General features: G+C 26.9%; 12 protein-coding genes and 1 long non-coding RNA gene across 36 annotated transcripts; 8 read left to right on the top strand and 5 right to left on the bottom strand.

Moving 5' to 3' along the window:
* The first annotated feature begins 5,516 nt into the window (after window positions 1-5,516).
* On the top strand, window positions 5,517-8,392 carry LOC114128944 (uncharacterized). Its single transcript, XM_050197625.1, has 4 exons — window positions 5,517-5,752; window positions 5,845-6,033; window positions 7,194-7,375; window positions 7,627-8,392. Exons 1-4 carry the CDS (start codon window positions 5,614-5,616, stop codon window positions 7,804-7,806), a joined length of 690 nt encoding a protein of 229 aa, XP_050053582.1. The 5' UTR covers window positions 5,517-5,613; the 3' UTR covers window positions 7,807-8,392.
* LOC114128946 (nucleolar protein 16-like) lies at window positions 8,321-45,942 on the bottom strand. Of its 2 annotated transcripts, XM_050197628.1 has the most exons (5): window positions 45,938-45,942; window positions 10,160-10,252; window positions 9,227-9,383; window positions 8,971-9,117; window positions 8,321-8,586 (listed from the first exon to the last, which is right to left on the bottom strand). In XM_050197628.1, exons 2-5 carry the CDS (start codon window positions 10,222-10,224, stop codon window positions 8,461-8,463), a joined length of 495 nt encoding a protein of 164 aa, XP_050053585.1. In that variant the 5' UTR covers window positions 10,225-10,252; window positions 45,938-45,942; the 3' UTR covers window positions 8,321-8,460. The 2 variants fall into 2 exon arrangements, with proteins under 2 accessions (XP_050053585.1, XP_027849360.2); XM_027993559.2 differs by lacking the exon at window positions 45,938-45,942 and having other exon boundaries at window positions 10,160-10,361.
* LOC114128945 (DNA-directed RNA polymerase III subunit RPC8) lies at window positions 10,497-12,944 on the top strand. Its single transcript, XM_027993558.2, has 2 exons — window positions 10,497-10,929; window positions 12,503-12,944. Exons 1-2 carry the CDS (start codon window positions 10,697-10,699, stop codon window positions 12,879-12,881), a joined length of 612 nt encoding a protein of 203 aa, XP_027849359.1. The 5' UTR covers window positions 10,497-10,696; the 3' UTR covers window positions 12,882-12,944.
* On the bottom strand, window positions 13,577-19,631 carry LOC114128954 (5'-3' exoribonuclease 2 homolog). The gene is made up of 21 exons (XM_027993568.2): window positions 19,340-19,631; window positions 19,068-19,277; window positions 18,879-19,006; window positions 18,705-18,816; window positions 18,459-18,632; window positions 17,761-17,923; window positions 17,522-17,680; window positions 16,919-17,226; window positions 16,630-16,848; window positions 16,475-16,543; window positions 16,071-16,400; window positions 15,918-16,007; window positions 15,685-15,841; window positions 14,971-15,145; window positions 14,849-14,905; window positions 14,715-14,783; window positions 14,531-14,659; window positions 14,400-14,473; window positions 14,063-14,324; window positions 13,908-13,995; window positions 13,577-13,835 (listed from the first exon to the last, which is right to left on the bottom strand). The coding sequence occupies exons 2-21, from the start codon at window positions 19,140-19,142 to the stop codon at window positions 13,791-13,793; spliced, it is 2,883 nt and encodes a 960-aa protein (XP_027849369.2). The 5' UTR covers window positions 19,143-19,277; window positions 19,340-19,631; the 3' UTR covers window positions 13,577-13,790.
* Window positions 19,788-24,901, top strand: LOC126549119 (uncharacterized). 3 transcript variants are annotated; one of them, XM_050197626.1, is made up of 3 exons: window positions 19,813-21,492; window positions 24,150-24,281; window positions 24,340-24,901. In XM_050197626.1, the coding sequence occupies exons 1-3, from the start codon at window positions 21,384-21,386 to the stop codon at window positions 24,657-24,659; spliced, it is 561 nt and encodes a 186-aa protein (XP_050053583.1). In that variant the 5' UTR covers window positions 19,813-21,383; the 3' UTR covers window positions 24,660-24,901. The 3 variants fall into 3 exon arrangements, 2 of the variants coding, with proteins under 2 accessions (XP_050053583.1, XP_050053584.1); XM_050197627.1 differs by having other exon boundaries at window positions 19,815-21,492; window positions 24,150-24,269; XR_007603280.1 differs by having other exon boundaries at window positions 19,788-23,978; window positions 24,150-24,901.
* Window positions 26,421-30,849, top strand: LOC114132635 (uncharacterized). Of its 11 annotated transcripts, none has more exons than XR_007603282.1 (13): window positions 26,421-27,059; window positions 27,159-27,259; window positions 27,837-27,923; window positions 27,986-28,238; window positions 28,337-28,462; window positions 28,533-28,652; window positions 28,790-29,152; window positions 29,227-29,516; window positions 29,592-29,653; window positions 29,734-29,924; window positions 29,991-30,304; window positions 30,376-30,453; window positions 30,617-30,849. It is a non-coding gene; the product is annotated as an uncharacterized LOC114132635 (long non-coding RNA). The 11 variants fall into 11 exon arrangements; XR_007603286.1 differs by lacking the exon at window positions 30,617-30,849 and having other exon boundaries at window positions 28,790-28,933; window positions 29,027-29,152; window positions 30,376-30,568; XR_007603281.1 differs by lacking the exon at window positions 30,617-30,849 and having other exon boundaries at window positions 30,376-30,568.
* LOC114132633 (leucine-rich repeat and guanylate kinase domain-containing protein-like) lies at window positions 33,766-39,421 on the bottom strand. Of its 3 annotated transcripts, none has more exons than XM_050197621.1 (9): window positions 38,950-39,421; window positions 38,117-38,415; window positions 37,376-37,562; window positions 36,331-36,546; window positions 35,307-35,673; window positions 34,993-35,135; window positions 34,833-34,903; window positions 34,472-34,709; window positions 33,766-34,079 (listed from the first exon to the last, which is right to left on the bottom strand). In XM_050197621.1, the coding sequence occupies exons 1-9, from the start codon at window positions 39,139-39,141 to the stop codon at window positions 33,906-33,908; spliced, it is 1,887 nt and encodes a 628-aa protein (XP_050053578.1). In that variant the 5' UTR covers window positions 39,142-39,421; the 3' UTR covers window positions 33,766-33,905. The 3 variants fall into 3 exon arrangements, with proteins under 3 accessions (XP_050053578.1, XP_050053577.1, XP_050053579.1); XM_050197620.1 differs by having other exon boundaries at window positions 34,993-35,198; window positions 38,950-39,418; XM_050197622.1 differs by lacking the exon at window positions 33,766-34,079 and having other exon boundaries at window positions 34,603-34,709; window positions 34,823-34,903; window positions 34,993-35,198; window positions 38,950-39,418.
* Window positions 41,587-46,218, bottom strand: LOC114132634 (fructose-bisphosphate aldolase). 2 transcript variants are annotated; one of them, XM_050197623.1, is made up of 6 exons: window positions 46,015-46,218; window positions 43,279-43,669; window positions 43,034-43,224; window positions 42,736-42,964; window positions 42,460-42,659; window positions 41,587-42,385 (listed from the first exon to the last, which is right to left on the bottom strand). In XM_050197623.1, the coding sequence occupies exons 2-6, from the start codon at window positions 43,655-43,657 to the stop codon at window positions 42,290-42,292; spliced, it is 1,095 nt and encodes a 364-aa protein (XP_050053580.1). In that variant the 5' UTR covers window positions 43,658-43,669; window positions 46,015-46,218; the 3' UTR covers window positions 41,587-42,289. The 2 variants fall into 2 exon arrangements, with proteins under 2 accessions (XP_050053580.1, XP_050053581.1); XM_050197624.1 differs by lacking the exon at window positions 46,015-46,218 and adding an exon at window positions 44,670-44,825.
* A 5,276-nt stretch (window positions 46,219-51,494) lies between these two features.
* LOC114123064 (DNA topoisomerase 3-beta-1) lies at window positions 51,495-57,689 on the top strand. The gene is made up of 14 exons (XM_050203717.1): window positions 51,495-51,645; window positions 51,722-51,922; window positions 52,790-52,932; window positions 53,002-53,196; window positions 53,338-53,505; window positions 53,573-53,701; window positions 53,764-53,882; window positions 53,942-54,142; window positions 54,215-54,602; window positions 54,699-54,908; window positions 55,146-55,363; window positions 55,499-55,616; window positions 55,678-56,046; window positions 56,128-57,689. The coding sequence occupies exons 2-14, from the start codon at window positions 51,832-51,834 to the stop codon at window positions 56,338-56,340; spliced, it is 2,562 nt and encodes an 853-aa protein (XP_050059674.1). The 5' UTR covers window positions 51,495-51,645; window positions 51,722-51,831; the 3' UTR covers window positions 56,341-57,689.
* A 1,263-nt stretch (window positions 57,690-58,952) lies between these two features.
* Window positions 58,953-79,900, top strand: LOC114123053 (uncharacterized). Of its 3 annotated transcripts, none has more exons than XM_050203729.1 (4): window positions 58,953-59,096; window positions 74,608-74,954; window positions 75,956-76,173; window positions 77,574-79,900. In XM_050203729.1, exons 2-4 carry the CDS (start codon window positions 74,611-74,613, stop codon window positions 78,590-78,592), a joined length of 1,581 nt encoding a protein of 526 aa, XP_050059686.1. In that variant the 5' UTR covers window positions 58,953-59,096; window positions 74,608-74,610; the 3' UTR covers window positions 78,593-79,900. The 3 variants fall into 3 exon arrangements, with proteins under 3 accessions (XP_050059686.1, XP_050059681.1, XP_050059691.1); XM_050203724.1 differs by lacking the exon at window positions 58,953-59,096 and adding an exon at window positions 64,546-64,734; XM_050203734.1 differs by lacking the exon at window positions 58,953-59,096 and adding an exon at window positions 72,322-72,540.
* Window positions 79,901-91,577: 11,677 nt separating this feature from the next.
* On the top strand, window positions 91,578-101,118 carry LOC114124653 (recQ-like DNA helicase Blm). Of its 2 annotated transcripts, none has more exons than XM_050205229.1 (20): window positions 91,578-91,847; window positions 92,624-92,706; window positions 93,078-93,202; window positions 93,565-93,754; window positions 93,847-93,923; window positions 94,117-94,768; window positions 94,841-94,977; window positions 95,054-95,275; window positions 95,329-95,410; window positions 95,477-95,624; window positions 95,683-95,814; window positions 95,921-96,185; window positions 96,291-96,486; window positions 98,166-98,350; window positions 98,427-98,589; window positions 98,688-98,875; window positions 98,932-99,114; window positions 99,405-99,543; window positions 99,761-99,947; window positions 100,485-101,118. In XM_050205229.1, the coding sequence occupies exons 1-20, from the start codon at window positions 91,762-91,764 to the stop codon at window positions 100,621-100,623; spliced, it is 3,579 nt and encodes a 1,192-aa protein (XP_050061186.1). In that variant the 5' UTR covers window positions 91,578-91,761; the 3' UTR covers window positions 100,624-101,118. The 2 variants fall into 2 exon arrangements, with proteins under 2 accessions (XP_050061186.1, XP_027843768.2); XM_027987967.2 differs by having other exon boundaries at window positions 93,090-93,202.
* Window positions 101,119-102,073: 955 nt separating this feature from the next.
* LOC114124642 (NADH-cytochrome b5 reductase 2) lies at window positions 102,074-107,488 on the bottom strand. Of its 5 annotated transcripts, none has more exons than XM_050205260.1 (7): window positions 107,470-107,488; window positions 104,716-104,771; window positions 103,721-103,934; window positions 103,431-103,549; window positions 103,162-103,369; window positions 102,878-103,072; window positions 102,074-102,618 (listed from the first exon to the last, which is right to left on the bottom strand). In XM_050205260.1, exons 2-7 carry the CDS (start codon window positions 104,734-104,736, stop codon window positions 102,446-102,448), a joined length of 930 nt encoding a protein of 309 aa, XP_050061217.1. In that variant the 5' UTR covers window positions 104,737-104,771; window positions 107,470-107,488; the 3' UTR covers window positions 102,074-102,445. The 5 variants fall into 5 exon arrangements, with proteins under 5 accessions (XP_050061217.1, XP_027843759.1, XP_027843760.1 ...); XM_027987958.2 differs by lacking the exon at window positions 107,470-107,488 and adding an exon at window positions 106,561-106,861; XM_027987959.2 differs by lacking the exon at window positions 107,470-107,488 and adding an exon at window positions 106,557-106,861.
* LOC114124644 (single-stranded DNA-binding protein, mitochondrial) lies at window positions 106,990-109,304 on the top strand. Its single transcript, XM_027987960.2, has 5 exons — window positions 106,990-107,368; window positions 107,512-107,595; window positions 108,590-108,683; window positions 108,801-108,923; window positions 108,992-109,304. The coding sequence occupies exons 2-5, from the start codon at window positions 107,581-107,583 to the stop codon at window positions 109,195-109,197; spliced, it is 438 nt and encodes a 145-aa protein (XP_027843761.1). The 5' UTR covers window positions 106,990-107,368; window positions 107,512-107,580; the 3' UTR covers window positions 109,198-109,304.
* Window positions 109,305-126,103: the final 16,799 nt, after the last annotated feature.

Raw genomic sequence — 126,103 nt, forward strand, 5'->3', positions numbered from 1 at the left:
ATACGGCACTGCGCTGAACGGTAGTACCTATATCAACTGGACATTTTATAAGACGAAAATCACGTCTTTCGTATATATTATAATAATATTCTAATTGTCTCATCTTATAGGTAGTTAATGTAAAAAATAAAAATAAGTAGGGATCCGGTTATGAACATCGCATACATCGAGCCATCGTGATTTTATACGCGTTAGAAGTCATATTACGAATGCGAAACATAATAATTGCTAATTTGCTGTAGAGGTATTATAAGTGAAATAGGTAATTATTTTAATAATATTAATATTATTTCAATATTATCTACCGTAGTTATATTTAAATTTCATTGTAACCATTATATCAAGAAGACACTATACCGAAGGTAGTATCACACGCTGAAGGACCTTACTAGAAAAAAAATGTTTGAGCAAAAAACTCAAAAATCACTATTGACTAGTGTGTTACATTATGACATGAATACAGAACACGGACACTATTGCGTAATGATTCTGAAATAACTTTCTTTATCCTTTAAATTTAATTAAGTTAGGATATAATAAATGAACGAAAATAATTTTTCTTAGGCATTTTGTATATACATAAATATTTTGAAGACCGATTTTTCACTGTTAAACATAACATGCTTACTCTAAATTTTAAAAAATCATCTCCCCAAAACAAGTCATACAATCCTAACACATATTATTATGTCGACGATGACGCCATATTATTAGCTTCAAATAAAGACCCAAATATTGCTACCTACGAATTCAATGCCATTTAAATCAAATCTCAAATTGAACAAATAAATAAGAAATTAAGATAAACCAAAAAAAAATCAGTTTAAGTAAATTTTACTCTTGGAAAAAATGATTGCCCTAATTATCTCTCAATAATATACCTATAGCAGTTTAAAAAATGTAATTAAATTCTTAAGAGATCGTTTGGACAAAAAAATTTACTTGGACCAACATACATAAAACGCTTACATATTTTTCGTTCACTATTATCCCCCTCAATGAGTCTAACAACAAAATTATAATGTACAAGACGATTATAACCCTCATTTAGTCATAGGTATTCAGATCTAGAGCCAAGCTAAACCCTTTAACATAAGAACAATATAGAAGCTTTTCGATAATTCAATCCATATGTCTAGACAAATCAATGGAGCCCCGTGGTGCATGACCAACAATGTTTTACATAATGATCCCAATAGTTAATGATCTAACAAAGTAGCAATCCGACAAAAAATATCATCCCCAATTTTACTCATATCAGAACTCATAATCACTCGTATGTCATCAATCACTATTTCCCAACAACCCATCGAGAACACTATAAAAAAATGGCCAACGGCGCCCTTTTTCAAATAATAATAAAAAAAAACACCATCAAAATAGACGCTGAATGGTTTCCATCCCTCAAATTATTTAAACCAACTAATATATTCTATTCTACCATATAATTTAATTATTATACCTAATATTATCTTATTTGTATAGATTGTAAATTTAGCATTTCTCAATAAATGTATATACGAGTATATTAAATAAATTAAATTGATGCCACTAAAGCTGAACACTAAAAAATATTTTACAGTAAATTGATAAACGTGCGGGTATTATCTATCTATAAAATATAATAAACACTGAGAAATATCCATAAAAAATTAATTATTTTTTAACTTAACCAGATAAATAGGTACATCGTTATTAAAAATGATCTCTAATTAATATGTATAATAATAATATAAACGAGTATAATATCACAATTACAACTACATAACAAGTAATGTTGAATCTTCTAAATAAGTATAGCAGAATGCAGGTTATTATTCGGTATTAATATTTTTGTGTACACCACCAAAACTATGTTTGTGTGTTCGATCAAAGGACAGACTACGTATGTATGGGTAATGCAAATTAAGCGAGTTAGCTGGTTTTAAAATATGTTGTACTACGCCTTACAGCTATAAGTCTAAATAATATTTTAGCATAGGTATACATTAACATGTTGATGGACATGAATACTTAGCAAATTCGCCAACTAAATTGTAAAACTGGTTATTCTGATTATGTAGGTATGCGTCTACATAAATACATAAATAATTTATATGTAAATTTATAGTAATTACCTATTTATAAGTAGTAAAAATATATATATTTTACGGTAATAAATGATATTTGCCGGTTATTAACGTTATTTACCACAGGGCCTAAAATTAGGGTAATTTGCTATTGCACACCTATTTCCATACTCCAAAATATTTTTAAATAGTAAACATAGACTTAGTAGTACACATGCCACATATAACTTCGTAGCATAATTATTATTTTTGGTATTTATTAATAATTAGTTATAATAAATACAATCTAAGACAATCTCCTATAAATAAGTCCTTGATACCTATACAACTAAAAATTTTAAAATTAAAAACAAAATAACTTCGGTGAAAATACAAATTTAAGTAATGCACACTTTTAAATTTGCTACTGCACATTAAATATTAGCTACTGCACATAGTGTGTGCTACTGCATACAATTTTAGGCCCTGATTTACCAACGAATGTGGAAATTATCGTTATTTTTTTAATAAATAATGTTCATAACCGTATGAAATGGGAAATGTTGGTAGTAATCATATTTTATAAAATAGATTTTCCTCGAACAATGTTAAGGTGACTGCTGAACCATACTATTTTAAATTGTGGTAAGCTCTAAAAACAGTGTGCGGTTTTAACGGGTGGTTCCATTTTTTTACAAAATAAGATACAGTTTTCCTTCACAATGAAAAAGATTGGTTACCATTTTCCTCCACATAATTTTTGACTAAAATTGTGTCTATTTTCTCCAATATTTTGGCCAGTGTTGTAGTGTTGTAATCCGTATTATATAAATATAGACTATAGAGTATGAAGCTAGAATCATATTTTGCACTTATGACTTATTGGTTGATGATTATTGATTACATTCTAGTCGCGTTCTCTTCGGTTACCGAAAAACGCTTGTCCAAGTGTACGACAGAGGTAATCGGTCGTATAAATGAAATAATGAATAATAATAAAAACAAAATAATAGTAATAATAATAATAATAATAATAAAATTTGAATGTTAATTATTATAATATTATTTTGATCAATCAGTTTTCTTGCGTACCTATATTATTACTCAGAGCTGTCAAAAATTCTACAATAGTTTTATTATCTTCATTTTGTCTAATTCTTTTTAACGGATGTTTATAGTTTTATTGTGGTCTCTGTTTGTTCTACTCTCTTAAAGAATCTATTGCTAATTTGGCTCGATCGGCATTAATTTCGTTTTTTATTTTTGTTACCAGTTTCCATATTGTGGGACAAAAAGAGCTCATCAAAGTTTATAGCAGTTGATAACCTAATATTGCAACTTTTATCAAGCCTAATCAAGATGTATATAAGTCATATAACATACGGGCATATACATATATACTTAGGTGTATAGTTTTATATTATACATTGTTATTTTATTTATTAGAGGAAAACGGTGTATCTTGTTTTTTTAAGAAAATGGCTACGGCCGTTTTACCACTAAAGGTTGGGGTATTTTGTATTTTGTATTTTATTTTATTTTTGTATTTTGTATTTTGTACAATGATTGACAAAGTGTACGATGTTGTCTATCGGCCTTTTTCGGGTTGAAATCAAAAGTTTGTGGTTTTCGGATGCAACCGTTAGGTACCATAATTGTGGGTGAATATAGAAACCACGATTAAAGATATCTTTAATCGTGATAGGAACCGATGGGGAAATAGAAACAAAATTTCGAAATAAGTTTCATTGGCCAATATCTACTATATTATCTAAGTATGACTATATTTTTAAGTTGTTGATGTATTAAATTGGTTATGTTATGAAGAATCGAATTCAATTGATAACTTTTTACTTCCATTATAATTGCCAATCAGAAAATTGATGGGCAAAAATTATTTTACTTCCAAAAAATGTGTATCAACTTTGTCATTAAGGTTCTCAATTGACAATTTCTCATGAACGAAATCTGATAACACCAAAATTTTTTTTTCACTTTTCGACGCAGATGTGGAAAATTGATCAACTTAATTATCAAACCTGTTTAATTCATTGCGTATTTATAATAATTTTTTTAATCTAAACATCTGATTTTCGGGTGAATAGAAACATGCTAAAAGTATACAAGCCAGATCCGCGCGGCAATGCAAAATGTTGTTTTTTTTATATAATAAAGACTGTAATTAAGTAATTTGAATGGGGTTTTTTTTTTTAATCAATATTATTTTTCTATTCAACAGCATTAGAGTTGAATAACAAATTCTATGAAAATTAAGCAACTGTTTTTTTTCACCCACGCACGTACGAGGGTATAGAAACATCGTACTTAAAAAAAATTGTAACAAGACTACTTTACGGGGCTACCTTATTTTTTCAAATTGTTTTTTTTTTTTTTTTGAAAAGGGGTGTTATAACGAATTAAGAACGATGGTGCTAAAATAAATTGGCGCAAATAATTAGTTTTTAAGTAATGACGTATGACATTTTTAAGTTATGCTCGTGTATCGGCATTCGTCGCTATACACTCCACAAATCGAAAATATTCTTCGACTTCTATGTAACGGGACCTCAAGTAGGTCAATGGTTATAATACATTTTAGGGTACTATTTTTACAATTCAAAACATTAAAAAAACGCAAAAAATGAAATTATTAATCGCGGCGTTTAAGCCGCCGGTATATTGAGGTATTTAAGATATAATGTGTATACAATATATCTACAGAAATAATTGTAAATCGTCATAACTTAAAAACTAATTATTTCCGCCAATTTATATTAGCAACATCATCGTTCTTAACTCGTTATTAAAACACCCCTTTTCAAAACAAACAATTTGAAAAAATAAGGTCATCTAGTAAAGTAGTCTTAGGTATAGTGACTTAAACCAAAAATTTATAAAATCAAATTTTATAGTTTGGTAAGTAATCAATTGCAGTATTCATTGTAATTTCTATCTTGTAGTACACGGTGAGACCCAAATTTTTCTGTAATTCACAGCATTGTACATATCTATCTATTTTAGATCCAGAGATATAGCACTTGTTTCTATTCACCCACCAATACGGTACCCACCTTTTGTTTTTCATTTACCTATTTTAGGTAGTAGCAGTTGTAATAGTAGTAGATTCTAAATGTATCGGTATTTTGGAACCCCATATTTTTTTCTTCTGAGACCATAATCTGTACAAACAAGAATTTTCTTCGATCAAAAGGCCTTCGTTTTAGGATCTCGAGAAAATCACAGCTACCATATACTCTGATGTCAAAATGTTGAATAATAATTTATAATAACTAAATAACCTAAATCTAAATTAAAAATTGACTAAATAGTTATGATCAGCGGAAAATTAAAATAATCTTAAACGAATATTATTATTTATTATTATTTTTTTTTAGTCCACACAGTTGAACATGTCCTCTTCCATGTAAAATTCCTTATCGTTTTTATCAGCCTGATGTGATAACGAATACAAAATATGTGTAAATTTGTAATGTGTTGTGTCAGAGCAATGACGTTTTGTTCTGAATCTGCAATAATCGTTAGCTAGTACGTTTTAAAGTGTACAATGGGCTTTAAATTAAAGGCTCTAGTTGTAGTTTCGTCTGGAGTCGTTTTAGGTGTGTGTACGTATGCCGCATACCGTACATGGAAGAAGCGACAGTACAGTGCCGATGATGAAGGTTTCGAAGATGTTTCGAAGGCAAGTACCTACTTAAATAAAAATCACATTCGTGACAATAGAACTGACGATATTTTGACTTTACATTAAACTTATGTTTTGTATATGTTTAGTTAGAAGAATCGTTGGAGAAGAAAGTATTGGTATTGGGGTTGGAAGGATCTGGAAAATCAACATTGGTCTCACAAATTGTTAAGGAAGTCGGACAAAAAAGTATCACATCAAATACTGTGTACAAACCAACTGAAGGTTTTAATGTTACGTCTTTGTCTGATGGAGGTTCTCCTACAGTCAATATATGGGAAAGTAAGTATATGTTTTATTTATTAGTATTTAATTCTTTATCTTTAGAAATTAACATAAAAGTATGATAACAAATACAGTACTGATTTTAAAATTTTTAGAAATGAGATTACACAATGTTATTAGTTATTTTGCTTTATATTATTAATTTGTTCATTTTAAAATAATCAATATCTATAAAAATTGTATTCGAGTTTATCTAGATATTAGTTGTATGCATTTTATGAAAAAAAAGAATTGAACTACTAACTAGTTTCAAAAATGTTTTTAGAAAAATACAGTTACTATTTAAAATTATTTTTTTAAATTTATTAGATTTTTTTATCAATTTTGATCTACCCAACTACCTATTTGAAAAATATAATTTGAATTAAATTGAATAATTATATTGTGAAGAAGGGTAATTAATTAATAGGACATGGATGTTATTGCATTAACTACATTTTTTCTACTTTTTTCAATTTATTGCTAAGTTAGTTTAAAATGTGTGTCTAATAAATACAAAGTAAAATATAAAAGTTATAATTGACCCTCTGCCATCGTATCATGGATTATCTATATTTTAATACCACTGGTCCTAATATCTAATAATGCTATCTCATAAAATAAAATTAATTAATCTAACCTAACAGAAGACTTGACAGTAAACGATTTAGCTTATTATAAATATGTTCCGTTTACATCAACTGACGTTGAACAAAGTTTTGTGAGATGTAAGAACTTATTAAAGAAAAATCAAAGAGGGTTCAATTAAAAAATGTAAAACAAACACTTATTGTAATGCAGTGATGTATCATGTATAATATAGTTGTAAAATATTTTGGTAGAATTTTAGATTCTAACAGTAAATTTAAAACAAAAGTTTGTTATTTTTTAGTGCAGTTTTTAATAATTTAAGTGCAATTTTAGGTATCTTGTAGTGCAATACTGCAATAAATTTTACTAGTTTCTTAGTACTACAACTGTGTCCTAATAATTAATAATTATGGCAAATTTTATAATTTTTTCCATAAGAATATTAATAATTGTATTTATTTTATTATTTTAATTATGTATACTTTACAGTCTTTGGAAAATTAATTAAAACAAAAAGGTTTTTGTTTATTTATCATTCTCTAAATTATTATTTGATTTTTGTGTAAGTGTCGATTTATTATTTATAGTTGGTGGTAAAGAAAGTGTTCGAAGATATTGGCCAAAGTTTTTCCAAGATACAGATATCTTAGTGTTTGTTGTGGATGCTAGTAATAATTCAAATCAATCAGTTGTTGTGAGCGAGATCAAATCATTACTTGGTGATGCCCGTTTGGCTTCTGTTCCCATTTTAGTCCTTGCCAATAAACAGGTAATGTTAATATTAATAAATTTCCATATTTATTATAACAATCAATGACTAAAATCATGAATTTACTTATTTATAGTTTTGTTTGGAAATTATAATAAAACAACATTCATGAAAGTGAACAATTTTTAATTTATAATCATATCTTTATAAGAAATAAAAGATAAATCTTTTGAGTAAATTGTTTTGTAATATCTGATAGTTTTTTGATTGCAATATTGAATATACAATATACCTAGTATCTTTAATTTTAGGATATGATTGGAGCACTTAACGCAGAACAGATCTCAAATGTACTCGACTTGAAAAGCATTCCATCTAGATCACATCAAGTAAAAGTGTTAGAAACTCAAACAAGACCAGAAACTAATGAGATCCATCAAACAGTATTAGAAGTTCGGAAAGTGCTCTTAAAATTAAGTTCCCATATGTAACATGAAAGTATTTTTTTTTTTTTTTAATTTAAACGGTAGTATGTATGTATATTATATTTTATACATATGCATACAAAATAATATTATTTAAGATAAATCAATTTTATTTATTAATTTATAGTGTTTTCATATTTAAATACTTAAAAGTTCTATATTTATTTGTTAAGATATAATTTCATATAATGGATAACCTGATTTTCTAATTTCTAACAATTATATTTTTTGTTTTAAATTTAAGCACAAGATTATTTTCAAAACAAATATTGTTGACATTGATATATAATTACTAATCGTGATATCAATATCTAATGATATTAGACAAAATGAAGTGTGTCTGCAAACATTTTAAAAATATATCAATAAGAACACATTTTTTTTTTAGACGATTGAAATATACAACTGTTAATTAGATCTGGGCTTATATTTATAACTATAATGTATCATTTAATTAATGTCAATTAGAAACTGTAATTTTGAAATATAAAAAATATAGAACTTAAAGGATTTAAACATGTATAAGAAAAAATGTTTATTTACTGAAATAAGTGGTGTCATGTTAAAAATCAACTTGTGTATACTTTTTTTTTAACAAATATTACAAAAATTTCAAACGACTTGTTTTTTAATTAAGATTATAAATAACTAAAAATTAAATTATAAATCGGCTATTGGCTTTGGCATTAAATGCTCGTACGCCTTTATGCTTTTGAATGTTACAATTTTTGCACGTATTTGTTTCCATGTCATTTGGTAAACATTTTTCGGATCCTTTGTCATCTCCTGTAATATATAATATTCAATATTTATAAATGCAACTTAATAGAAACAGGATTTAAAATTAATATTTTAATATTTATTATTTAGTGTAAAGCCTTTGTTTAACTCTTATCATAATTTTATCATATTAGATGCTATGACAAAATATTTTTTTTATTTGCATAGTTTTGATTTAATTTAAATGATATCATTACCATGTTAAAAATGTTTTTAATTTTATGATTTAGGATAAGAATAATATAATATTTTCTATACATTATTAATATTTGATAATATTAACCATATAAAATAACACAACAAAAGTCAGGAAATGCATTTTTTTTTTATGACAATATCAAATATCAATATTGAATCCTATTGGTAAGTTAATTTTAATAATAAGTTAACCTTATAATTGTCTCCATATTTATCCATAAGATAAGTGATGAACTTTATCGTGCCAGGAGGTAATGTTATCTGCTTGATTCCTGTAGGTTTATTTGCTTGCTCTTCCAAAAGTTTGACAACTTGTGGTTGATTTGCCACTCTCTTACGCTAAAATAAAAATATAAATATCTTTTTTTATAATTGAATAAGTTTCACCGATACTAACTTATTTTTACTAGATACTTAAAATTAGTGTTAACATAATTGTTTCACTGACTTTTTTATTCTGTTCTTTAATTTCTTCACCTTGTACTTGTGGTTGAGTATTGACAAAACCAGTTAAAATGGATTTGCTAGGATTATTTGTAAGTCCAAAGTTACTCAAATTCTTGGCAACTGATACCTTGTCATTCCAGTGATCTTTTATGAGAGGACTAAATTCAAAAAATTCAATATTATTAATATATTTAAAATCATATTATTTGAATAATATCTATACAGCTTGTAAAACAAAAAAATGATAATATGATTTAAAAAAAAAAACGTCAACAGTCAGGTCTGGTTTTACTTTTAAAACAAGTAATCGTTTTAATAATAAAATATCTATTAACTATTATTTATTATTGTATATAACTTAGGACACATAAAAAAATTGATTTGAATCTTTTGTATAGTGTGATTTTTGACAATTAGGACATTAGTCAATAAAATATTTCTTCAAAACAACTTAGTTAAAATATTATTTTCTATGATCAAAACCTAATAGCTAATATTGTTTATAATTGAATTGTTGAACAATGGTATTGTTTAATGTATAGAGTAGATCTTTAGTTATCATTCATAATTATGAGGGGATATATCCTCTGCCAGACGCTTTTTTTTTTTTGAGAAAAAACCAAAAATCAATTGACTTGATATTATAATTTATGAAAAATACATTTAATTGTTTAATTTAAAATGATAAATGACTATAATATTATGATATATGAGATTTAATGGGTATGGGGGCAGAGCATCATTATAGAACATTAGTATAAACTTATATCCCAAATCTCAATCCCACATCAGAACCAATTCCAGATTACGCCACTGTGACGTTCATCGTTTCTAATAACGATACAAAATTCAACAATAATCATTTTTGGGGGATACAAGATTGCATGTGTATAATATTCATACTAAAGACAACTAATAATAATACAAAACTTACCACGTAACACTTGGAGTCTTCTTCATCTTTTTACCTAACTTTTTTTTATTGTAATTTACAGGCATTTTGTATAACTGAACAGAGGACAAATGGATGATGTTCTTTAATCTTTATGTTCTATCAATTATTTCACCGTAGTCACTACTCAGTATACAACTATTATAGTCAGTATTCACGTGGTTGTGTGATTGTGTTATAGGAGTAGTATCACCTCAGAATAGGACTTGTCAACAAAATAACAACACTGATAACAACACAAAACAATCGTATTATGATCAGAGATAAATATTATTCTATGATAATAGCACGCAAATCTTTATAGTGCCAATACGTCATGTACTCATGTTAGCCGGTGTCCGTTATATAGTCATTAGGTTATGTTCTTTAAAAGCAATTCTTAAGTTATTTAACATTTATGCTTAAAAATGGATTACTCTACGTTTGTTAGTTTAAAAGATAAGATGGATCCCTGATCATATACAATTGTCAATTTCTTATTATGGTCTTAGGTATAAGATTACTGAGATAGGTATTGAGATGTTTATCGTTAGTGAATTCGAAGAGGTCGTGAAGGTGCAACCGAATCATTTAGAAGATGACCAAATGTCCCGGATTGTCATACACCTCAACTCGATGCTTGCCAACAAAGTAGTAATGAACGTCGGCTTGTGTCTGTCTTTGTTCGACATTTTGGAAATCGGTGATTCAATAATATACCCGAGCGAAGGAGCATATTTTTCCAAGGTGCGATTTAGATTCATCGTTTTCAGGTGTGTATCAACAATCTAATGATCGAAAATCGCAACTCAGCCGCCTCCAGGGGCTAAATTTCGATGATAAAATTGATCTTGTGACCATGGATTTCACTGAGGGTTCTCGGACTCTTAGGGATCATTAAATGGTTGCTCGGTTGTACGTGGAGAACATTTTATAATGATACTATTTTGATTAATGTAAGGGCATAGTTTTAGTTTCATAAAAAAAGTACCTATATTTGATTGTAAATAATTGTTATGACCCATCCTTATTATAATAATACCTTTTTAAACCAACATTTAATATTCTAAACCAGCGGTTCTCAACTTCTTTTCATTCCCGTACCCCAAATATCAACTTGGAATATATATAAACGAAAAATAATTTTTTCACGTACGCAGGTTGAAAACTGCAGGTCTATATGTATTATGTTTATCAAAGATGTTCTTTTGTGTGTGTTCAATGAAAGTCTATGGCTATACTTTATTCTCTAAAAGGATTCAAAATGCAAAATAAGGATAAAAACCCCTAGATTACACTGGGAGCAACTAAACCTCCTACAATCGATAATCATATATTTTATTAACTATAATGACTACAATTAATATATTTCAATAAATCCAAAACGTACTATTAGCAAAATATTGATTTTTTAGCAGAAGTGATTTTCTGTATCTCTTCTTCTAGATATAACCAATGTAAGTTAATTGGAGCCCAATAAATGTAATGAAATAAAGAGATATTTGTTATTCTTCAAAAAGTACAAGCCGTAGATACTTTATATACCTACGTTATAATTTAATTTTCAAAATATTTCTCTTATTTTAAAGCTATTGATAAACATTTTAAATATTAGTGTTTTTTTTTTTTATAAATATTAATAAAATTATTTTGACTAAGTCATAATAATACTTGAAAGTTTAATTCTGTTTCTAATGAGTTTATTTTATAATGATTCAAAAATTATAAGAATACATAAGCACAATTTTTTTTGATATGTGTATGTCTTATGGCTGGGGGTCATTCTGTTAATTTGTGTGACACCGAGAATGCTATCAGTTAGACGGTGATTGTTTATGGCAATTGGTTGCTATAACAAGACATATACATGAATCAATGTACCTGCATGTAGTGTAGATACTCTGGTTTTTTTTTTTATTAGCTTTTAAAGTTCAAATATTGACAAACATTCTTCATTTTTTTTTTTTTTAATGAATAAAAAAAATTTTATAAGTAGCTAAGAATGGGAAATTTAATACAAGGTTTTCCATACGTTGAGCTTAAAATATTTATAAAAGATGTGAAGAATGTTACCCATTTGACCACCCTTTTTTATTAATGAATTTGAACTTTGAACAGAAAAAATACATTTTGATCTATTCTGACAATACCTATCGATACCTCAATTTTTTTCCCCGTATGATTCTTATTAATTCAGTGTTTAACTTGATTTTGGCATAAGTATGTTATGTTTTTCTACCACTCAATTACGAGGGAATTACTCTCAAATTTTGGGTATACCTAAGCTCTTTCTTAAATTATGTTGTGGCAATTCAACTGTTACACTTCATATTTCTCGTGTTGTAGACCGTTTGTTGAAGAAATACTTATTGGAAAAGTGAAGAGCTCCAGTTCGGACGGTGCTGTACTTACAACCGGTTTCTTTGAGGACATATTTGTGCCGGCAGCAAACATGCAAAATCCAAGTCGCTTCGATGTCAAAGACAAAGTGTGGGTGTGGGAATATGACAACTGTGGCGATACAGTTGAATTGCACATGGACATTGGGGAAACAGTTAGGTTTCGTGTTGTTTCTGAACAGTTTACTGATACACATCCAGGAGTGGACAGCGGACTTTTAGACACTGGTGAGATAGCAACATCAAAGTCAAAATCACCATATTCAATTGTTGGCACAGTAAGAGAACCTGGTTTAGGAGTAATTGGATGGTGGACAGATTTATGAATTGTTAAATAGATAATAGTATTCAATTGTATTAAATTTTAAATAAAATTATGTCTAATAAAATTTCTAATAATAATTCTTCTTCTTATTACAATGTACATACTACTTAATCATAAGCCAACATTACAATTCAAAAATTATTATGCTTTTATCAGATAATTCTTCTATAAATATTTTTTATGTAAGACATTTCAAGTTATCTGTATGCAAAAAAAATAAATAGTTTACTAGAATCTTTAAAAGCTTTCTATTAGACAGCTGGGTTTCTCAGTACAATCATCACATTTGATTTAATTAAAATATCATCAACTTTCAATCAATATTTGTGCCATATAATAAATGTTTCTATCAAAAACCGAGAAAACTATTAACAATAACATTTTATTTTAATTTTTCTAGCTTTAGTAATATTATATTTAATTGAACCATAGTAGCAGCCTAGTAGAATAATTCTCAAACTTGTACGTATAAGACCATAACATTGACCATAACACTCTATTCAAGTTAAAAAATATAGTTGATGATTGACTATTGCGCAGGGGCGTGTGTACAATACTTAGAAATTAGGCATGGCCAAATGCAGAGCCAAATGTAATCACAAACCATAACATTTCTTTTAAATCAGTTTATTTGAATTTAAATTTTTAAAAAAAATTGAAGTAAACAATAATTTGTAATAATAAAATTATCAATAATAGTGGTATTAAAACAAAATTAAATTTATTATAAAAATTTGGCAAATATCAAAAATTTTACTTTGTCACTACATTATATAAATCAATTATGAGTTTGGTATATAATATATATATTATATTATTTGAATTTCAACAATATTAGAGGTTCCATTCTCAGCATGTTTTAAAATTTAAGTAAAAGGTTTTAATAAAATCTAATAGCACATCTGTGTTGTCAATAATTTCCACGATAGTTGTAACCATGAGGCCTTGGACCACCCTGTCAAGTACAAAAGTAAAACAAATTATCAATAAATAATACATCTATTATATTTCAAATCAAAACACTTACTCGTTGGGTAGTATGGTTATACGGTTGATAACGATTATTTTGTGATCCTCTAATCGGACCCACATTACCACCAAAAGATTGTCTAGGTCTAGATTACAATACAAGAATTTGATTGAACTGTTGGCAATAATTTTAATGGAAAAAAAATAACTTACTGAGGATTATTAGCTTGATAATCAGACGTATAATATCCTGGTCTATCATTTCTACGCATAGATTGTTGATCAGATGTATGTTGAGTTCCATAATTTGGATATGCATTATTGTCTGATCTATATGAACTATTTTGTTGACGGCCATAATTGGCTCTGTTTGTATTCTGATCATTTTGTGGAAATTGGTTTTGATTTGCATGCCAGTTACCACTCGGACGTCTAGAATTTGAGTAGTCATTTTGACGGCCATTGTTTCGATAATCTAAAAAAAAATAATAAGATCAATTTGTCTAACAAAATAAAGTATTCAAATTAAGCAATAAACAGTGACAATTACTTTGTGGTGGAGGAACAGAACCATAATTACTTGAATTTCTAGGTATGTTACTAGCATTTCTGGGTACATAATGTCTAAAAAAAAATTATTCTTAATATTTAAACAAAAACTTATTAAAAATTAGTACATACGATAGTGCTCTATGACCTGAAGTCGCAAGCCTTCCACGTTGATTTGAATGAGTCATACCAATCATAGGCCTCCAAGAACGAGATTGTTCATCAGACAAATGTTTTGGCTTCAATACTCTAGGTGGTTCTCTATTCAAAATAAAAAAATTATACTTCATTTCTAATATAAAAAAACTACACTTACACAACACCTTGAAGACGAATAGCTTCAAATATAAAATCATCTCCATAGTTGGGATCCTCAAATTTCACACTAAAGAAAAAACCTTCTGTAAGAAAATATGTTATACACCACAGTAAAATAACATTTGAACATACCATATAACTTGATTTGATCTTACAACATTTAATCCCATAACTGGCGACGGAAGTGATCTAAAATAATTTATATTGACAATTAAATGAATTCAACAGTAATTAAATATCAGCTTTTTTATTACCCTCCAATTTTAACACAGTCATCAGCCAACATAACTTTCCCTTCCATACCATCAATAAGTACAGATGTTGAGTTTTCATAGTTAGTTTTATCTAGATACAAATCTTTAAGCAATCCGTACTTAGAATTATCTTGTTGAATGTACAAACGATCCATGCCTTTTACATTTCGTCGTCCTAATTGTTAATATTTAAAATCATAATTTAACATAGAGAACATTCAACAAAATTACTAATTTTTAATTAAAAAATAATTACATATATTTCAACCACAATAAACGTTGATAGAACAGTGTATACAAAACCCCCAAAAATATACTTTCAATATACCTTACTTATATAGCATAAACATTCAAAAGAGGTCACCATTAATTATTTAAATAGATAGGTAATAGGCAATTTATTCAAATTTTGAAATTTTTGTTAAAATAAGACATATAAAAAATAAAAAAGGTCCTATTGTCAGACAAAAAAATGGATTGAACATAATCAATAGAAAATTAGCCACAATATTGTAATGATAACATTTGAGTCTCCATTAATTAACTATTAAATTAAAATAATTAGAAATCATTATGCAACTATATAAAAAACAACTGGACTTGTTTTAAAAGTTAAATTGGATTCTTTTAATTTACAACACAACAAAATGTTACGACTTAAAAAAGCATTATTAAAATATATAATATTAAATATGAACATTTTTGTTTACATACTTTCTTCAGAAGTCAAAAGATCATAGTATGGTTCCAAGGCTTTATGCAGTCTTGTTTCCTCAACAAATGGCAAAAGTGCAACACCTTGCCAAGCAAACTTTTTACCATTTAAATCAATTTTGAAGTCCACTGGATAAAAATCAATTATTGTTGATTCCTATGAATTTAATATTTCTATTATAAAAAAGATATATTTTTGATTATACATAGAATTAGTACGAAAAATAATTTACTGGATCACTCATCAAAACAGCCCAAGGTTGAGGTACATGTTTGCTACTGGCTGCAGGAAAAACACTCATAAGTTGTTCTAATGGACGAAACTGTAAACAAAATTATGAATATTATAATTAATTATTAAAAAAATATATAAAAAAAATACATACTGGTACAGTTCCTTTTTCAAATTTTGTTGATACTGCAGAAATATTAAGAAAGTCAGATGCAAAGGGTGCATAATGATAAGGAAAATACCATTTCCAAGAAGGACAACCTTGATAATAATATTGGAGAACCCAACAAAGACCACGCACATACTCTAAAGCCACCTGATGTCGGAAACCACTATTTGTCCTGTCTACATCAAATTTAGATTCATAGTAACGTTCCTTAAAACCATCTTCCCATAAACGAACTTCATCAGGTGTTTCTTTTTCTTCGTCTGATGATTCATTATCATCTCTTTTCCGTTTCACTCCTTGATTATTTTCATTACCCTATTGAATAAAAAATAATTAATTTAACAAAATATGTTAAATTATTTTACTATGAATAGACTTTAAATACTAACTACACTTTGTCTTCTCATATCATCAACAGTTTGTCTTGGATTGGATATTGAAAATGCAGTATTTGGTGCCTAGAATAAATATTTATTTATGTAAGTAATTAATTCATTAATAGAAATAAAAAAAGTTAGTCTTATTGATAAAATGTTGTAATTACTGTTGGTGCATATTGACCCCCCAGAACAAAACTAGGAGCACTCCTTGAGCGCATTAATTTATCATGTTTTTCACGTCGCTTTTTCAATTTGTTTCTATCAGCAAACATTTTCTCAGTTTGTTGTCTTTTTTTAAATATTTCATCCTCAGCCATACCTAAATCTGACATTATTAATTGTACTCTTTCCAAATTAACATCACCATTTATAGTTAAAAATCCCTGAAAATAAAAATAGTGTAAACATTAATTACATAAGAATATATATTTTATTTAACAATGAAATAATTACCCCGGTTTTGTATACTGTTTTTTTATATAAAGAAACAAGACGATCAATTGCATTTTCTCGTATTTCTAATGATGGCAAGTGAGGCAAAAAGTCATTACCAACAAAAAAACACATAAACACCCAATCATCAAGAGCTCGTTCAAATTCATATTTAAAGGGTAAGTTAGGCATTTCTAATTCCCGTTCTAAATATTCACGTAACACATTCAAACGTACAAATATGAACTGAACATCAGCTGAAAATTCAATAGTTGATCCATCATTGAATTCTTCTCTTTCTAAACCTTGGCAGTCTTTAATTTCATGTCCTAAACATATTATTAAACATTAATAAAATGATAATACCCTATAATGTTATTAATATTAATAAGGTTCAATACTAAAATAGTTATTTGTCAGTATTCTTTCATAATAACATAAACTGAAGTATTAAAAAATTGATCTCCAAACTTAACAGTTTGTGACTTATATAAATCTATGTTTTAATAATTTGCATAGTAAGTTATAATATTATGATTTCAGCCATGCAATTACAATCGATGAAGTAGACAAAGAACAATAAAATAGATTTATAATGATATTATAATATATCAAAATTATTACCCATTTGACCACACATATCACAAGGCCTGGGTTGATTCGGTTTAAATTCTTCTCGAATTATTGTAAAATTTGGCTCATGGGTTGCAAGTCCTAACATAATAAGATCAGCATCAGCACCACAAAGGACATGTTGTGTATTTGGATCATGATTAGGTTGTGCTGAAATTTAAAATATATAAATCAAGTTCAATTTAAATTTGTGTAAGTAAATATAAGTATTATAATTATTTTATTTATACCTCTTTGTTTTCTAATAAAATCCATTATTTTGTGTTCACCTTCTCCTGGAACATTAGCATCAGACAATATCACTTTGATACCTTTCCATCCAGGGTCATTGTTTAATCGATCATGAACATAATAATGTAAACAAGCTGATAGTTTGTCCATAAATGGTGTTCCCTAAAATACCATTTAATTAAATTAAAATAATAATATAATAATATATAGTTTAATTATTAAAACACTAATATTGTAAATTTGTAGTACATAATGAAACAACAGTAACTATAATTTTTCTCCCATTGCCCTTACCTAAACAAACTATGTATTGAATAAATTATAAAAATGTAAGAAAAATATATTTGTATTTAATTTAAATAAGGTATTCAATTTTATTGTAACGGTTTGGGAGTTTGTCAAAAAAAAATATTACTATATTAATTAAAATTATAAAATAGGGAGATATATGTTACTAAAAAATATTAAATTACTGTATATTCTTTAAATAAGAAGTTTGTTAATAAATTACATTTAAATACTATTGAAATTTAATACTAATAGATCACAATTTAATCAATAACAATTATAAATAGTTGAACAAATCCAAATGGCAAATATCATATTTGTTTAGTTTTAAATCTCATAAGTTCTACAAATTTTAAAATGTATTAGTACCTATAACCTATTTAGTATTTATTAACAATATTTAACTTACAGGTGTAATGCAATTGCTGTCAAAATGTTCTCCTTTTTGTTTTTCAGGTGGTAATATGGCACCAGCTTCAATAAGATTCTTTCTTACACGTGCCAATTCTTCATTTTTTTCTGTTGTCTCTTTCGATGCCCTAAAACGTCTCGATCTCTGTTGGTTCATTTTAGCTCTAGGAGCCTAAAAATGAAATACATACATTACAAATTGTATCAAAAATAAATTATTAATAACAAACATAAAATAACCTACCACACCATCAATAGCCATATACAACACTTTACGAGGCCTCACAATTCTAAACAGACGATCAATACATTCAAATATTGCTATCATCATTTCATCCTCGTCTTTTGGAGCCGGTCTTTAAACAATAAATATAATATGATTAATTTATTAATTTAGGTGATATTGTTAAATGTTTACTTATTTTCAGGATGAGTACAAGGATGTATAATCCCATTCATATCCAAATATAAATTGTCAAATTCAATTCCATTTGGATTTGGCAAGGTTGAATCTATTGGAATTTGTTCCCCATTTACATCTGTTGACTAAAATAAAACATATTACTAACATGCATTGCTAGCCCACCAAAAATAAATGTAATCATACTTTTTGTTCAATACAATTGACAATAACTGATGGATATTTTCTCGTCAACCATCTAAAAAAAGCAGGAACACCCATGTTTGAACTCTCTTAGTTGTTGATTAATATTAATAACTGTGAGTATAAGCAAATACTTTATATAGTATTTGGTATAAGTTAAATACACAGTATTTAAATTCACAATTCAATGTTGATGTAGATGATTATTCAGACCTAAAATTCAAAATTCTCATTAAACACATTATATAATGAAAATTATGACAGTCGATAGGTACTTGTGATCAAAGGTAAAAATGGTTATGAATTTTCTTGAACAATTTTGAAATTCAATTGAATCATGAAATATATTTTGTGGTGGGATCTTGTAGATATAAATTTGTATTTTTAAATTCACATTTTTAGTAACAGCATTCACTCAAATATATAGAAAATACACTTTTCCAATCGCCAATGAATCAGTGTATTTTATAATTTAAAGTTAAAAGTTTAATTTTACTAAATAGAATTTGGCATTTTTAATTATTAATGCAATAATTGCAATGTAGCATGGTATATTGCTGAAATGCTGACTGCTGTTAATTGTTATGGATATCGTGCATTCGTTTATTATAAGCAAACGTTGACAGTGCCGCCAACAGCAAACCATTACATTTTTGATAAGAACACATTATTATCAATACAATGTGATAATATCTATGGCCACGAGTCGTCGAGTCACGACCGTAGATAATAGGTCTATGGTCACCACTCACAACCCTGGCAATCCACGTTTTTACCTGTTATTTAGGGGCCGAAGTGCCGAACTGTATTAGGCCCAGTACGGGCACAGTGGCAGTGGCAGTGGCAGTGTAGTACAGCTTAGCAAGCTGTAGCCATAACGATTGTTATAGCTATGGCCTACGAGATATCTATGAGATGTACCAAAGCTATCAACACCTGAGCACTTTCACGATACTCAGCCACTTATTTTATTTATTTTATTTGTTACATGTATTTCATTTATACGCAATAAATACATTGTTCGTTATTAAGTTTAACTTTCATTCAAAATAACCATTTGGATTCAAATCTGATACTGACACGCAACAATTTGGCGCAGTCGGTAGGATTCACTTTTCAAGGAGGCAAACCGTCAAAGGCCACCATCAACAAGGAAGATTGCGCAGTCTTCCTCGCTGATAACTCCAGAAGAGAAGACCATTCAATTCAACGTTGCAGAAAGTATTCAGATAGGATGACAACATCAACGAACATTGCATTATTGTGAGTGAATAGTTAATTAAATTATTACACAAATATATGTTACAAAAATATAAAACCTAAGAAGTATCATTTATGTAACTGAATATATTCAAGTAGGTCGCAAAAAAACTATTAAGGAATTTTTTTTGATTATTAAAGGGCATATATTATTATAGTTGATTGTAAAACGTATCAAATGAGTGTGAAAGCAATTTATGGAAAACACAGGTACATCTCCTTTGGAAGTAGCTAATCCATCGAATAAGACGTCTTTAGAAACTCCAGATTTGAGTTTAAAGTATTAAATAAAACCCAACAGTTGATTGATTTGGGAAGCCCTAGTAAAAGCCCTAGCCCTACTGAAAGCCCGAAAGAACGCCCTAGTCTATTAGAAGCCCAAGTGAATGTCAGAGCGCGAAAATAAAACACAGCTTAGCGAGAAGTTTAAGCTTAGACAATAAAAAGGTTACACGTAGCAAGGTTACGGACGATTTTGAACACACTGAGTTAACGTTCGGGAGAAAACCGCGTGTAAATAAAATGGTTACCATAAAATTAGAGGAAGCATTTAAGCTTATACCTATGTGTATGGGAGAAGACGATAATATCTAACCGTTCATAAATGCATGTGATATGGCAGTAAATTTGGCTGAAGAAAAATGCGCACCAACTTTAGTTAAATATTTAACAAATAGATTATGTTGTAGAGCATTAGAAATGATAAAATATAAAAATGTTACTAAATGGGTATACATTAAGAGTTATTACTTATTTATCGGATGCTTTTTAAGATACGACAACCGCTTCAAGTTTACAAATACAATTAAATTCTATTAAAATGTGTTATGATGAAAACGTCAATGATTATTGCCATAGAGTAGAAACATTGTATTATAAATTATGTACTGCGTGTACACTAATTAATAAAGAGGAATCAGAAGCAAAAGTAATTCACGAAACTTTAATAAGAATTTTTTCGTTCAATTTGAGAAATTAAGTAATAGGGAAATAATTTTTGAAGTAGATATAGGAAAATATGATAAATCAAGAAGACTATACTTAACTTAGTAGAAACACATGACAGAGTATGATGCAACAGAAAACATAAGACTACGTATGCACATGACCCAAGAATGGATGTGGAGTATACGAAATGTATATTCAATCATTTGCTACAGAAACAGCGGTATGAAAATTTATTGAATTTTTGAAATATTATTATATCCTATGTGTAGGTTCAGTTATTTAATTTGGTATGTGGGTAGAACGTAACATTCGTGTGTAATATTAATTAATTGTTCACTAATTTATTTTATTATTTTAATTGTAATAATCAAGGTGAAGGAGATTTAAATATTAAAAAAATATATATAAATAATATATATTATACTAACATACTTTATATTGTATTCTCAATTGATTTAAATTTGATATAACTAACATTATTATTATTACCAATGTAAAATTGAAATTGTAAGTAGTGTAACTGAGTGAATTAAGAAAAAATTGTAAAGATTTCTGTCTTGCAGACATAAACCTTTTAAAGTAAAAAAAATTTAAACTGTGTAAAATACAAAACTTGTAATACGACATAACTAATTTTCTAATACATCAATTAACTTTTAGTAAACTCCCAAACATCAGAAATATAACGTGCTTTTGTAAAAAAAACCATCAAAATCGTATGTAATAAATGAAAAATGAGAACTTTTTAATGGAAATTTATATTAAATTCAGAATCACGGCAGTCGTTTTTAGGGTACTATAGAAGTTTATAGTGCCGTTCATGATATAATTATATATAGGTTATATTATAGTTATATCATGGCTCTGCCAATAGTTTGGTTATTTTAGCCCCAAAAGGCAGTAGAAACAATAATGTTTATAAAGAATTATTGAGATGAATAAAATATGTCAATGTAAATATTTTTTTTTAGTTTTTATAACACCATAATGTATATTTTTTGGCGACTTATAATTGTTACAGTACATGGCAACCTAGAATCAACATAATTTCTAAAAGCAGATTGTAATAAATATAAAAACTGATTGAATAAAAGTTTTAGTAGGTAACAAAAAACTGTACACGGGCAAAGCCGGGTTATTCAGCTAATTTTATTACACCTATATAGTATATATATTTTTTATTTTATGCGTACGCCGTAACGCTTATAAACTATATTGTTACATTTCTGTATTAAAAAAAAAAACATTTTAGGTTCTGAGAGAATCGACAAATCACAGATGTATTTATTTTGATATCTGTCGTCAAACATTGGAGCAGTAAAAATGCTTAGATTTTTAACATCGATAATTTGTCTAGTACCTACTATAAAATACTTTTCTCAGTGAGTTAGAAACGAAGTATAGGTACAAAGAGCTATAATAATAATTTGAAAACGATGATGGTATAGAGAATGACAATATAAATGATCAAGAAAATTTCTAGTTTCTTATTCTTTATTTTTTTTAATATTGTCACATAATATAGTCGGCGACTTCGGACGTGTTTCCTGTGATAGGTGTTTGGTACGGCGAATGATATTTTTTCAGCGAGACAGCTATAAATCCGCACCGAGTCCTGTCCATCGTATCTTGATTCAAGTACCATAAATTTTATATTGGACGTCGAACTTCTATAATGCATTTTCGGTAGACCGGAGAAGTCATTATTATAATATAGACTTGTCATCGATGAAGTTTGGTTTTCAATATTCCGTCTAACTTTTGATTAGTGCAATAGTGTTTGCCAATACCGTTGCTCGAAATGTCAATTGCATTTTACAAACGACTGTATTGAACTTATAATCTTACCGAGCATCGTGTTACTCATGGCCCGAAGCAATTGCCAGTGGTGGCGATATTAAATAGTTTTTATTTTATTTTATAAAATCGTTTTCAAAAAACTATAAAATTCATCAAATAACGTACAATCAGTTATACAGTAATACTTAATGCAGATTCATGTGTGGACCACAATAAAAACTTATTTATTTCTACTATGTGCTTTACAATAGGAACTTGAAAAAAAAACGCTATATGAGTTAACCATAAGAAAACTTTCCGTGATTGAATAAACAGCATATCCTATAGAGACTGGACAACACTTATAGCCAGCCAGCTAGGTTACACGAATAAAAAAAAAGTCTTCTCGTGTTCACGAAATGAGCCGATTTATTTTAATTATTAACAATACTGATTAAATGTCTAATGCAAAAAAAAAAAAAAAAAAAAATAGAATTGTTTGACATAATGCACGATTACAATATAGGAGTAATGCCATGGATATATTGTATTATAAAACCAATATAATAAGCTATTTACATATAAATATATTCTGGCCACAAAAACAATAGAAATGTTGTCGTCAATGAAATGATTTTTCGGTGTTAAAATATATTTATTCATTCCTGTTAGACAAAAAATTTCGTCAGTACTATTTTGAACGTTCAACCGTAGACATCTGCAGTATAAAATAAATTTAACTCGTCTATAATATAAAGAATAAAGAATTCATAATTTATACTTGCATTTCACATTTGACGTGTTACTCATAATATATAATTTTGATATTTAAATTTCAATCGAATATTTAATTCGAGTATCTACTCTTCTTTTGGCATTTATCACTTCTCATCTAACAGTAAGCAATATTGAACAATTATTTAAATTGTAAGTATACATTTAATTATTTCAAGACTGTGTTTTTCAATAATCAAACTCGCCTACGTAACTTTACACAGAGATAATTACTAAAATGTGTTATTAACCTACTTTTATCAGTTAAATCAAAAATTGTATTTGTTTGAAGGTGCTATTTCAATTGTGCTTGATTTATTCCAGATGAATTTTTGGAATTCCTTTCAAAAAGTAAAGACATGGTCGGCATCTTCATATTCGTTTGTTCAACGGTTATTAGGAATCGTGTCTTTATTCATTCTGGACATACATACATTTTTAAAGGCAAAATTAATAGTATAAATATAAAGTTTGGATATCTAACTTAAGGTATATTAACTAATTTACGTCACAGGTCATATTTTTTTCACGTCGTCTCTACTGGCACAAAGGGCTGGTCGGCGAGAACGTGAGCCTCGCGAAGTCGCGGTCGGCGCCACGCCTAGGACAATTGAAGCTCGTCTCGACACTCTCGAGGAAGCCATACGCAAACTTTCAAGTCAGTTAGCATATTTCAAGCAAAAACAAGAGCCGAGAAATCACACAGAAACAGTTCAATCACCACAAACACCTAAAATCAACTCGTCCTCTTCATCATGGTGTTACTACCACCTTCGGTTCGGTAAAGAAGCTAGAAAGTGTGGTAGTAACCTGTGTAAGTTTACTCCCAGCTGATGAGTCAAAATCAAAGGCTTAAAAAGTTACACACTTCTGAGAAACCAGGAAAATTCACCTACCCGTGCTCTGATTGGAGAGATTTTTAGTATATTCAGACCTTATTATTTATAATAAAAATGAGTAATAGTTTAAAATTGAAATTAAAAATACTTTTCTATGTTTCCTTTCATTAATATTAAATTTATATGTATATTGTAAAATGTTATAAAAATAAAACAAAACTTATCAAAAAAATATAATTTTTAACTTTTTTTGTTATCGGTGAAAGGTCAAATTTTAAATTCAAAATTCAAAATAATATACTGTTTCTAAGATGAAGGAAAAAGAATATTAAGCTTTAAAAAATTTTTTTTTTCAATATTTATCTATTCAAGATTTTCAAGGAAATCGAGAGCATATTGATACATAACCGTTCAAAATCAAACATTTATGAAGTTAAATGTCTGATGTACTGCAACAAACACAACATTTTTCTTCTTGAATATCTTTATTGAATTCAACTTTATCTATTGTCAAGGCAAATACTATTGATGACAAACCTGAAGAAAAAAGAGTTATGTTTTAAACTCTAAAATTCATTACAATATAATTTGATATAAAATATACATGGTATGATACTAATCAGCAGCATTGAAGGGCATTATTAAATTTTTTTCTGTGTTACACATTATAAGCCCATTTTCATAAAATCGATTGATTAGATTATCATTATTAATATATAATTGCATATATTTTTCCAAGCACCGTTTATTAATGTATGATCTTAACTGAGCTTTATCTCGACCGTAATAATTTTTTATGTTTAATAACAATTTAAATCGTTGCATTTCTGGTTCGTTTATATTTCTTAAACTAAGCACCAAAATGGAATAAGGCGATTTAAACTTTTGTCCAAATCTGAAAGACCAGTAACGGTTTTTGATACTAGCCGATTCAATAATGAACTTCTAAAACCACGATACAATAAAGGTATTTATAACCTTAAGGAAAGCAATATTTTCATAATTCTTACCTGCCCGCTTTATTGATTGATTTTAATCCATGACTTAATATGTCTTCAAAATAATGACACAAGTTATAGACTTCCTGATCTGATTCCGTCACTATTTCGGAAGAACTGTCAAAACTTTTTTTACATTGTTTCATTTGAACCATTAAGACACTGTAATCAAATTAAATATCATTTGGTTCTGCTAATTAAACAAAATTAGTAAAAAAACAACTAATACATCTTAGCGATAAACAGGTAAATTGGGAATGTAAAGTCTTACTTTAATATAACAAATTGTAGTTGAGCATTCAAAAACTGGTTGCTAGAACAGTTTATCTGGAGTTAAGTGATCCGTCTCATCAAGATATTTTCACTTACTCTTACTATATTATAATTTTAAATTTATAACATTAATACATTATATCATAAAAATAGTGAAAAATGACAATGACACAGTAATATGATTATATGAACTATAAAATAACATGGATTCGGAAACACGTAAACGCCATGTATGTATTGATACAAAATACAAATGATACAGTACAACTTACAATAATACGCCAAGTTCGAAATTTATGGCATTGGCGTAGGTTGGAAAAATTTTGGTAGGGGGTTTTAGTCCAAAAATGCATTAAGTTCACAATATTTATTTAAATTTGTTTTATCTTTAATTACGGGGGGCGCAAAATATTTCTACCCATATGCGTTACATTTAAAATATTATCTACTTAACTATGTATACATTTACTCTGTCAAGTCTTACCTCTTTAGGAAATCCATGTTACATAGGTTTCAATTTATCGCGATAATTAACACCTTTGAGGCGTTTATTTATTTTTTTTTAATATTTAACGCATTTACTTGTACTTGATATAACCACAGAATAGATTCTGTGATATAACTATATAATATTATAAAATATAAAATTATCCGTATCATGTTAAAAATTATGATCACAGATATAATCCACCACAAACTTATCTTGGCTGTCAAATTATATCCATACCCGCCGGCCAGGCATGCCTTGTCTATGAGATAAGTCTATGGCTAAACGTCAGTTTTGTCCACAGATTTCTATTTAAAGACATCTGTGGTTCTTTCAATACATAGATCGAGATAAAATGACAAGATAAACTACTATTAACCACTGAAACGTTGTTTTATGTGACGATGTCCTTTATTACACATGTACTATTAGTACCTATCACGTATTAATAACGACAATTTACATAGTTTTATGTTTATTGACATCTCTGTGACTTGTGACTGTAAATATTTCAATTTATTTTTGTAAATATTAATTTTATAAATTTGCTATGGATAATATTATTAATGAGCGAAAAACAAACAAAAGATAGAACACTGTACTTTCTTATTTTGTAAAAAAATTTAAAGAAGATGAGGTAAGAAAAGTTTTAATGAAAAATGAACTGTTAGTAAAATTATTTATAGAAGTTATAATTATACCAAATTGTTTTGTTTCATTTAATATTTAAAACAAGAAAAACCAAATGAGCATTTTGTTAATAATGAATTTACTGAGTTAACTTCAATTGAGGATAGTGGCAATTGTGATCTCCAGTCTCAAGTTCCTGCAATACATGTAAGTACCTACTTTCCCTGACTTTGATAAAACTTTTGTCATTTCTGAACATAACCTTATTAAAAGTAGGGCCCGGATTTATATGCTCTAAAAGTTTCAGAAATACCTATGTACTAAAAAATATGCATTTATTCTCATTTTTTGTAGGAGTATGCCCTATAAAATAAAAAAATATGCAGAATAAATCGATTAAAAAAAAAAAATTTTATTTTGCTTTATGAAAACCTCGGTTATTTTAATTAAAATAAGCAAAATATTACATCTTATGTACCTATTAAAAAATGTATATATGCTTTTAATAACCATATCTATTAAATAAAAAATCGTAAATTTAATATGCAATAAAAAAAAAAAAATGGTAAAATACAAAAATATACTAAGAAAAGTTTATATTTCGGATCTACTGACTTAAATTCAAACTCCTAGTTTACCTAACAATATTTTATATTGTTCAAAAACATGTAAATGCATAAAAATCCAGGCCTTAGTTTAAGCATATTCTTAAGAGTTAAGTTGTTATACATTTATACATTTTATATGCTTATTGCTTATTGCCTAATGTTTTTTAATATAAAAGATTGAAGAAACTTTGAATAAACAGCAATATAACAAAAATGATGTAGTTTTATTCGTACAAAGAAATTTGATTTCTGATAAACATATTGTAAGAATAATAATTTGATATCAAAAATTGTATAACTATACTTAATCAAAAATTTATTTTAGATTTTGCTTAATGTTTGGGTACCTACCACCATCGAACTATAAATTTCCTCTATAAGTGAAAAAACAAAAACGTTGCTTGAAGTTTCAGTATAAGTGGCTTACAGAGTAAAACTGGCTGTCATATTCTAAACTTAAAAATTGTGCTTTTTGCAAATTTGCGTTATTTTTACAAAGACTGGCTGAACCAATAGTCAGCCAGTCATTAGGACAGCTTGTAGTTAAAGCCTTAAATGTGTGGAAAAATGCTAAGGAGGTAGTTGAAATATACACTTATTACAAGCTTTTTTATTTATATTCCTATGTTGGTAGATTGTTTAATATTATATTTATTATTGTTAATTATTATTTCAGATTTTTCGTACACATTCACAAAGGAGCTAACACGAATCTTCCATTTTGGATTCAGACAATTTTTTAAAGATAAATTTTAATAAAGATTTGTCAATTAATAGTCGACTGGATTCCGAAAGGTATAAGGTAACATGAAATATGTTAAATATTTATTATTTTTCAGTATATATTTATGATATTTTTAAAATTTTAATAGATTAAAGCAAATTAAGTCGAATAGGAAACGCCTTGTACCAATTATTGATTGTATAATATTGTGTGGTAGTCAAGAAATAGCATTGCGTGGACATAATGATTCTGGAAAGCTTCCAGAACGGTTAGAAATTTTTTTATTATTTTTTTTTTTTATAAATTCTAAATTTATTTATTTCACCATATAAATTTTTGTATATATTATATTAGATACATCTTTTGAGTCAATTAACTGTAAGTCATTTATATTACAACTTACAGATTGTGATAATATAAATCAAAGCAATTTTCGAGCTATTTTAAAATACTGAACACCATCACGTGCTGAATGTTTTAAAAAGTATTTTCGAAAAAGAAGGAAAAAATAAATTCATTTGTCCCCAAGTTCAAAATGAAATAATTTCAGTATGTGGTGATATCATTTTAAAAAGACAGTGAATCAAATCATTGATTTAAAATATTTTACTATGTCGGCTGACGAAACCTTTAATATATCAGTGGTTGAACAGTTGGCGCTTTGTGTAAGATATGTTGACAAAAATAAAAATGAGAATGAAGATTTTTTTTAATTTTTCCCAGTTCAAATTTTTGCAGGAAAACATTTAGCAGATTCTATTTTGAATGGTAATTGAAAAAAATATTGCTTTAATATTTTAAGACAATTTATTTTTAATTTTAATTTTAATTTGGTATATTAGGATTGATGAGTTGTGGGGTTGACTGCAACTATTTATATGGACAAGGTTGCGATGGTACAAGTAATATGGCAGGCCACGTAAGGCCTTGTTTAAGCCAACGTTAGAGCAAAGTATCATAAAGCATTATACATACACTATTCAGCTCATTCGTTAAACTTGGCCGTCTCAACGGCTAGTAACATTAAACCTATGAGAAATTGTTTGGGAATTATGGAAAAGTTGTACGTTTTTTCAATACACCCAAACGTAATAATGTTCTGTTGTCTTGTATTGAAAATAGTGAGACTAATGTAAAATTGAAAACTCTTAAATGTCTTTGTGTCACAAGATGGAAGCAGTTGACCTAACAAAAGTTATTGTTTCAGAATTGAAATTTTTGAGAAGTGAATGTGATAATGAGTTCAAAAAAATAATCGTACAAGCAAAGGTTAAAAATGTTATATTATAAATTGCATGTTAGATAAATACTTATTATTTTTATAAAAATTGTTTTAAAAAAAAAAATAGGAACTGGCTGTTAAAATGGATATTGAGTGGTCAGTCAAACGGTTGAATAAAAGACAAACAAATAGAGCAAATCCATTGTCTGATCAATAATTGGATGCAGAAACGTATTATAAATAACTATTTTTATACCATACGTCGATTATTTTATAACTGAATTGGAAAATAGATTTTTGTCACACTCACATCTTAAGGTACCTAGTATAATTATAAAATATTATTATTTATTGGTGTATTTTAAAATTGTATTCCATTTTTAGGATTTAATAGTTTATTTTCTCCCAATACAGTTTTAGCTGCAGATGAAGAAACTTCATTCAAAACATTAGTTGAATTTAACTCTTCAAATGTAAAAAACATTGTTATTTTACTGGTCGATTTAAAGTTGTGGAGGCGCAAGTTAAGTTGATCAAATAATGTTTCAAAATCAGCTATTCAATCTCTTACTGAATATGATGTTAATATAATTAAAATAATCAAAATTGTCACATTGTCTGTTTCTACCACCACACCTGAGCGGATGTTTTCTTCTCTAAAGAGAATAAAGACTTATTTAACAAATAACATGTCTGAAGTAAGAATAAAAACATATTTTTATTCATTTTCATAATAATTAATTAATAACAATTATTTGTCATAAAACAGGATCGATTGAATGGATCAACTAAGTTAGCTATCCACAATAATTTACACAATGACACAGAGGAAATAATTTAATAACAAGTTAGCTAAAAAACCAAGAAAATTGGATCTTATTTTATAAATTATTGAGTTGAATGGTTTTAATTTTATTTAAAATTAATAATTAAAGCACATTTTCTAATTCGAGTTTTATTCATAAACATTTTTTAAAATTTTTATGTACATTTTTTTTTTTTCATTTCAGTTTTCATATCATGGTGCCGTTTCTAGCATTGTCATTGCCATAGATCATGAACATAATAATATAATAAGATAATAATAATAATAATAATAATATATAATAATTTACTTGACCAGGGATTTTAAAAGAAACAGAGTGCGATGAACTAAATAATTATTAATTATTATTATTTATTAAAGACTATTAAAATATAAATTATTATTATTGTTAATATTTGTATACTGATCTAAATAATTCTTCGCCAATAAATAAATTATTGAAACAAAATAAGTTAACTTAAATTCAATATATTTATATTTATTCATGATCTCTATAGTACCTACTTAAAGATCTAATATTATTTTTACTTAGCCATTTTTACACGTAGTTTTTGTTGTGGTATATATAATTGAGTATTTAATACACAGGTAATATTATAAATATTGATCAAAAATATCACAGAGGACATAATATATCCTCCGTCACTACCACTGTTCCTCCGCATGTAACACACCTTGGTTTTGAATTGTTACCTTACTAATAACTTTTTATTTCTATTTTTCTGCACTACTAGAGTTTTTAGATCTTAGTCTACATTTATATAGCCACCACTTTCTTGATCAGCCTCGAGGGCTGACATTCTTTTAAATATACCTATTAATTATATTAAGCGATGTCAACGCACTACCTACCTATTTACCAATATTTTTAACTATACCGACATTAATACAATTATATTGTCAATCATAAGTCTGAAAATGGAAAGGAAAATATTGATTTCGTAACCCTTAGACAACGACGTAATTTACTTAACAATAACAAATATTTAGGTAGGCAAATATATAAAAATATACCCGGGCCGCTATTTACATAAAAAATTTGAAATGGGACGCAATTTATAGCAACCCGAGTGTAATATAGCTCTTGGCGATATGCCGATACCAGTGATACCACTAAAAAAAAAAATGCGCTAGTTCCCCTAGGGTGAGTGAAAATTTAGTAGTCCTGAATAACCTATCATCAACAATAATATTATGTTTGTTGGATAATACATTACGAATAATTATTAATTATCCTTCTCTAGATAATTATAAAAAGATGATTTGAATTCAAGTTGAACAAATCCATCTCAGTGATATTTTTCGACATCGAGCACTCGTGATACTTCCCACCTAACCTCAGAATGTGTATATAGAATCGACGATGAATTAATTATTATTGTCGACGTATATGAGATGTGACAACGGCTCGGCGCTTTGAACGGTCCTGCGGGGTTTGAAGTAATGATCACTGCGTCCTAACTACGACTAATGTACTTAATCTTGAGACTTCAATAGTTAAAATAAACTAAAACGCATCCAATAATAATAATAATAACTAATAGAAAAATAATATAGTTAGTCAACTGAATGGCTGTATGAAGCGAAAACCTACATAATGCCATGCCCAATGTTGTTGTTTAATAATCATTATTATTGTTATTCATTTAACGACGTTATAATATTATTATATATTCTATTATAAATAGAAAAAATTGTTTTTATTATCTATAACTTATAAGTATATTAAATTTATGAGAATTTATAAACACCTTAAATCATAATTATTTTTAGTAGGTATAAGATATGTGTACAATTTATAGCATTTTATGATCGAAATAACTATAAGACGACTAGACAGGATTTGAAATAGCCCCACAATTTGTTAACAACTATCCACAGACCACGGGAGCGGAACAAGCAGGTGAAAGTTAGTAATTAATAATTAAATGAAAAAAAAAGTTGTTTTTTTTTATGTAATACATGAGAAAAATGTTAAAATAATATAAAAAAAAAAGTAATTTTCATAGCAATGAACAAATACGTATATTTTTACCAAAATACTTAAAAACTATTGTGACAAGAAAAAAAATAACATAAGAACCGAACCCTCCTTATAAGTAAATAAGGACCTAGGCTATTATTTATTTTTTGTATAATATTTTATACAATGATTACTTTGACATATTCAATTTTTAATAATACAATAAGTAATATGATTATACGGCGTCCTGGATAGGCTATTTAGCTACATTCCTGAGATGAATCTATTTTTCCAGTATCTTCATTAAAAAAAAAAAATGTTAAAATATAATAATATCAAAGAACCATCATATTAGTACATTACTTCTAAATCAAATAGTAAAATAAGTACCAACGGCAACTATGAGGATGAAAAAGAGAATCATCGGACTGCGCCATAACACGTCCGGTGTTCCGATCCCTAAATACGTAATAGGTATACTCACCGTAGATTTCGTCCCGTTGTCCACGTCTGTATCCAGAGGAGTCACACAGTAAGTCTCATTTAAAACTATATACACCGATGTCGCAAGAACTAAGAACAAACGTTTTAGCATATCACCGATGATTACATTCCCTATAGCTATTAATTAATTTAAAAAAAAAATTTAATTTAGTAATTATCATCCAATTGTAACTTTTAGAGATTTAAAATTTTAAACTTAAGAAAAAAACCTGGTTAAAGTTTTACTAAGTTTAAGTGATTAAAGAAGAAATTTAATTAAAATACCATCATTAATATTTAAAGAGCCATCTATAATATTACAATCAATACTTCAACAGGTACCTAACCTAACCTATTTAAAGTTAAAATTAAAACATTCATGAACATTGAACAGTATAATATTTTTTAAGAAATATATTCTCATACTCATTTAAAAATTACTAAAAAAAATCGATAACCAATGACCAAAAGTGACCAATGATAAATGTCAACAAGTCTTCAATGGGACAAAAAAAAATATTTCATATAAAACAAAATATTGCTATAGTAATAGTAGTAGGTACTATTGTTCATTAATGTGTTAAGAATCCAAATTCATTTAATTCAGTGTAAATTGCAATGAACCCAAAACCATATATTACAATTTAGATCGGAGATTGATCAGCACAGGTAAGGTGTAATTTATAATAAAACAACACAGTCTATACTATTATTAATTATGTATAAACACAACGGTAAAAATAGTATACAATAAATAAAATTAAAAATTGGCTGAGTTATAGCAACTTGATTTTATGTTATTTGCACGATAATACCGGGTATAGTACTATAGTAGGTACCTCAGTACCTGTATAATATATTTTATGTTCTAAATAATTCATAAAATATTATAGATTTATAGGAATATAATCAATACAGTTGGTAACTTATACATACGATGTAAAAAATGTATTATGTTATTGAATGAATGAATACGATTATTAGATTGTGATAACGCTCTACAATAGTCCAACACATTTGATGATATTCATTGGTAAAGCTCATTACATAACAGTTTATAACGAACTTGTAAGTGCTCAAGCGTTTTTTTATTTGGTTGTTTTTGGATTTTTGTCCTTTTATTATTATGATATTTATTATAAACGTCAATCATAATCATCATTATTTCTCTCGATGCATTTTGAAAATTATCAATATAAACCTGAAAACAACATTTTGTTTCATAATTAAGTTTTTAAAAATATCTACTGAGTGACTCTTTTATCGATCAACACTCATTATTTTAAAATTATCAAATTCTTTAAACATATCATTTATTTCGTTTTAAGAGAAATTAAATAAAACTAACTGTACATTTGAAAATGTATGCTTTAAGCTTTTTTTGACGGGCACTTATTTTCCTCCAAAATATTTAATTAAAAATATATTTTGTCATACGTAACAGGCACCAATGAAGAAAGTGATAAAAAAGATACTGTATTTTTTTTTCAAAAACGATTCTTGCAAAAAATATTTTCAAAATTTTTAAAATAATAAAACTAAATGATGATAAACAACATAGACTAATACCAATAAATATTTCTGTAAATTTACCAAAGAATGAAATACGTCTAAGCTTTTTTCATAAAGGTTGTGATATATGTTTAGATTGTTCATACATTCATTAGTAAATATTGTACAAGGATCATTCAAAGCTGGATCATTGAAATCATCTTTAAAACCATTATTGGTGTATACAATTGTTTTACTTTCTTCAATAGTATTCTTATTAGTTTCAAACGAACAGATTGCAGCAACATTCGATTGTATTGAGAAACCATCAGTGTTTGGGCTAAAATAGAATTATAAGATAAAATTTGCATTCATGCATAATTTAGTAATCCTATTTTAACTAATAGTGTCTTATACTATAATTATAAATAAAATAAAGTTATTAAGACTTACACGGACATACCTACTACTGTTATTATATATTTCATTAAAATATTGTCCAGCTGTCCCTTCATTTAATGTTGGCTTCTGCAGCTATATATATATACATAAACATCAAAGCTACAATTATAATATAATAAAACATAAGGTATCTAAATGTTTTTAGTTTTTTTTTTATTTACATTGTCAGTTATTAAACCGTTTTGAATCATATAATATTTTTTTATACTATTGTTTATGTCTGTTTGGTATAATGACTTGTCTTCTGGTAATACTAACACAAACGTTGGATTAAAGCCTTTATTTTTTAAAACTAATGCACCTTCTAAAATTGTGAATGTGATTAATACCTTATTTTCATTATTACATTTGGATAATTCATCTCTGTCTATATTATGATAATGTAGTTAAAATTATATGAATTATTATTTATTAAATTAGTAAGTAAGAATTACGTAAGTACAATAATCTATATAATTATCATATTATTACTAACTTAAACCATAAGAATGCCCTAAGAATTGGTAACTAAACTCAAACTCTCCAGAAGAATTCATTCTATTGAACTCTGGAACTGAAATTGTTTTAAATGCTCCATTTTTACACATCATATTGTCCGTCGTACAAATAACTGCTCGATAAAATTTATCAGCGTGCTTCGCTAATATTATATTCAAAAGTTCATTCTTGTAAGTTCTTGGTGGACCGACCAATATTACCATCGGAAGTAAATTGTAATTATATCCACAATTACTTCCTGGAGCGCTTATAGAAGATCTTCCCGATAAATGTTCTAACACAGTAGATTTTAATGCATTCTTTTCTGCCATAAGCAATGAATGAATTTCCACTTCATTTAGCTTCTATTTGAATGTATTTCAACATTTTAAATAGCACTTATTATAAATTATAATTACCTAATCTGTGTATATAATATATATGATATTTATTGTATTGATGGATTTATTTTGTATTGAAATTTCATCAAATAAAATATAGGTACATATACACACATTGATTTAAATTTAAGTTTTTACAATATTCCAATTGTAATATGACTACCTATGACTTATGAGGATAATTAAGTTACTATAACAAATAGCGTAAAACAACTATAGATAGGTAAAATAAATTAATAATTAAAAAATTGTAGAGCTAAAAGTTGTATGTAGTAAATAAACAATAATATGACGTATTTCTACAACAATGGTAGTATGATTAAAAGAGATACGCTGTGCCTGTATTATACTCTAATAATATAACAAGACAATTACAATTTATGAGAAATCAATACTCAATTACAAAGAAAATATATCGCATTCCAATTTTATTGCAATTCTTTTATTTTGCTCCATAATAAATCCACCAAAAAAACTATGAACCTATAGCATATTATTTATTAAAATCGAAAATACAGTCAATAGAGATATGCTTGTAAAGATATCATCTCAGGCTACAACTTTAAGACATGTAAAAATATATTTAAAACTTTTAAAATTTACATTCTGTAGTCTGTTTACCTGCAGGTCATCAATTTTTATAAATGTCTGATCAACGGTTGATTTTAAAGGCAGATTATTTGAAAATATTAATTGTTTATGAATATTTATTCTCGTAAAATCGTTGTTTTCAACATTTAAAACGCGAAGATTTGTTAATGTTTTTATATATTCTATTTGCAACACATCATCAATCATATTCGCTTGTATATTCAATACTGACAACTGTTTGGCGTTCTATAATTGTTTTGAAAACACCAGTTTATATAGTTGTAAGTAATTAATAATTATATTAGTACCCATATAGCTCATATATAATATTAAATGTTACAAATTGCAAGACACGATAAATGGCAGTTATTTATTTTCACTGGTGGTTTCCTATCGGTTGTTGGTAAAAGCGATACGAATCAAAGGTACAAGGTTTTACAAGAAACTCAGGCTGAAACGCTTGAAACGATGATGACAGTTCGGTCAATTAAATCTTACATAGTCATAAAATAACTAGTTAGTTTTATTTAAAGGCAAAAAATTAGTGCAACTATAATTAATGGCTCACAACAAATATTTAAGAAATAACAATTCTGAAGATTCACTAAAATATTTATTAAAATAAGAATTTAAGGATACCACTTCTAAATGCGTGATTTATTTATGATGTATAAAAAAAAATGTATGACATTTATAAGCAATATTTTATATTTTTTAAAAAACAAAATTGGCAATATTATATTGTAATTAGATAGTAAATAAAAACAACATGATTATACGTAGTTTTATTCTCAATCGTGTTTTATAATTCCTATTGTTTGATTGCATCTGTGCTCAATCGGGTCGCAACCATACATTTTATCACTGTATGCCCGCCCAAACGAACTCCAATTATTTATCAGATAAAATTAAAAATTGTGCATAAACAAATTGCAATTTGCAGCTATTATGTAGCTGCCAATTAGTAGGTCAGTATAAGAGTATGTTAAGGGTATATTACCCAATAGCCAATTTAATAAAAATATAATAATAATAATAATGTAGATATACATCTAAAATTTAGTTAATTACTTACTTTTAGGAAATCAAGCAATTTTAATTTATTATGCGACAAGTTGAGTATTTCACACATACTTGAAGACATATCCAATTGTATACATTCTAGATTGTTGTAAGACAAGTTTATATCTATTAACGAGTGTGGTAGTGAATAATTTATATGCTTTAAACCATTGTGAGACAAATTTAGAAATGTCAAATGACTGAAAATAAATTAGTAGGTTGTAATTACATAGCTCAAACAGCATATTTTTAATTATTATAGTTACAATAATTTTATTAATACTAGCAAACGAGGTTACTCAAGAAAATGTCAAATCTAATTAAAAATCAAGGAACAACAAATGACAAATATATTATATTTATATTATTTTACCAAATAAAAAAAAACCTGAGTATTAATTACTATTCTAAAAGAATATAAAGTAAAATTCAAATTTATATTATATTATTACAGCTCGTGAAAAAATTACAAAAATTATTTTTTTTTATACATAATTCATTACATTATAAACCGGAATAAAAATATAACTACTTTTACTTTATACTTGAGATATAATATTCAAAACTAATTTTATAATGGGGAGTGATTACTTAATTATAGATGATAATAACATGCAACGACAAACAAAATCTTATAATATTATTAATGTTAATATATTATATATTTTTAGTTTTTATTAAGCTCCAAATTTACTGGTTTGGCGGTGCCTATACTTAAAATTGATTTGTATTTATTGCACTAGGCGTTTCTCACTTTAATTCCAACAGACCGTTTACATGTTTAATGTTATTGAATGATAGATCTAGGTATGCTAAGCTCCAAAAATTAGACAAATCGTCCATATTTTCGATAGTGTTGTTCGAGCAGTCAACATGGTATAACATTTTTGGTGGATTAAAATTCAATATTCGTTTCAAACAATTGTGAGACACATCTAAGTACTCTAAGTCGCTTAGACTATTTAAAGCGTTTAAATCTTGTATGAGATTTTGACGTATCTCCAACTTTTTTAAAGATATATAATCACCGACGATGTCGATGTTTTTTAAATCCTAAAAAATATTCACGCCATTATTGGTAGTGTTACTAGTAAGTATTAACTATAGTGCATACGGCTCACACAATTTTAAATCATGTTGGTGTACACTGTATGAGTACAAATTCTTAATATTGCAAAAAGTGGGGGGCGATTCCGGGGTTCAGTGTTCAGACTCTCTCCTCTACCACCTTAGAGGCTTAGACAATAATATACAATACAAAATATTGTGTAAGGTATAATTATTTAATCAAGAAATTTAAAATAATAGAATGTATTAATTTAATATTGATAAATTATCAATAATTAACAAATAATGATTTTTCCATGGTTTCGCTTTAAGAATTTTCATGAATTATAACAACACAAGTATTTCTTAAGTACACAACTATAAAGAATATTTTATAATTTTCAACACAACAAACTAATTATAGACGGTTTATAATGAACCCCTCCTACGACTCCTGTTGCTAGAAAATGTTAGTTGCGCAAGTTGACAAACTATAATCTCTATGCATAATATTATGTTAAAAATAAATATTTATTTTACCATATTGTTTAGAGCAAGTTCAGTAAAACAGAAATAATTCTCAATATCCTCGTGTCTTATCAAGTTGGTCAGTCCTTTGATCAATGTACTACGGTTCAAAACTCCGTCTTGAATAGGTTTTGTAAAATTTACAATTATAGGATGTGATCGATTTAAATCTGGCTTGTTCAAAGAAATGTCCGGTAATGACATGATGTTGTTGTTTATTTGATTCACGATAATTAATAATATTAGGTATTAAGGTATTTGTATCATAAAAAATAATAGATAATTATACTCATTTTAATCAACAAAACAAAAAATCAAATCAAAATTGAATATCTATTATACTAAAATAATAATATATCTCATCGAAAAGCTAACGAAATTATTCATCACTTAAGTAACCACGAATTAGGTATACAGCATAATAATTTGGCCAATTATCTAATTATTTATATTATACATATTATATCAATAAATATATTAAACAAAAATATAGACAACATATTTATGTTAAGTGTAAATAGGCGTCTATATAGTTACATGCCTGGCTAACCAACTATAATAATGAAAATCTCAAATCTTTCTTTGTTGTCGTTTAAGAAATGTTGCCAATAGGCACCATTTTCTCAGATACAGACAAGCGGTCACATTTGGTTTATATTTTTAAATTTTTAAGTAAACTAAAAATATGCTTATTTTTTTTTTTTTATCAATAATTAATGTTGTTACATTTTTTTTTTCAAAGCGAAGTAGTGGACCAATATTATGAAGGGTATTTCTGTACCAAGTGTACCGGTTGCATCCGAGTTTTGTCCCGAAAACCCTTTTTTATACCAATTCCACTGTGCAACACAAATCACAATTGCGCACTTTGTACCTTTTTTCATTGAGCAAGCACAAATATTTAAATAAATATCAATTCAATAAATTTACCAACATTAATAATAACGTAATACGTACATATATTGAAAAAATCTTATAATACATCACAGTAATAACGCGTCAAAAAAGGAATAATATGCCGATATTTGTTTTAAAGAATTAAAATGTACTCATGATAACGAAAATAATAATAATTAAAAACGCAATACATTATTACATAACCAAAAAAAAAAAAATAAGCAAGGTCAAGTGGGTTGTACATTATAGGTGCCGAGTGGATCACTATTATAATATATTATAGGAGTGTTAAATTTGAATCCAATTATAGGTAGGTATCATTGGATACGAAAAACGATTCTGAACGGTGATGATTTGTCAGCCTAGGATATAATGTATAAAATGTATTATATTTTAAATAGGGTGATGAAAAAGGTTTAATGACCTAAATACCCCAAAATTAAACCATGTACAGAAAATGTAAATTTAAACAGCTATAATACATGTTTCAAGTTTCTACGAATAATAATTTTTAACTATAACAAAAATCTAAAACTACTTATTTGATATTGCAAATCGTTATTTTACGAATAAATAAAAATTTAAACTAAGGATAAAATTTTTTTAATTGGCCAACTCTCGAGTTTTTTTATAATTATTGTAAGCCAAACTTATAGAAAGTATTGTATAAAATTTCAACTCTTAGTTACTTTTACAAACATTTTTATGAATTATACCTACAAAGTAATAATTGCAAATATTCGTGATTTTGACGAATTTTTGTCAATATTTGAACTTCAACTGTTAATAAAAAAAAAAAATTGTGCTTATGTATTCTTAGAATTTTCGAATCACTAAGACTAACTTATGAGGAACTTTTTATTAAATTTTCAAGTATTTTGACTCAGCCAAAGTTTTTACTACTTAAATATCAGCAATATCAAAAACCATAATATGAAGTTCTGAAATATTCTTAGTGATTCACTCAAAATCAATTTTCATGTACCTACAATATGATATAGGTATTATTGACTTTATTTTTTTAATTAAACACATCTATCATAATTAACAACTGGGTACTTGCGTACTGCAGAGCACTACATACCCACTTGATCACCTTTTTAAAAATATTTAATACTTAATAATTAAAAATTACGAATAATGCATATCAATTATTTTATTACCAAGCTAAGTTCATTATTACTAATTAACAAACAATTTACAATATGATGAACTAATTATTACATATTATATTATATAACAGGTTCATTTTTTAAGATATAATTTATTAATTTTACTGAAATGAATACTAGAATCTTTTACCTTTTTTTAATGCTGCTATATAAAATTGAAAATTCCAAATTTATGTAGTACCGTCAAATTAACTAAATCACTGATCACTAAGATTTTCCAAAACCATACAACAAAGAGGAGCTATCATTGAATATATTTATACTGTGAAGCTGTATCTTGTAAGTAAATTAACAAAAAATCAAATTTTAACATAAACATTTATCTATATAAATATATAAGTATATATATTTATTTATTTATTGTAGGTTGCCATTATAAAATCAAGTTAAGTGGTCTATCTAATGAATATAAGTGTGAAAAAATAAGTTTCATAAAATTCTAGAAAGAGCAAGTATTTAAAATGTTGAAAAAATTAGGTTATACTTTGTAAAATAATGTGTTCTTTGATAAAAGAATTATACTTAGAGTTTTTAAAATACTAATCTATGGTAGTAAATCGTAAGACATATGAATAAAATGTTATTTATTTATTATTATACTTTATTTTATTGATATTCCATAACATAATTTCAGTGTTCTTACAATAACAAGTGCTAAAACTGTTGCCTATATAGTTGATAAAGATAACAATTAAATGTAATACGTTATACAGAATAGATTACAACAAAACAAACTACACAATTAATATCTATAATGTATATAATTTTTTTTTTTTTTTGTTACCCGTAGCACAATTTGTTTTATTTCTAAACACCTTTACTTTGAAGATTACTGTAAAATACAAATTCAAGATACCTAATAACTCAATAATTACCTTAGAAATAGATAATTTGTTTATAATATAATGACTATGTAAATAATTTAGTGAGGTATAAGACCAAGATTTTAGTTTCAAAATATTGTACAAATATTTAGATTTAACATAAAATCTGACTGCACTTGTTTAGTTAGTATACTACAATGCATAATTACCAAAAACTTTCTTATATTTTTTTTAATGAATGGTTATTAGTAATTAACAGTACATTATACACTAAAAAGATCAAATAAAAATATATGATGGTTTTTTTTTTTATATATAATATATATTTAAATATTGACATATTCTAACAGTGTAATAAAAACATGAAGAAAAGCTGTTACTATAATAGGTGTTCATAATTTGGTAACTGACTTAAAAATGTATAAATTTTATAGTATTTATGAAAATGTAGTTTGTTCTTTAATAGGCATGATCTTTAACAAAAAGTCCAACAGAACCAGCAGCAGTCTGAACAGAACCAGCTTCGTATTTGCCTAGAGCTGATAATTTGTTTGCCTAAATACAAATTCAAAAAAATAAAAATAAACATTTATTCTAAGTGAATTTAATTAATATGACATTGTACTCACCAATGCTCTCTTAAGAAGTTCATCTTGTGCAGCTTTAATATTTTCTTTCTTTCCTTGCCATGCTTTCAAGACAGAAGCTTGCAGAGCACGTCCATAACTGAAACTCAATGCCCATGGTTTCTTGGCATTGTACTTGTTAATAGCATTCAAATTCACAGATGCTTCTTCCTCAGTTTGACCACCAGATAAAAACATAATTCCTAAACAATAATTCAATTGTCAAGAGTGGAATAAATTTAAAAATGTACTAAAATGATTTAGTTTTTATAAAATTACCAGGAACTGCTGGGGGTACAGTGCGTTGAAGAGCTGTCACTGTGGCTTTAGCGATTTCATCAGCAGTAGCCTTCTTACAGGAAGATTGTCCAGGTGTAACCATGTTAGGCTTCAAAATAGTACCTTCAAGGTATACATGATGATCATTCAAAGCTTTGTATACTGCAGCTAACACAGTTTCAGTGACTTTTTGACAACGTTCCAAATCGTGTTCTCCATCACACAATACCTATAAAAGTTAAATATAAAACATATAATAATTATTTTCAACAAAATATAGTTTAAAATTAGTGCATACTTCAGGTTCCACAATTGGGACAATACGGTTGGCTTGACAGATGGAAGCGTATCTAGCCAACACATTAGCATTTTCCAAAATAGCTTGATATGAAGGAATATTCTTACCAATCTTTAATACTGAACGCCACTTAGCAAAATGACATCCATCTTTTTTATACTGAGCACAACGTTGAGCCAAATCATCCAACCCTGTTTTAAAATAAGTTAAAAACATTTTTATTATTATTTACTTTTGAAATTTACCTTGAGTGGTAGTTTCTCCTTCAGAACCAAATAAGTTCACAACACCCATATCAACTTTAATTCCAGGAATAATGCAACGATTTTTGAGGATTTCAACAAATGGAACACCATCATCAGTTTTTTGGTAAAGAGTCTCGTGGAATAAAATGACACCAGAAATACGATCATTTAAAGGTTCATCAGCAGTAAATAACAATTGTCTGTAGGCACGACGATTATCTTCAGTATTTTCAACTCCAATATCTTGAAGACGTTTACCCATGGTTGATACAGATTCATCAGCAGCCAACAAACCTTTACCATCAGCCACCATGGCATTGGCAATCTTGCTTAGTTCATTCTGGAGTTCTACAGATGGGTACTCAAAGTAGGTCGTCATTTTGATAATATTCTGAAAATAAATGTTATATTTAATAATAGTTTTCAAGAATAATACAGTAAAATCACATAAAAGTAAATAAGATTATTTAAAACATTTGTCATTTTTTAATAATGCATATAAATAATAATTTATTGAATTGTATAAAATACCTATACTTGAATCAAAGATTGCAAAACGTCATTAGTCAATTAGGTATTTAGAACTATTGGATAATTGATAAAAACTGTATAATAATATAAATAATTTTTTAAAAAGTACTCTTATTAAAATATATCATATACTAATCATACAACTTAAGACATTTTTACACTCAAAGCATAGAAACATATGACTGGTATACGTTTTTACTAATATCTCAATTTCATAAAATATGTGACTCGTGACATTTCTGTAACCATCGATTCATTTGATTATTAAATAAAAATGTGCAGTGTCAAAAGAGTAGTTAATATGTTGCATAGAAATTATTTGATATAAAAATTAACACAAAAACTTTTTTTTAAATACTTGTACTTATGCATTTAAATTTTACAATAATATTGTTGAGTGAAAAAAATGCAATAATAAGATATAACATTATGTTTAAATGATAAAAGTGGCATGTTAATGTTAAATTATATAGACAAACTTTATTGAAATATAATTAATAAATATTAGTGTGAAAATGTTGAAATATTATTGTTTATTTATTATTTTGTTTAATATTATACTATACAGCAAGTGTATTTTTAATGAAATTGATTTTAATTTATAATAGAATTATTGAAATATAAACTCCATAAAATTATTGATCTGTAAATAATATAATATATAACGCATGAAAATCAAAGCAAACAATAAAATACAAATAATATTAAGAGCTTTATCAGAAATTAATAGTCCTATTATAAAATGAAATCAACAACTTCATTAAAAATGCACATAATACTATTATATAATATAAAACATAAATATTATATAATAATATAGAAAACCCAAAAAATAGGAATACAACTTTTTATCAGCTTACTTTGAATTATAAATAACAGAATAAATAAAAATTATACTTAGGAAACTATAAGTTTTAGAAAAATATAAAAGTTAAGTAAAGTCACAATTTCTTAAATAACACACTCACTATTGAGAGAGTTCTGAGTTACTGACACATTTAAACAACTATTGGTTATCAACAAGGTGACCTTTAGTTATATTGTTGGACTTATTTTGGTGATCTCAAAGCAACTCTAATTAAATATTGTTATAAACATATTTTTATAGACTATAGATCAATCAAGTTTTATTTTGTTTATAATAAATGGCTTTATTAAAAGGTCATAATCTAAATTAAATCAGATAAAATTCTAGACGTTTCACAAATTATTATTTATACTTAAATTGCATTAATTATATGAAATTGTAATAAAAAATAAACCTAATAATAAAAAAAAAAAAAATACTTTTTTATATATTAGAAACATTAGTACCTACTTTTAACTAAAAAATACATTTTATATATTTAACTAAAACTTTTAAGATACATTTAGCATTTAATAGTTAACTAGTAATAAATATAGTCATCAATTATAAATAGTATATACTAAAAGTAATAAAATAAAGAAGTGGGTCTATTATCTATTTAGACAATTAAACTAGTTTTTAATGCAATTTGAATTACACAAAAAACAAATAAGTAAAAAACAAAAAAAAAATAATAATAAATTTGATATTTTTTGGGACTCAACCACCTAAGTTTTGTTTTAACTATTTAATTATTCCACAAAATAAATTAAATTGGACCTTTTTTTTATACATTGATATTCCAAAAAACTATTTGTTATTATGTTTGAATAAATAAATATAATTGATCATACAATACTTATTTTTATATATTTTATTTTTATTATGAGTGGTACACTAAATATTGAATAGACGCCAACAAATACTTGCAACCTACAAGTAGACAGGTATTTGAACTTGAAAAAAAGGCCAAGACAACAGTGACAACAGTGACATTGAATAAAATAGAGAAACAATATTAGATGGTCATATAGACCAATCAAAATTCAAAGGTCACGAACACTTATAAGTAAATACATTGATCAACTGCATGTAATATTATATAAGTGCATATCTACAATTTATTGTAATACAGATGTGACTCCAAATCTATTAACAATTTAAAACCGACACACCTTAATCCACGAATCGTTTCTCATTTTCGATTCATAGAATTTACAGAATTCAACAAAAAAGTCAAACAAACGAAATACGCGACACTATAATGAGCGTACTATGTGAAATAAATGGATTTTAATTGAAATTACGATGAATATAATATCGAAACCCTTATTATATATTAACCGGATAACACTTACTTGTTTTTTTCACCGTCGTAGAAATAAAATTTTAAAACGAGTAAGCGATACAGCTACAGAAGATAAAATGTCAGATTTTGCAGCCGCCCAGGTTTTATGGAAAACTAAAGAGTGAAAACGAAGTAGATTGTGAATTGTGGGTTGGGCATATTAGTGCATACGACGTATGGGAAAAATCAATGATATTAAGGAGTTCGGGTGTAGGTCATAGGAAGGACGTAGCGTAGACAGTGTGACCTTACCTAATAACGAGAAAATTAATGAACAATAATATTGCTTTTGAAGAAAAAAATAAAAAGTAGTTGTAGGTATTTGTTTATTGTTTTAAAATAATATACATTAAAATGGTGTTTAATGAGCTATATATTCGAATGAAAATTGACAATAAAAATTAAATAAATAATGGGGTAAATAATAAATAATAATGCTAAAATGTCATAATCATACATAAAATTAATATAAGTTCTTTTATTGTAATAAATGGTCATAACTCATAATCATATTGATATTATTATTTATTTAATATTTTGTTCTCTTGATAGTTTTTAAGGTATTTTTATTTTTAAGCGAGTCAGGTATGAACAACATTTCTACAAATGCATTTATAAGGACTTTATACATAAACCTAATTTAATAATAATAATAATAATAAATTATAAAAGAGATTTAATTTAAAAAAAAGTCTTCGCGCACTTATACTCGTACGTCATTTTTATTTCTATTTTGAATCATGTTGTAGGTATTTGATTGTTGAATAATTAAGTATTTCATATAAGACATAATAATATTAATAATAAGTTGATAATATTTTTAATTATCAGTCAACGAAAATGAAAAAAAATTGTAGCTATAAAAGTTTTTTAGTTTTATTAATAAATTTTAAAAATTAAGGGTATATTTCAGTTCATATATAATATGATAATAGGTATCAACGTTTTTAAATGCAGCTAAGTGCATGCATATTTTGTTTGGTAGTTTTTTGTCTGTTAATAAACAATAATACAGTATTGCATAAACTTCTAGACTCTAGGCCTTACTGCCTTAGTAGTTACATCCAAAATAGAAACTATTGAATTTGTGTAAAGAATATTTTAGTTAGTATATTAGATGGTCAAAAGTAAAATATGCCCAGTAAGTTCTTAATAATTGAAAAAAATATATAAAAAAATAATTAAGGAAATAACAAGAATTTTTATACTCAAATTAAATTTTTGATAAAAACAGTTGTGTTTTTTGGATGTAAGTATGTAACTCGAAAATAAATAACCGTAGACCTGAAATTTTCACAGTGTTCATAATCATTAGTATCATAATAGTATCATTAAATAATATACATACATAGTAAATTTTTGCCATTTTTGAGCAATTAATAGGCATGAGAAATTTTTATTTTTCATTCTATAAAAAATATCGATATACCTATATGTTTTTGGTCGGTAAAAAAGCTTAAGACTTTAATACAAGGTTGAAGATTCCGCATCAAGTTTTTTATAATAGTATAATACTAATTAGACACAGATAAACATAGAATACATGTATCTTTTTTTTAATTATTTAAAGTTAAATAATAATTTGTTAAATAATATGTCGTATAATTAGAAATTTATGTCAATTTTTATATTTAAGCCTTAACAATTTAATAGAAGGTTTTCACAAGTAATTCTTAGTTTTATATTAAAACCAAGATAAGACTACCTATTATCAGTGGTGTAATGTAAAATTGTGGGTAAAATAAAGAAGGCATGAATTAAAAAATGAAACCTTAATAAATTAAATAAATAAATTATAATATTTACCTACCTAAAATAATAAAATAATATTTTTAGCTGTTTAGTGTTTATTTTAGCCTATAGGTTCTTTAAAAAGTATTATTAAATAAATACTTAATGACATTTAATGAAATTGTACACAATTTTCTTATGAAATACAAAAAATAAATAGAAAATGAACCATTTTCTTGTTAAGTTTAAAAATAATTTTTTTTTTTTTTGTTATTTGTTATTTTTACTGACTTTATAGGGTGATAATTTATTTAATTTAATTTTTTTTTTTAATTGACTCTTTGTGATAAAAATATAGTCAGAAGTCAGAACAGAGTATACAAAAAACATTAAAAATGTATAAAAATATGTTTGAAATATTCGACTTAATTTGCATTTCTTTCGAGTTGTATATATAATTGTATAGATATATGCTAGGACAATTTAAAATGATAGCATCCTTCATAATTTAAATAATTTTAAATCTTAAAAATTTTAAATTATTTTAAACTAATCGAATTAACATATTATAATATAGTTAATTAATTAATAGACCTATTGTTGGAACTTGGTAAAAACAACTTTATTTATACAAGCAAATTACTTTTTAATAGTATTTGATAATGTGTGCAAGAGACAAATGTAGACTTTGTTTCTTCCTGTTAAATACCTATGTATTTTTTTTATTTGAGATTAAGGTTATTAAGGTACACAACAATAAGTACAAAGAATTAGGTAATTAGTCAAAGTTCATAAAATATAGATTAATTTATTTGTTTATATATATTTGATAAAGTCGATTTTGTTTTGTTTTAAAAATTGGAATAACAACAGACTTAAAATACTCACCAAATATTCTCTAAATATGATATACCTAATTTCAAAAAGTTATAAATGACGTACGTTATTTTAAAACTGCATACCTACCTAATATGTTTCTTTTCAACCCAATAACCTTACTTAATACTTGTTGCTAAATTTAATGGAAACATTCGCAATTCGCAAATAGATCTTATTTAATCAACTGAATTGTCCTACATTATTTTTAAAAAATCTACTGCACTCTATATCGTTATAAACTTAAAACTTATAATTAACACCATAGGAAATCTTCTATCTCCCGAGTCCCGAGCTCCGAGAACGTAATAAATTAAAAGAACTACGCAATACCCAAGTACCCAACGTGAAACGTATACCTACAACGTGATCTATTAGATACAAAATAAATGTCTGTTATCTTTAAAAAGAGAGACATTTTTCTCTATCTATTTATATAATGAACTTTGGAATTTTTTTTTTGATTATTAGTTTTAATATTTAATTAAGTTTTTTAAAATTATATAATATTATTATCTATAGGCTACAGCATTATAAATTATGTTTATGCATCAATACGTATTAATTGATATTTCTTACGTCCCTAAATTTTTATCTTACGGTTATAACGCCTATGAGCTATAATTATGTTATACTCATAAGTCATAAGTGGATGAACGACAACGACATGTATTCATTTTTAATTATCATAATATATTGTAGATAAAATTAAATATTATGTACTGTACTGTAGTTCTTAAGCCAATATAGGTGTTTACATTTATATTTAATAAATAAACCTTAACCTTTGGTTATTAATGGACTTTTGAACTTTTGATGTACACGATAGGAAGATATACTAGTGTGAAAAATATTAAAAAACTTTTGAAATGTTTTGAGGAAGTGTAGTAGGTACTAGGTATGTATGATTAAGTAATTTAACCTTATCCAACATTCCAACACACTGAATTACAGGATAGTAATAATGTTTAGTCTATTTAGATTAATTATAATTCGAAATTTTAAGTTATAAGTATTAATTCTAACATATTTTTAATAAGTGGTGAATCTTAATAACATTTCCCAAAAATAATGTGTAAGTAATTCTAATAAGTAACACTTATATAAATAGACTGTTTTTCAAAATAATAGGTATTACCATCGATAATAGAATAGACAATTCCATAATCAATGGTATTACTTTATAATTGCATATTTGCATAAGTACCTATACAGGGTGTTTCTGAAATGAAGAGGACATTAGTATACGCGTACTCACTATATGATGACCCAATGAAGTTGTTTTTGAAAAATTTTTTCTATCTTAAAAATCTGGGTTTCTTCTAGTTATTTTTAGAACATTATCTTGTATGTAAAAATAAACGTTCTAATTGTATTTTTTGTGAAATTCTCATACGAATCGAGACGTCACGTCGTTTTTGAGCTTGTCGCGCGTTTTTTGACGCTCGATTCATCGACTAAAAAAAAAGTGGTGTGACACATCGATTTGTATGGAACACTGCAAGATTAACGGTGATGTTAGTCTTTTTTATTATTTAACATACATGATTAACTAACTCGTTATTTTATATTGTAAACTAATTAAAACGATGAAATAATAACATAATTATGATTAACAGAGCTGGAATAAAAACTGGAATTTCAGTATTAAATACACAAATAGTTAGTTTCTTTTATCTCGAACTTAACACATTACGGATTTTATTTATACACCTAAAACACGTAACATGGCAATAAATTAGATCATTTAAAGCTCTGTTAATCATAATTCAAAATCACCTTTCATCGTTTTAATTAGTTTACAATATAAAATAATGAGTTAGTTAATCATGTATGTTAAATAATAAAAAAGACTAACACCACCGTTAATCTTGCAGTGCTCTCATACAAATCGATGTGTCACACCACTTTTTTTTTAGTCGGTGATTCGAGCGTCAAAAACGCGCGACAAGCTCAAAAACGATGTGACGTCTCGTATATTCTTATCTATCTCGGTGGTCACAGATTTCTATAAAGAACTAGATAGCGAACTCCTGCTATCAATTGAAGCCAGGTTTTACGGTTGGCATTATATGGTATTTTAAATGGTAAATATTAATTACGTTGTATTGTATTTTATGGTGTCTAAACCTGTTGTTTAGAAAAAATGAAGAATATTTTATAGAAATCATTTTTCATTTAGTTCTATATTTTACCATTAAAAACTATGTTATTCCTAATACGTTATTTTTATAGGAAATGTAATGTTTTGCCAACCGAAAAAATGGCGGAAACTGATATGCGAGCTTCAATGTTAATAATATAAATAATATACGAGTTCCTTATCTAGTTAGTATAGAACTCTGTGATCTTAGACCGTGATTCTTATCGACTTATCGTAAAAGAAGGCATTTAGGCATTTCGGACATCCGAATTGTAAGCTCAGAATCTCAGATAATGATATTCATGAAGACTAGATATCTCTAGTCTTTATGGCACAGATATTGAATATTAAAGATATAAAACACAAACCCCGGTTTAAGATAGAATTCTATCTTAAACTGTGGATACAAACATGATGTCGACAGGATCTACATCGTGGACACAGAATGATATAAATCCAATATAGCACCAAGATAAAAAAAACCAATTGACTACAAAAATTTATTTTTTGTATCAATGGATCGTGGATAATGGATATAAAATATATTATTTATCATTTATGTATAAAAATAGGATTTTTGTATATTTGTGATTTATCATGTTTATTATATTATTTATATTTATATCTGTGAAGGTGAAAGTAGACATCTCTCTCACTCACTCTCTCTCTCGTCTAAATCCGTAACTGTTGGCTAGACTGTGATGCTTCAAACATGTGCATTGATTACATTTTTTTTTATCAATTTGTTTGGTTTGGTTGTTTCGGTGTTAAACAATAATAAATAATAATTGAAGAATTCAAAATAAATATAAAACAATGTTTTACATTTTAAATCTGTGACATTGGTCTAGCGGTGAAGCCCCTTCGGCCGATTCTTAGCTATAATAAATTGTTGGTTTGAATTTGACTCGTTTTTAACTCTGTAAATGCCGGTAATTACACCACTTCACTTTGTCAAATGCTACAGTTTGCGGCATTTTTGACATTACCCTAGCAGATGGATAGACATTCCGTCCAACAATTGTCGGTGACATTACGATATTAGTTCATCTCGTACGCTCCGAATAATTCGTGATTATGAAGACTGCTCTGATGGTGGCGGAAAAACCTTCTCTGGCTGCTTCACTAGCCAACATATTGAGTAATGGACGCAGTAATTCGAGAAAAAGTAACTTGATTATTACAAATTAAATATTCATAAAGTCGAGTTGACAGTCAATATTATGCAGTTGTGTCTGCCTAATTGTATTATTGTATTGTACCTAATTATTCATGAAATAATTTTAAATGTTTAGAGTGTTATTTTTGTTATGAAATATCTCCCTAATGTGTTGAGTATATTTTTTCAGTTTGTAAAAAAGTATTTATAGAAATTTTATATTTTTTTTAATGTACAATGTATCAACTAAATAATTTGTTCTTTAATAGAAGTTGAATTCATAAAATTCATTTTTTATTTGCTTTGCTGTAAGTAGAAATTTTCAATTTGTTAGGTATCCTTTATTAAAAATTATTATAGTCGGATAATAATTATTATTTTAAAGTTAACTGAAAAATTTGTTGGAAGACCAATAAATTTATGAGAAATAATATATATCTAGATAATTACCTATAATTATTTTAAACATTATTCTTAAAAAAAATCAAACCAAAATTGAGTACTGTTGTATTGTAATTTGTTGATATTACAATAAAAATCATTAATCTTAGTTATGATGGTGGGTTAATGTTATATATTTTCACTCTTCCTTTACATGTAACTAACAATAACAATTAAAATTCTTATTGTTTATAAAATACTTTACATTGCATTATACATTTTGTTTTATTAAAAGTAACCGTCTATAGTAGCTTTCTAAATCAATAGATAATGAATAAACAATAATTGTTCAAATTATTATCTTCTATAAATCTATTTAAAATATGTTGTCTATATTATATTAATATAGCTATAAATATGTATTGATTGATTTTTTCCAAGATATAGAATTAATCAATTTTATTTTTAATTAATAAAATGTTGTCTTCACAACAGGTATGAATTCTGCATGTCCTGTGCATGAATGGTCCGGAACACTTTTTGGGGAACCAGTGATCTTTAAAATGACATCTGTTTGTGGACATGTTATGACTTTAGATTTCAATAGTAAATTCAATAATTGGGATAAAGTTGATCCAGTAATGAACAATTAGATAATAACATTATAAGATTATAATTTTATGATATATTATTAAATTATTTTGTAGGAAGAACTTTTCTCTTGCCCAACGGAAAAAAAAGAAGCATCTCCTAAGTTGCGTATTCCAGCAATGTTAGCATGTGAAGCACGTGGAGTAGACTTTTTAATATTGTGGTTAGATTGTGATAAAGAAGGTGAAAATATTTGCTTTGAAGTTATTGATGCTGTTAAAAGTTCTATGAAGCGTTCTGGTGAAGTTAATGTAAGTACAATTTTAGTTGTGTTATTTATTTAAATATTTTTTTAAACTACTGTTTTTATTTTGTTTTTTTATGTTAGTTTTATGAGAAAAAAAAATTTTATTTTATCAGATTTTGTTCATAAAACATTTAATTATTTTCAGAGGATTTGGAGAGCAAAATTTTCAGCGATTACCGCCAAAGATATTAAAGGGGCTATGGAACGATTAGATTTTCCAAATCGTAATGAAGCAATGAGTGTTGATGCCAGACAAGAACTCGATCTTCGTATTGGCTGTTCATTCACTCGTTTTCAAACTAAATATTTTCAAGTATTTTTAAAATGCATTCTTTATTTTGTTTTTTTTACTTTTTATATTTATTAATTAATCAATTTAGGGAAAATATGGTGATTTGGATTCCTCATTAATATCGTATGGCCCATGTCAAACACCAACATTAGGTTTTTGTGTTCAACGACATGATGAAATTCGAAGATTCAAACCTGAACCTTATTGGGTCATACAAGTACGATAATACAAATGTTTTTTTCAATAATACAGTTTGTATATGTATAACCTTGTATTTAGGTTACAATTCAATCAAAGGATGGGCAAGATGTAGTTCTTAATTGGGAAAAGGGTCGATGTTTTGAACGTGATGCTTCAAACAGCTTGCTTCAAGCATTGAAAAAACAGCAAATTGCAACGTATACAATAATTAATTGTGCTTAATGATAAATATATATTAAATACATTTATTTTTTAGTGTTGTCTCTATAACTCAACAAGAAAAATCAAAACAACGTCCTTTAGCTTTGAATTCAGTGGAGCTTATGCGAGCCGCAAGTACTGGACTGGGAATGGGTCCCCATCATGCAATGCAATTAGCTGAACGTCTTTATACCCAAGGTTACATTAGCTATCCCAGAACAGAAACCTCTCATTATTCAGATAATTTTGAATTGCTGTAAGAATGTGTACATTGTTTAAGTTTTCATAAATAATTTTACTAAATTTTATTTTATGATTCTTATTTTAGAGGTGCTTTGAGAACACTCCAAAAAAGCAACGAATGGGGTCAAGAAATACGTCAAGTACTTAATAATGGTTTAACTAGGCCTAGAAATGGTAAAGACTGTGGTGATCATCCTCCTATTACACCTACCATGTTAGCATCTCGTAATGAATTAGATGGAGACTCTTGGAAACTATATGATTTCATTGTTCGACATTTTGTTGCTACAATATCAAAAGATTGTAAATATTACTCTAAAACTGTCACTTTTAAAATTGGATCAGAAATGTTCACTTATAACTGGCGAACCTTGATTGATGCCGGATTTACTGCCATTACACCATGGAAAGCATTACCTAAAAATGAATTGGCAGTTAATTTTGAACGTGATGAAAAGCTTAATATAAAAGATGTAAGATGAATATTATTAAAATAAAAATTATTTTAAGATTATAAAGTAGATAATACAAAGATAAACCTGTTTAATATTATATTATTTCTATATTAGGCTAGACTTACAGATCATATGACCAGTCCTCCGGGATATCTTACAGAGTCTGAACTCATATCAATGATGGAAAAACATGGGATTGGAACTGATGCATCTATTCCTGTTCATATTAACAACATATCACAACGTAATTATGTAACTGTTGCGGCTGGACGAAGACTTGTACCTACAAATTTGGGTATAGTTTTGGTGCATGGATATCAAAAGGTTTGTATACAAATTATAAACGTGTTTAAGTGTGGACATGCTTTTTTTATAATTTATAAGTATTTTAAGTATAAATATAATAATGATTGAAACAGAAATTTGAAGCAATTAGTTTATAAATAAATTATTCAATGCTTTAAATTATATACATTATTAGTATCATTTATTTATAATTTATAATTTATACTTTCATTAGTATTTTTAATATATATTTTTTTTATTGTTCTCTTTATGCAGATTGATAAACAATTAGTTGAACCAACTATGCGTTCTACCATTGAAGACCAGTTGAATCTTATAGCTAAAGGAGAAGCAAATTATGATCGTGTTCTTAGGCAGACTATTGAGGCTTTTCGACAAAAGTATTTATACTTTGTTAAGTCTATTGAAGCTATGGATTCTTTGTTTGAAGTTTCATTCACTACTTTAGCTGCTACAGGAAAGGCACTTTCAAGGTAAACTTAAAGTTTATTAAAAAATATTTTTAAGCATTGTAGCATGTTTTAATAATACTTTTTGTACCACATACAATTTAAATAGAATTAACTATTTAGTAATTATAATAATTAATTTTTACTTTATTTTTATAGATGTGGAAAATGTCGACGTTACATGAAACTAATCATAGCAAAACCATCTCGATTGCATTGTTCACATTGTGATGAAACATATAATTTGCCCCAAAATGGAAATATAAGAATTTATAAAGTAAATATATACATAGGAAATATTAAAAGAAAATATTAAAAATATAATGTATTATTTCTAGGAACTTAAATGTCCATTAGATGACTTTGAGTTAGTTACTTGGTCAACTGGAAATAAAGGCCGTAGCTACCCATTATGTCCATATTGTTATAATCAGCCAGCATTCAGAGATATGAAAAAACATAGTGGCTGTAATCTGTGTCTTCACCCAACTTGTCCACAAGGATTTTATGTCAATGGTATTGCTAGTTGTTTACAATGTGATAACGGAGTTTTAGTATTAGACCCATCATCTGGGCCTAAGTGGAAGGTTGGCTGTAATAAGTGTGATGTTATATTCCACTTGTTTGAGGATGCACATAAAATCACTGTAGAAGAGAGTAAGGAATGCGATTGTGGAGCTCAGCTTCTGAAAATTGAGTATAAAGAGGTATATAAAATCATTTAACTTTTATTTTATTGTTATTTTGATGCATTGTTATAGTATATTTATATAAAATACAATTTTTAGGAACGCACTCGATTGCCTCGTGATCTTATTGAAATGACTGGTTGCTTATTTTGCTGTGAAGAGTTTGGATATTTAGTTGAGAAATTTAGAGCTCAAGCATCTAAGCCAGTGTTTAATAGTCGCCAGGGTCGAGGGAAAGCTAAACATAAGGGTAAAGGTAAACCAAAACCGCCTAAAGATAAAATGGCACAGTTGGCATCTTATTTTGTATAAGACGTAAAACAGGTAACTTGGCCCAATTAATCAATTATAAAATAATTAAATTTACTTAAGTTGTGTATTTGGTGTTACTGTACCTACTTTTTAATGTTTCTTGAAATTTGTAACTTAAGTCTTTATGCTGAATCTCAAATAACCCATATATTTCTAAATATCGCCATTAAATGTGCAATATTGATTATATTTTAGTAATAAAATAATTTATTTGTGCAAAATAATAAGTTATACATGAATGATAATTTATAACTCTCATACAATCATATAAAAATTATTTAAATTTAGTAAATTCTTAATTTTATTTAAGCAAAACAATAGCATTTTATTTAATTTTCATAGTATTAAAATTTACTTAATATATATATATATTTTAAATTAAATATTTAAAAAAATAACTACCTAGTATTTCCACAGTATTTATATTTTAAATAAACAGTCATTAATTTTATTGAACATATTATATATAATATTACACAATTAAACAATAACAACCAATTTTAATTGAACATTTTTTTTTCAAGTTCTTATGTTTAAATTTAATCCAATGTTTTTATTTTAACTTTCTTGCCAATGTACAATTTTATTTAGTTACCTTTATAATTTAAGATTTTTTTTTTAAATTTTACTTTAAGAAAGTTTTGTGGTGTTAGAAACGATACAAAATAATAACAATCAAATAGTAATATTATTAACTTAATAAATGCATAATGTTTTTAAATTAATTTGAATACTTTATTTTTGAACTGAAGTATAGTTTAATACAATTTTAATCTTACAACAAATGAAGTAATTTTTATTATAACTATATTATTTAAAACAACACAAAATTAACTGTTGAACTGAAATATATTTAATGTATAAGCACATGGTATACGACCACCTTTTTTTTTTCATTAAACATCTTTTAAAGTGTAGGTAAATTTTCTCATATAAACTAGTTTTAGGTATGATAATTTATTTAATTTACTGAACTTTTATGTGTGAACAAATATTACATTTTCTAAACTGGTACGATTATTTTATTTGTTTCACATTTTTGATTGTATGATCTGACAGAAATTATCTTGATATTAATCCAATTAAACTTTATTATTTTATAATAATATTTATTGTTAATAAAACAAGTTAGAAATTATAATATTATGCTATGCCAAATAAGTATTAATCTTTGATTAATTCTAGATTAAAAACATTTGTGCTACTTATTTTGAAATAATTTTATTCAACTAAATTGTAAATTGAACTGTGTATAAGTTTAATTATTATTTATAACATCTTGAAACTGTGTTAGCATTATGGCAAATTATTATAAATTATAATTAATATAAATAAAAAGTGCTTTTTTTTTCCTTATACATAAATATTTTAATTTTCCTTTGAATTATTTTTATCTAAAACAATTAGTGTATGAAAAAGTTCATTGTACCTATACAATACAAACAAAAAATATCAATATCTTGATAGGCCAGAAGAGAAGCAAGAGGATTATTATAAAACAATTGTCTCAAAGCTAAAGTATTATAGTAGTGACTAGTGAGTAGGCACCGAGAAGGTATTTGGTATTTAAGTATGCTCCAATGGAACCAGAGACTGCAATTTATACAAGTTTTTATTACTAATAACAATTAAGTTTGAAAGAATGATTATTCAGGGGTGATTTGAAGATCACTGGAAAAACTATTGGAAGCTTGAGATTGTAATTTATTTTAATATCTAAATAATATCTTAATAACCCACTTAGATAACAATTATGTTATTAATGAAAATTATTTGAAAAAAATGATGAGAGTCCAGGCATCCAGTACTCACAGGTGTCACTTTATTTTGTATCTATTTATAAATTTAATTTTCTAATAGAAATGGAGATTTCAATTTATGTCATTTATTAATTACTAAGTCCCATAAATCTAGTAAACCTAATATAAGCTTGAAAAAATAAAAATTAATAAATACCGATTAATACAGAGCAATAAAATAAAATAAAATAATTGTTATGTCAATTGTCGTATAGTGTAAATATAAGAAATAATTTTTATAATTTAATTTTTAAATTTGAAATCTCTAGAACTACATGTTCTTTATCAATGTTTGCAATGTTTGCTTTTTGTATGACAACAATAATACAATTACACTATCTGACTATCGACATGATGATCGTGTTTTTATGTGTGACAAGATGGTCAATGTTACTCAACGTTATGCAAAAAGCGTCTAAATGAAAAAAATTAATAATAAAAAATATGGAATTATACAAATCAAAATTTTTAAAAATATTGACCATTTTGCATGACGACGAAGATATAATTTTGATTGGATCACGTCGTCATAACTCATATTATCCGTAAATCACATAAATTATACATATACTGTCATAAATAATAATACTGACTAATGCATTTATTTTCGTAATTAAAACGTATTATAAATGTATTATAACGATACAATATATAAATTATAATGCGGCATTTATTATGAAAATACGATATCGCGTGCGTACTGTAATATAATATTATGCATTTTGATGATAATCAAGCATTATATGCAGACTCCTCCTGCTGCACGGACCGCGTGTTACATCATAGGAAGAGGATCACGACCATTAGAAAGTGAAATCAACGTAGGTACGCGCAGTGACTGAATACACCGTGACGAGTCTACAGTCAATATAGCATATTATACGCTAGTACCACCTGGTATAACTACCTACATATACGCGCGTTTAAATACTACACCAAACACACGCAGCCACGCAGGTAACTAAATTGACTATATAATATTATACATTATAATAATATACATTTTAATAATATACGTGTAAGTGCCTGAGCTTATTAAATTATGGACGCTAATGAGCGGTCAATCGCAATTTTTATTTTTAGATTTTGTTAAACATTTAATTAATTCGTTATGAATTTATGACTACTTTATTATTTACGAGTACCTACCCAAAACAGGGTTAGGCTAATAAGCCAAGTAATATCGAACATTATACCTGTATCACTATAATACTATATATGAGTATTTCACTTATTGATACTTGGGGATTACATTTTGATCGATTTATCATACTCTTCGTTGTTACTGTGTATATTCAATATTGTATACGGTTTATGGATTGAAACAAATTCAGACGAAAATTCAAAAATTTAACACCCTACAAATATTTTATTCCCAATAATTAATAATGGAAAGAAGAATTCTGGCATGCATATTACATACATTTATGCATTGTAATATACTGCGTTATTCTTTTATCGAACAACATTTATTTTTTATTTTTTATTCTGAAGCATTATATTTATTGGAGTATTTCGATACATAAAAATAGAAATGATGACTAGTAGTTTATCAGTTTATGAGTTAGAACTGTTAGAAATATCAAGTATTTAAAGTTTAGGTGAGCGGAGTAGTTAACCAACATTTTACAGGCCTGATGCTAGGGATACCCATATAACACCACTCCGCTCACCTATCCTTTAAATACTTATAACTCAAAAAGTACTCGTCTAAATATCGACTTTATACATCGATAATTGATATACTTCGAAAAATATTTTGCTTCAAAAAATGAAATTGTATTTTTGTATGTTGTCATTCAAAAAAGTAAATAACTTCAAAAATTATAACGATAATAAATAATATTTTTTAAGAACCTTAATAGATTTTTAAATAGTAAGTGTTTTTTAATAAATGAATCACCCTGTATAGTTATTTTTACTAGATATTTAGTTTTTACTATTTATTATTCACTTTAACAATAAACCTGGGTTTTTTTATATTAATGTTAAAGCAATGTTAAATGAATTGTAAAAGTAATATTTATTCAGTACAACTATTATAATAATAGTATATGCATATAAGTCAAAAGTTATAACTTAAATTTATTTTACTTAAATATATAATATTTATGAGCTATCCGTAAAACATATATTGTGAACTGTAGTTACTATACTACTACTAGGTGCTCTAAACATACAAGTATAAAATACCTATATAGCATAATATAGTATATTATACTAATATGTACTATATAACTATGATGGTTATTAACATCATCTAGTATCTATATTATAATGATACTTTAGTACAGGCGTACCGCGTACAGCCTTAAATTATTTTATCCATGATGAAACGATGGAACCCTTTTTTATGTTCACTTTTATGGTGAAACCTCTACGTTTTTTTTAAAAAATGTTTAGCTATTTTTATTTAGTTTTCAACAATATGTTTTAACATCTCGATAATATTAGAACCCCTTGTTTTAATAGTTTTAATGTGTAAAACATTTTTTTCCCGCTAGCCGCTATACTACTAATCTTTATTTAGATTTTTTAAAAAAATTTTCTTGAAAATTTTGAAAAAAGAACTTAAGTTTTGAAGGACCTGGCGGTTCCGTGGAATACAGTTTAAGAAACGCTGCAGTATAGTAAGCACCTACTAGCTACAAATATGGTCATTTTGAGGTATTTATGCCCTCCTCTCTGGAATCCCTTGATCGTTTTTTAAAAAAAAGTAGGTAATTGTTAACATTTTAAGAAAATCTGTTCATAGATGGAGATTTTTATGATACACATAATATGCGTATCTTTATTAGTCATTATCTACCCATTACTCATTAGCGTTCGAAATAAGACATATGACAACGAAAGTCAAATCATCAAATACAATTTAATAATAATAATTAAAAAATCAATGTTTATGTACGAGATGTGAATTCTGAGAAAATAAATGTATAAGATATAAATATAGGGTATTTTAAATATGCATATTATATATTATATTATGCACAATTATTTTAAGTATAATAATATTTATTATAGGTAATAGTTATTGCTTAACTATAGCTGATCAATCTCGATCGGATAAGAATAGATTACGTAAATGATGACGAGCCTAACCTGGCCTTATTGAAGGCATATCTGGAATATCGAAATTAATGATGATGAAGTCATTGATGAGTTAAGTTTAAAAAATAGAAAGTTTGATTCTGTGTTATATAGATAATAGATATGTTAATAACTGACTATGTGTCTGTGTAGGTATAAATAATTATTTATAATATTTGAATGAAATTATACACGTTTATAGGAATATAGCATTGAATCTAAACTGAAACTATATTTACTTAAATACTAAATACATTTATACTTAACAATCATACTCATGAGTTTTTAGCAAGATTATAGGCAAGATTTACCTATATTTAATTACCGAAACTACGTTTAATTGATGCTGCGTGGGTGTATTAATATATTTTAGTCCATATATATTATATATAGATAGGTAGATAATAGGTATTACATTATTATGTATTAAATAGTATCTACTAGTTACCACCCACGAAATTCGCTATAACGCCCATGTATATAATCTGAATAATGACTAATGATTATAATATAAATGCCACCGTCACATAAAAGAGCCGTATTTAAATGGGCGTTCCTATTCAATCTAATAGAGATCCAGTAGTTATGTGCATTTCGCTGCAACGGTATAACTAAATGTTTCCTATTTTTTTAACTCTATTAGATTTTCAATGATCCCCACTTTATAAATTAAAAAATTGATTTTGAAACTTTATTTGTATTTTTTTTTGGCCATACTGGGTAAAATGTAAATCGGTTAAATTTTAAATATACAAATAATATGTTATATGCACTTTGAAGGTATAATTGTTTTGGTAGCTCATAGACCTAAACAAATAGGTTAATTAATAGTAGGTCTATGGGTAGCACCCACGAATTCGTGTACGAATACACGATGGTCGTATCAAATTCAAAACTCCAACGCCGCCAGGATTTTTATTATTATTACGTATTTAATGTTTCAAGTTTTCAACTGGTGACTTTGACTTTTCGTTGGCGAGTTGATCATCAATGTTACGAACCACTATGATTATGATTTAGTGTTTTACGTACACAAAATATAGGTACACGAACGACAATATTATTATTATGCGATCGTGTAATATACGTAACAATATAAACCAACACGATATTATGCACAAAACTATTATACGTCACGACTGGACGTCGTCGTATGTATACGCCTCCCGCGTGTTTGTGTACGTATATCGTGTCGGGACGTTAACCCTCGGGCGTCGCTTAAGTACGTCGTCGCAAACGCGTTCGCGGTGATGTATATATACGATATGGGTGAACGATCGTATATGCGTAATGCGTGTATGGTGTATGTATATTATTATGTATATGTGTATACACTGTATAATGATAATAGCTATATTATGTGTACATTATAAATAATAATAACACTGTAATATAATATATATACTCATTGCAGTTGTATAGAGTTCAAACACTTTCCCCGCGTAAGTAGGTAGTCTCACCTTTAGTTGAAGACCAGTTGAAGTCCAGTTAGAATTTTAAAGGACGGTTTAAATTAAAATTTTTTTTTTTTAAGTTGTTATTTAAATAGACAAATAAGGATACATGTTATATTAATAATTAATAAAATAATATCCCCCCTACACTTTTGATACTTTAAATATTTTATGTCTCTATTTATTGCAATTACACAGATACAATATGTACGTATAAAAATTACTGTTAATAATAATCAAACAAAATATTTTAATAACAGCAAAAAAACACGTTGATGTTTTTAGATACTATCTGATATTTATTTTATGTTATGAACGTATATTATATATTATAGCAATGTATTATATTATTTAATTATTATACTATATAGGAATTAGGCAATTATCAAAATGTACACGCAGCTACTATTATCATGATTAAATTATAATTGCATGTATGGAATTTTTATGTATATATTATGTATACTTGTAATTTTTATAAAGCACTTTTTACAAAAATTGTCCTGAATAACATAACTTTTTTTTGCCATTGATAATTTATTTATTATTTGTAATGTGTAATGTGTAATGTGTTTATTTTTTTTTGATAATATGATTTAAAATTTAATCTAGTAGTTTCTGAGTTATCCTACTTTATGTATTAAGCTATAAATATTACTGGTTATTGATTGTTATATTATACATCATCGGATTTTCTTAACAATTCGTAGACTATAAGTAAGTTGTTTTCTTTTGAAAAAATAAGTTAGCGTCACAACTGTAGATTATTTGTTGTCAATGTTTTAAAAAATCTTAGTATTTGAAAACGATTGGGCTCAGTACCTATATGTCTGTTATCTGTAATTCTGTAAACTATTTAGTATTTACTCTATATTATAATAGGTACCTATAATATGTCAAGTAGTCACCCGCCTATATACCTATAGTCACCACCTAAAAAACTTCTGGGGTATTTACCCTACTAGCCATATGTGTTTAGCGCCACCGATAGGACTCGTAAGTACCTACAACTAAATAATTCAAAAGTCAGAATTTTAATACAATCGTGCATCATATAATTTTATTTTAAAACGGGATGACTGTGATTCAACTGTGCCGATTGTACAGTGTACCTACACATAACTGAGTATACATAGTGCTTTACTTTAATCTGACACATTCAAGTGTAAATTGAGTGTACAATTTTAAAATCTTCCTGATACACCAAAATTGTATATAAGTGTATTGTATATAGTATACTATATATGTATACCTATTATACTATACATAATATACCTATTTTTAGAGTATTATTTATGTATTCTCGACTACCGGCCGTGAACCGCTACGCTATAATAAATAGTAATATAATATTCGATTGTCCCACTAGCCGTGTTTGAAATTTGAATAGGAAGTAGGAAAAACCAGAAACTCATAATTCATCAATAATAACACGGTGCATATTATGTCGACACAGCACGATAAAATATTATACCATGTAGGTAACTTTACAGGCGGTAGTTCTTATGGAGAATACAATAATCGCGACATTGGCGGCGCAAGGTACATTACAGCCAGTATATATACCTATATATATACCTGTATAGACTGTAGGGTAAGAGTATCGGCTTGTACACAATAACGTGATGGCGTGTGCGTGTATATATATATATATACGAAAAATAATATACGTTATAATATCGTTGTAAAAAAGCTTTTGATTTCGGGTCAAGATCACGCGCTCGGGAATTACATATTATACATACATTGTACACTCGATTGTAACACAGCCGCCGCGCCGAGGGGAACCCCCAAAGCCTTGACCATTGCGTAACCGGATCTTGGTCGGCGCATTATGACGGTATCGACGCTCGGCGGCGTTTATACATAACTCGAGACGCAACAGCGCGTTTGACATAATACTTCATAACGAGTACGGCTACGCAGACGACGCTCTCGCGTATTATTATTATTATTATTTTTTTTTTTTTAAATTTTCATCCGGTGTGTTCATGGCCCGCGATCGGCACACCGTCCGCGGATAACTTCTACACGACGACTAATAAAAATACGTGAGTACTCTCATATTATAATTTATTTTTAAATTATTGTTATTATAAACCTACTTGAAACAATAAATACTATTATAGAGTATTTTTATAGATACCACCCACATGGCCGCATATTGCACATTTTATAATTTAAAAAATATATACGTCTATATTATTATATTACCCATGTACCCATATATATATAGTGATATAACGAGCTTAATGTTCGCTCTTTTTTCTCTCTTAAAAATCGTATTTATTCATGTGATTTTTTAAATATTCTTAAGACCATTTTCAAGTTCTTAAGATTTTTTTTGTATTACCTAATGAGTTTCACGTGGAGTTACAAACTTCTGTTTTTCAAATGACAATTTCCCTTTTCTTCAATAAATTGCTTAGTGATAGTGAATAATTTCCTGAAAATATTGATATTTGACATACCAAAATAACAACATAAACGAGTAGTTTTTGAATTGCTTAAATGTATGTATTATCGATTAAGAATAATAGGTTCACGATAATGGACTATGGTAATTTGTTAATTTAATTAATTTATAGTAATCTATCAATATTTATAATTTATAAAAGTGGTCCAAGTATTTATTAGATCCTATATAAAATGTATTTTATATTTTTTTTATAACTTTTTTAAGAACTATTATCCTTGAATCTTAGTATAAACATTTTAATAACTAAAAACTACTGGATTAAATTTTGAGCAAGGTGTTTTGGCACATAAAAATCTTTAAAAAAATTATCTATTTATAATAAAAAAGTTGAAAACTCAAAGTTTATATCGCCAAAAATACTCCTTAGTAGTAGAAAACATCTTAAGAATTTTAAAATATGGTTTTTAAATATGTTTATTAAAAATTCAAACAATCAGAATTTGAATAAATTCATTATTAAATGAAAAGAAAATTGACAAATTGGTACCAGTCTACTACCTATACTTTGGGTGTACAGTGGGTCACTATTATGGATTTGTTAAATTTTAATTTAATAATATTAGAATATTGTATACGAAAAACGATTCCGAATGGAGACTGTCAATCTATAGACTATTTATTTTTTATAAGTATATTTTTTGATATACATAGCTGTTAAGTCATTTATTCTATATTTAATATTATTGTAGGTTGATATAATTTTTTTCACAAACATTCCATTTATTATATTATTAGTATAATAATATATTTTTATACCATATTGGCATATTATATTATCAACTTATATAACTCAAAATGAAATAACATCTTTCTGAAAATACCGTATAACAGTAAAAATAGATTCATGGTATAAATAGTTAATAATATCTTAAAAATATCATCGCGTATAGTAAAATTCATAATAGTATAATATATGTAAAAGTTTTAAGTTCATACGATCAAAATAATGAACATTATCCGTTATTTATCATTTAATTAAGTGATTTCGTTCAAATTGAGACTTTAAATGTCTATAAAAATTAATTGTCTTTTATATTTTTCATTAGAATTTTTGGTTTTAATACTAACCACTTGTGACGAATCTTGAATTAAATTTTCAAAACTTAGATTTAAAAAAAAGCTTTTGAATTTTTAACCTAACCACCCTAGATTAGACCCTATAGATCTACCGTCTACTCATCCTCGTAATTTACTCGTACCGGTGTATAAAGTAATTCTTTATAATTTAAATTATAATAAAATACTTTGTTATTAAATATAATATGTGTAATATTACTTATTATATTATTATTATACTTTATTGTGGTAATGTGGTAAAAAATAAACCATTGTATAGGCTGTAGAAAGGTTGAATTTCGAATATTATTTTTATTAACGACGCACGTCTCGACATCTGTAACATAGGACGTATAACGTTAATTATTATTTTGAAATAAAAATTGTATTTAAAATTAGTTTAACATCCCCCCCTAATCCCTCACCAAAAATAAAAATAAAAAAAAATAAAATCCTATTTAAGTGCCTGGGTTCATTTAAGGTAATACATATTGTAGTCTACTTGTGACTAATATTATATAGTAAAATAAACATTTTGTAATTTATAAAACGAACAATTCCAACACGTAAGTCATAAATCGATATGACACAAATACTTTTCTTCTGGTTTCGTATACATGGTTTGTTGTATAAGCACTATAAACATTTAAAATATATATAGTCATTAGGTACCTGTAAAAAGTTGCTCACTGTAAATCTCGCTGTAAATATGTATTGCCTGCACATTTTGACACGTTTCAGCCTTGTCCTCCTAAGTCTAATTATTTTACGAAACATGTATTTATACGGGAGTTTTTGTTTACTCGTATTAAATCTCGGAATTGTAAAAATTACCAACTATTTGTAAGGCTATACTCATTAAACAAAAACGCTTTACCATGATACGATCTTAGAATTAAATATTACTCATAATGCATAGTCGCTTTTTTGAACTGTTTGTTTGTATTATATGTGCATTGTTAGTATATTTAATATTTATCAAATATTATATTTATTATACCTTTTGTTGTGTAGGTGCCATAATTTATTTTAATAATTATAATTTTTGTATAAAATAAATTATAATAATATCGCGATCGTGTATCACAATACACAATTTACAGTACCTATGTAAACTGTATTGGAGCGTGGAGAGTGGAGACTATAGGAGACTCGTATATATATTTGTACTACCTATATTGCTATCTGTATCATACCATTATTACCTACAATCTACATAATAAAATCTCGATTTTCATAAACGTTTTCATTATTATTTATATAAGTCATAGTGTCGTTTTCGTCACTGCAAGGACGCGTGCCAATTGGTGTGTGAGTATTTTATGTATTATACGCATTTAGATTCTTATTATATAATTGTAACAAATCTAATTCACGCGCCTCGCACCCGCCAACGCTACCGATTCATATAGGTATAATAACAGTGATACTAAGGGGAAGGTATGTATACATAATATATATATGTACACGGTGTACATTGTATTTACATGATAAATATTGCGCAAAACAAAAAAAAATAGTCTTATTAGAGAACGATTGTTTAAATCGAGACGAATGTGTATGGTGTATATCTAATACATATATAATATGCATTTTTCGCAATATTTGAACGAGTAATTTAAAAAAAAAATTCACATACAAACATATATTAGATTTATATCTACCTACTATATATGTTGCGTTTTTGATAATAGTTATTGAAATTAAAATATTTGTTATAAATTGAAACGATTAAATCGATAACATTACAGTAGGTATATTCTATTATATTTAGATTTTAGACAATGCGTAATTTATTATTGTGTAACCTTTTTCATAGAAAAATGGCAGAAGTGTTGTGTAGAAAAAAATGGAAATGTTCAGTTGACATTACTTTAAGTAACTCTTAAATAAATAAATAATATAATAATAATACATTTTGATAGATTTTCATTATTAATTTTTTCTATAGGTTTGTGTAATTGCTATTGCAAATTCATCAAGTTGTACGTACTCGTATTTGTACAATTTTATTGTCTAATTTTGAATAAAACACTTTAATTTAAAAATTATTTTGCGCATTTTATTTATATTATTATTTATTCTTGTTTATAATTGTATATTATTATATAATATTGTTTCATACATTTTCGGTGGCAATAATATGTATTATTTAATAGGTACTACTATATACTATAAACGTGAAACGAGTGACTAAACATTTAATTTGATGTGTAAACCTGTAAGATTTGAGGTTAATTTATATTAATACATTGGTTTTAAATCGATTCGAGTTAATATATTTTTACATAATAGGTATTGCAAATAATGTACTAGGTGGTTGAAATGTAAAAGACGTTTAAGTAGGCATTACATAGATTTGCGTTTAAAATTATATAAGAAAAACATTTTTAGAAATTCCTTATTAAAATGTTACAGATTATGTCTTAATTTTATGCAACCAATTAAAGATTTTAAGTTATTAAAGCGTGCATAATATAAAAACTTTGACCAGGATTCGTAGTTATATGTAGTTTTAACCCCGATAATAATTTTGACTGATAAAATAAATTATTGTTAACATTACTCGATTAAATCTACTTGTAAAATATAATTTATTATAATCGTGTATACCTCAACTACGTAGTCGAAAGTTGCTAGCATTTGAAAAAAAAATGTACAGTAGGTATTCCTCCACGTCGTCCATCATCAGCGGTGATGATAAAATGAAAAAAAAATGTAACGTTACTTAAAAATTAATATACCTAGTTATGTATAAAATAATCAATATCTACTTAAAATAATAAATGCCTGCAAAGTCATACTATTTAAAAATAAATAATTATGAAACTAAAAAATAAATTGTACACAGGAAACATAATGATTTTCATAAAATATAAAAATTTTAAAAGAAACTTTGCTTTACTGTATACTCATTCCAGGTAGAATGTATTAAATATACCTCATAAATTACGTGGGTCACTATACAGTCTACGGTAATGGTCGTGTACAATTTTAAGCCAACACATCGTTATATTATACAAAAATAATTTTGAACGAAGGAGATGGTTATAACTTTTACGTTGTATTTTATTGGTAATGTTGTAAGTAATTACAGTATATTAGTATTACCTAATAACTTATTAGTATTATTGGTAAATTGAATTAATTTTTAACAAAAGTATTATATTAAGTGTATAACTTTAAATAACACTTATTTATATAAAGCAATCAAAGCTGGTGATCTAACCTTTTTTGTAAAAATTATACTTCGCTTTTAGTGTTTTACCTATGATACCCCAAAGACATCCCTTCACATTTCTAGGTACATTTTCTGATTACACTCTACTAATACTGTTAAATCGTTGCACTAAAACGGCTAGATTAATGATTCAAAAATATTTATTCTTGATTAGCATGGGTTAACCGTTGGAAAATAAAAAAAAATTAAATAATAATTTATAAAAAAAGTCGTGAATTTTTACTCGTGTACCTAACAACTAAATTCTAGTGTACTACCAGCTAATTAAGCCAAATAAATGTTGTTAATTTTTTACAAGTGATTCACATTACACATATAAAAACAAAACAAAAATCAGTCAATACAAAACTCTATCTAATAAGTTCATCTTTTAAGATCTAAGTATTTACTTTTAACTCTCAGTATAATTTTAACTTCAATGTAGGTTTATTCACCATTCCGGTCAGAATCTAAAATCTGTATGTGTATAGGTTAGGTTAGGCATACATCAAATTTTACTGTTTAAAATATCATGGCCAAGTTTATAAATTGTAAATGACCTTTTACAATCTCACATTCATTATGAAAAAAAAAACATTATAGATATATTCTTCATTTTTAAAATTGCATTTAATACATTTTTTAAGACAATGTTGACTGTCTAACGAATTTTCGGATCATCAAGTTATAAACATATTGTAATTATATTTAATTATTTTAATCACGCATGTTTTCGATATGAATTTTGTTTGAATTTTCAATTATTCTTAAATATTTTTAAGATTGTATATTTTTTTCGCTGTAATTTACCAATTATATTTACAAATTACAGATATTTGTTTAAAAAAGTCAACTGGTTTGTGTGTTTTCGAAAGTAAAACCTGATTACTTGTCCTCATGTGAATCATTATAAATTTATACATACATAAAATATTGCGCACATCGCATTTGTTACTGTAAAGCGGTAAACAAAACAAAATTGTAGGTAGTTGATTTTAAAATAAAAATACATCTATAATACTGTTGTACATTATATAATAATCAATAAGTAGGTAATTATACATTTCATATATTTTGTGAATACTTAATATAACATATTAAGTAGTAAGTACTATTAAACATCTAGATGATACATGCTACATAGCATGTACGAATTTTCGTTAAAATATGTAAATTAGAATTATAATGAAATATGTTATATAGGTAAACACATTTTCTTCTATAAGAATAGTTGTCGCAGAAAAAGAAAGCACTGACAATAACATAATTGACAATGAATCAATACTTGTTATATCACTTATATCATATTTTATTAATATCATGTTCGTTTACAATGCACTATATAGCTGCGAGTTCAAACGGTTTATGAAATGCCGCGATAGCTTGAAATCCAATACACTAATATAATATATATTATTCCCTATGACCCTACCAATATACTGTAATACCATATTTTGATTCATGGACGGCACCTGTATTATGTATACTATATCGTATAGTAATTCGTATTGTTTAATCGTCTACACTAAACAGTACGAATTCGAATGGAATATCAATTGAAAACACTGAACGTACCTACACATTATTCTGTTATCCAATTGACGTGTAAAAATAAACGACGTGATTCTTACATAGAATATTTTAATATGATGGTATAGACGACATCGTATAGCTGGTAATATGACTAATAACTATTCCAAAATTTTTTTTACATTTAAGCATTTTTAACAACTTATACATTACGACAACAAAATTGTATGTTTAAGCATACATTATAATAAATAATATACACCTACCTGTATATTGTTTATACTTTGATTTTACGTGTTGGCATGCATGCATATATATATATATATAAATACGGAGTAAAAATATGTGAAACACGTATACTTAATAGTTACAGCTCATGTGTAAGGTGACTTTAATCATTAAGAGCCGTCGACGCTTTAGTGTCTCATATGGCGGAATGTTATTCTATGAATGTTTTTTTGGATCTATCATATTGCTATACTATTGTAAGTGATTAAAACACGATTTGACTTGATGAGAAATACATAATATTATTAATCCGAACGTGAAAGTATTTAATTTTGTTTTGTTGTGTAGGTGTGCAGTGTTGCTGCTTGTATAACATGATGTACATTATATTAGATGCACCTATAGCTAATAACTTATGACGAAATAAAATATTTAAATAAAAATACATAATATCACGTCATTTTTCGTAATATATTTGGTAGGAATTCATAGAAAAACATTGAAGTATATACCTAGTTGTCATGAGCTAAGTTTAGTTTTATTACCTATATAATATTATACTTATGTGTATATTAGGTACCTGCATGTAGTAGTTTAGATTAGTTTTCACGACGTGCGTAGGAGAAATTAGAATAAAATTACTTTTCATTTTATTTTCTATTGTTCAAACACTGACACCTAAATAATACTTTACTGTATTCAATGTCTTTTGTCTTTATATTCACTGGATTTGGATGTATCCTATCATTATTTATAAAATTTGGACGAAACAAGGTTATGAATTACGATATTGTTTTGTCTTCCTCATTGTGTCTATAGATACTCTAAACAAGACGATCATATTTTATTTATGTAGGTGCATACACGCCTCTTGTGTATACCTATATCGGTAATTAAAATTGTATACAAAATAACTGTTCTTGCGTGTCGACGAAGAAAAATGACCATATCGCTTTATAGTGTTGTGGTCTAACCGTCTAAACTAGAGAAAATGGATAAAAAATTATAATACAATGTCGACATCATGAATGGAATAAGAGTGTGGCTGGTGGTTCACGTGTATATACACGTAAAATGCGGGAGGGATATATAACTCGATACAGAATTGACAGACTAACCATAACAGTCATCGTTGTCATTGCCTATCGAACGGAACGAAAGTGAAAACCTAGTTTCCATTTCAATATATTTATGTATAATATATTATATGTATTTAACTTTTTTACGCGAGTGTGTCAAAATATTTAAATATTAAATAATATATACCAATTTTATTTTTATTTTTTTATTTAGCGATAAGTAATTTTCAGCATAATATATACGCTACACCGTATACTACTGCAGGTATAAAAATATTTTAATATTTCCGTTAATGCATGTAAAAATGTATATAGTATTGGCTACCTATTGGCTAAATGATAATATACTTATAAATGTTTTGGAACTTGGATTGTGTTTTAACTATTTGAAGGTTCCGATAAGATTGCTCAGGGTCGTTGATAATATATACGTGTATATAATTATGTATATACAATATACATACATAAGTAGTAAATATTTCATGACCATGAAACGTAACTTTAGAATATTTTACTATAGGCAAACTTTTGCTGAAATTATTGTTAAAGAATATTATTAACTATTGTTTGTATAAATACTTAAACATAATTAATTATCAATAAAAACTTTTTATTTATGAAGTACCTACATTTATTTTGTACACAAATTCTGAAATTAGTGATAAACCAATCTTATGATATAATTTGGCTTAAAAATATGTTATACATACATAATAATACGAGATAAATAATATAATAATAATAGTCTATAACGTACAGTAATGCTGAGAAAATAACTGTTAATGTATAATTAGATATTATTTTAATATTAATTCCACTTTTTATTAGTGTTGGTAACTATTCTAAAAATTATTTTTTTGTTTAATATCGGATTTCCTGTAGATGGTAGGTCATGCTCTGTATTATATTAATACCTATAATATAATGTATACTATATAGTGACTGACAACTGTACTATATATTATACATTAATACACTTATACACAATATACAAAGATAAATAATATTTATTACTACATTTACATCAATAGCATACAGGATTTACCAAATTATGCGTTACAAAATTTCATATGATTTTATGTAATTTTTATCAATTTTGCAACGTGACGTTTGGATTATTCTGTATTATAATATAAATAATATAATGTTTGTACTTATACTGTTACACTATATTTACAACAAGCTGTTTTTTTGGACATAAAGAATAAATTATTTATCTTGACGTTAATATAGAATCATATATTTTTCCTTAAAACAATAAGAAGGGTGGAGTCAAAATGTTAAAAAAGAATATGTGTACCTAACTGAGTATTTATATGTCTTACTACTTAGGTCTTAGTATATAATTAAGAGGGGTACTTGGAAATATTGTTCAAAAAAAGATAATGGGCACATTACTCTGAATTCAAGCACTGTTTAATGCTTACACTAAACATCATTATAATTGATAATGCATAAGTTATAATTGTTCGATACAATTTGATTTTTAAAATGTTTTAGAAATGTATCTTTAACTTCAATTTTATTTTGGATACCGTTTGAAAAGTTCTATTGGTTTTACAATAATATTTATTTCTTCTTCTTTAATTTTTCTGTGATACACATTTTTGGGTAGGTATACTATATACTAAGCTAAAAAAATGTTAACTTCTTTTTAGATTCAAAATGACCTCAACTTGGTATTTTAAAAATATAATTTTTATAAAAATACCGTAAAAACCTATTAAAAAGTGGATTACTTTTTTTGGTAATTTTCTTGAAAAATTAAGCTCGACTGTTAAAACTCTAATAAATAATGATCTGAACTTCAGAGACTTACAATTATAACTTTATTAACAGATGTCTTTAAAAATATTAACATTGTATAAATTTAATAAATATGTTCTTGTCATTATTGTTTATGAAACTTAAAAAATAGACAAAGAACTATGTAGTGAAACTTTTGATGAAAAGAAATTTTGGTTTGGATTATATTGAAATTGAAATGGATGGTTAGAATTTGTAATTAATTTTAATACGAACAACTACGTCACGATTTAAATTAGACGGTAATTAAAAAAAATGTAATCGTTTATAGCATTTCATAAAATCTTTTATTTATTTTGGTTAGTTTGATCGATTTCGATAAAACAACAAATGTCTATTAAAAAATAAGATATTATAACGATAAGACAAATAGGGGTATGAGGACAAGGCCTCGGCTGATCTGATCTACCAAATTCTTAAGCCTCCCCCCAAATATTTTACAGGATATTTTTCTATGATTATACATATATCGTACTTATATATACACGTAACATATTCTAAACTATACTATTAATATTATGTATAGGTGATGATATTACTACACTGCTTGGCATGCTTAGTCGCTGCCGCCATGGGCGCGGTGCTCCCGCCACCCTGGGCGGACCCATCTCAGAATCCGTGCGCCGCAGAACCATCGGGCGGATGGCAACTACTCTATTGGCCGGACGATAAGAAATGTTACCGGATATTCCAACGTGGTTACCCGTGTCCGGAGACGATGGAACTAGTGCCGCGTCCGGACCGCAAGGGTTCCGCGGAATGTGCGTGCCCGCCCGGCAGCGTCCGTAGCGCTCGCGACTCCCGTTGCCATCAGCTGTTCCGACTCGGCGGTCCCTGCGAAGACGGCCAATATTTTGCGCCCGATCTGGACAGGTAATCATCTATAATTATTCCGATCAGTGTTTCGACTGACAAAACTATAGTATAATATAAGTTAAATAAATAAGTTGAGTAAGTCTAGTTTTCAAGTCGATTTTTCGATAGTGTACTACTTCACATCATTGACATTATACATTACACAATACACATGTATGGTTGTATCGTAGTAATTTGATAATGCTACTTTTTAAAGAACTATAACATTTTTCGTCTAATAATATCTATATTACATCTAACAATCTCGATGACTTGATGTACCTATGTAAAATAGTCAAATATTAAATAACTAGTTTTTTTATTATTATTATAAAAGTTTAAAGTTTGAATAAACACGTGAAATAAACAGTGAAACTCAAATTTTGAGACTAATTTTTTCTGTTTTATTCTGATGGTCTGACCGGTCAATCTTTAAACACACTTAATTGTTATTATTTTTAATATTATACAATCTTCTATGAAAAAAAAAAAAAACACAAACATTAATATTTGATATATTATGTACATCGTCATTTCTAGAAAATTATTCAAATTCTCAAAATAAAAAATACCCAATTTAAATGAATGCGGAGTATTAATCAATATATATATTTAAATAAGAAATAACAAACTAATTATACTTATTTAATAAGATCCCTCGCTGCGTGGTTACTTCCGATGCCCGATTACTTCATATTAAGTTAGTTATTAATGTTATTATAAAAGTTATTGTTAGTTAATTTACTGAGTGATATACCTGATATGAAAACAATCAGCGTCTATAAACCTATTGTTGTCAAGTTAATATGATCGAGGTTAAACAGTATAGCGTATCTGTGTATAATATACAAAAAACTTATTTGAATATGATATAATATATTATTGTTCATAGCTGGTCATATGAAATAAAATATATTATGTACTATTTTCCTTAGCGTAGTCTTAGTATAGGTACTAATCCTAATATAATATTCTATTAGATTTTACTAGAATAGGGATTTATTATATGTATTCCGTAGAGATGACCGGGAAAGGTGGGGAACATGTGAGGATCCGTTACCGTGTGCGGAAAAAGACGAATTGTTTTGGCCCAAAGACAAGCGCTGCTATCGCAAGCACTCTAGAGGACCATGCACCGAAGGACAGCTATTGGTACCTAGCATCATGAACAGTTTAATCGGCGACTGCAGATGTGAAAACGTTCCAGATCTGGCGACTTACTTTTGGGCACCCACAGGTCAGTGACAATACAGTATAATACACTGTATACTTGCAGTAAAAAAATAAAAAACAAAAAAATATATATTTTTTTAGTAGTCAAACATTTTGGTTTTAAATTGTCTATTAATAAACTTTTAATCTTGATATAAATTTCCCTCTCCTAGACTAATGAGGCAGATTCAAAAATTTTTACTTTTTAGATATTCTTAAAAACAAAAACTCTGATAGACTAGTGACTACTACAATATTTAAAAATCAAAACCCATGGTAAGAACAGGAAAGACATAACAAAAAAGAAGCATTATATTACAATATCCGGGCATGTAGAGTGATTTATAATACACCTACCTGTAGTAGAGTTACGAGTTTTCTTACACAATTGAAACTAACTTATATTACCTACCGGCTACCTTTCAATGGTTAACAGAAGAAAAATATTTCCATGTTTATAAATTATAATACGGTAGAAGAGAATTATTTTATTATTATGGTTATTTTTATATTATTATATTACACTATTACAGTGTTTAAGATTATCTTAGCTCAAAACTCGTCATACATAGGTAGGTACAGTATTTTATTCGGTAATTTCCTGTTTTCTCTCATCATAAATGTTTATTATGGTTAAATGATTTTATTTAAATATTTAAAATACAAGATTAAACTGAAAATCTGCTGTTCGTGCATTAAAAAAAAATACATAGGTATATATATCGCAACCATTTAAATATTTACAAAAATGGAATAAAGTTCACGAAAAACATAAAGATTATATATTACCATGTCCAATAATTATCATATAAATCCTAGTGTATGCATAAATACTGCTTCTATATAATCAATATTAACTAAAATTTCTCAAAGTCAGATTTTAAGTAAATGTATGTATGTTAAAAATGTTGTTGGGCAATAAACTTCACGATTAACAAATGATTGTAGATTTTTATTTTTAAACCATAATATAACCTATGAGTGGATGTACAGTAAATGGTTAGCATCAACTAATAGAAAGAACCTACCCAGTGATGGACACTTGTTTTACTTGATAATATAATATAAATACATCATTTAGTTGTAAACGTTAAAATGTGTCCTATACATAAACTATTAAGATCAATAAAATGCATTTTTATAAATCTTTCGATAATAAAATATATAAATCGGACTATTTTGGTAGTTTTGAAAAATCATTCTCATCGAGCTGCAGTTTTCACTAGTAACCTATAGTTGGTTTAGGAGGAAATATTTAGAATTTTAAGTGATATAACGCATGCATTAACGTACAAACAAAATAGACATCATTTTCTACTCCAATATGATAATATCGTTTAATTTCACACGACTTAGACGGCATAATATACTAGAATATTATAATATTATTATTATAATGTCGTATTGGCGTTTTTGTATATATAGGCACGTGTCACGAACACTACACGATGGGGCCGTGTCAGGAACGCGGCGGCATATTCCTGCCGGGCGGCCAGTGCGGATGCGACCCGTCGCTGCCGCACTTCCACAACGGCACGGGCAAGTGCTACCAACTGGGCGGCATCGGGCCCTGTTCCCCGGGACACCAGTTCCTGGTGCCGGCCGGCGGTTCCAAGGCCGAGTGCACGTGCAAGGAGGGCCACATCAAGTGGTTCGGCGACGGCGCGTGCTACAGGCCGTACACGCGCGGCCCGTGCGCCGCGGGCAACATGTACAGCGTGAACACGACGGCCACCGGCATGGCGGTCGGGTGCGTGGACATACCGTGCACCGCGGGCAAGCTGTACTTCCCGGGCGGCAAGGGCTGTCACCGGGTGGGCACGCAGGGCCCGTGCCCCGCCGGCCAGATCGTCCTGTTCCAGGACACGGTCAAGACGTCCATCGAGGGCGTGTCGTACCTGGGCATGTGCGGTTGCGCCAACTCGGACGCGGCCGCCGGCACGTTTTACTCGTCGTCGGCGGCGCTGGCGTGCAAGCCGCCGGCCGCGGCCAGGAAACTGCCGCAGCAGCAGCACGACGGACGGGGCGCGGGCGCGAGCCCCCGACGGTCGGACGCGCTCCAGGACCCGTGCGGCCACCGCCGGGGCACCGTCGCCTGGACCGACCTGTCGTGCAAGCAGCTGTACCTGCAGGGGCCGTGCGAGCCCGGCGAGTGGGTGGTGCCGGACCGGGGCAAGGGCACCCGGAAGGGCAGGGGCTGGAAGATGGGCAAGTGCGAGTGCCGGCCCGGGTTCACCGCCGTCCCGGTGCCCGGCGACGCCAACAACGCCACCGCGTGCCAGCCGCCGACGGTCACGCTGGCCAAGTTCCTAAACATGAGCGACGAGTTCAACCACAACCACAACAACCACAACAACAGCGCCACTGCCGACGGTAACGACGACGACGGCGGCGGCGGCGGCGACGATGACAACGGTAACAACAACGGAGTCCGGACGCGATGATTATAATATAATAATATTAGATTTGGTATTTAATTATTATCACGCGTTCAAAATATGAACTAAATTAAATATTATGTCAAGACTGCAAAGTATATTACATTATATACTATATATATATAATATAACTGTATAACATAAAAGTATTACGTTGAAAGTGTGGTTTGAAGAGGTTAGATGCGATGTTTCTAAATCGAATTTTTTTGAAAAGTATAGTTGACCACTCGAAGTTTTTCATTAACTATACGTGTAAGCGCGTGTCGGTCGATCAGTCTTAGTCCGTTACATTATTATTGATATAAATAAATATTTTAATTTGCGAGATTGATTCCTCGAAAGATAATCTGCCCCCATCTCTGTATGCGTAGTTATAATGATCAAGGGATTTTAAAAATATTGTTTTTTTACACAATATACTTTGAAATTTCTGAATTCATTGCTAAATTAAAACAATAAATAAATATCGTATTGTTTTTATCATTATCATTTTTTCATTTTTCCAATTACAACATCATTTACGTTTTCGTTTACTTGTTTTAAATTATGACCGTTGTCAAATTTAAGAACGTTTATTTTTTTGTTTAGAGTCCACCATAAGTATAATAATACTTACTATTTTTAATCCTTAAATGTTCTTTTTAGTTTTTATTTAGGTAGTCATCCACTCAAAAAAATTAATAGTGACAGTGTGTCTACTATTTAAGTGAGATTGTCAATTTGTACAGTTAAGTGTATATTAATTTTAACACCATATAAATCTGTATTATTACATACAATAGGTTAATGTATAAAAAGCCATGAACATAAAAAAAGTCATTAATTCCAAAATTATTGTTTAATTTTTTTCTTAAATATATTGGCATGAACTTTGTATAATATGGCGTCTTAGTTCATAATAATATATATTATTATATTCCTATACTTTAAACTATAATAATTTAATTCGTAACATATTATATGTACTTAAAAGTTGAAGTCTCCATAAAACGTAATTAAATTAAGTGTTTATAATTTTTTTTAAACTAGGTACCTATTATATGAAATATAAAACTGTTTAATGTTATAATAAAAATAATAATAAAATGTTAATCTACAGATTATTTTTTAAGAATTCTAACTGCAGCGACCTAATGAAGTTTCTATTGCAGTGTTAGACACTTAGATAAGTTTTTAATATAAGAAAATTAATGTTACCAACAAAACTATATAGTGACTGTAGATATTAATTATCATTAGTTTTGATTAACTAGAATAAGTATATCATCATGTATATGCTTGTTTTTTTAATAAACTTTGTAATATGTATATAGATTGGTAAACATGCATTATATTATTATTAATGTTATTTTGCGCAATGCCTGTATAAATGTAAAATATATAATGGTATGTACAAGTATATCATATGAAAGTAGGTACCTATTTGGTACCTATTACCTATAGGTACATACCATTTGTTTTGACCTTGTAGCAGACAATTGACTATATTATGTAAATACAACGAACTACAATGTACAATTCAGCTAATAAATTCAGTTAGGATGCGAATGGCAAACAAAATAATGCACGCAAGCGCCTCTTACTTAAATTTAGTTGAATGACATTTACAAAATTACAAATAAGATAATTTAAAATTTATTTAGTATTTATTCGGACGAACGCTCAAGTCTTTATTAAGACTATTGTGCATTTGCTACTTAGGTACCAATAAGTAAGTACAAGTACCATGTATAACATAGTGTTCTGCCTAAATACTTTATACGTATATACACAATAAACCTACATGACTACAGACAATAATAATAATTTTACTAACATTTATGTACGTAGACGGTAAAGACAAACTTTCCAATTTATCTATTTGATATTTTTAGAGAAATATCACAAAAAACATTCATTATATTTTAAATGAAATATGCATGAAAACCAATTTTGAACAGTGAATGCTTTCACTTATATAGTATTTGCGAGTGTGTAGCATTATACGATGTCATCATGCTAGCGTTATTGCTCTGCCCTTTCGCATCGGAACTAGTGGGAGGTTAGGAATTAATATGTATTCACGTCGAAGGTTCCCGTTTCCTGCTTGGGTAGTTACACATGAGTAATCATTAAAAGAATAACTGACGCTTAATATTGTATAGTGACAATTATATTTTTTCGAATATAACACCTACATTACAACTACAACTATCCGCCAAAGTTTCTAAATATATTTTTTAAATTGTATCGTAGGACAATTATTTAAGATCTATGTACACTAATTAACCATTACAAATTCCATTACAAAAATTATTTGAAATAATTATCATTAATTTCTCATAGTGTAGGTATTTTAATCTATTAATCTGTTATATTTTAATACTTCACCGTTTTACTCAAATTATTGACCTGTGAATAACCAAAACGGTTATACTAAATTAAAATTTGTAAGCTTTTTATAATAGGTAGGTACCTAAGTTATGACACACAGTGACTATTATATTGTTATTTGTTAAACATTTTAAATATAATGTAAAGTGCAAAACACCTGTAATCGTTGTAAATCATATCCAATCGACTGCAGTGTGAATTATTATTAATTCTATTAAACGTGACTTGAAAACTGTCAATTCCTTCACACACACTATAGCGATTTTATGTAATATAAATATACATGCAATAATATCTATTGTGCGCATATAATTATATAAATCATGCAGCTATATAATAATTAATAAGTAATAATCTATACGTGATACGTCTATACTTAAAATGAGGTTTACTATGTTTAGAATCTAATACCTAGTAAATCGTATAATATATAATTTATGCAGAATATGTATTCTACATAATTATATATTTATGTACACCTAATCACTAATCAGTAATCATTCGAATGTGTTTATTTTAAGATAATTTTTTTTTTTTTATTATAAGCAATTGTAAAGTTATATTTCTACAAACATTGTTAACATGTTTTTAAACTATTGCGTGAGGCCGTGGGCATATTAACAAACGACATGTATATGAAAAGTAATAAGCGGAAAATGTTAAAGCAAAATTATGTACAAATATTTCAACCATAGCCAAATCCAAATAAAATATCATACATGTCCACGCATCGTAGGCGATTTACTGCGGTGACTCGGTTTAAACCGTTTATGGTTAGGTACTCATCGGTTTTAAGTGGTAAAAGTATAATATAAGAGTATGTTTTATTGTATTTGTGTCTATACTTGGTTTCAATTGTTGCGACACAGCGCACGGTGCTGGATTTGAAAGAAACGACGGCGCTCAACGATCCCATAGACATTTTTTTTAATGTGTTCAACCTTCATTGGCGTTTTGGTAAACTTTGATACGAAATTATAAAACTCCTTTAATCTACAGGTTGTATTATATTCGAAATTGTATGCATATTTATTTTATTGAATTCTTATCGGTCTATAAGTTGTAACCAATGGTGAGAATTAACTTGTTAAAAAGTTAATATTTTTAACTTTTTAATTTAACTAGTTATTTATTTTAATTTTAAACTTATTAACTTATTCAGTCAAAACTTATACTGTTCTAACTTAGCTTTTTATAGTTAATTATCATTATTGTACAGTTAAGTAAATTGTAATTTTTTTATGTATAGATGTATCCTATAAGTTTCTAGTAGCAATGTAGTATATACTATAATAATAGTTTTAAATTTTATGTTTACACAGTGCTAAGCGTCTTGGAAAATGTTTGTACAAACCAAAATAATAGTGCAATTTATGACTTATGAATGTTATGATTTGAAAAAAAAATTAATTTTTTTAACCGATTTAAGTTAATTTTATTTTCTATCTTAACTTTTAACTTATCTAGTTAATTTTTTTTTTTTGTTAACTTTGAAACTGTAACTAAAGGCAATTTAATTGAATTAGCTTAACTAGCCACAGTTAATTATTTTCATTAACTTACCCACTTTTGGCTGTAACTATAACCGAGGATCTAAAACATTTGGTGCCCCACATAGAAAAAAACCATTACTGTCCGCTGGACAAAAAGGTCATTATCAAACTTACAAAGTTTTAACCGGTATCGGAAATTTAACTTTTGACGATGCAATTGTTAGAAGAAATAATTTATATTGGATCTAGTTGGCCAGAGAGTTTGAAAAAATTAATTCAAGGTTCCTCTTAAAATTTTATAGTAATTTAAAATTATCAAAATACATTTTGAAGTTCAATTGTTGACAAAATTCACCAAAATCATGAAAATGTGAAAGTATTATTATGAAATTAAAAGTTCATAAAACTTGAAGACTGTTGAGTTATCTTTGTTTGGGGCAACTATTGAACTATTCGTTAGGTACGTTACCTATTTAAATAATTTGTTCCAACTTTCCAAGTACAAACTATAAAATAATAATACTTATTACTTTCCAATATCCCATGTAGGTACTCGTACATGTTACATATGTTGTATATTTTTTACTGTAAATATAATAACTAATTAGGTTTGAACAAAATCTTTTCAACAGTTTGACCATCAGTTGAATGACAATGTTATGAAGAAAAATGTTAAGGTGACCGATAATAAATGTTCAAACACCCAAATAAAACATTTTTGACTACTTTACAATAAAAAAATAATAAAGCATAAAATACGTTGAGTTATGTTTGTGTTAGAATCGTTAATAATTTAAATCCACTGATGTTGATGGATGTAGATTCTCTAAAGAATAATATATATATATCTACTTTAGTAATTACCGTAATTTAATCTTACAATAGCTGTATTGATTAACTCAAACATACAATTATTCTGCAATTTTATTCTTTAAGAAAAGAAAAATCGAATACGACAGCGCTATCTTGTAACAAAAATATAAGCAGTTAAGACTCATGAGCATTTCTTCATATTATGTGTTGTACTTATGTTATGTTGCATTCAAATTTAACAAAAAGCAGTGACAAAGCCACAGTCTTCGGATATCAAGAATATGTAATAAGTAATTTCGGGTGGTCATCGTAGATATCGTTTCCGCCAAAAAAGTGATTTTCATTTCCGACAAAACGAATAAGGTTTGATTTTCATTTCCACCAAATCTACTTCTACTTATATTAAAAAAAAACAATTTAGTATTAATAATATTGTGTATAATGTATACACTTATTAGTATTTTAGAATTTGTCTAATTATTAAAAAGTTAAGAGGGCAAGTGTTTATTACTAGACAATGTTAAGTATAGACAATTTAAAGTGGATTTTAAAATACATTTTTTTTTAAATTTGAATACCTACTCGTATATTCATTTGTTTTGTTTGAATAAATTATAAATTATAATATATACAAAAACATATAAATTATAAAGTACACAATTTTTGTCTATCGACCTTTTTGGGATCGAAATTAAAATTGTGCGGTTTTAATCTATTAAATGAATGCGGTTTTAACTTACTAAAAATTTGTATAGTTTTAGGAGTTAACAGAATACACGATGACGCATTGCAGTACATCATTATATTATGTATAAAAGTTTGTGACATTAGTTGAATAAAAAATTGGCGTCCCGTTCATTTATTACTTTTAAATTTTCGCGATTTTGACATAATTTGTAAAACCTTGAACTTTAAACGCTTTTAAAAAAAAAAAATGTGACTAACGATTTTTGATTTTTTTTTAACTACAATAAGAACGACTTATAAGAAACCTTGTATTAAATTTTCAAGTTTTTTTGGGCTCTCAAAATTTTTTTATCAACACTTCAAAATAAAATACTCAGAAACATCGAAAATGTCAGTTGCTTATTAATAGCTAAAAAAAAATCAAATATTTTGAAAATTTAACCATGTAGAGATAACGCTAATACAAACAGTTGGTGAAAATTTCAAGTATTTACACTTTACAGTGATTAGTTTACGAGTTACAACCATGTATAAAAGTAGATTTTGTCGAAAACTGGTTTTGCGGAAAAATTCCCGTTTTTATTTTTTCCTAATATCTTGAAAACTACTGGAAAATGTTTACTTTTGAACTTTATAAATTATAATGCACCAAGGATATTTAATCTGTCATCGGAAACCGCCCTCGAAATTTGAAATTGAAACATTATTTCGAAAAATCATGCTGTACACACACACAAAACACACATCATTGTAAAATCAATACATTCATCACTTTGTTCAGAATCTAAAAAATGTATTGTGTATAATCATTAATAATTTTAAAATAAATGTTGTTAAATGTTAATCAATATTCAACTTATTTGATTATTCAATATTCATCCAAACAATATTCTTTTGTGTAATAGAAATATTAGAAGAAGAAAAACTTTTTTTCTCATCTGCATTCAACATATTATTATTATGTCCTTTATTAAATTACATTTACTGTCTAACTGACCAGTTCATTAAATATTTAACATACTTAAGTATACATAATTGTTGAATTTTTTGATGATTTGATGTTTCTATGCTATGTGTCAACATTTAAAAATATATGTTCAGGCCAGACAGTATAAACTCCATGGCGACTATTAAAGAAATGTACTAAATGTACAATGTAATTAAATGTAGCCGTCGTTTTTTTATTCATTCGTCTTTTTTCGCCGCTGTCGCCCGTTGTCGCAGCGTACCTAGTTGCGTTTTTGTTTGTGCACCGTTTTTATTTCTTTTATTATATGTTGGACTTAATCGCTATTTTTCTAGCTGATTTCCGCATATTAATATATTATAATTAAACGTGCGTAATAACAACGTTCGGCAAAAAGGAGGCTGTCGTTGCGCGTGTGGCTTGCATTACGCATTTTATAGTTGTCGCGTATTGCCGTCCGTCTTGTTTTATTTTTTGTTACGCCACGTTTGTGCGCTTGTAAATATTGTCATATTCAGTCATATGGTGCAAGTTGCGTTGACCCGGAGTGAACAAGGAAGAGATGACCAGGTCAGACGTATCTCGTTTCTTTTTAATATAATATTATTATTTATATGACCAAATTTATTTATATATTATGAAATTAGTGATTTAACAACTTCGGACCATTAATTTACTTACCAATGCAATTTCTTAGATTTCGAAACTTGTAAGCCCGGGCCATATTATAGTAAATGAAAAAATAGGGGTGCCAAAAGACACCTTGCTATTAGTCTTCCCAAACGGCGCCACTGGTATACTGATTTTATAATAATCTATATTTGTTAATTTTAAATTTTTTAACTCAAACATAAACAACCAATATATTTGATAGTGATTGGTGCAGGGTAAAATTATTCAATAATAATAATATTAATAACGTTTATTCAAATTAATAAAAATGAGCAAGTGCTCAATAGTATTTAAATAGTAAGGGTCCTTTTCCACGAGCGTTTTTAAGCGTGCGAACGCGTGTGAGTTTAGACGCGCGTTTATGAAATGCATTGGAAGAAATACAAGCGTACCCATTTAAACGCGCGTGAACGCGAGGTCTTGCCTCTACGAGCGTTTTTCGTTTGACGCTCGAGTGTTAAATTGAAAAACGCTCGTGGAAAAGGACCCTAATAGTAGTTGCTGGGGACATATTATACTAATGTACAATCTTCCAATAGTACCTACAGATAAATATAGGTTGTACATTAGTATATAATATATTATAAATATAACAGATAATTTACCTAATAACAAAATAGATAAGTATTAATAATCTGCGGAATATGAAAATGAATTTCAGCAATCAATGGAAATCATGAAATCAATGGAGATGTCATGCATTATAGGAATTCCGTGCCATTATGTATACGAGTACAGTGGATAAGACTGAATGTACAGAATCATGCACAACATTATTTGGCAAAAATTCCATTCAGTCTTATCCACTATACTCGTATACATAATGGCACGGAATTCCTATAATGCATGTCACCTGCACTGATTTCATAATTTCCGTTGATTACTGAAATTCATCTTCATATTCCACAGATTATTAATACTTACCTATTTTGTTATTAGGTAAATTATCTGTTATATTTATAACATATTATATACTAATGTACAACCTATATTTATCTGTATACTATTGGAAGATTGTACATTAGTATAATATGTCCCCACCAACTACTATTACTATTTAAATACTATTGAGCACTTGCTCAGCAACACCGCTGTTATCTTATTTGTATTCCAAAATGTTTGATTTGCCATCGATTTTCATTTTTTCGACATCTTGCCAAGCTGAATAATATAAAAAAAATATTAGATCATAATATTATTATAAGGTTTTATAAACTGTTATTTGGTACCTATAAAAAAGAATATAAAACATTCAAACATTTAACCCTAGAGCACACGCTTCACGATCAAAAAGACTGAGCTTTTAGAATTTTGTTCATTGCTTCAAAAATATGAAATATTAATCCAACCCAATCTAGGTACCTTCTAATTAGGTGATAAAGTGATAAACTAAAGTTAGATACAACTCCCAATTGAATACAATTTGATATCTGTACTATAGAAGGGTTAAAAGTTCATTATCTATTGAAAAAACTGCCTAAAAGACTATGTGCATGGTACCTATACTGTGATATAACCTTATGTGTAATAACACTGAGATGAAAGTTTAACTTGTTTATATTAAGTATCAATAAAAGCATTTAAAAATTTTAATAAAATAATGATTATTTCAATTCATCGAGTTTTAATTGATATGTTTTAACACACGGTCAATAAGACCGTGTGCGCAAAATCTCATGAATATTTTTAATGCGTGTAATCTAGGGTTAAACAAAATGTAATTTTCTTTTAATTTATAGTTTTTAAATAAAATCCATACAACATAATCTCTGGGGAAAAAATGTTACATGTTTTTAAAACCTATATAATTGTCCAAAAAGAGGATTTCTATTAAAAAAATAATAATCTATATTATCTATATTATTTATATAATAATAATATTATTTTCATATTATTATATGATTTTTATGCAACAAATCAATTTTAAATTTGATACTAATAATAAAAATAATAACTAAACATAGAAATCAAAATAGGAAATTGTTTAGTTATTATATTCATTATTTATTTAAAAACATAACTAGTGGATACACTATATGGATTTGTTAAAAATTAACGTATGTATAAATTTTAAATTAAAAATGCTATTCAATTCCATTACCTTGTTTGACGAACAATACCACTTCTTCATAGTTGTATTCTATAGGCGAATCATTAACGCTATCAATCAGTAAATGTTGATCGACTTGATCGAAACCAAAAGACAAGCTTACATCCACCTCATATTTATTGTACATAATGACTGCAGGGTTTTGTTTTTTCGTTTTTGGTACACGCATAGTCGGCGAGACGCTCTGGGGGGGGACCGCTACAGTAACACTGGCTGATTTGGTTATATCAGTCTTAGGGACTTCAAAACCAAAAGACAAGCTTTCATCCACCTCATATTTATTGTACATAATGACTGCAGGGTTTTATTTTTTCGTTTTTGGTACACACATAGTCGGTGAGACGCTCTGAGGGGGGACCGCTACAGTAACACTGACTGGTTTGGTTATATCAGTCTTAGGGGCTTCTTTGTTTGAGTCCTGGGTAGGAAAAACCAACAAAAAATCAGCGGAATCAGTATCTTGTTATATTTATTCAAAATATATGTAAAACTAAAATTAAAAAAAATAAATACTTTAAAAATTAAACATACCCTATTATTACTAATAATATTATATGCATTATATGCAATTTGTAATCCTAGGTTATCTGAAACATTGTAAAATAATACATATTACTATACGAAAAAAATAATAAATACAAAATAAAACAAGTATAAGAAAATCAAATTATAAAAAAAAATTCCTAAATCAAATGTCAAAATCATAAATAATTTTTTTTAAGTTATTTAAACATTTTTAAAATTAACGAAACACTTTTTAAACTTTTTTTTTATATATAAATTGCTTAATTTTTAAAAATGCAAAAATAAGTATTTAAGATAATATAGTAATATTTAAAATAAAATAAAATAATTATAAAATTTTCAAAAAAAAAAATAATTTGATAGGTATCCAAAATTCTTTGTAAAATTAAACAAAAAAATTAAATAGGAGTAGAAAAAATATTATCTATTTTTATTAAATTGATAGGAAATCTAAATATTGTATTAGAAATAATTTCATTATTTTAAAAATACATAAAATATAGTTTTTATCAAATTTTTCTCTAAAATAAATTGAAATTATTTAATTTTAATCCTTACCGTGCGTCATCATAGTATAAAACGATTGATTCACAAAGTAACAAAAAGTTTTAATTCCAGCTTCCATTTTTTCAACAAAAACCAAAAAAACCACTTAAAGAAATTCAGAAATTAAAGTCAAAATTAATTAATAAATTCAACTCTTGAATAGGCGATTTGTTAATCCTTGTTAAATATTATGTTGTTTAATTTTTAATTTTAATGTATTGTGTGCCAATGGAAACATAAATATTGTAACTCAATACGTTATGCATATTTTTAAATACTACACGCATTTAGAATGTAATATTAAAAAAAAAAGGTTCTCAAAAATTCAGTTGTATTGTGCGTATACTATATACTAAAGTTAAAAAAAAATGACGATCCAGTAATCATTAATCTAGTTTAATATTCTGCAAATAGAAAATATGCAAAAGTTTTGAATTTAGCACTGCTGCACACTGCAATGATTGGGATAAAATGTTTGTCTTGACAGAACAATGTTTCGAAAACTTTTATATAGTAGTATTTTACCATTATGGCATTATTAGAGCAGTGTCTTTATATAGAGCATCTCTGTGTTTTTGTAAACATTCAGTATAATACTATTCAATAAGTATACAAATATTTGGTTTATGATTTTAAATATATTTATACCAGCTGTTTTCTAAAAAGTGTTCCAAGTAGAAAAGTTTGAAAACCACTATCAGTTTCATACCTAATTCATTGATACAAGATATTATTATAATACTATGTATCTACTAAGTACTAATGAATTATAATTTTCTTATTTTACATATAAATGTATAACACAAATAGAAACATTTTTTATCTAAGATATTCAGACACAATAAAATGTGACATTTTCAAGAACAACTCATAAGAAAAAACATCTATATATTGACCGTTTCTAAAATATTAATATTAATAAAAATTGATATAAAACACTAAATGTGTGTTGAAATTTGTATAATTGCTGTTATGAATAGCATGTCATCATAATAGCTTAACCCAGAAAAACAATTTTTTAACAATATTTCTAAAAAAAAAATTGTCTTTTGATTATAATACATATACCTATATTAAATGTGTATTACAGTTATAAAATATAAAGAATATACCTAATACAGACTATTGATATTGCATAATACTATAATGCGGCGCATTGTACAACATATACCCATTAATAATGTTATAAACTTATACTTAATATTTAGACACCCCCCCCCCAACCTACAAAAAAAATTGAAAATAAGCCACTGGTTATTATCATCATAAAGAGGACACCAAATCTATACTTTGACATCGTCCCATTGTAATGGCAGACGTGTGCGCTTGTGCTGCGTACGTTGAGACGGCTTCGCAGAAACTACCCTTTCATCCTCTTTGCCAAAGACATCTTTCAGGACGACGGCGACACAGAACCTGGAAGGATTATAAGAAAGAGTACGGACGGTGCCTGGCGGTAAGTCACCCGGGCACGTTCTCCGACCACCTGCACGTGATGACGGTGGATTCGTGGGCACCACGAGCTCGGTCGGCGATGCGATGCTGATTTTATGTAGCGCGGAACGACGATGGACGGCGATTATAAAAAAAAAAATAAAAAAAATAGTGACCAGTGATGGTACCGGCGTGGGCAACGATTCCGCCCCGACCGTTTTGCGTTAAAAATACGTACCTTTTCGTATATATATATCTTTATTCATTATGAATTTATGATATATTATCAGCAATGCTTAATGTTTTTCAAGGCGCTTTGGCCTATGTTTTTTTTTCTTTCAAAAAATTAATTAATTTTTTTCATACACATTTTGTTGTTTGTTGTTCGTTAAAATATACAAATTATAATTGTTTTCTACAAATAATTTTTGATTTTATTTCGTATTTTTGAGTACATAAATCAGTTGTTAAAAAAATAATGACTTTTAAGAGACTAAGAGAGATTAAAAAGAAGAAACAGCTTACGAAAGTGCGTAGTCACTGGGAAAACTGTTTGAAAAATGACGTGGAAAAGATATACATATATTATATAATATATTAATATACAACTAGAATATATAGATTACCTACCATAAAGAGCGTAGCATTGGAATAAAGGGACGCCAACTCCATTTTTATTCTCTTATGCATAAAAATAAAACTCTATAACTTTTATAAAAATTATTTTAAAGGTATTGTACCAAATAATAAAAAATATAAATAACAAAAATAGCCGCCTTATTCAATAACTTAAAGAATTTTTTTTTAAAACTGTTTGCTGCGTTTTTCTTGTTAACTCGCTATTAAAGGCTGACCGTGGCGATCGAGGAATATGAATAACTCTATATACAATATAGATACCTGTAATAGATTTATATTAAAATATAATATATAGGTTGTATCTTATTTGTATAAAAAATAAAATATTTAGTTTTCAAACTTCGACACCGTTAGCGATGACGCATGCTGCCGAAGGTTGTATGTACGACATAAATACATAATTTTACTTTGATTGATGATTCTAGAGTTTCCATCAGTTTCTTAACCTTAGAACTTTATGGAATGCTATTCTGTGGGTGAAAATATAGAGAATATTATCTTTGTCGTGTAGGTATTGACAAGGCTAATGGCTATATAGCCGTGGTATCGTTATGATAATGGTTATAACTTATAATAAAGTGTATGCCTATGTAAGTTTATATTAAGTGGGACGACAAGTCTTATCTAATAAAAAATTATAAAAATCTATTACTGTTATCAATTTCGAATATCTTGGCGCCAAAATATACTTAAGTGATAAAAAAATAATCTTTGTCAATTGAAACCATAAAATTCTATCAATATATTTTTTCAATTTTCAATATAAATTTTAGAATTTGGAAGTTATAAAACGTTTAGTGTTGTACCTATATTTGTGTTCAATTATTTCGAATTTGTTCAAATCACAATAAATTATTTAACGACCAATGTATAAGACTATTGAATTCAATTTACTTATTCGTAATTAGTCAAAAATATGGAATTTTTTTTAAAAAAACCAAGTAATGTTTTAAAACGTCTTGGTTCTACTAATGTTAAACTCGAATCGGAAAGAAATCAATGGTAAGAATAGTTTTTATCACTTAAGTACCTATGATTTGAATAGTTGCATAAAAATAATTACTGAGTTGAAAGCCTTAAAAACAAAGATTTTATTTAAGATTTAGTGATTAAATGAAGCTTACACTTTGTGACAATAACTGTTTTAAACTTATGTTTATTAATGAAAATGTAAATTATTAATACCTATTTAATGATACATATGATATGAATTCATACTCCATTTTACCTTAGAAAGTGTAAACAGCCTTATACTTGTTATGCAGTTTGCTGTGTTGTTAGTTTAACAATGGGCGAATCTGCAAATCAGTGTTAAAAAATCAAATTACCCAATATTATTTAAGTCCTATAAATTTCTTTTAGTCTTCTATCTACCCTTTAAATTTGGTTGGTAGCATTATATAATTTATTAGGTTAATACTTAACAAGGCTTAGTTTTTTATACTGGTAGAAGGTAGAACTCTAGAAATAATGTTAGATTAACAAAATAAAACAGTTAAATTGTACCAAAACGGATTATATAAGAACTGATATTGTGTGTATATCTATTATATATTATCTCATTAGTCTTTAAAAATCTATAATAAATTAATAAAATATTATAAAATAAATTTTAATGATAAAAATATGGTATATTTTTTTAGCATATTATACATATTATTAATTTACTAAAACATTATTCTTGTATGCAATTTTTGTAGGAGTATAATAAAATAAATACTTAATAAAAATTATTTAAAAAAAAAAAAAAAAATATGTACACATTTAATTTATTTCAGTAAACCTAATTCATCCATAGTAAGTCTGATAGATAGTGATGAAGAAAATGTAAAAGTCAATCAAACTAAATATGATCAAAAAGGTAAGTGAAATTGAACAATTTAGTTAGTTTGTAATAATACCCAGAGTATATTAAAATAATTTATTTTGCATTAAATAAATGTTTAATACCATTCATATAATATATTAAGTAATACTTATTGCATTTTGAATGATGATAATTTAAAATTCAAATTTAAATTTGTTTATTTTAGAGATAAAATCATTAATAATAATTTTTTTATTGAAAACCAAACAGTTAAAATATATTTTATGTATCTATTTAAAACTTGATTTAATGTTTAATAATTTGTTATACTCTTTTGATAAAAATAGTTTAACTATTATAAAAAAAATAAACAAATAAAATAATATTAAGTAAGCATTTTAAATTGTTTGTTTTTTTTGTGTAAGAACTTCCAAAAGACATTCAAAAGAATAAAATAAACAACTGTTTTGTTGACGATGATGATGATGATAATGATGATGTCAGTATTATTTATAGTCCAGAAAAAACAATATCGTCTAATCCAGATAATGTAAGTAAAAAATATATACAGATCCTTTTTTTATGCGTCTATTATTTTGTTATAGAACTAATTTTTTATTTCAGTAATTATATACAAAGATATTTTTAAGATTCTTCTTTTAACCTATCTATTATAGTTTTTATTCTAATCCTATCTAAGTATTGTATACTTAGTTAAAATTTAAATGAACACTATGTTATTATTTATTACATTGCTACTTTTAAAATGTTGGAGATGGTTTTTTTTTTAGATTACCTAAAATTAAACATTGTTTAATCATTTAATTAAATCATCTCATATTGTTTGATATTTAAAAACATTAGCAAAATAGTAAGTATTTTTTAAAATAAAATTTATGTATTTCCATTTAGATATCTAAAGATAGTGATAACATTAATTTTGATGTATCCAAAAGTCCATCAATAGTAACAAAAACACAATTTTCAACTCCAAATAAATTTAAAAAAAAATTGTCACTTTCTTCAGTATCAACAATCAATCTTAAGGATGTAAGTTTCGATAAGACACCAAAAAATCGTGAAGAAGTTATTAGTAATACAGGTTTGTGTTTATTTTATTCTTGTTTGTTTTTATTTTTTTTTCGTTATACAATGTGTTTTGTAATCTTTATATTATTTATGTTTTGATTTTAGAAAATCAGTCAACAGAATTGGGCATTTGGCTTAATGATCTAAACAGTAATTCTATTTTATGCCAAACAATTTCTGATGTAAGTATTGACAAAAATATTTAGATAAACACTTCTAGAAAAATAATGACACTTTAGTTATTTTATATTTGTGTAAAATATGTATTTAGTATTAGATATTTTAGAACCTAGATAGTAGTACAATATTGTCAAACAATAGATAACAACTGAAAAAATGCATTAATCTAAAATTATTAATTTTTTTTTATTTTAGATGCCAATTACAAATTTAGAAAATCATTTGGTGAACTTGAAAAATTTAGAATTAGATATGTTAGAAGAGGTGTATAATATAATCTTAAACATACCCGATAATATTGTATTTTCTATTCCTAGTCTTAAAAGCCCTTCAGTTTTGGTTGAGCTAAAAAGAATGCGACAAAAAATAAAAAATAAAATAAAAATTGGTAAGACACGTTTAATGAATGACAATTCAAAACCAACCACTTCAAGTAATAACAATAATTTGTGTAATCATGAAAATAAATCTAAAACATTTTTAAATGGATTTGACACATCAACCGATTTTCAAAATGAAAAACAAACATTCAATTCTCCAAAATATGGATCAACTAATACTGATAATTCTAGATTGAATACATCATATAATCATACTAATGTGGTTAACAATAGTAATTCTAATAAATGGTTTGACAGTCATTCAAATTTTCAAAATAATACTAATACAGATATTTATTCTCGAGAACGTCTAAGTGTGAATGAATTGGACTGTATTGTTAATGACAATAATTTTGATTCATATTCTATATCTGATGTTCAAAGTCGTTCAGTTAATGATAATAATCCAAATACATTTAATAATTTTGAGACAAAAAAAATATCATGCCAGTCTAGTTGCGAAAAAGGTAATAAATCAAGAATGGTAGTATTTTTAAATCAATTCATTAACTCGAATTTGTTTTATTTTTGAATATTAGCCAATAATATTTCTTTTGGGAATACTTCTCAACTAACATCAAACTGTAGTCTGAAAAAAACGTCATTCTCAAACATACCCGTTTCTAAAGGAGAATTCAGCAAAACAAATTATCCTCATTCAAGAGAATTATTTACTGTAGGTTTATTGATTAAAGTTTTACTATACTATTATGTATTTAGTTTATAAAATACTATCATTGTGTATTTTACAGGTATTTAGATCAACTTTTGGTCTCCATGATTTTCGCCCTAATCAATTGGAAACTATTAATGCAGCTTTACTTGGTCACGACTGTTTTGTATTAATGCCTACTGGTGGCGGAAAGTCATTATGTTATCAATTACCCGCAGTAATATCTAAAGGGGTTACACTTGTTATTTCACCTTTGAAATCTTTAGTCATTGATCAGACGGAAAAATTGAAATCATTAGATGTAAATATTATTTTTACTGGTTTAAATTATTTTATTTACCATGTTTTTTTTAGATTCCAACAGCCCACTTGTTGGGTAATATGCCTCACGAAGAAGAAAACTCGATTTTCACAAAGTTATGTATGTCTGAACCAGGTAATTGAATTTACATTATTATTATTATTATTTGTGATAGTATATTACTTAAACATTGATGAAAAGGTTTGAAAATGTTGTATGTCACGCCGGAAAAAATTGCTGCTAGTATGAAATTAGGACAAATTTTAAACAATTTGCATTGTCGTGGAAAATTAGCCCGTTTAGTTATTGATGAAGCTCATTGTGTTTCTCATTGGGGACATGATTTTCGGTTTGTATAAATAAAAAATTGTACTTGATTGTTAATTAAAAACTCAATTGATTTTTAGACCAGACTATAAACGTTTAGGAGAATTCAGGAAAAAATATCCAGATGTTCCAATTATGGCTCTAACTGCTACTGCAACACCTCGTGTCCGTGAAGATGTACTTCACCAGCTACAGATCAGCGGAACAAAATTGTAATGCATATATTTTTTCAATAATTATACTTTAAAAATAATCTACAACCTACTTTTGTGAGGAACATTTTTTTCGTATGTATTATGTATAAATTATTGTTTTCAGATTTTTATCTAGTTTTAATAGGCCCAATTTGCTTTATAAAGTTGTTCCTAAGAAAGGAAAATCTGCTATGATAGAAATAGCTAATCTCATTAAAGAAAAATATAAAAACCTGTCTGGCATAATTTATTGTTTGTCAAGAAACGAATGTGATAATACAGCGACATTTATGTGTAATGAAGGAATTAAAGCAATTAGCTATCATGCTGGTCTAACCGATTCTAAACGTAATGATGTTCAAATGAAATGGATCACAAACAAAGTCAATGTACTTATTTCTTACTATTATTCATAAATTATCAAAATAATAAAAATTAATTTAAACAATTAATCTTGTTTACCACAAAAACTATGTAATCATTCTATTTTTCAGTTGGTTTGTGCTACAATCGCATTTGGTATGGGAATAGATAAACCAGATGTGCGTTACGTTTTTCATTATTCTCTACCCAAGTCTATTGAAGGTTATTATCAAGAATCTGGGAGAGCTGGACGTGATGGAAAAACATCTCATTGTTTACTTTATTATAATTATCAAGATATGCATCGCATTCGAAAACTTATTGAATGTAAGTATTTAATAATTTTTTCTTAATTTTATTACTGAGTTAGATTTTACTAAGTAATGTGTTTTGGCTATATACGAGGATATACCCAAAAGAAACCAAACTGATATAGTGGGGGCTGGGTTTTCACTTATAAGGCGTACAGAGAACCTTCTTAGAGAAACTAATCATAATGCTATCTGCCATCACTGCAGAAAGTTGTTTCAGTTGGTGTGATTTTTTCTGTGATTGTTGTTTTGCGAACTTGATGGTTTTTTAATGGCTGATTTACATGAACATGGTGAGGCTGTGAAGTTGTACTTCTTGCTCGAGAAAATGGGTACTAAAGCACTTGAAATATTGAAAATGATCCATTAGGACGAAAACTCAAGTGTTTGAGTGGTTTTCTCGATTTAAGATTGAGGACATGTCATTTAACAATCAACCTTTCTCTGGACATTCTTCGACAATCTGAACTGACTAAAATGTAAATAAATTTCATACAATCATTTTGGAAGATTAACGGCAGATCATCGACAAAGTAGCAGAAAAATTTGGAATTACTTAGAGTTCAGTACAACGGATTTTAAGTGATTTGAGGATGAGAAAGGTGGCAGCAAAATTTGACAATGATTCCGCTCACTACACTTTTTCTTATATGGGCCAGTTTTTAACCAAAAATGGTATGACCACTGTGCTCCACCCACACTATTTACTGAATCTTGGCCTTAATGACTTATTTTTATTACCCCAAATGAAAAGAAAATGCTTTACGAATGTTGCTGAAGTAAAGAAAAAAACAACAAATATACTATCTAGCATCACATTAGATGAATTAAAAAAATATTTCTAACTGTTAATTGAAAGATTGGACATTGGAAAAGTGTATTGATTCCAATGGAGAGTTGATCTGTATTGTTTAAATTGATGAGCTATAATAGTTTATACTAGTAGTTAATAACAACTTAAATTAAAAAATAAACTCCTATGGAGAGTACTTTGAAGGAGATTAAATGTATTTTATAGAAAATTTCATAAATAACTTTGTATAAAGATAGTTTGGTTTCTTTTGGGTATGCCCTCATATAGGGTAATTCACCAAGTATGTTCACCCTACCCCTTTTTCTTTTTCAACAATACAATTATTCATAATCAATTTTTTTGAATTTTTTAATATTCTTAAAAATTATATTTTCAAATACTTAAGATTTATTATACTGATTATGAAGTGTTCTGTGGAGATATATACTTTTATTTTTTTTAATGACAAAACAATTATTCAATAAAATGTATAGTATTAAAGTTTTCATTTGTGAAACAAAAGTTTGTATCCTAAGTAGTAAAGATATCTCAAGAAAATGAAATATGGTATATATATTTAAACATTTCAAAAAGCAGAATTTGAATAAATTCATTATTAAATAAAAAATGAGGTGAACTAGCTTAATGAATCACCATGTAAACAATAAATGTAATGTTATATTAAATTAAATCGTTAAAAGTAATTTTAAATCATCATTATTATAGTAATTATAGTAGTTTTGGTCTGTTTTACACTAATAAACATTTTATTAATATAAAAGGTATATATTGCTAATAACCCGTGTTTTTGAAGCCTTTACTTTAAATTAAAAAAAAATTAGTATATTATACATTATTAGACTTCTGACTGATATTTTGAATTTATATATATATATTTTTAGTGGACGACAGTGGTAATTTCGAATCAAAAAAAGTACATATGCAAAATCTTTTTAGAATTGTATCATACTGTGAAAATAAAGCAGATTGCAGGCGAACTTTGCAACTTAACTATTTTGGTGAAACATTTGATGATAATAAATGTATTTCAAATAAAGAAACAGCATGTGATAATTGTCGAAATAAGGTAATTATTGCTTATACCAAAAAGTTTTTTTGATTAATTAAATTTGATTATTATAATTTATTTAAAATATACTTAGGCGGCATTTAAATATATTGATGTCACAGAAGATAGTATTGAAATAGTTAAAACAGTTAAAGAATTATGTGGTTCAGGAGGTGGTAGTTGGAACAATAATTTTACTTTAATACATATTATTGATATATTTAAAGGTAGTTCAAATCAAAAGATCAAATCAAACAGTGAGTTTTATTTTATAATATCCATTTTAATAATATTTTTTAATTTTATTTAAAATTAAATATAATATTTATTTATATATTTATAATTTGTGACTTAGATCATGATAAATTGAGTTTACATGGACGTGGAAAACAATGGGATAGATTTGATGCAGAACGTTTGATGCATAAATTAGTCTTGGAAGGTTATTTGAGAGAAGAAATGGTTGCTTCTAAAGTAGATATTATTAATGCGTTTGTCAGAGTTGGTCCAGAAGCAGACAAACTCATTCGAGGATCAATAAAAGTAATTTAAATACATGATTATTGATGACTTATGATACTTATAAAATATGTTATTAGTTAAAATTGGCATCAGCTTCAAAGAATAAATTAAATATTGAAACAACAAGTAAACATACAAACACACCAGTTAATAACGTTCTTAAGGAAATCCAAGAGAAATGTTACGAAAATTTGATGGACGTTTGTCGTGGTTTAGCTGCTTCATTAAATGTGAACACTAATGCAGTTATGACTATTCAAGTTAGTAATTATGAATTAATGTATCAAAAATAAGATTATTTCTTTTAGTATTCAACTAAAACTTATACAAGTTGAAGGGGGGTTTGGTTATTTCTTTGGTTTCACGGTACAAAAATTTTCATAAGTTGTTATAAGACATTTATAATACATATCAATTTTGATATAATTTATAACCCTTTAGAAACTTATGTGTATGCGACTATATTCAACAATGATTTGAATGGTTAAAATATGTAATTATTTATTCATCATTTTATGAATTTAGTTTCAATATATTATATACTTTTCAGGCAATTCAAGAGATGTCTCACTCTTTACCAGAAACTGAAGAAGAAATGTTAAAAATCGTTGGAGTAACTAAAGCCAATTTTGAAAAATATGGCAGACAGTTGTTAGAAATTACCCAGGAAGCAGCTGCAAATAAATTTGGTAAAATAATTTTTATCTTTAATTGGAGAATATCATATTATGTGCACTCATCTCCAGTATTTGTGGCATTACCAAGTTCATTTTTTTTTTAATTACCATTTTACCATAAGCTGTTTGTCTTTTACTTTTATCTTAATGAACACGTAAAAAAAAAAAAAAAATTATAACTTGAATTTTAAAATATATAATACTAAGAACAATTATTATTGACTTATAGTTGCAGAGTGCGATGAAAATGAACTAAATAATATTGAAGAGGAAGGAGGAGATTGGCTTAAAACTAGTACAGATTGTCCATACTTTGACGATATGGCCACTGGCGTGGTAAACAACAAGAGTAAAAGAAAAACATATTATTCAAATAAAGGAGGAAATAAAAGGTTTAAAAGAGGAAAAAGTAAAAAGTATGTATACATGTTATATAATTATATGTTTTATAAATTAATCATATTTTATCTAAATATATACAATATATACAATAAATGCTATATAGTAGATACATTTTATAAATTGTTTATCGCTCTATTGGTCATTTGATGATATGGATTTTATTTTTCACTAAAAAGTAAAATGCATGCACATAATTTTATTGCTTACCTGACTCATACACACCATACACGAGCATCAGTTGACATTTTTGAAAGGTGCTTGGCATCTGTTAGAAATATTGAAGATTGTTCACTCAAATTAATATTTATTGTATACTTTTATTTTCAACTATAGAGAGAAGTCTTAATAAGCACCTTACACTGATAATGATTAATATTTTATAATTTATATGGAAAGTTCTAAGAACACAAACACCTGTTATACTTTTTTTTAAATTTGGTGCCTATGATCTGACCTATTGATAAACATGTTGTTAAGTTATAGCAAATTAAACTATTAACATACATAAAGCATTAATTATAATAATATACTTTATATTAAAAAAAATTTAGCCCAAAGAAAAAAGTTGGAACATCCTTCATGGCTTCAAAACAGTCTAAAGCACAAACGTCTACACTAAAATCCACCGTAAAACTGCCACCATCAAATCGGCCAGGTTTCCTGTCTGCTCCTAAAGTATCTCATTTTTAATATTAATTTTTTTATTATAATTAACACTTGGCATGACTCATTCATTAAAAAAATAAATGAGTTATAGTACATAGGTTGAATAATTTTTTTAGTACCTAATAAATGTACAGTATAGCAGTTGAAAAAGTATATTTTTGTTGTGTAATAATTATTTTATGTTACAACCAATAGTTATACATTTTAACAGTGTTTAATATAAAAGGAATAAGGATACTCAATATTATTATTAATTTAAAAGTGTGGCATGCCTTACTGTATTCACTTTAGAATTATAATATGTTTAATTTATAAATGAATTCATTGATGATCAATAATTGTTAAAATATTTCAAATTGATTCCCAAGTTGAACTCAAGTGTTCGGAATAAACTTGTATATTATGTAAATTTTAATATTGTATGTTTTGTACATACATTAATCATTTTTAAGTATTATATAATATTATATTCATAAGAGATACTAAAATATTTTTTTAACTTTTTATATTATAACGTCTTATTAAGTGTCTTAAACAATATTGTTATTTGTATACTATTTTTGTATTTATTATAATATATATGTTTTTCATTCATTGTTAATATTTTCAATAATTATAAATGATATTCAACAATATTTATTTTTATTAAGTTTTATTGTTTCTTACTATGTCAAAACTTCGGCTTGCACTGTTAATGTGTTGATATTTTTTGTTGGTTGAGAAATTAACTCTTCTTGAAAATAAATAATATGTTTACTCTGATCCTAATTATAAACAATAGTAAGTAGCTAATAGTTTTTTCATAGCTGTAAATCACACCTCAATGAAATCGTGTATAATATTGTGATTTATTTTAGCTGGCCTCTTAAAAATTTAAAATAATGCCACTCACCAAAGAATAGGTTTTATAGTTATTTAATGTTCCCTATGTCTTTTATGTCTACTTTGTTTAAGAGCTGTGTTGAATGATGTCCTTATTAATTGAAGAATGTTAATTGTTATTATATTTCTGGTATTTGTAAATCAGAATTTACTGTAACATATTATCATAAAATAAAAGCTGATTATTCGTGTTGAGATAAATCAAATATTCGATAAACGGTATAGTTGATACTTTGATATTCTTGATACACATAACTATACGAGACACAATGTTGCATAGTGTGTACTACCTTTCAATTGTAATTAACTTAAAACATAAATTATTAAAAATTACTTTAATATACTAACCACCTCTGTACCCACACATCATTAAATAAACCCATTTTGATTGAATTGGCTAGACATAATGTTCAACACACTGAATCCATTAACCTTGTGATGTCATTGATATAATAAAGAATTCTTATCTATAATTTTTCTGTATATAAACCTTAAAGCAGTTTATTTAAGCATAATATCTCAGTAATCTTTTAGAATTCATTCACATTGTTTTATTTTCTCACAATCTCACTATGTATCAATAAACAGTTAATTTCTTAAAATGAAACATTTTATTAAAACACATCACATACAATATATAATATAAGAATATATACATTTTTGGTGTAAGCCAAAACAGGAATTTCAAAATATTTATGTTTTGAAGTACATTCTAAAATAGATATATTGAAGAAATTTTATATAAATATATTGTATTATGCTTAGCTAGATTAAACAATTTGTAAATAAATTAAATGCTAACACCAATTTATTAGCAACATTATAAAAGGGTTTTTAATGTTTTTTAATACCAAATACCCGTTCAATGATCAAAATCTATTACAAAATGTGAATCAACAAATACACCTCAAAAACTGTTACGGACGGTCTAATATAAATGAAAAACATTTTTTATTTTTTGTTTTTAATAAGAAAATCGTAACTTAGCATCATATCCAAGTTTATCAAGATTTGGAATACATGCAAAGTTTATCATTGGAGGAGGTCCACACATCAATACCAATGTATCTTGAGCTGGTGGATATAGATGTTCTGATATCATGTCAGATGATATAAATCCAACACTGTATTTCCACCCTAATAATTAATATATTTTATTAAAAGTAAGTTCAAAGTATAATAAATCACCAATAGATACTCTGTTTAGCAAAAAAAATTATGAACTAACAAATTGATTCTTATGCGTATCCCAATGAGACCTTTCTATAGTGGCATTATCCTTAATGGCAATGTTGTCAAAGAATACGCAAAATCAAAAATTGTGAAAAAACAAATTCTTTTACTGGACAGAGTATATAGTATGAAAAATAATATTATAGTTTAATTAATTATTTACCATCAGTAGGTCTATCAACTGTATACCAGACTTTGATCCTATCTGGATAATTTTTAACAGCTTCTTCTAATTCATCTCTTAATAATATATCTTCTTCAGTCTGATTAGCAAAAAGTAATGACAATTTGGTTTCATCTTTAGGATCTCTAGTGACTTGTCTAATTAACTGCAACATTGGCGTAATACCAGTACCACCTGACATACGCCATGGGAACAAATTAATATTGTAACATGGGAATAGTTATTTATTAAATAATAAATATTAATAACATTAGTAATTTTACCAGCAATCATTGATAATTTTTTAGCATAAAGGTTATGAGAAGGATCTATTCTTTTAACAGCCTTAATTTCAAAATCTCCACGACCATGATAAATGAGACGACCTGAAGGTCCTCGGACATCAATTGTGTCTCCGATTTCCATTTTCTCAAGATATTGTGTTAATTTACCACCATCAGGGAATTTGGGATTTTGATCTCTAAAATAAACCTAAAAAAAATATGATAGTCTTTTGTTAATGTGTATAAAATGGTGCACAATAGTAGTTTACCTTAATAACCAAATCCATATATCCGACATCATTGTCACTACTGACTGGGGTGTAAGCACGAGCAACTAATTCCTCGTTTATTCTTGCTGATAAATGTATGTGTTGCCCGATAGGTAAACCTGTAAATTTTTTTTATAATCATTATATCATTAATAATTATTTCAATAAATATCATTAATTTATAATAATCAATTAATATTGAATATATCATCATTAAAAAAAATTCAAATTAAATTATAATGAAAAATGTGCAAAAATGTCTAAAAATGTAAGTACATAATAAACATTACCAAGAATATGATTTTTGGATGGCAATTCAAATCTAAATCTTCGTGTGTCATGACTAATAATATGTTTTTGAATAAGTGGCAATGGAATCTTTGTATTTGAATCCACTAAAGTTCTTTTTTTCTGGCTTTTCTTTTGGAAATTGGCTACAAATGCTGATATAGCAAAACCGGTAGTTACAACAATTCCAAGTCCAACTAACACTGAAGAGACACTCTAAAAAATAAATAATAATGATAGTAAATATATTAAGATTAAAATATTTATTTTAAAGTAATAAAAATTATAAAATATAATTTAAATCGACAAGATTTTTAAAATATAAAAAAGAAAATTTAATTAAAATTTATTTTACCGAAAATGTGGTCAAAAAATTTTTAACTGAAAAAGAACTCATTTTTTTTATACAAAAAAGTAAAAATTAAAAAAATCGTATCGTCAAAGTAATGTTAAATTTGGTAATTGAAGTAAAAAAATTGTGAAAAATTAGAGCATTATTGATGAATAAGGAAATGTTATCAATTTTTATTACACAAATATCAAAAGTAAAAGTTGTTGAAGGTTATGTTTATTTTCATGGAAGAATTACACAAGGTCTAAATTTATTAAAAGGAGACACAATTTAATGTAAAATAGGTTTATCGAAAATAATAAATTGGAAAATCTAATAATAGAAGTAGGTTAAAGGTAAGTAATGTTCATTATCTAAATTTCTGAAATTCTGAATAGATGTTATTCTATATGTTAGATTAATAAAAAAGTTGAGAAATAAAATAAAATAAAAAAAAGGAAAATTATATAAGAATGGTAAAATTTAAATAAATTAATATATTTATTTATTTATATTTAAATTTAAATATATCAACTTTCAAGTCAATTTTTAATGAGTTATTCTAAAATTATTTGGATAAATTATTTAAAAACTAAGAATTGAACTAAAATAATACAATATTTTTGATGTTCATAATATAACTTTTATTATTCACTAAATACTTACAAGATCATCAAGAATACCCATTGTGACTTAGTGATACAAATTTGGAATAGTATACTCTATAAAATACAAACAAACAAATTTGTGAAAAACAAATAACGAATAACATACCTTAAATTTTAGTCAAATCACATAAAATCTACAAAATTCAGTAGATAATATTAATTATATAAATAATTTTCTTAATATATTCTTAATCTTTAAAAACAAATAATTACTTATTATAAAGAATAATTTAGATTTTTTAGCATGCTCACATCCATTTTTTTCTTTAATAATGAATTAATACAAATTCTAATTTTTGGAATTTTAAAATTTATCTACTTAAAACCATTTTTTTCTATCTTCAATTTTTTTTACAACTCAATGAGTGTTCTGTGAGAATACTAACATCTGTTTTTCAAATAAAACTTTTTGCACAGATTTGAATTAGTAGTTTAAGTAAACAAGTATAATAATATTATATTATTGATATTAGTCCTTAAAAATGGTTAAAGAAAAATATAAAATAAAATGTAATACAGCTATCTAGTATTTTTTACTCCTGGACCCTTCTTACAAATTATTAACATTTTAAAATTACCATAACTCCCATATCTTCTAAACCCATTATCACCAATTTATTATTCTTACTATGTTACGTTAAATAACTCAAGAACTACTCGTTCGAATATCAATTTTAATGTCAGCATTTTTAGAAAATGAGGGGCTTGTTTTTCCTAAACAGAAGATTGGATCTCTACGAGGTACTCTGTTAGTAGAATAAAGCATTTCAAAAATTTGAAATTATAGTCACCAAGTACAATTAGAAATTCTAAGTCAGATGTGTTATGGAAAAAAATGGTAAGTGAATCAACTTATAAAATAGATATAATGTACTCCAGCTAAAGAATTTTAAATTAATAAAAATAAAAAAACCCCTAAAAAAACAAATTATTATTAAACTTATAACTAGATTAATCAACAAGTTTATATTGAATATTATCTATTAAATATAATTTTAATTAACATTTAACATTCATTAAAATTAATTATGTATATTAATATAATAATTAATAATTTACAAAAAAAATTTGTATTGAGTAGACACTATAGTATACTACATATTATGTAATTATATTATGCAGCATTAGTGGGCAAGCTATTATATTAAAAATTGGCTTTCAAGTTTTTTGTCTATATTAAATAAATTAAAATTTATGACCTTGAAGTATAGGTAAAACAGTATAATTTTACAAATTTTAAATAACATTTTGTAGTCACAGTATGTTCAATATGAGCGTGAATAATTACATATTTTTAAGTCAAATATAAATTATTGAAATAGGAAATTAATAAAATTGTTTACAAAGCATATATAATATAAGTGACAATTATTGACTCCTATTACCTACATAATAATTAGTTAAATAAATGTTGGGAATTGTATATTACAATTTACTTAGATCACATTCCAAACTACAGAATATTGTCGAGTAACGAATTTAAAAAATTAATAATAATCTAATGATTTAAGTAATTAGTACTGATTTTATTTGGTGCTTTACTAGTAATATAAACAAATAGCTGATTGTAAGTAAATACTTTTACCTATATTATAACAATCATATACAGTAAGTTAGTTTTTTTCCCTTATACATACCTTGTAAAAATACTAGCATAGAAACATTTAATAAGAATTATAATTTATTAATAGGCATCAAAGTTTTGAATATTAATATTATTTTTAAGCAGAAATGTTGAAGCACACAATTACGAATGAACACGACTTACACAATTCTGTGAACTGTAATGTAGTAAAAATAATAATTTAATGAATATAAAGCTGTTAAAAAAATATATACCTGCCTTTATTGTACACGTAATTCAAGGTTGATCAAATTAAAATTATTTAATAATTTTACGGAATGGCGTATATTTGTGGTTGTAGAAAAAAAAACAAAATCAAATCGATAAGATAATAAAATATGATAGAACATGCACCGCTGGTTTAGTGAACTACATTTTATTCAAACGGATATTCGTTAAAACGGGACTACAACAATTTAAGAAGAATTAACGTATATTATATAAATATAAACGACAAATGTACAGAAATTGGTGGGTATCCAAAAATTTAGATTTTTGACCGGTCCGCCTAATATCGGCCTACAGATAGTTCTATAGGACAATTTAACAGCTGTTATCAAGTCGGCGGTGTGTGCGTTTGCATACAGATCTTCGGTACCGGTAAAAAAGTGCAAAACCGACTATCTTTTTTTAAATGGTTATACATCTTAAAAATAATCATAAAGTCATGAGTCCTGTCGATCTTTCGATAATCGTGTTGAAAGTTGATTACTTAAACATTAACTTTAAAGAATAAAGTTTTAAATGTTTTAATCTAGTTTTCAAATAGCAAATTTCTGGTTTTCGATAATGACTGCGTTTGGCGCCATAACCTTAAAATAACAGGAATAACCGCATTATCGTGAATACAAATATTACAAATCAAAGCATATTTTGTTTAAAGTGCGCCAAATAAAAGTAAAAACGAGATAACTGGAAAGTGAAAAGTATAATTTCTATGCAAATAATTCAACGTCGTTGCTCGTTATAACTTATATTAACTATAAGTGACAAACTATAAAATACACAAACGTATAATATAATATTGGTAAATATTAAATAATAATTATTTTGAATCTGGAAAATATATTATTATTTGTTAATATTTTCTAGTTAATCGCGCATTTCTTTATTTAAACATTTAGTTACTTGACAAATAAATATAATTTATTTTTGTTGTTTGTATTGCAGCTGATAACTGTTGTTTAACATCAAGAAGAACACTTTTCAGTAATAAGCACATACAATACAAAAAGAAAAATGTTAAAATCAAAGGTAAAACAATTTAATTATAAACGTGTTTCATTTAAAACTTTAAATTTTGTTTTCTTATTGGAAGTTGAAAATGGCATTATCAGTTTAATTTTAAGTAGTTCTTAAATTTTATTATTATTTTAGTTATCTACTAATCTACTATGAATGTGTAACATTTCTCTATGGTGTAATATGGTCGAGATGTGGAGGGAGGAAGTATTTACATAGAACAACGGTATTAATAGTTTTGACATTATGTAAATTCAAATTTTGTCTTAAAAATTAACATTTACATCTATTGTTTATGTGTTCTGTTGTTCTTTCGTCAAAATGGTTATTATTAATGACTACTGTATACTTTACAATAGTAACTTGATGGTTTTAATTTGATATGTATTCTCAAATTTTGCTTATATTAATTTAAAAGTTGTTTTTAAATAAAACATAATATATAAATACTCATTTTAATAGTGGATAAACATTTATTTTAATATTATAATTTATAACTAAAGTAAATATAGATTTTATATTTTTAAATTTTTTATTTATTATTATATTAAGTACCCAGAAATATATATATTTTTAAATAATCTATTTAAATTATAATATCTTGAATATTATTGCCAAGAACAAACATTATTTAGAAATCCTAAGTTTTGAAGTACCTAATAAATTTACTGATATAGTAGGTATCTAGTGTGCTTTTATAACATTTTAATGGATATCTTGATTTAGATACAATTTTAGTTAATAACAAATTTAAACCTGGTCAATCAATATGCAGCAAAGAAAGCACAAGCAAAAGAATATCAGCTTTAATTATAAAATAAATATGATTACCTACTCAATCGCTAGACTTTGTATCATTTATTGTCTATTCAATATTTACTTTTATTTAATCAGATTTTACATTTGCATAGTTAGAACCAATACAAATTACATTCATAAGTTATAAATATATATAGAATTGGTTAACTCACATTTATTTTTGTTGTAAACTAATTTTTTTTTTCAGATTTTATCTAGTATATTAAAGAGTAATCTTACAAAGCAACTATCTCGCAATAATTATACACAAGAAGCACCACAGCCCATCAAAATTGAAAAGAGTTAGTTTACTATTAAATTTAAATCAAATATAACATATTGTTTTGTTTTCTTATTCTTATCTTTATTACTGTATATTTATTATAATGTTTACAATGTTTTGTGATTTATTTAAATAGCGATAAATAAAGTCACACTTTTGGGTCGAGTTGGTGCAGATCCACAAAAACGTGGTACTGAAGAACATCCTGTTGTTGTATTTTCATTGGCTACACATCAAAATTACATCAACAATAATGAAGGCAATACAATTAATATATATATATTTGTTTCATCACCTTTTTAATATTTTGATTATAATTATTTTTAGAAAGCACTCAAAAAACTGACTGGCACCGTATTGTTGTATTCAGACCTGGATTACGTGACACTGTATATAATTACCTACAAAAAGGACAACGTGTGCACATTAGTGGGAGATTGATATATGGAGAATTGAAAGACGAATCTGGTACCACTCGAACGACTACATCTATCGCTGCTGATGATATTATATTTTTTAACTCCAAAAATTAAACTAAGTAATTTACCTAAATTTAATTTAAGTTATATATTTTGTTTAGTCTATAGAAAACATGTATGTTGTGTTGCCTATAATTAAAATTCCTATAAGAATGTAATAATACATATTTTTTTTTACATACATAAAAATATACATTTTTTACTTATAAAACTGATGCTAATGATAAAAGTAGAAATGTTATTAGTTTTGCTGTTACATTTTTTCTGTAACAAATATAATTAAAAATGTAAATTTGAAAGTGGTACATTTGTTTTACTAAACAATTTCATAAAATTATATGTTATACCACGGTGCTAATTATTTTTATTATAATATAATATATAATATAAGAATATTAACATTGTAACGTTTTGTTATAAATATCATGACGCTTAGAAGTGTGTATATTTATATAACTATTATGTATAAAGTATAGTAAAATACATTGGCATATTAAATTTAATAATGCATTATTTTGATGTATTTATGTCTATGGTACCTACTGATTTACTTTTAAAATCTATGAAATTTCTAGTTAATAAATTTAGGTGTATCAGTGCATATACCTAATTCAATAGATAATCCTAGATATTTCTAACAATATTTTAATTTTGTAACATTGATAATTAAATACTGATAAAACTAATTAATAGTATCATACCTATTGAGAAATTTGAGAATAGAATATATAATATTATGCGATGTTACTTCATTCAAGTTGCCAAAATGTTGTAACTTTTTATTTTCACGTATTATTATTAACCAAGCCTGGCTTTATCGGTTAATATCTACGTTATGTATTGTTATTGAGGTATTAAACATAGGGGCAAATATGAGATAATTAAGTTATAATTTCAAAATTACCATTAAAATAATCAGTGTTCGATCACTCAGTCGTGTCACATAGCGAGTTTCATTATATTTTCATTTCATCTAATTTCGATTTTTTTTATATGGATCTAGACGAGCTTTTCTCAACCTTTATAGTGTATTGACCCTCAAAATAGGTAAAAATATGATCGATCACTTCATTATCCCTTATCTATATCAAGTACAAATTTGAACAATAAAAATATCATATCATTAATAACATTAACCAATGAAACCAAACGAAATATGCCATTTTGAATATCAATTTATTAGTACCTTATTTATAATTGTTAAGGGTATAATTATTTTTTTTATTCAAATAAATAAGTTAATTTTATATTTTTGACTTACATGATCCCTAGTTAAGATGATCGCGATCCCCACGTTGAGAAAATGAGAAACGCTGGTCGCTGATCTACATAATACGACAAATATTTTATCAGAAAGACGCAAAGATTGGCCCTACTGCCCTAGTATACAAATATAAATTAATTAGAGAACGAAAAAAAGATAATTTTTTAAGATGGAGGTGTACCAATAATAAATGTTTGGCAATAATTTTCTCATGTTTAAATAAATGTAATGTGATTGAAACTCTGTACACCGTATTTTGATTTTATTATTTTTATAACTCTTATTATAATTATTATTTATTATCAAACAGATTTATGAAATATGACTGTATAAGAAATTATTTTTTTAAATAAAATATACATTTTTTTTCATAAATATAATAAATTATAAATGTATATTTCAAGGTTTAAAATTAGGGTATTTCGCTATCTACTTAATTCATTAAAAAAAATTTGAAAAATGGGAGGCAAATGTCAGCATCGAAACATTTGTTTTTTTTTTAGGTGGGGGATGTCCTACAACTCCAATTTTTTGCATTATTATAATTATTTAAATACATTTTTTTGTATATAGTATAGGACATAGGTAGTTCAAAATTGAAAATGGTAACGTTGTAGTTTTTTATGCTCAATCGTTTTCTTTTGTATATAAATTTCTTTTGATACCTACGCCGACAGATTTGTTCAACCGTGTCGTAGCCATAACTATGATTTTGAATAATAAGAATAATAATCAAAAGACGATTAACTATTCTAATAATTTCTTCAATGAAAAAAAAAAACGAGACAACATTAATTAATAGTAAGTAGGTAGATAGGTAATTAATAATTACCTATTTTAGCTATATCTACTTAATTACGTACTAATTATAGCATGTATTATTATATTCTATTATAAACACTTAGTTGAACATCAAGTACCTATGCATAAACGGTTATTAATTTTTGAATAGGTATCGATACAACAAGAACATTAATTTTGTTGAAATCTGATTTTGAGTAAAAATTTCCATTTTTCCATGTATTTTATATGTTTAGTTTTTGCTTCCTTTAATGTTTTTGATAGTATTCTACCCGGTTAAGTAATTATGTACAAACAATTTTATAGTTTTATAGTAAATATATAGGTATATTATACCTACCTACAAACAAGCTTATTCTAATATGACTTTTAAAGAAAAAAAATACATTAGTTTATAAATTGTATACAACTGTCAATACCTATTTATATATCTAAAAATATGAAATCAGTTCTCCAGTTAATAGTTGCCTTCCCTTTAATATTGTAACTTAGGGCTCTACCTGGACCATTACCTTCCCTTCGAAATTTAAACTTGATGGTTATGTATAGAACATAGGTCCTATTTACAATTGTACGCGTATTACTGAGTATAGATATTAGATATGATATGTAATACCTATATCTACTATACCTACTTAAAATATGTGAAATATGTGTTATACCTAACGATGTTATTTTTTAATTTTTAACCCTTGCTGGAATTAGTCTCATAGCTGTATGCCTGTAAAATAAAATAAAAAATATCTTTGCCGATTGTCCTACATAAAAAAAATTGATCATTAAGACATAGGTACTCGTATTTATACTACATATTATATTCGAGGTGGATATATTAAATTACCTATCCACTTTGTATATATTTTAATAATAATTATATGTTTGCCAATCGGTTTACCTATCTTACGAATTAGGTAATCGATTGAACGAATATTTTCAAACGATGTATATATTTTGTTTTTATACTCACGCCAAAACATTTTTATTCATAGGAGAGGTTCTTCAATGTCAAGGTCTACAATGTGTATTAAATCATGCAATAAGTAGTACCTATGTTTCACTTTCACGTGTACCAACTAGATAAAAATATTAAATACATACATTTATAAACTAAACACATGGGTTTAATGGTACATACATTAATTACCTATTTGAATTCAAATAATATAAATACTAAAATGCAGTTCGTGCACACGAATACAACGCATATCGTCATAAATATTCATAATGCTGCTATATTATCCCGTGATACTGACTTAAACTTATAATAATATGCTGGTTTACTACAATACTACTTTTTTTATTTTTATAAATAATAATAATGTATAATACGAATAACGCTACCTATATACCTACATATAGTAGCTAGTTATACTCAACACAATTTTGTAGAATCAATCGAGTTTTGTAGAGTAATACACGAATAGGTACTAATATATAAATCAAAATCACTAATAACAGATATAAGATATTACATAGTTCAATTTATTTTGAAATATTTTCTTTATTCGTTCAACACAATAAAGATATACATTTACGTATTACCTATATATTATTATAAATATTGTAATTGAACAGCAATGTTATTTTGAACTTAATGTGCCTATAATTTATACGGATAATATTTTGTATACAAATATATAATATTGTAAGCATATAAATATTAAGTACTTATAATTAATTAGATTTTAATAACTATATTTACTGGCTTAGTATTTGATATTTTAACTATATTTTTTTTACAGAAGATACATTATACACATTATACTGTCAGTCTTCAGTCTTAACTTCAAAATCTGTAAAATTAGAAAAAAAATATCTTTGTTTTTCATCAGATTCGTCACATGTAAAATTGAGTCTATATGTGAGACTTCTATAATATAGGTAGGTATATCAATTAGGTAATATATTTAGGAATCATTGTATATTTTAAATTTTGTTAACAGAACTAGAAAGGAACTATATCAGAAAAGACCACTATTTTGTCATAACTAAAAGAAGTTACTCAATTTCTATCCTTCTTTTATAAAACTCAAATACTGTGAAAATAACATATTTTAAGTATGAACTATTTGTGAAGAATTTTATACATTTTTAAATATTTCAATACACAAAAACGAAAAGAAAAGATTTTATGATTTTTTAACTACAAAATAGTTTGCAACTTTATCCAGTTTTGAAGAATTTCATAATAATTCTAACTTCAAATGCATGTAAAAAAATTGTGCCTATGTATACTTAATATTTTCTTAAAGTTATAATACCTAACGAATTTTGGAGGGTCTTGAGTTAAATTTTCAAGAATTTTTACCCAGTTAATAATGTTTTATCGACATTAGAAAAAAGGTAAAAAATCTTATGCCTAAAATATAACTTAAAAATACCTAGTCAAAATATTTTGATAATTGTATCGTAAATATAAAATAATATTATAAACTTAATATTATTTGGTGAAAATTTTAAGTATCTAAGGTTATTCATTTATGAGTTACATCAAAAAAGCAAAATCGATTTTGCCGAAAATTGAATTTGCGTAAAAATTCCAGTTTTTCCATAAGGAAAAACGAATATAAATTCGTGTTTGTTTTTTTCCGATTATAAAAATATGTACCAAATATTTTTAAATTTAACCTCTGTAAAGTGGACGCTAGATCCAATTTTATAATCAGAACTACCCTTATTTATGAAAATTGAAGCATTTTATCGACAACTTACCGTGTACTTAATATACTCCCATTTTTTTTTTAAAAAAAAGAAACCCGTCATGATAAAATTAATACATTATCATCGCCCCGCTCAAAATCTAAAAACTTTAGTATATTTTAATATCATTAAATATAATTATTTTCTCGAAATAGTTATTTTCAATTTTTTTTTGTATAATCGATCTTAATGACATGTAGCTTCAGAAATAGTTTTTTGTAGTGTTACATGACGTGTACAGGAAAAGTTTATATCTCATTAGTGCGATGTCCTCTTAATAATGGTTTAGGACTAGGAGTGCAGTGTCCCTGATGACGGCCAAGTTCAATTAATATGCACAATATGCACACGTCACTCATAAAGTGTAATGTAAACGGCGCGGTGTGTCAATTGTGCAATAAATACTCTTCAATCTGCTCATTATTATTTACTTTATAGTTTTATTTTATCATGTACCAGATACCTATTGTATAATCGCATAATCTACAGTTTGAAAAATATTTCTTGCATTATGTATGGAAGAAAATTTTAATGAATAACAATTATTATTATCTCATGACTTTAAAAGTATTTAAATGTTATTTGTTTATAAATTTAAATTATATCAATGTTATTTTTAAAAGTTAATTTTTAAACAATTAATAAAAAAAATTGATAATTTTTTTTACAAACTGCAGATTCAAATATTGTAGAACTTTATAACTTATACAGTTTGTATATTTTGGTTAAAACTTAAGAATGATTGTTTTAAACGCAATCGATATTTAATATATAAATAAAAACTTCAATCTTTAATAAAAAAAAACCAAGTTATATACTTTGATTAGTTTAATTATTATCAGATTAAATAGGTACAATATTAACACTATCATACATTCATATTAAATAAGAAAAAATATTCAAAATAAAAATAGTACCATTTTCATTACAATAATATAAATCGCAGACATTACTCACTATATAACTCCATTTGGATGTAGCAAAAAAAAAAAAACATGCGTTGCAAAGAAATCCTAGCCCTGCTTATTATATTCAAATTTAATGTAATGCATCTGAGTGAAGTTTACCTATACCTACAATTATAAGTGTGTGTATATAGTAAATTAAAGTGTACTGAACCTAAGAACAAGGAAGAAGAAAAGATAATTAATTAATTTTATTCTATCTTAGCTATATAAATGGTAATTAATTGTTCTTCTATTGAAATATGTTTTTATTTTCAGCTCTTTATTCTAAAATCCACATGTATAAGTATAGGTACATTTAAATACATTGTTTCATTTTAATAAGTTTTTGATAAATGTTAGAATAACTGATTTACTGGTAGAGAATAAACTTGATTGCTAACTAGTAACTATATACAATATATAGACAAGTAAGCCATGTAACGCCGCTTTTTCACCAAGTTGGTTGTGGGTTAGTGTTTTATTTAATAGAATTAATTATCATTTATAATTTTATATGAACGATATTATCTTTAATTGTAGCTCACAACTAGCTTGATGATTATTTGGCATCGGCTGTTATCATCAGTTAGCAATTTAGTTTACTATTTGTATTCGGGGCTGATATACTGAGTAGGTAGGTAGTAGCAGTTGTAGGTGACAACATTTATAAGTTATAATATTACTGTATGGTATGCACTGATTTATTTAAATAATATTATAAATATTTCTAATTCATTTAAAAACAAAATGTTATAGCGTAGTTAGAATGAAAATTTTTAAAAAGTCTTGCTAGTTGCTATCATTCATTTAAATAAATGTATTTATTCGTTATACATAATATATAGAGTGCAGTGAAACTCCCTAGTTTATTAGCAATTAGTAGATAAACTAGGGAGTGTATTTTGTAGTAGTCTGTAACGTTAACTCCTAAAACCGCATACTTGCGATGTAATACAGGTTAAAACCGCACACTTTAGGTATGTTAAAACCACACGATTTTTTAAATTATTGTACCCAAAATCCTCACACTTTTGATTTGTTTTCGTCCCCAAGAAGGCCGATAAACAAAAATCGTATAATTTATAATGTACCTATAGGTATAAGTTTATGTATACTTTATAATTTATAATTTATTAAAAAAAAAAAAAATGTATATTCGAGTACCTACCCAAATTTAAAAAAAATGTACTCTAAATTTTTCTGTACTTAAAATTGTCATGTAATAAGCACTTACCCCTTTGTTATTAGGTATAGATAATTTTAAAATCTATTAAACTTAATTTTGAATAAAAATGTAAAAAATTACACATTACATTACATATTATTTTATAGTGATTATACATATTATTATTTGGTCTAATAAGTAGTAAAATCTTAAGATGTATTAGCATAATTATTGCAGTACATCTTATAATCTTATCTTATCCGTTAGCACTAAAAGTGTGCGGTTATAAGTTTGGGGTGTATTGTGGTAACCTAACCAATTAAGTGTGAAATTTTTGTCAATCGACATTTTTCGGATCGAAAACAAAAGTGTGCGGTTTACGGGTGCAACCCTCTGTAAGTAGGTGTAACATGCTTACATGCTATATTATGTGAAATAATTTGACAAAGATGGAAAATCCGTCTATGACGTATTGAATATATATATAGCACTCGTTATATTTTCAAACTAGGTTGGTACTATCTTCTCTAAACTTTTCTGTTATTTTTAATATTGTAAAATAATAATTACAGATTGTGTATTAAATAATAAATGTTAAAAAAAAATTTCTAATATTGAGTAGTTATGAATCTATAAGCTATAAATGATACATAGACATTGGCTTTTATATGTATGTAGATTATAGAAGAGTCTCCATTCTCTATCACTTTTTTATTTTTCGTTGCTTTTGATTACATAATAGATATGTAATTACTAATTATTGGATTTTTGTGAGTCACACATTAGATGTTGAAAAATGAATTTATAATAACATTCCTCAATAAGTCTCAAAAAATATGTTTAAAAAATTTGGCGACAATGTTGGTTTAGTTGTTTTCAAGTTTATAAGTCTTGTCCAAACGTATTTTAATATATTTAGATAAATATATTATATAATAAAATCAACAAAAAAATTGTATTATTTATCTATACTCTACAGTCTACTCAATAATAATTATACAATGTATTTTTTACATATTATATTCATAAACGATTATATCATGGATCAAATATATAATTTATGTAGGTTAATTTTTGAAAATTTATATCATCAGATTGTTAATAATATTAACTAATTTCACAAATTGTATTATTCATGCACAACTCATTAGCTATAATATAATGCTCTTGGTTTCAATATCAATATATTTGTATCAACTCAAAAATAAAATAAAGTATAAATTCCATGTATTGACTTCTGACTATAGGTAGTAGTAAATCTCTATAGATTCTTTATACAGGTTCCCACGATTATATTATTCCTACATTTACCTTCATAATTTTGTTATATGATGGAAATTGAATACAAGTATATTTTTCTGGTATAAAAACACAATTTTATGTTTCTATTATTTAGTTACGCTTGTTTGACACAAATCACTAGAATCGAACTTAATCAGCACTTGAACTAGATGTCCTTGTATTTCCATCGTAGGAAACGGAAGAGTTAAATGTCAGTGAAGACTTTTTAAAATATGTAATCGCTCTTTAAACACATGCGAAACTACCCAAGTGCAATAGTTAATATACTAATTAGTTCAATATTTATATTAATATGAAATACATTGTAGGTATGTATGATACGTATGATACATTTGTAAAGATAGTATTTTTTATGAATTTATATGCGTTTACAGTACTCACTATACAGTGACCGGTTAAAATATCTTCGATATAGGTAATATTTATAATCAAAAATGCACGAACAAAATATTTTTATACTGGTTTTTATCAGCTTAGGTATTAGTTATTACTAGGGCTAGAATTTATATGCAACAGTATATTTTTTTTGCAATTTCTGATTATTATGCTTCTATCTTTTATATCCACCTCATGATGATGTAAATGGTAATATATTTTTATTTTGTATATTTTTGCACATTTTGGACAAAACGCATATTATTGCATATTTTTACTCTAAAAATACGAAAAATGCATGTCTTATGGTATAAATAATTATTAATTACTAGAAGTTTTTACATCATGTGATGTCAAACAGAGTTTCAGTAAATATATTTAAGAATAATACATTAAAATCTAATAGAAGATAATTTATTTTTGAAAATTTAAAACGCTATATTTGTATAATATATGCAGTATAATGTGTAATACATTTGAATAGCATTAATAGTTAAGAATAATATTTTATTCATTTTAAAACGTGTTGATTTTTTTTTTATATTTTAGTGTACACTTCATATTTTTGGCGTGTATAATATTAATTGCATATTTTTGCATATTTTTAATAAGCCAAATGTATATTTTAGAATTTTTTATTGCATATAAATCCTAGCTCTAGTTATTACATATCATTGTATCTACGATTAATTCTACATTTTATATAATATTATTTTACATAATATTTGAAAATATTTGCTAGTCTACTAATTGATAGGTATATTTACTTTTACTACGTGTACATATTATGCCATTAAGATAAAAATTGTTGAGGTAAACTAAAAAAAGTTGTTGGCTAAAATATAGGTAGCTGGTACCTGAAGAACCACCAGGAAATTAAAATACGACCTTTCTTAAATAACATCATATATATTTCCAGCAATTTTCTATTGTACGTTTTATAAAGCTTTGACAGATCATACAGATTTTTCAGACCAACTTTTTCCCCCCAACCCCCCTTCAAAAAAATAAAACAAATATAAATGATAATAAAAACTGAAAAATAGCTAGTGAAAACATAAGTAGAAAAGTTTTTCAATATAATAAATAAATATCGATAAATGTTGAAATAGGTACTGTAGTTTTTATAAACACTATTATACACTATTATACGTCTAATTAAGGAGATCCAATATTAGCCATACCTACTAATATTTTTTGAACAAAATAGACCTATATACACTGTACTGCATGTGCGCGTTTCAACGTACTGACTTGCATTTTACTTCAATAATAATTTTAAAAATATACTTGAAGTTATCTTGAAATCTATTTCCTATTTTTAGCCAGAACTATATAAAAATTTTAAATTGTATATTTTCCTTTGAAATTTGAAATCTCTAAGAATACAAATTTTGTTTCTACAATTTCAAGTGCGACATTTTTCTTGTTAAGTATAAAATATAAAAATTATGAATTCAAAGTTAACATATAAACAAAATAGAATCTGTTTTCAAAATTATGACCGAAGTAAAACTCTTGAGTTTTACTGACTTGCAAGTCAGTATGTTGTAACGTGTATTAGAATCCGAGTGGAATTTTAAAGAGTCATCTGTAGGTACCTATGTGACATGATGCTATGGAGTTATGAATCGTTATTATTTGTATTTTCCCATTCATAAGAAATGTCATTATCAATGTCTCATGTCTCCTACATAGTTTGTCCTAATAAGGACGAATAAAGAGGAATGTATTTTTTTTCAGAGGAATATTTATTTATAGTTGTATACACGCTGGGCCCTAATAGCAGTTCCCCTCGAACACCTACGCTTTTGTACGGATTTGATCTAAAGCAACACTATATAAGTAAGTATTTAATATTTATAGATCCCGAGTTTATTGGAATTATATATAATTGTTTTGATATCGATGCAGGAAGTTGGACAATTTACAGTCGACACAGATATAGTGTGCCGTCAATGATGACACACTACAATATTATACCATACTATTATAGTACGAGTGTATATTAAAACAATAAAAAAAAATAGAAACGCGACATCTCCACCCACAATTTCCTAGACAATCTCATCACTGCACACCGGTTGCGCGGTTGCGGACTATTTCATATCTATTATAATATTAGGTATATACTATATATACTGTACAGTACATACGTATGACGTTTTTCAACTATGCAACGTTGAAATACTAATATTATATATTATAATAAAATGAAACTACACACTCACACGTGCATTATTTTATATACATAAATAATGTGAGTATGTATGCAGTAGCGATTCCCATGGTCGATAATATAATATAGAAACCGTTGGTGGGCGTGACTCTCTGCGACCAGCTACTATGGAGCTATATAATATAGTATAATATAATTGATTGACATATTATATTGACAAAGCGCCATCGTAATATCTATACCACGTATATAAAATATAATAATAGCAAGTACCTAGGTATAATACTGCATCATGCTGCATCGAGATGACGTTCGAATATACCTATGACATCTCCTCCGCGAAATATCGCGTAGCTGCGGGCTTAAATGCTCAATACTCAATAGTTGTACCTGTATACCTACATTATGTTATAGTATTTTTTTTTTTTATATAATAGATACATATACATGCATATATAGGTATTCAACGTTGTATAAATATATATGTATGTATTATATTATTATATAGTGACCGCGGGCAACAATGGAAAACGACGGTGGTGGTGACTACACTTAGTACACTTACCTATGTGTATTATAGACTATAGTATTACATGTATAATGTATATGTATATGAATTATGTGTATAATGTAATGTGTGCGTAACTCCCGGCCCAAGGGTAACTACGATCCATGGTGCGAGCGCGATTAAATGCGATTGTGCCGCGAAGTATTCTTCCATTGTTGGTATATAATATTATACACGCGCGTGTATCGTATATTATATATAATATTTATATTGTAGTTATATGTATATAATATAATATATTATTGCATATAATACGATATAAATTATCTCCGTAGTCCGTATAAATCGGTAATCAGAAGACCGTTTATGTGCGTATAATTTTGGATTATTAAATATCAAAAGAAATCTTGAGAAATACAGTTGAAATTGTTTATATATATATATGACGTTCTAGAGGGATCAGGCAAAAATGAACCACAATAACCAAAATTAAAATAATATGTATTGCATCATCTAAAATTGACAATTTTTCTAACGCTTAAGTTACCTAGTAAAAAGATTTTCATTCCTTTTTTTTAATGTCTACGTATAAATAAAGAACTCCAGGTATATTTCTTACACTATCTGCACTCGGCAGGCCTTCAAATGTGTATAGTTGCGGCACTGTATACAGGGTAGTTCATCAACAAATTTATTCAATTTTTAGACTTTTGAAACTTTTAAATACAATACATATATAACTATATAAAGAGTAAGGAATATCATATTTTTAAAGTTTTAAAATTTAAACGATCTAAAAATCTAAACACTATCTCAATTGACTTAATCCTACTTTTTCTCACTCCACTCAAAGCTAATCCACCATAAACATTCACTAATAAATCAACTCTCTTCCAGTGTAATTCTGGAAATCCTCAAAGAAGATTAAAACAATTTTAACCTTACTCATTTGATCTGCCTGCAGGTGGTACCTATATACTATACTGAGTATCCTTTCACCCTGTAATTTTCCGTTATTTAATCTAATATAAAAGTTATTTACTGTACAAATAATGTATGAATTGTAATTATACTTTTTAATAAAAATTATAAAATAAATAAAAATATTATTCTTAGAACACATTTAGACAACTCAAACACTATACTTATTTGAATTTCTTTTTTAACATATTTTTAATTGTAAAGTAATTTAATATTAACAATTTTTAACACCTATAGATACCTACCTACGTCAAAATTTAACCGTTAAATAATTTACAGTAGAAAAAGGGAGTTCTCATTTAAAAAACAATAAATATTTATCTTTACAGGATTCTCCTTAAATAGGGTATACAAAATTAGAATTTAAAAATATGTTCTATGAGTTTATTGTTTTAACTTTAACAAAGCACATGAGTAGATATATATAGTGGTATATTTATCCATGAAGTACGAAGTGAATATAACCCCTCTAATTTCTATTGCTTTTTTTGTTTTCTGTTTTACATTATAATTTATTAAACAAATAAAAATTTTGAAATAATATTGATTAAGATAATATCTAGACATCTATAATATAATATAATATACATAGTTATTGATAAATTTAATAAAATGAATACATTTTAGTTTTCTTATAGAACTATAATAGAATTCATAATTAGCTAAGTATAGACGCGCTTATTATAACGATGTATATAATTTGTATTTTACTAAAGTTTTACTATTTTGTTTGATAGAATAGGTAGATATCGATGGCAAGTTCTATAAACGGTAAGTTTGTATCGATTTATAGTTTAGCTTATAGTTCGACAAGTTTCCTCTTGCAAAGTTCAATGATATGTAGCAGGATACGTCTATGTATATGAAAAGCCCATGAGATATTCCTTACACCTAGGTATGCCGTAATGCTACTTACCTAAAACATTGTTGTTTATCATTCATCGTGTGCAAATGAAGAAAGAAGAAGAGTAAAAACTTTGGGGATGTATTTTTTGAATCCCACGATTCCCATGACCATCATAAATCATAATAATGTATTATATACAATCACATATGAGTGAATAAGTCTAATTTTAACCGGATAGGTACCTAATCGTATCGGAAAAATATAAACGATTTTTGTTACTCGTTAAAGTTCTTTTTAGACGACAATTAATTATACTGTTTTTAAAATTTGAAATCCATCCTCCTCCCATGAAAAAATCCCGCGTGTATGTCACTGGCTATCCCAATAAACATTGACTCAACCGCATAGACGCGCCGCAGCAGTACCGTAATATTATGTATATATGTATATTGTACATAGTAACACATTGGCACATTTCAGTACGTTTATATACATATTATATTATGGCATGTACAGTGTACTATTGGATCGGTTATTATTATTTTAAACGAATACCTATGGCCGGCCAGCTAGTTGCCGTATAGACTATATGGTGGTGGCGGCAATGGCGGCGTCATCGCGCGCTCTGTTCCGTGAGAAAAAAAAAACTAGTCGCACGCACGTGGCGAAGACTAGTTTTGCACGTATATAATAATAATACGTACAATATCATTATGTGTGCAGTTGCATGTTGCACAACCCGTTGCGGCGGCGGTGCATTCATTGTGTGTGTGTGTGTGTGTGTGTTTATGCACTCGCACACGGCCGTCATCGTAATAACAATAATTTATTGTACGTATAATATAATATAAATATAATAATAATAATATAGTAATAGTTGCAGTTTTGGCGCCGTCGTGTCCATACACCTTGCAGCGCGGCGCACGCGCACTACGACAGGTATATAAGTACCGCCACTGTACACAACACACGCCGACGCACCACTTCCCTTAAAATTTTCCATAATAATATATTAAATTAATTTATCTCTGACGCAGTAATCGTAATCGTCGTCGACTTCGTCTTCGTCTTCTTCTTCTTCTTCTTCTCCTCCGCCACCGGATGACCTTTAAAAAAAAACCAGAATGGCCATACCTATATTATATGCGCTGGTGTTGTGTACGGCGCGTGTGCGCCGTGTAACGCTGTCGATTTCGTATTTGAACGGCGTACGGCGATAACATATGATTTGATCACACATTTTTTAGGTGTTTGCATATTATTATGGTGCTTAAATGTGTGTTTGTGTGCAGTATAATATTATATAGGTAGCACGCGGTAATATATTCGCACACGATACACGTAATATTCGTGTTTTTGTGATCTGCTGCCACTTCTATGATTTTTTATTATTTGTCATCGTCGAGTTAATATTATAATATTATTATATATTATTATTATTATGTGCTTACCTATAATATGATATTTTACGAATTTCATGCTCGAAAACACGCGTCACCGTCCCCACACTCTCCCACTCGCTCAAACCGCCCAAACCGCCCAAACACCGTAAAGGTACTTACAATAATAAGTACGATACATAAGTACCTATATAATGTATAATATCGCCATTCGCCCCACTAGGTATCTTAATTCTTGGGTATATTACCTATATTTTACGGCTGTACTACGTTATAATTGTATATACCTACGAAATAATATCGATATCTATACTTCGTATGCCTACAACTTGATATTGATGATAATTATTTTTTATTTTGTGAGAATATATAAATAAAAAATTTATGCCGTGTAGGTACAGTACCTACTGTGTAGAAAACCAATAATATTGAATGTTAAAACATAGCTCTGCTGTATAATAAGTCATAAAGCTATATTCAAGACTATATTTTCGAAAAGTATTTTCAATTTTATGGACGCACAATAATATACCTAATACATTTATTTTTTCCATTTATTAAAAAAACTAACGGTAATAAGTAAAAAAAAAACTAAAAATAAATTGGCGATTTCAAAGTAGGTATATACAATATACATACTTCTGACCTCACCCATCGTGTGACGTCATTGGTATAAACCAAAATCAATTATTCTATATCTATTAACATTTTAAGCACAAGATAGCACATCTATAGAAAAGTAATGTAGAAGGTAGTTGTTACAACTCATGGTAAGAATTGTACTGATAATTTATTGAGAAGCCTAACCAAAGTTTATACTCATTTGTTCAAATAATAACACAAGTTTTTTGTTTTTATAGAATATAGGTTTGTGTTGATAATTTTGTAGTTTTTAAAAAAACCTTCTCTTTTTTGTGTAGTATGTATTAAACTTTTAAATTATAGTACATGGTTTAAATCCAGTAACATCACATTTTAAGTTAATGTAAATAAGCCGTAGGCATAGATTAAAATAAAAAGGCTAAAAGGATTTTTTAGAAATTAAAAAAGTATCTATAAATACGTTTATAGCGAATAATATTTTAAATACCAACTCATTATACAAACCTTTATAAATGCATTAAAAATTTGTACAGAATTAAAATAAAACTAAAATGTCTTTTGGGATGCGATTAAATTCATTGAAATTACAAATTCACATAGATCGCAATGTCTCAATACTCACAAACTTGTTAGTTGACGAATATTATTGTATTATTTATCGTATTGTATTTGGTCATCACTCATCTGTTTACCTATAGGTTAAGTTCATGTACATTACAACTCAACATACGCGCATACGACGTTTCTGTACATAACTGCAGTTTTGCAAAAGGCTGCAGTCATCTTATTATTTTATATTTTTTTCTGTGGTATTGCTATGCAGGTAGTGAATATAATAATTTATAAAAATAGGTACCTACTTACCCATAAGTACAAAGTACGTATACGGGTCACGAAATGTTGTAAAACTAAAAAATTATCTGCCTTATAATAATGAATGAATAAAAAAATTATCTTTCAATCGAATTTTCCATCAAAAACTATATAGAATATAATATTCCAAAACGCAATATTGTTGGAAATGCATTTACTTTGTTTGCACGTGCATAACATGACACGCGCGTGTGATGTCACAATTTAATAATCTATACGTGATACAGCATAGGCACCTTATAGCGACGTTGTAGTATGATAGTGTTTCAGAATTTTAGTTGCATTCGTCCTATTGCATGACTATATTATAATGGCTTCTATTATTATGATCAAGCATACCTAGTTTAAGGGGGGAGCAGGGAGACATTGCCCCGGGGCTACAAGGTCGAGGGGCCCACTTGACACAATAATATGTATGTAAATATTTATTTTTAGTTTTAATTTAATAGGTTAGTGTTATTTTATTTTAAATAACAATACAGACTGCAGCTCATTTATTTGAAAATATAATCACGAACACTATTTTAATAATTAATAATATTAAATATGATACAAAAATAAAAATACTAAAAATATTATGAATACTTTTCATACGTATTATCCTAATGCTGGTTTTCAAAATAATTTGTGTTGTACATAGGCTAAATATTAAGATATAGAAAATGGATCCATGTGACAAGCATAAAAGGAAAGGACTTTAAGGTTATCATGGAAAGTACTCAAGTCTCAAAGTAGTATAGAAGAGTGAATACTGAAATTTACTAGTTGTCTGAGAACATTTAAATCAAATTCTTCATAAGTAATAACTGAATAATAGTCATGAAATGGATGTTAATACTCAAAATAAAAGTTGCATAATTGAGAAATTAGTGCTGTAACTTTTTTTATTTAGTTCGTACCACAAGAAGTTCATAATGGATCCCATGCAACAGCGTCATATTGCAATTGAAGATTGGAACTATTAACAAAAAGCGATTTATATATGTTTATTATATATTTATATCGTATAATATTA

The sequence above is a fragment of the Aphis gossypii genome, chromosome 1, assembly GCF_020184175.1.
Source record: "Aphis gossypii isolate Hap1 chromosome 1, ASM2018417v2, whole genome shotgun sequence".
NCBI lineage: Eukaryota > Metazoa > Arthropoda > Insecta > Hemiptera > Aphididae > Aphis > Aphis gossypii.

Excerpts from the sequence above, each read along its gene's own strand:
- LOC114124644 (XM_027987960.2), top strand. Across the intron at positions 108,684-108,800 it reads GCCCATCAAAATTGAAAAGA|CGATAAATAAAGTCACACTT; the intron begins GTTAGTTTACTA and ends TTATTTAAATAG. Across the intron at positions 108,924-108,991 it reads TTACATCAACAATAATGAAG|AAAGCACTCAAAAAACTGAC; the intron begins GCAATACAATTA and ends AATTATTTTTAG.
- LOC114128954 (XM_027993568.2), bottom strand. The coding sequence starts at position 19,142 with ATGGGTGTTCCTGCTTTTTTTAGATGGTTGACGAGAAAATATCCATCA. Across the intron at positions 15,842-15,917 it reads CTGTTTTGATGAGTGATCCA|GAATCAACAATAATTGATTT; the intron begins GTAAATTATTTT and ends TTAAATTCATAG. Across the intron at positions 14,660-14,714 it reads ATTCGTCTTCAAGGTGTTGT|AGAACCACCTAGAGTATTGA; the intron begins GTAAGTGTAGTT and ends TATTTTGAATAG.
- LOC114124642 (XM_027987957.2), bottom strand. The coding sequence starts at position 104,115 with ATGAGTTCTTTTTCAGTTAAAAATTTTTTGACCACATTTTCG. Across the intron at positions 103,550-103,720 it reads ATCCAAAAATCATATTCTTG|GTTTACCTATCGGGCAACAC; the intron begins GTAATGTTTATT and ends AAAAATTTACAG. Across the intron at positions 102,619-102,877 it reads AGTTGATAGACCTACTGATG|GGTGGAAATACAGTGTTGGA; the intron begins GTAAATAATTAA and ends ATTAATTATTAG.
- LOC114128946 (XM_050197628.1), bottom strand. The coding sequence starts at position 10,224 with ATGCCTGTAAATTACAATAAAAAAAAGTTAGGTAAAAAGATGAAGAAG. Across the intron at positions 9,384-10,159 it reads AAGACTCCAAGTGTTACGTG|TCCTCTCATAAAAGATCACT; the intron begins GTAAGTTTTGTA and ends TTTTGAATTTAG. Across the intron at positions 8,587-8,970 it reads AATATGGAGACAATTATAAG|GAGATGACAAAGGATCCGAA; the intron begins GTTAACTTATTA and ends TATATATTACAG.
- LOC114128945 (XM_027993558.2), top strand. The coding sequence starts at position 10,697 with ATGTTTATCGTTAGTGAATTCGAAGAGGTCGTGAAGGTGCAACCGAAT. Across the intron at positions 10,930-12,502 it reads TTTAGATTCATCGTTTTCAG|ACCGTTTGTTGAAGAAATAC; the intron begins GTGTGTATCAAC and ends CTCGTGTTGTAG.
- LOC126549119 (XM_050197626.1), top strand. The coding sequence starts at position 21,384 with ATGACAGAGTATGATGCAACAGAAAACATAAGACTACGTATGCACATG. Across the intron at positions 21,493-24,149 it reads CATTTGCTACAGAAACAGCG|ATGAATTTTTGGAATTCCTT; the intron begins GTATGAAAATTT and ends GATTTATTCCAG. Across the intron at positions 24,282-24,339 it reads TTTTAAAGGCAAAATTAATA|GTCATATTTTTTTCACGTCG; the intron begins GTATAAATATAA and ends TTTACGTCACAG.
- LOC114123053 (XM_050203729.1), top strand. The coding sequence starts at position 74,611 with ATGATATTACTACACTGCTTGGCATGCTTAGTCGCTGCCGCCATGGGC. Across the intron at positions 74,955-75,955 it reads TTTGCGCCCGATCTGGACAG|AGATGACCGGGAAAGGTGGG; the intron begins GTAATCATCTAT and ends TGTATTCCGTAG. Across the intron at positions 76,174-77,573 it reads TTACTTTTGGGCACCCACAG|GCACGTGTCACGAACACTAC; the intron begins GTCAGTGACAAT and ends TTGTATATATAG.
- LOC114132633 (XM_050197620.1), bottom strand. The coding sequence starts at position 39,141 with ATGTCATTACCGGACATTTCTTTGAACAAGCCAGATTTAAATCGATCA. Across the intron at positions 36,547-37,375 it reads AATTGCTTGATTTCCTAAAA|AACGCCAAACAGTTGTCAGT; the intron begins GTAAGTAATTAA and ends AAACAATTATAG. Across the intron at positions 34,710-34,832 it reads ATATATAATAACAGTAGTAG|CCCAAACACTGATGGTTTCT; the intron begins GTATGTCCGTGT and ends ATTCTATTTTAG.
- LOC114132634 (XM_050197623.1), bottom strand. The coding sequence starts at position 43,657 with ATGACGACCTACTTTGAGTACCCATCTGTAGAACTCCAGAATGAACTA. Across the intron at positions 43,225-43,278 it reads AGGAGAAACTACCACTCAAG|GGTTGGATGATTTGGCTCAA; the intron begins GTAAATTTCAAA and ends ATTTTAAAACAG. Across the intron at positions 42,965-43,033 it reads TCCCAATTGTGGAACCTGAA|GTATTGTGTGATGGAGAACA; the intron begins GTATGCACTAAT and ends TAACTTTTATAG.
- LOC114128944 (XM_050197625.1), top strand. The coding sequence starts at position 5,614 with ATGGGCTTTAAATTAAAGGCTCTAGTTGTAGTTTCGTCTGGAGTCGTT. Across the intron at positions 6,034-7,193 it reads TACAGTCAATATATGGGAAA|TTGGTGGTAAAGAAAGTGTT; the intron begins GTAAGTATATGT and ends TATTATTTATAG. Across the intron at positions 7,376-7,626 it reads TAGTCCTTGCCAATAAACAG|GATATGATTGGAGCACTTAA; the intron begins GTAATGTTAATA and ends CTTTAATTTTAG.
- LOC114123064 (XM_050203717.1), top strand. The coding sequence starts at position 51,832 with ATGAAGACTGCTCTGATGGTGGCGGAAAAACCTTCTCTGGCTGCTTCA. Across the intron at positions 53,702-53,763 it reads AACCTTATTGGGTCATACAA|GTTACAATTCAATCAAAGGA; the intron begins GTACGATAATAC and ends CCTTGTATTTAG. Across the intron at positions 55,617-55,677 it reads GAAATATAAGAATTTATAAA|GAACTTAAATGTCCATTAGA; the intron begins GTAAATATATAC and ends TATTATTTCTAG.
- LOC114124653 (XM_050205229.1), top strand. The coding sequence starts at position 91,762 with ATGGAATTTTTTTTAAAAAAACCAAGTAATGTTTTAAAACGTCTTGGT. Across the intron at positions 93,924-94,116 it reads TATGCCAAACAATTTCTGAT|ATGCCAATTACAAATTTAGA; the intron begins GTAAGTATTGAC and ends TTTTTATTTTAG. Across the intron at positions 94,769-94,840 it reads CCAGTCTAGTTGCGAAAAAG|CCAATAATATTTCTTTTGGG; the intron begins GTAATAAATCAA and ends TTTGAATATTAG.